We start from the raw sequence: 144,179 nt of genomic DNA, 5'->3' as shown, positions 1-144,179 counted from the left end.
CTGTGCATGAAGCTACTGCAGATGCTTGTAATAGAACAGGATATGCCAGTGTCTTCATCTCTTTCATAAAGGTGCCTAACACAAGCTGTGCAGTATGTTTAACACACTGGAGTAGCATGCCCGGTTGGAGACAAAACATCTGTCTCTGAAAGCTGTTTGGTGATGAAGGAGATTTTTCGTGTTGTATTCAAGGATGAGGCCTTCTCCTTTGTCCAGTAAAATGCCATACGTATCAACTTCACTGCCCTTGTAGGTCAAATTGGTACTTAACCGTATCCTCACTCTCGTGGGAATATTAGAAATCATTTCCTTTAGATTGACTGTTGTTGATTCTCCAAAATTCAGAACCATGAGAAAGACTCTGTCGATGCCATCCAGCTCTCTTGTGTACACAACAGAGTGGCTGTCGTTCCTCAGATAGCAAAACCAGCCCCTGCTGAGGAGCAGCTCATTGGCATGAAGCCGACTTAAGTCTTGATATAACTTCAGTGCTGATCTCGATTTAGTCTTTTGGACCTATTTAAAAAAAATTTTTTTTAACATAAATGTTTGATTCTAAGAGTTGTTTAGGTTTTTTAATGTATTTCTAGTATCAACCAGAACTTATTTCCCAAAAAAATTTGCCTCAGTTTTGCCCCTTAAAATGACCACCAAATTTTAAGTAATGATAGGTAATAAGAGTAGTTTAATTACTGACAGATTGCAAATGCAGGGAGTCATTGTTTGCTCCGTGCCCTGCTACATCTTGGCCAGAGATGATGAGGGACCAAATCTGACTCCACTTTAGGAATTTCAAAGCGAATGTCCATGTCTAAGTCATCTGGTGTTTAACGTGCCTAAATACAGTCCCTTTATGCTACACTGTAACTGGCAGAAAAGCAGGCATTGTGGCCTCGGACTCTGAGGCCTGTCTGTCCACTTTTGTAGAAATGTGGGTTGGTTGCTTTAGCTTTAGCATACCTGTGTTCCTTGCATAGCTGATGGTAAAAGGTGCAAAGCAAAATGCTGCCTAAAGGGAAAATTAAAAATCATACTTCTTAACGTCTGTCCATTAAGGAAGATTAGGCTTTATTTCACAGCAATATAAAACATAAACAATTTAATGTTGTGTTTTCCTTTAACATTTCAGGCATCTTCTGTTATGTTAAAATGTCATCTTAATAATAACAGGAAAATATTATATTCGATGGATATACCATACTTAACCATCTCTCTCATTTCAACATTCAGCTTTCTAATGTTTTCTCATATTTTTAGTGCCTCCCCCATATTTGGGTTATTTATTTAGGACAGAAAGATAATTACTGTGTCAAAGAATATGAACACTTGATGCATATTGCCAAATCAGTCTTCATAAGAGCTGTTGCCAAATCAGTGGTAGTGTTCATTTCCTTGGACTCTGTTAACTGCGGTGGTGGCTGTTGTTGGTGTTATCATTGCTGTTTGGGGGCAGGTGCCTAATGTGTGGTCTTCGGTGAACATCTGCTGAATGTCTGAAAAAATGTTTATTCTCTGTTATCAGGTACAAAGGTATTTATGGTACATGTATATGGTATATGTATATGACTTGTCAAACTACTATTAACATTTTCTATAGCCTTAGATAATGCATGGAAAAGCATAGTTCAGTGCCACTCACGAAGAAGTGCCCAGTAAGTGTTAACTATTGTTTGTGTCTACTTCCTAAAAGTATGTTGACGTGTCTCTGTAATTGTGGATTTATCAGTTTCTCTTGGCATTTCTTGTAGTACTTGTTTTATAAATTTTGGAGCTATTGTTAGATGCATAGATTCATGATTTGTAGTGGAATGTTCTTTTATCAATTTTTGAAAATTGCAGTTGTGTCATAATGCTTTTCATATTGAATTCTATTTTGTCTGCTATTAAATATTTCCACACCTGCTTTTTGTAACTTTTTTTTCTAATAGGAATGCATGCAATATAAAATCTGTTTATAAGAAGAATATATAAAATAAGGTTTTTCTTAACACTGTCCCCTAGCTTTTCACTTCCTCTCTCAGAAATAGACATAAAATGTATCATAATACATTTTATGCCTCTGCAAACATATGTAGGTACACTTTTTCATTATACAAATAGTGGGATGATACCATTATGGACACTATTTCTTTTTTAAAGATTTTATTTATTTATTCGACAGACAGAGATCACAAGTAGGCAGAGAGCCCGATGCGGGACTCCATCCCAGGACCCTGAGATCATGACCTGAGCTGAAGGCAGAGGCTTAACCCACTGAACCACCCAGGCGACCCTGGACACTATTTCTTATTTAATACATGTTAATATATGTTAGAGATGGTCTCCTATCAGTGTATTCTTTTTAAAAGCTATATACTAGTCCATTGTATAAATTAACTATAACTGATTCAACTGACTCTTTTTCCAGAGTCATCATTTTCCACATACACAGGTATTCCCAGAATGAAATTACTAGGGCAAAGGTTATATGCATTTTTTTGTTTGTTTGATAGCTATAGCCACCACAGCTATTTTAATTTTTTAATTGTTTTAGCTATGTCTTTTATGTCAGATTTTGAATCAGCCCCCCCCTTTTTTAAATTAGATTTTATTTATTTGACAGCAAGTAAGAGAGGGGACACAGGCAGGGCGAGTGAGAGAGGGAGAAGCAGGCTTCCTGTTGAGCAGGGAGCCCAATGCGGGGCTCCATCCCAGAACCCTGGGATCATGATCTGAGCCGAAGACAATGACTGAGCCACCCAGGCACCCCATGTCTCAGCCCTTTTTTATCTTTCATTTATAATTGTACTATTGTTTTCATCCTTTTTAGCATCAAGTTGATCTAATGTAATACTTTTCCTTCTAAAGTTCTTTGAAAATTGCCTGGGCAGCTCAGTCAGTTAAGTGGCTGCCTTTGGCTCAGGTTATGATCCCACAGTCCTGAGATCAGGGGGGAGCCTGCTTCTCCCCTGCCTGCCACTCCCACTGCTTATGCTTGCTCTCTCCCTCTCTGCCTGTGTCAAATAAATTTTTAAAAATCTTTAAAAAAAAGAGAGAAGGAAAATTGCACCCTTAAAATCGTAATAACCATTTTAAAATATACTTAACGTTTGGAGCAATGCTGCTGTCCAATGGAAGTGCCTGAAGTGCTACAGAAGTGTCCTGTATTTGCTCTAATGTAGCCACCAGAAGTGGTGCTAGTGTGTCACGGGAAGGGAATTTTACATTCTATTTAATAGTCTTAGTGGTGAATGGCCACTAAGCTCAAATCTAGCGTGAGTTACTCTGTTCCATGCCCTGAAAAGACTGCCTGCTTGCTTACACGTTCTCTCTCTCTCTCCGGCCATTTCCCATACAGAAGTCAATTTTGTAAGATTTTTGTTCCAGAAGACCTTCTTTTATATTGTGTATCAAAAAATACCCTTAAGTTCTTTTCCTTACTGTATTTTCTACGTCATGTCTTTTTTTTTTATTTTTAAGTAATTACACCCAGTGTGGGGCTCGAACTTAAAACCTTTAAATCAAGAGTCGAATGCCCTATTGACTGAGCCAGCCAGCACCCCACATCATGTCTTTCTTTTAGATTCATTTTTTTGTTTAGAGTAGCTATATATGGAAAAAACTGGGGTCCTTGCTTTTCTAGGTCTATATTCTTGAATGCCTATTGGAATAGATTTAGGATTATAGGTTTAGAATCAAGTTTCCGATCACAGCTTTAAAGATTAAAGTTCTAATGTGTTCTAGGATCCACTTGACAAGCCAGTGCAACTCTCAGTCCTTTGGGCAATCTGTTTTGGCTTCTGCCTTTATTCTTACCATTCTAGAAAAGATAAATATCTGAGTTTTCTTTATTTCTTGGATTGTATGTTTCCTTCTAGTTTCTCTTCTAGAAGCATCAACATTTTCTCTTTACACTATTATTTGCCTTTTTACAGTGCATTCTGGGGGGAGTCTCTGGATCAGTCTTCCTGCACACTAATTAGGGTTTCTTTTTCAGTGTTTCACAATGTTCTACATTTCTAAGATACCTAATCGTTCTTTTTTTAAGATTTTTTTTTTTGTCAAAGAGAGAGAAGCAGGCTTCCCACTGAGCAAGGAGCCCGTTGCAGGACTAGATCCCAGGACCCTGGATCATGACCCAAGCCAAAGGCAGACACTCAACCAACTGAGCCACCCCTAATCAAAGAATCAAGAGACTCCATAAAGCAGTATGCCAATAATTAAGTCTTATGTTTGCTCTATCTCCTCTACTTTCTACAGTGTATGGGAAGTTTAATTTTACTTTCTTTTAGAAATTACTTAAACTCTTTCCTATCTCTAGGGCTTTTATGGGTGTATTTTAAATAACCTTGCCTAACTTTTGGTAACTTTCTTACAATTCAGCATCCCTCCAAATATTACTCATAATCATTTGAAAGGCTTGGTGAATGTTAGAGGAAAAAACTCTTAATTTGCATTTTGTATGTCTTCTGGTATACATCTTAATTTGCATTTTGTATGTCTTCTGGTATACATTTTACACATAACAAAAATCAAGAGATGTATTAAGTCCAAAGCACAAATGTTAAAATGCATATTTTTGTTTTCAAGGACCTATGAATATATAAAACAAAAACTAATACTATCCCAAAAGTATCTGTGGAGAGCAGGGAGTTGTAGGCATAGGAGGGTTTTCATGAAGCTCGAAACAGAATAACCTGGGAAGACTACACTGACTGTGGCAGGCATTGAGTAATGTACAGAATTGTCGAATCACTACATTGTACACCTGAAACTAATATAACGTGTGTCAACTATACTTTTGTAATTTAAAATTACCAAATAGTAACTTGGGATAAGGGGAAATTTTTGCCTCTCATGGAGTGCCAGTAATTTCTCTTCTCCTGAGTTTTCCAGTGACCCGTTTTTCACTGGTACATGATTCCACCTGGAGCCATCTCATTATTGTTCTGGTCTAAGAAAATGTATTGAGCAAACAAATTTTCTAAACAGGAATGCACAGATTCCAGCAATTTCAGCAGAATTTGGCAAACTTGATCACCTGAGAACAGAAAATAGTATAGGCAAAAGAGCAAAAGCCAAAGGGTGTGCTTTTCCAGAACAGCAGTCTTGGTTTCTCCAGGTAAAGAGTCTTGATGGATCTCCTCCTCTCCTTCCTTTTGAGGGCAGGAAAGGAAGACAGATAGCTGGGCTTGTTGAAAGACCTCCATAAAATTTCCTTAAGAGCCAAGAGATCTTAGGGGATGCCTGAGAGGCTCAGTGGGTTAAGCATCTGCCTTCAGCTCAGGTCATGATCCCAGGGTCCTAGGATCAAGCCCTGTGTTAGGCTCCGTGCTCAGTGGGGGCTCTGCTTCCCCCCCACCACCCCAGCTCATGCTCTCTCACTCTGAAATAAATAAAATCTTTAAGAGCCTTGAGCTCCTTTTTTTTTTTAAGTAATTCCAGTGAACAGTTATGTATACAATACAATACTTCACATGGTTCACTTCTGTACCAGTTTGTATTTTCACAAAAACATGACTTAACTATAAGAGGTCTATGTGATTGACTTAAAGATACATCAGTTAAGGTTTTAGGTACCCTCATGGTGAGTATATGTTGGCAGCATAGAAACCCATATCCTGTTTCTGGAATCAGTATAACATTTTCAGTGATACTTACATCAACATTCACAGTATGGTAATCTGAATTGGTGGGTAACCAGGTGTGACTGGCTTCAGAAAAACCAGCATTTGAGCTATTGTCCCACTGCATTGGTGACTTTGAGAGGAGGGTATTCTGTGTCAAAAGAAAACAGTGCTCTAGTTAGTAAAAGAAATGTCATTTGGGCATGATCTACTTCATAATTATTTAATTTCCTGTATTTTTAATATTTGTATTCGTTAGCATTCATAATGAAAAGACTTCAATATTCAGTATGTAAGCCGGCTTCACACTTTTAACTGGAAAATAGTGACATCTTGAGTTTCAGTAAACTATAGTAACTGGACTTCGATACATGCTTGGAATCTTTTACTGCTTTTCCCTAAGAATGAGCAATGTAGGATTTCAAGATGTATCATTACCAGTTCATTCCATGGTACACTGATGGTGAGTTCAAGTATGTAGCAGGTACAAGTAAGCCTAAGTGCTGTCCTCTTTTATCCAGCCTGATTTTTCTTTTTTGCACAAGAAAGCACACACACAAATTTAGGAAAATTGGATCTCCTACATTGAAAGCTAACCATACAAATTATTACAGGTTCACCCAACAACACAATTTTGATATCCATAGCCTCAAACAAAAAATAATAAAAACCAGTCAAGTCTGAAGCTGTGCATTTACATTTGTCAAGATGAAAGGAAGAATCTTTGTGCTGTGTTCAGATGAAGTCTAGCACTACAGACAAGCACTATAATTAATGTTCCAAACTCAAAACACGGGTTCTCAAATTCTAGTGTGCCTAAGAATCAGCTGGAAAACATCTTTAAAATGTAGATTCCTGGGCACTACAATTCAGTTGTGTGGCTTAGGAAACACAAGCAAGTGAGCTATATGATAGTAAGAAAGGAAAGCAGAAATATAATTTTCAGCAGTAGAATAGGAATAGTAGATGCTCTAGTTTCACATAGTTAATGTTAACTTACAGTATCATAGCTTTCGTTGAGATTTGTGACTAAAATATTTCTCATTCCTATTTCTTCCCCATAGTAAGTTATGGGAGTTCCAGGGAGTGTGAAAATAAGCATGTTCATGATGTTGACATATTCTTCCCCAAAACGAGAAGTCAGCCGGGCGTTGTCCGGTCCACCAATCTGAAAGGCAGATACTTTAAGAACACATCTCAGTATACAGTTTTCTGGAAGATTTACTCTATTCTACAAAAAGTTCATTAGACAGTAAAACCAAGTTTGCTGTGGGTACACCTTGGTATCAGCAGACTTGGATTTGAGTCCCAACACTGGTACTTACTGTTTAACTGACCAATTTACTGTCTTGGCCATTATGATTAACAAGATAGTGGTAACAAGTTACTTCACAGAGTTATTGCAAATACAAAATTTAGGAGGGTGCATGTTAGTATTTTCACACATTTGTATAAGAGAATATGGACAAGGAAGGAAACGAGAATGTTTCTCCCATAACACAAGAAGGAGGGAAGAGGTGGAAAGCACAGAAGCAGGAGAGATTTCTGAGGTGTGTGTGTGTGTCTTTTGAAATGCTCAAAAACAGGGGCGCCTGGGTGGCTCAGTGGGTTAAGCTGCTGCCTTCGGCTCAGGTCATGATCTCAGAGTCCTGGGATGGAGCCCCGCATCGGGCTCTCTGTTCAGCAGGGAGCCTGCTTTCTCCTCCCTCTCTCTCTCTGCCTGCCTCTCTGCCTGCTTATGATCTCTCTCTCTCAAATAAATAAATAAAATCTTTAAAAAAAAATACTCAAAAACAAATTTTAAAGATAAATCAACTTCTATAGAGAAAAGTACATAGTCCAAGAGGAAATTTTCTGGAGTGCTTTCTATTTTAAAATGTGGTATTTCTGTTAAATGCTCTAATTTCATATTATCTAGTCCTTACAACATCATAGCTTTTGTTAAGATATACCACAACTCAATCTCAATAGCATGGCATTTTTCTATTTATTATTATAAAGTACTTACGGGGCACCTGGCTGGCCCACTTAGAAGAGCATGCAACTCTTGGTCTTGGGGTCATGAGTTTGAGCCGCATGTGGATATAAAAATTACTTAAATAAATATAAAAAATATATATTTTCATGCCTACATTACATCTGATTGCCCTCCTCCATTTTCAGGTATTATCTCCATTTTACAAATGATGAAACAAGCTCTCTGAGAAACTCCATCACTTACTCAAGGCAGGGTATGATGCAAAACCAGCCTTTGAGAATAAGAACTTGGATGGAGGTTGCCTTATTTTTTTTTTTTTTAGATGTACTGAAACTGTCTTTACAGTTATCTTTTTATAGACCGTTATAAACTACTTTTCTATTTTTATGACCAGAAAAGTCAAATTTTGCCTCTGTTTATTTTATTGAGAGCCTTTGATAAGAAACTATGGATTCTCAAGAACTGTGGAAACTAGCTAAAGGCTTTCAACAATCCAAGAAGCATTTATTCAAGGAAAACATCAAGCTTTGTGTCATTTTAACAGGCCTTGAACTCATTCCCCTCAGATCCTTGATAGCTTTGAAAACCTCAGTCTTAGAACTACCGTAGCTATGAAACAGGAGCCACTGGAGGGGCAGAATAAGTTTAGAATTCACCAAAAGCTCCATTTAGAGAATTGTCACTATTCGACCTTTCTAGTACTCACTTTTAGTTGGATTTTTCTTACTCAGAGAAATCCCCTATCCCCAAGGTATTTGGCAGAAACAATCAGCAATTGTTTAGCATCACACCTGCCTGAGGTGGTGGTACCAACTGGGGCTCAACAGAGACTAACCAAAAACCTTAAAAGCTGGGGAAGAGGTGACCATACTGGCCTTCAAGAAAGTCTGACTGACATACACACACACATACCCATTCATTCTTCCAGCCTTTGCTGGAAGAATGAATGGTTCAGGGCGGTTCAGGAATCTCTTCCAATCATTAACGGACAATAAACAAACTCACCAAGTGGCCTTACCCAACAAAGAACACAGATTTTACAAAATTAAATAAATAGCAACAACAAACACTGGGGAGGAAGAGAGGATGGAATTTCCTACATTACTACATTATTTAAAATACCCAGTTTTCAGCAACAAAAAGGAACACAGAAGGCATGCAAAGCAACAGAAAACAAAACAAAACAAAAAAACAGTAGAAGGTGTGGCTGAGGAAACCCAGACATTGGACTAGTGGACAAAGATTTTTAAATCAACTACTACAGTTATGTTCAAAGAACTAAAAGCACAGAATTTAAAGTGTGAGGACAGTGTTTTCAAATAGATACTATCAACAAAAAGATTATGAAAAAGAACCAGAGAGAAATTTCAGAGTTGAAAAAGTATGACCACTGAAAGGAGAAGTTCACTAGATGGGCTTGACAGATTTGAACACTGTGCAATCGAGATTATCTAGTCTGAGAACCAGAAGGAAAAAAATGAAAACAAGGCCTGGCCTGGCTCACTAAATAATCACCAATTAAAGGAAAGGTTAAGGTCCCTTACAGACAGACATACCCCTCATTTTAGGGCTGACTATTCAGCAAGCACACCAGCACCAGATATCCTGACTCAGGCATGAGGACTTACCATCCAATTAGGCCATTTTCCTTCTGGCATGTTTTCCATCCAGGATGTGATAACCTCAAACACACTGTTCCCAGAAGGAGTGTTTAGCTTACTGAGGTAATTGTTGAAGGGAAAATCTGCTTCTTGAATAAAAGGCAGCCCATAGTACATCATGGTCCTGTCAATGCTCTCTCCATAGGCTTCAGTCCCCATGAACCTGGAAGAGTTGGCAGGGTACAGGTCCTCAGGGCCTGTCAGAAGACTGGGGAGCATTCTGCAGCTGCTTCAGTCTGCCTGACTTAACCATATCTGGCTGGACTCACTGGGAAGCATAATCAAGCCAGATGGCCAAGTAATAGCATGCTGGGCCACCTGGACGATTTCTCATTTCTCATAGACAATAAACCCAAGGACTAGCGTAATACTAGGCTGTGTCTAAGAGTTGAAGAACACATTTGAATCTCAGTCAATATGGTTCTCTCCTTCCTAAGTCCGATTAAAACTCAGTAACTTCCATGAAGACTTTATCAATTCTCATCGTTCTGCTTGGAATCTATAGTGTATGTTTGCGTATCATGTGAGGGAGTTTTCCCCAGAAACCTCTTGTACAGGAATCCCTGTAAAGTCTCACTTTATTATTGGGGTGCACTCTAGGCGCACCTGGCTGGCTCAGTTGGTAGAGCACATGACTCTTGATCTCAGGGTCATGAGTTCAAGCCCCACATTGGGTGTAGAGCTTACTTAAAAGCAAACACTGTCAGGGAAAGACACATTAGCCTCAGTGACCCACATCAGTGCTGGCTTTACATGTGGTAAGTGCATAGTATCTAGAGCCCAGGTGTTTGAGTTCCAGTCCCATTCCTGCCATTACTATCTGTGTGACCAGAGTCACATTTGGAGTCTCCATTTCCTCATCTATAGAATGGAGATAGCAATCAGAGGACCTACTTTAAGGAGGAGAAATTTATTTCTGTTCATGCTATTGGGTGATCTGTATACATATAGATTTATTGAGTGTTTATTATGTGTTAGTCCCTGTTTTAAGTGTTTCATCTACATTATCTCATGCAGTCTCACAAAACCCTGATGCAGTGTTGCTGTCACCTTTTCATTGATGAGAAAATGGTACTTGTGTCAGCAAACCAGTCCAGGGTCACACAGCTGTTACACAGAACGCTACCTTAGGTCCATCTGATTCCAAAGCTGTGTTAGCAAACCATTGTGATCTACTGGCAGCTTAGCTGAAACATTTGAATTCATACTGTATCCTGGACACTAATAGACCAAATAGTAATGATAAAAAGAGAATACTTGGGCGCCTGGGTGGCTCAGTAGGTTAAGCCTCTGCCTTCAGCTCAGGTGATTGTCTCAGGGTCCTGGGATCGAGCCCTGCATCCGGCTCTTGGCTTGGTGGGGAGCCTGCATCTCCCTCTCACTCTGACTGCCTCTCTGCTTACTTGTGATCTCTCTCTGTCAAATAAAAAAATAAAATCTTTTTTTTTTTTAAAGAATACTTAATGCTAACATTTAGATTATATGCTACCTTTTACGTGATTTTCACAAAATTCCTGTGAAATAAGTACTGTGATGGGCATTATTTTACAAAAGAGGAAACTGGAAATCAAAGTTAAGCAACACGAAAGAATATACACAAAAGAATATATAAGGTTAGGCCCTGGCATAACCAAATTACAATACACTGTAGTCATGGGGATTTGTTAAATAGCTTGAGCCTTTTGAGAAGACCTGGCTGTGAAGGATTAACTTCAGGTCACACCCTACGCCTCTGAAGAACAGAAGTGTGTCTTGTGATTACCTGTATCTCCCAGGCTCCCTGCTGTACTGGTCCATTGTTTGCCGGAAGCTCCGGACAATGTCATGCATTCCCACTTGCGTGGTGGTGAAGTCGTGGTACAGCTCCCAGTAATGTGTCACTGTGTCCTTTGGAGACAGAAAAGCATAGCTGCCATCATTTCCCATTTCAGATGTCCGTAGCTGGCCTTATGCGAATATAGACTGTCTCTTCAAAGGGCTCAAGCCAAGGCATACAACCTGAAAGATGATCCTAGGACTTTCACTGGGTTTTGTGGCTGGAGAATAACATTCATGACTATTATCAACTGTAAATCTAGTAAACAAACTTTACTGAACATCTGACCATTAACTACCAATAGTCTATTTAGCAGAATCCTCTCCCAAACATTTAATTCTCCTAAATGCTGCTCCTAAAAGCAAAGCAAATATATAGAACTCACTGTTAAACCTATGCTTGATCTGCTCACAAAATTTCTGTCCAAAGTGTAATAGTAAGAATAAAGGCTAGAAGTGGTAAAGAACCACTTTGCCAGGGTTTCAGTAATTATTCCTGATACTCTTTCTGTGTCTTCCTAGGGTTACAGTAATCTAGAATCCAAAGTAAAAGATTCTATCTCACACAAGCCAAGGCTCTACTGGGTTGGGACATGGACAGACTAGACAGTGTACACCTGCATTGCCATTCATTCAGTGGACTCCTTTTTAGTAAGTGAACTTGCTAGATCTAAAGTTTTTGGAATCTTAGCACTCTACCTGAAGTATCTTTTTCTTTAGTTTTTTCTTGAATGCCACACAAAACCTATTGTTCTGATCATAACTGGAAACATGTGCCTTTCTTAACATTTCATCATAATTAGCAAGGTTACTTAGAGATTTCTTCTCCAAAGATAAAAGTGTGTCTCTTTGGGACTAACTAATAAAACACTTTTCGGCTCCTTCATTTTTTGTATTGGAAATCATGTGCTTTACCTACCCCACAAAAAATAGCCTTTGGTTCATGACATGCTCTCATAATTAGTCCCTGCATTGCCAGCTTTTCTTTGGTTAACTGATTGGGTTTAATGAGATTACCCATAAGTCTATTACTCAGGACAGAAGCTAGATACTTGGTAATAACAACAATTTCATTTTATTTTATAAGAAGGGCATCATGCTTTAATTATTTAAGGGTTTTTTCACTAAACATTATACAGCTAATATTCACCCATATTGTGTGTCACTGTAATTCATTTATTTTGACTGATGTATACTATTCCATTGTGTAAATCTACAAATCCATTATTTTGGGCTTTCTCTCTTTTTTCTTTTGGATTAGTGTGGCCAATGGTTTATTGATCTTATTGATTCTTTCAAAAAAACAGCTTCTAGTTTCATTGATACGTTCTACTATATCTCTGGTTTCTACCTCATTGATCTCAGCTCTAATCTTTATTATTTCCCTTCTTATGTATGGAGTTGGTTTGATTTGTTGTTGATTCTCCAGTTCTTTAAGGTGTATAAATCCATTATTTTGAAACCCATTTTAGGACTCCTGTCTACTTTGCCATTGAACATAGAGTGTCTGTAGAGTGGCGGTCATAAGAGCACAGTGGCGTCCTGGTTCTCATGCATGACATGGGGGGAAAGGTGAGAGCCACTGGTGTGGAACCACAAAGAACCCAGACTCTGTAGTGAGATATGCTTGGTTTGCCATTCTATATATCATCTCTGCCACCCTTGAAAAATTAACTTCTCTAAGATTTCCTAATGAGAATCATGAAATGTCTCTCATGAGCTGTTGCAAGAGTTGAATGGACTGTCCTAACACACAGCATACAGTAGACACTCAGCAGGTGTTTATTCCCTTTTGTGTGTCCTTTAACGACTACAGAAGCACCTGAGGAATTACAGGCCTCCTCACTGTAGCTTGAATGAGATGATAAAATCACAGTGAGTAGTTATAGCTGTTGGCAGAGTCAGTGTCCAGCCCTCAGAACCCTTGTCACCGAAGTACTCCTCAAGGATGCCCTATACCAGAGGGAACCAATGGATGGAAACATCTAGGCATATGGATTTGAAACTCTTGTACTTCCTGAAGATCGAAAGCACTTCCTACGGGGCCACTTGGCTGGGCTCTGTCAGTGCAGCATGTGATGCCTGATCTTGGGATTATGAGTCTGAGCCCCAAGCTGGATGTGGAATTTACAAAACAAAATTTACAAAACAAATTCACAAAACAAAACAGACAAACAAAACTATGCTTTAAATTCAGATGCATATATTAATAAATTTAACTACATTCTCATCTCTGGTCATTGGTGTCTCATGCTAAAAAAGAAAACACAGATGACATTTTCAGAAAGGAGGGAAAATAATGTTTTAACGTTACCGGTGTTTGAGCCTTATTCACTTGGGCTTCATCTCTCAGATGCTCTGCTTCTAGAAGAAATTTAACAGCATCGAAACTAAAGCCATCAACACCCTTTTTGAGCCAGAACTGTATAATTTCCTAAATACAAAGAAGCAAAATCCTTTGGTTACATCATCATAATGGTTAATAAAAGTGTGTGTCTGTAACGTCTTCCCATCATAAAACAGCCAAATCCACATACAGAACAAGCACAGCACTCACACAGTATATTTTTACCTGTTAGGCATAGCAGTTCTTAATATAACGAACTTGCAGTAACTGCATAAACGGACTCCCATACTTCCCTCAACTTCGAATCCAGAATGTTATATTGGTAACTATGCTATGAGCACATTTACAAAGCTTAAACAATCACTCAAAAGGAATGAAGCCACAATGAAAGGACTCAGGAGAAACTGGGAACATATCTTTCTTCCCTTACCCCCAGTTCCTTAAAGGTCACTCCGAACAGAGAAAATAATCAGCTAAGTATCAGCTCATGAGGGGTTCTTCCACCAGACTGGGAGATTCTAGAAGGAAAGACTACAGTTTTCATTTGTTTCCCTTGCCTTTGACATAGCACCAGGTCCTTAGTGAAAGTACACAGCATCAAGCCCAAGTTAATCCAACATGTTGTGATACTGTTGGGACACTAAAAGTACATGTTCCCTGGCTTCAGGGCATCTACAGAAAAGTTGGGGACACATGAGACAGGAGAGAGTTACCTAATAATGCAAGGTGGGGTGTATGTAGCTCAACATCACGAAAGGAGATTCCTTCGCAGGGTGTTAGAGCTCCAAGAAGAATAAATTTAACATGAACAGACATACCCGGAGAAAGAAGAGCTAGTTCTACTTTGACCAGTGGGAGTTTTTTCAGGGAGTGAGATTAGAAAGAACATTCTGGACTGTTTGTAGGACAGGATGGCCACGCACAGAGGCAGAGACTGACTTGGCCTATATCAGGGCAGGTGGAGGACCAAGTGGCCTTGGAGAGCAGAAGGGCTTAGGTCTCAGCTCCCCACCCCTCCTAGCTGGCCCTACTTGAGCACCAACCACAAGCTGCCCTTCTGCAAAGGAAGAGTGGCTCTCCTGACTTTGCTCAGCTCATCCCTTGCGGAATGGAAGGTTTTACAGGAACATACCGCATTAGAACACACAGTCCACAATTCAAAGTACTAGATTCAAGTACCAAATTTATGGGGGGCAACAGACTCAGAGCTCCCAAATGAAGACTATCCCCAAAATCACACGTTTCCTTTGAAGTCTTTCTTGTATCTACATGTGGATATGGGGTCTCCAGAGTGCTGCCATTCAAGGGTCTCGAGAGTTCCTTACAGGCTACATGCAAAGGTTAGCACTGCTGAGGTCAGGTCCCTTTAAGGTGACATTTTTAAACAACAAAGCTTGAAAATGATTTTCCAATCAAACAGCAGACTGCTTATAATCTTAGCATGGACACAACTGAACCAAATAACATTAAGCTGGCTCTAGCCACACAAAACCCACAAATTTGTTCTCACTATCATCTTACTCTTACCAAATACATTCATTCATTCGGTATTTGTGTTCCCCTTATGGGCCAGGTACTTAGCTAAGCCCTATAGCCATGAGCAAACTACAACAGACCTGGCCCTAGGTCTCCTGAATTTATTTAGAATCCCCAACTAGATATCAAATAGTAACGCAAAAATATTTAAATCACAGGTAGATAAAGCTTTAAAGGAGAGGAACATGGTAGTACAGAAAAGGTGAAATAGCAGGATCTGCCCTTGAGGTGAGTGCAGCAGGATGGCAGGAAGTGAGAGCAATGGGTTTGAGGTCAAGAGAGAAGTCAACAGATATTACGGTGCCCCTTAATGTGTTCTACCCTGAGAATGGTCTCAGTGGCCCCAGGGGTCAGTTCAGCGTGAAGCTAACAAGCTTTAAGCTTCAGGACCCCTCACTCACTTGGGCCCCTTCCTACCTACCTTCTTTTTCCATTCTAAATAAACACTCTAATTTTACACTGTTTTAAGAAGGTCCTAAATTTTCACAAGCTTCGGACCCCACACAACCCGCGTCCACCCCCAGGTGGCGCTAGACTTGAGGGAACACTGGAGGTGGACAGTTGGGGGCGGGGCGACACAAATAGCTGTAATCTACCCAAGCCACCTCTGACAAAAATGTGGGGAAACATTAAACGCCATGCCGTTGTAAACATTAAACTTTGGAGCACTGATTTCCTACGAGGGATGGGGGTGGGGGTGAATCTGCTTTCTTTGTGGTATCCACTTTGGGAATAGTTAGCCCTACTAACCATTGACCCAGCCATAAAAAATGAGAAATGTGTATCCCCGCAAAGGTTTCGGGCCCCAGCAGGGGTTTTCCACTTTAGTCCAGTAGAGATACTGTCATTGTTTAAGGAGATAAAACAGTAAAAGCTGGATGGTTATTGAGAGTCCTTGTAAATGACAGATAATTCAAAATTTGCTCTTGAAAAATAATTTGCTTTGTGCTATTTATTCTCCCAACTAGGTGAGAAAAGGGAGCTCCAGATCTTAATCGTTAACCCTCTCTTTACTCCAGTTAAGCTCTCCCGGGGTGCCGGGTGTGGAAATGGGCACAGAGCCTAGTTCCGCCAGGTCTGGGTGATCCACCAAGGCGCCATGGGACTCCTGGGACAGTACATTGTGTCCCCAATTCCTGTAGCACTCCCATGACATCACAGAGTCCCCATTTTTCTACTGGGCACCTTTCCATTCTTTTCTTCTTAACTCACTGCTCTGAGTAAAAAAAGGAACCAATTAAACATTACTAATATCCAAGTTCACAATTGAGGCAAACCTTTCCTTGTGAAGTTACTGGGCCCATTTGCCTGAAAAGCTTAGTTTGGGAAATAGAAAAGCTCTGCTCTTACATGTAGTGTGTGTAAGACATCATCTTGAAACTGACATAACCCCGGGGCGTCCATCTTGAGGAGGAAGGAGAAAGTGTAGGATACTTTAGAAGTACAGAAGGAAAACTACATCCTCTGTTTATAAGCAAAGGAAAGAAAACGGACCCTACTGCTGTTCAAAAATCTTAGTAAAATTGTTGGCTCTCTCCTCCAGGAGCAGGGTATGATGGAAGGATAAAGAGCTCGGTATTCTGCCCCGTGCGGATACCGTCCCTTCTCCCCACTGTGCATCAGCTGCATGACCTCACCAACCCACCCTGGACTAAAGGTATTGCTGCTAGAGTCCACTCACATGTGGGTCTTTATATAGCCTGATCTCTCTGCAGTGTTTGACACCGCTGACCAAACTCCTCTTCCAGAAAAACACATATCCCTGGGCTTCAGGATACCCACTCCTCATTTGCCACTCTTCTCTGTCTACTCTGCAGCCCTTTAAATATTAGCACTCTTTGGGGCTCTTACGCTCCATTTCACAACAGTATTTACTCATTTATCTACCCATGTATTGATTATTTAATGAGCATTCAAATAACAAGGGACACAATGACCTATACGGCTTATAGAGGTTAAAACACTTACCCCAGGGCGCCTGGATGGCTCAGTCGGTCAAGCATCTGACCAGCTCAGGTCATGATCTCAAGGTCCTAGGAGGAGCCCTGTGTCAGGCTCCCTGCTTAGCAGGGAGTCTGCCTGTCCCTCTCCCTCTGCCCCAACCCCCCACCCCCGCTCATGTTCTCTCTCTCTCAAATAATAAAATCTTAGAGTAAAATAAAACACATCTCCCCAATCAACCCTACAGTGTGTGTGCCATTACTGTCCCTATTTTACTAACGAGGGATCTGTGGCACAGGGAGATGAAGTACCTCGATCAAGGTCATAGAGTTAGTAGCGGCGTCAGAATTAGTACTGTCCCGCACCCCTACCCATTTCCTCTGCTTTCTCCTCCAAACCTGCCCCACTCAAACCCCTTCTGCAAAGTCACTGATTTCCAAAACGCAAATGGAAAATGATTTCCCTAAGACCTTGTAAATCCAACTCCTCACCTTGCCTCGTCCCCCTCTAGTCTCATTGAGCCAGCTCTCTCTCCATATACCATGTCCCAGCCATATGGGACGACTCTGAGCACCTCCAGTGTCCCTGATCCATGCCCTCCCTCTGCTTGAAACCCTCCGCCCCAAGCCTCTTCACTTGGCTCAGCCCTACTCATCTATTAGGTATCACTACACCCTCTGAAAGCTTCCCTGCTCTCTCCCACTCATGTCCAGGTTAGCTGCCTGCCCTGTGTACTCCTACCTCCTACAATCACCACCACTCAGTACACTTCACTGTAATTGCCCGTTTCATTGTCTCCCTCCCCCCTTGGGATAGAAGCCCCAAGAAGGCTACAGCGTGTGTCTAGCTGACCAAACAGCCTACCCCTGGCATGTGGTCATTACCGAATACACACTGTTCAATGAGTTAAGGATTTATACCCAAGTGCCTGGCATAGAGGAGGTGCAGTAATGGCCCAGGTATTATCTGCAAGCATAAAGTGGTTTATTAAGCAGGTATGAGTCCATTTTATTTTGGATGGAGCTGCCGACACCATGCTCAGTAGGAGCAGAGCTGACATTTTCAGTCAAGGTTCCATCTTAAACCAGAGGGGTGGAGGGTAGGGGAGCCCTCAGGGCTCCCTGTCCCCAGCTGCCACAAACACGCTAACTCCCCAGGATCCCACACTCAGGGCTCAACATTTCCACCTGGTGGGATCAGGGTCATACCGACACAGTCCAGGCAGAGGGCTGGGCTCTCTACAGTCTTTTCCCTGCTCTGCTGCTAACCCAATGGGTCATTTCTCCTCTCAGTTCCTTCATTTGTCAAATAAGGGACTTGAGGGCAAGTAAAAACAAGAGTGACTACAAAACACTCTACAAACATAAGCCCCCATCTTCTCCAAGAAGGCTTCTAGACTTCACTAGGTAAACACACTCAAGCCCTGAGAGATTCAGGGCAGAGCCAAGTAACCTGAAGGCCAGCTCAAGGGGGAGTACAGAGAGGAGGGTGCTCTGTGCCTTGTGTCTCCAGAATGCCAGCCTCCTGCTGTGCCAATAATCTGAAATCTGATGGGAGCCGGAGCCAGATGTCTCCAGGAGTGCAAGCTGGCATGCAAACAGGAGTCATCCAAATGCCTCCCCCACCACCACTAACTCCCGGAGTTGCAAATTATTAACCTGCTTAGCTCTCCTGCAGAGATAAGAGCTACTGGGGGATAGATGGGTGTTGGAAAGTCCCCTTCATGCTAAAAAGCCTTTCAGGAGCAAAGAGCCTTCCCTTAGAGCTTCTCTGCCTTTCTTATCTACTGCTAATCCCAAATTTATACCAGCCTTGCAAAAATGTCCAATCTTCAACTGGGGGCAGTAATGATTCATCCCAAGAGGACTCTCATCCTGTTGAGACTAGTAAATAAGGCTCCTGTTCACACACTCCACTACCTGGAGGCCTGCAAGGGAATAGCTGGATTAGTCAAAAAAATAATTAATGCACTGGCTGGCACATTTTGTCAAAATTGACCACACTTGTCTGAACATCCTCAGACCATCCATCCCTGTTGCCACCAGGAGCCTGGAGAAATCCACTGGCCGATAAACCAACTGGACTACACTCACATTTATGAATTTCCAACTGAATCCCCTTGAAAAGACTGTGTAGGAAAAGTAAAGCAGAGAGACAGAACCAGCTTGGCCTCAAGTCAGAAGTAGCATCGTGGGGAAGAGCATGGACTCTAGGTTTGAATCCTGCTCTGTCACTCCCCAGGTGGGTGACACTCCCTCTTCAAGCCTCAGCTTCCTTCTCTGTAAAATGGTCCGGCTATCTCCTAAGTTAGGTTTGGTCTGATCATTGAATGAGATGATCCAGGTAGAGCACTTGGCACAAAATAAATACCCAAGAAGTGTGTGAGGGCAGGTTGGGGAGAAGGTGCAGGTCGGGGTGTGTAAATGATCTTTGGTGATGGAGAAAAGAGTCCACACTCCACCAGAGATGTTTAAAACTAATCCCTAGTTAGTAGCTGTCTCTATCCCCTTTCACCGCTCCCCAACCCCAATGGGACAAGGCTGCCCTGACTTGGTGCCTACTTCTAGAACAGATCCCAAAGCAATTCATCTAAATTCTGAGAAACATCAAACATGTATAGTAAAAACAGCCTTAAAACTAAGGAGTCTACAGGAATATGTTTAACAAAGGACATGCAAGCCTTGTACACTGGAAACTACAACAGTGTTGAAAGAAATTAAAGACCTAAACAAACAAAAAGACATTCTGTTCCTGGATCAGAGGACTTAATATTGTTAAACTGGCAATACTCCCCCCCAAACTGATGCCCAGATTCAAGGCAATCCCTACTCAAATCCCAGCAGCGGGCTTCTTTGCAGAAACTGACAAGCTGGTCCTAAAATTCATATGGAATGTATATGATCCAGTAACTCCACTACTGGATATTTGCCCAAAGAAAATGAAAGTACCATCAAAAAGATACATGCATCTCTATGTTTATTACAGCAATATTCACAAGAGCCAAGATAGAAAAGCAGCCCAAGTGTCCATCAAAAGATGAATCAATAAAGATGTGGTGTGCATGTGCATGTGCGCACGCGTGTGTGCGCGTGCGCACACACACACACACACACGCACTCTCTCTCACACACTCACCCATAAAAAATAATGTGTTCTTGCCATTTGCATGGTATGGATGGACCTAGTGGGTATTATGCTATGGGTATTATGGGTATTATATGGGACCTATGGGTATTATAAAATGAAATAGGTAAGCCAAAGAAAGACAGATACCACCTAATTTCCCTTATATGTGGAATCTAAGAAACAAAACAAATAAACATAAAACAGAAATTTAAATACAGAGAACAAACTGGTGGTTGCCAAAGGGGAGGTGGATAGGAGATGGGTGAAACAGATAGAGAAATACAAGTACCCAAAATAGCCAAACAATCTTGAAGGAGAAGAATAAAGTTGTAGGACTCATACTTCGAACTTTAAAACTTCCTATAAAGCTACACTCATCCAAACACTGTGCTATTGGCAGAAGAACAGACCTATAGTTCAATAGAGCAAAACTGAGTCTAGAACCACATCCTGACATTTATAGCCAGCTGATTTTCAAAAGGGTTCCAAGACAGTTCAATGGGGAAAGAATAATCTTTTTTATATTCATTTTTTTAAAAGATTTTTTGGTATTTTGTTATTTTGTAAGTAGAGAGGGGGGAGCTGGAGGAGGGGCAGAGGGAGAGGAGAGAGAATCTCAAGCAGGTGTCTCCCTGACTGCAGAGCCTGCCACGGGGCTTGATCCCAGGACTCTGAGATCATGACTGGAGCTGAAATCAAGAATTGGGTTCTCGGGGCACTTGGGTGGCTCAGTTGTTAAGCCTCTGCTTTTGGCTTGGGCCCTGATGCCTGGGTACTGGGATTGAGCTCCACGTTGGGCTCCCTGCTTGGCAAGGAGCCTGCTTCTCCCTCTCCCACTCCCTTGCTTGTGTTCCCTCTCTCATTGTGTCTATTGTGTCTTTGTCAGATAAATAAATAAAATCTAAAAAAAAAAAAAAAAATGGATGCTTAACCAACTGAGCCACCCAGATACCCCTATTTTTTTTTTTAAGATTTTGTTTATTTGAAAGAGAGAGAGAGAGTATGAGCATAAGCTGAAGGAGGGCAGAAGGGGAGGGAGAAGAAGACTCCCTGCTGAGCAGGGAGCCCAATGCAGATGCCCCAATAATAATCTTTCTAAAACACATATAATAGGGGGTGTGCCTGGGTGGCTCAGTCAGTTAAGCGTCTGCCTTCAGCTCAGGTCATGATCCTGGGTCCAAAGATGGAGTCCCTTGTCAAGGTCCCTGCTCTGCAGGGAGTCTGCTTCTCCCTCTGCCCCTCCTCCCACTCATTCTCCCAATCTTAAATTAATAATAATTAATTGACAAATAAAATCTTAAAAAATAAATAATCTTAAATAAATAAATATTTTTAATATTTTATAAATATAATCTTAATAAATAAAATCTTTTTTAAAAAACCCACACAGGGGCGCCTGGGTGGCTCAGTGGGTTAAAGCCTCTGCCTTCGGCTCAGTGTCCTGGGATCGAGCCCCACATCGGGCTCTCTGCTCAGCAGGGAGCCTGCTTCCTCCTCTCTCTCTCTCTGCCTGCCTCTCTGCCTACTTGTGATCTGTATGTCAAATAAATAAGTAAAATATTTTAAAAAAAATAAAAAAATAAAAATAAAAAAAATAAAAAACCCACACATAACTGGATAGCCACATGCCAAAGAATTAAGTTGGACCCCTCACACCATATATAAAAAGTAATTAAAAAAATGGATCAGAGACCTAAAATGTAAAAGTTGCCACTATAAAAGTCAGAGAAGAAAACATAGGAGAAAATCTTCAGGACCTTGGGTTAGGCAATGGTTTTCAAATGACACTAAAAGCACAAACAACAAAGGAAAAACATAGATAACCTGGACAACAATTTAAAACTTGTGCTTCAACAGACATCATCAAGAAAGTAAAAAGACAACTTACAGAATGGGGAAAAATTGCAAATCATGTATCCAGAATTTATAAAAAAAACTCACAACCAACAATTAAAAAAAAAACAGATAACACAATTTTTAAATGGGCAAAGGATTCAAACAGACATTTCTCCAGCAAAGATACAAAAAAATAAACTACAGGGGCACCTGGGTCACCCAGGTCACAATCCCAGGGTCCACATCTCAGGGCTCTTCCACCACCCTTCCCTGCCTCCCACGCCCTCCCTCCCCTCAACTCAAATAAATAAATAAAATCTTTCCAAAAATGTACAAAAGGAAAATAAACTCTATGAGCACATGCAAAGATGCTCGACATCACTAGCCATCAGGGAACAGCAAACCACAGCGAGACACCACTCCACGCCCACTAGCATGACGGTACTCAAAAATACAGATGATAACAAGCGTGGTTAGGACGTCGGGAAGTCGGAACGCTCCCACGGTCAGCAGGAGTGGAAAATGGTGCAACTGGGCAGTTCCTCAAGTTGATAAATATAGATTACAAACAGATACATATCATTGACATATAGGTAGATATTGTAGGATTTCGTTTATACAGAATGTCCAGAATAGGCATATCCACAGAGACAGAGAGATGAGCGGATGTCCCCATGCTGGGGGGCGGGGACTTGAGCGTGGAGAGTGTCTACTAACGGGTATGGGGCTTCTTGTTGGGGTGAAGAAAAGGTTGTGGAACCAGCAGTGATGGTTGCACAACCCTGTGAAGGTGTGAAACCCCTGAATCCTACTCCAGGGACCCACAGCTCTCTGATGGGTTCAGGCCCCCTCCCTCCCTCCCTACCGCAGAGCACTACCCCACTCACCTAAATTCCTGCCCACTGTCGCCATAGCAGCAACGACAACACAGCTGACACTTATCAAGAATTCCTTGTGGGGTATGGTTAGAGCTGCCACCCTGTGCCAGCTGACAGGAAATGTCCTGAGAGGGGCTGCAGAGGGAACTTCAGCAGCTCAGCATGCAAGCCCTGTGGGATTACCCCCACCCCACTTTGGGGATCTCAGCCCCTAACATTCCCTCATGTCACTCCAGTGCTCTGGTAGGCTTGCCAGATAAAACATGGGACGCCCAGCTAAGTTTTCATTTCAGATGAGCAACGAGTAACATTTTCGTAGAAGGAGGTCCCAAATGGCGTGTCATTCATTGTTTATCTGAAATGAAAATTGCCTTGGAGTCTTGCATGCTTATTGGCTCTATCTGGCAACCATCCACACCCGCCTCCAGGTCATTTCTGAAACACACCAAGCACACTTTCACCTCAGGATCTTTGCACAGGCTTTTCCTTCTGCCTGAAATTCTCTTCCCCCAAATCTCCACAGGGCTCCCCTTCAAACTTCAGGTCTTTGTCCAAACAGGACCTCAACATATGGAGGTCTCCAAACCAACTTCTGCTGGGCTCTCTGATGTTCCTTCCCCTGAGGGACACCCTGACATGTTCTATATTTAGTTGCTAATTGTCTGCCTTCCCCTCGGTTTACAAGAAACTCCTTGAGAGCACGGCTTCTTTTATTCACTGCTGCATTCCCAGTGCTTAGAACAGGCCCTGGCACGGAGCAGACAGTAAGTGAATATTTACTGAGTGAATACAGAAGGGCTGCGCGTGGGTTATCTCCTCTACTCTTCCAAGGAGCCCATGAGACAAGTACTGCCATCAGCCATGTTTCATAGACGAGGGATCGGAGACACAGAAAAGCTAAATACCTCATCCAGGGGCCCACCATAGCCTGCAGTGGGGCTGGGTCCAGATGTAGGTTCAGACCCCAGAGTCCACACTCTGCCCACCTCACTACATTGTCTCAATGTCCCAGGCAGAGGGGCACCTCGGGGTGAAGGTACCAGGTATTTCGGCCTCCAACCCTGTCACCTGTTCTGGGTGAGAGGGAGGAAAGAACCACCACCACCACGTCTATATTTGCATCAGAGTCCAGAATCACAGAATTTAATCACAGTACTTGGATTTGCCTGAACACTTACGGTTCAACATCGAGTGTGTCAAATAACCACTTCAACGCCCATGCAATGGAGAAGACTGTGTGGGTATCTGTACTCACTTTTATTTCTTCTTGAACGTCAAGATTGTGGAAATTTAAATCAGGTTGCTCTTTCAAAAACTGGTGGAAATAACACTGGTTTCGTACTTCGTCGAAGTGCCAACTGGAGTTTCCGTATACACTTAACTAGCAAACAGAAACCAGCAAATCACTGACTTAGCATTCATATAATGGCACTACCCGAAAAGAAATGATCATTACCATCCCTGGCCCTGTGCAGGCTGAGAGCATAAATCCTCTGAGTTTTCCTTCCGGGGAGAACACTGGATAAATCAGTTCTTTAAAATGCCACCCGCTGGCCTAGCGCCGCACAAATGTGGTTGGGATAGATTTGTAGAGTAGAAGCTGTTCATGACAACCAGGATGGCAAACCGAGGCTCTCAAACGCAGAACAGGCCAAATTAGAGAGCCCACATTTCTAGCATATTTTCTCGAACCTTCTATCCAGGCTCAGAACTCCTGTTTGTGAAGTGATGCAAATGATGGTCATTTGGAGAGAAAGACACATTCCACTGGTCTTGGAGGGGTTTTTTTGTTTTGTTTTGTTTTAAATATTTTATTTACTTATTTGACATACAGAGATCACAAGTAGGCAGAGAGGCAGGCAGAGAGAGGGGAAGGGAACCAGGCTCCCTGCTGAGCAGAGAGCCCATGCAGGGCTTGATCCCAGGATCCTGAGATCATGACCTGAGCAGAGGCTTTAAACCACTGAGCCATCCAGGCACCCCTTGGAGTTTGTTTTTTTTATTTACTTGACTGAGAGAGACACAGCAAGAGAGGGAACACAAGCAGGGGGAGGGGCAGAGGGAGAAGCAGGCTTCCTGTTGAGCAGAGAGCCCGATGCGGGACTCAATCCCAAGATCCTGGGATCATGACCTGAGCTGAAGGCAGATGCTTAACTGACTGAGCCATCCAGATGTCCCTGGTCTTGGAGTTTGAATCGTCACAGAGTTAATATTTAAATTGTATCTCAGAAAATTATTAGAATCATCCACTTAAAAACCCAACTAGCTCTCGGGAATAAAAGAAATCTGGCAACGTCTAGTGCTGGTGCCCAGCAGAGTTTGACCGGGGACTCTTCTCTTTCGAGGAGTACTCCCATCTGTGACTACAGAGCCTGACTCGCAAATCCTTTTCAGTTACCTGGGCTCCTTCCATGTGACCATTCCTCAGGGCTCTAGCTTGGGCTTTTGTTCATTTCATGTTAAATAGAACATGGTGGGGGGGAAGCGCCTGGGTGGCTCAGTCATTAAGCATCTGTCTTCAGCTCAGGTCATGATCCCAGGGTCCTGGGAGCAAGCCCTGCATCAGGCTCTGTGCTCGGCAGGGAGTCTGCTTCTCCCTTTCCCGCTCCTCCTGCTTGTGCTCAGTCACTCTCTCGAGTAAATAAAAATCCTTGGAAAAAAATAGCTCATTCCTTTTATGGCTGAGTAGTATTCCATTATATGGCTATACACAGGGGGTTTATACATCTCTCATAATACATATCTTTTTGTATGTATCAACTATTAGGCTATATAAGAAAAAAAAGGGGGCGCCTGGGTGGCTCAGTGGGTTAAAGTCTCTGCCTTCGGCTCAGGTCATGATCCCAGGGTCCTGGGATCGAGCCCCACATCGGGCTCTCTGCTCAGCGGGGAGCCTGCTTCCTCCTCTCTGCCTGCCTCTCTGACTGCTTGTGATCTCTGTCTGTCAAATAAAAAAAAAATTATTAAAAAAAAAAAGAAAAAAAAAAAACCTACAATGTTAGCTACAGTGGAGAACAGATAGAAGGATGGAAAAACTGGATGCCAGAAGAGGAAGCTGTTACAGTCCTATCAGGAAGAGATAAATCTTTTATCTATTTATTTGAGAGACACACAGCATGCGGGGGGTGGGGGGAGCAGAGGGAGAGGGACAAGCAGACTCGTTAAACACAGAGCCCATCATGGGGCTCGATTCCATGACCCTGAGATCAAGACCTGAGCTGAAATCAAGAGCTGGATGTTTAATCAACCAAGCCACCCAAGTGCCCCTGGGTGGCAATTTTTAAAAGCAGATGGCGCAGCTGGACTGTGCAGTCATTAGCCCTCTCATTTACTGGCTGTGTGACCGAGGACACAGTGCTTACCATTGCCCATCTGCAAAGCAGGAACTAAAACCTAACTCACAGGACTGCAGCGTAGGTTAAATGAATGAATATGACACACTTAGCCCAGAACCTGGCACGTAGGAAGTGTGGCAGTAAATGTTTGCTAATATCATCATTAGCAAGCGTGCAGACTGGAGAAAAGAAAAATTAAGGAGCTAACACTGCCAGGATTGCTGATGACCTATTCACCAGGCTGCATACTAGTACTATTCATTCAAATGGGGGTATAAGAGGTTGATGGGGAGAAGACTACACTGTCAGCCTCGACACATGTCAATTCTGAGTGCCCTTGGTTCATCTAAAAGTTGATGCCTAGGAGCCAGTCTCTTTGTTTATGGAGAAGGTCAGGAGAGTAGAGATCAGAGGATCGAGGGCAAAAGGCTCTGCAGAAAGCAAGAGAGATGGAGACCAGAGGGACTGGCCTGAGGCAGAGGTAGAGTTGCCAGATAAAAACAAGACGTACAATTAAATCTGAATTTCAGGTTAACAATGCATTAATTTTTAGTATAAGTTTGTCCCAAGCAATACTTTATACTAAAAAACTACACATTGTTTATCTAAAAATTCAGATGTCATTGGGCTTCCCGGATTTTTATTGGTAAGTCTAGAAACCCCAGACAAGACCGACCTGGCCTCTGCCATTGAAGAAGTGAGTAGGAAGAAGGTGGGTATAGGAGAGGCAAGGTTGGGGAGCCTGGGTGGCACAGTCGGTTGAGCATCTGACTCTTGGTTTTGGCTCAGGTTGTGATCTTGGGGTCATGAGATCAAGTCTCGCATCAGGCTCTGTACTGGGCGCAGAGTCTGCTTGGGTTTCTATCTTCCTCTCCCTCCACTCCTCTCCCCGCTGTCTCTCTCTCTCTCTAAAATAAATAAATCTTAAAAAAAAAAATGTAGAGGCAGCTTTGATGACTTCTGCTCTCCCTTTGAAGTAGAGTTTGCCGCTGAGCATGATAAGATGGGGAGATGGCAGGTAGGATATTTAAGAAAGGGGGGGGCGTGGATAATAAAATTCCCAAGAAGACAGGGTGGCTCAGTTCATGTGGGGACAGTGAATGTGTGAGGTCTCCAAAGGCATAGATACCAAGGTGCAGGGGAAGAGAAAGTGGATGGGCAGGTTTATTTATGGCTAGGGTTTTATTGGACAGGGGAGTCACAACATCAGAAAAGCAAAGGGGTCTAGAGAATAAATAGCAAGACAGTTACAGACCTAATGGGACATGGAGTCTGAGTTGGGCAGAGTGGGAAGTGAGGAAGGAGAGGCTAATAGGAAGTATAGGTTTTAATTTGCTACAGTACATCTGTTCTACAATGAAATAAAAAGTCCAAATCCAAATGATTAGGAGGCTTGTGTAGTCTAGTTCTATTTCTTTGGGAAACTTTCCTCTTCCGCAAAACAATATCCATTAATTTTTTTCTTTAGAATTTTTTTCTGTTATTTTTTTCTTATTAAAATAATCAGTTTAATCAGTGAAAATCTGTTCCCTTTGTAAATGAGACAAGTTGGTACCTACCCAGTTGTTGGGTGGTAAGGTTGTGCCACCGTCACGCCTACAATCATGCCAGATGTAATAGTCAGTGTATTTCCCTGTCCGATTCCGACTCAGTTGAAACCAAGCATGTTTATCACTGGTATGGTTTGGTATGAAATCAATTATTAATTTTAAACCTAATGAAAGTATTTCAAATGTTAAGAAGAAATTATTTTAGAATAATACACATCAGTTAAGGAAAAAAAACACTTTAACCCCCACCACCCCTCCCCACCCACCTGCCACTCAGTTTACCTTTGTCATGTATGGCTGCAACCAGATTCTCAAAATCTTTCATCGTTCCAAAAATAGGATCAATTTCTCGGAAATCTTCAACACCGTGTCGGAAATCTTTAAGGGATGATTTATAGAATGAAGTAATCCAAATAGTTTTTATACTTAAACTTGCAATGTAGTCCAGTTTCTCTTGAATACCTAAAGAAAAAAGGCCATGAAAAATAAAGTTGAGTTCCTTTAGTTGAAGGATTAAAAATAAAACCAACATGCCTAAAATTGAAGTATTTATATTGAAACAGAAATATTTGGAATTTTGTTGAATTTGAGGGCAATTCAAATAGAAAGGTCTAGTTCTACAAGCAGCATCAAATCGTCTTCTAGCAATAACTTTGACATTTAACACAAATGTAGAACATTTTAAAAATCTGTGTGTGCATTGTTCATATATTATATTTAAAACTAAGGCTAGGGTGCCTGGGTGGATCAGTCGTTAAGCGTCTGCCTTCAGCTCAGGTCTTGATCCCAGGTTCCTGCTCAGCAGGAAGCCTGCTTCTCCGTCTCTTACTCCTCCTGCTTGTTTTCCCTTTCTCTCTCGCTATCTCTGTCAAACAAATAAATAAAATCTTTAAATAAAATAAGATAAATAAATAAAATAAAACTATGGCTACAGGGGCACCTGGGTGGCTCTGTTGGTTAAGCATCTGACTCTTGATCTCAGCTCAGGTCTTGATCTTGGGGGTTGTAAGTCCAAGTCCAGTGCTGGGCACCTATGGAGCCTACTTTAAAAAAATCAATTTAAAAAAAAAAAAAAACAAGGGCGCCTGGGTGGCTCAGTGGGTTAAGCCTCTGCTTTTGGCTCAGGTCATAATCTCAGGGTCCTGGGACAGAGCCCTGCATCGGGCTCTCTGTTCAGCGGGGAGCCTGCTTCCCGCCCCCCACCCCGCCTGCCTCTCTGCCTACTTGTGATCCCTGTCAAATAAATAAATAAAATCTTTTAAAAAATAAAATAAACAAAAGGGGCGCCTGGGTGGCTCAGTGGGTTAAGCGTCTGCCTTCAGCTCAGGTCATAATCCCATGGTCCTGGGATCAAGTCCCCACATCGGGCTCCCTGCTCAGCAGGGAGTCTGTGTCTCCCTCTCCCTCTGCTGCTCCCCCTGCTTGTGCTCTCTTGCTCTGTCAAATAAGTAAATAAAGACTTAAAAAAGAAAATAAAAATAAAACCAGGCTACAGTATTAATTTATTCTACACATGATTTTTGAGCACCTAATCTAGGCCGGGTGCTAGGCTAAGGGCCAAGGAACAAAGAAGAGTAATGCGTGGTCTAGGCTGCACCATCCAACGGGACAGCCCCGTGCCTCGTGTGGCCATTGTTGAGCACTCGCAATGTGACCAGTGTGACCTGAGATGTGCTATGAGTGTAAAACACTTACAGGATTCTGAAGAATATAAGAATGTAAACTATCACATTAATACATTTATGTTGGTTGTATGTTGGAATGATATGTTGGCTTAAGCCAAATACTTTAAATGAATATGATTAAGATGGATTTTAAATTAAAATTAGATTTTTTTTAAAGATTTTCTCTTTAAGTAATCTCTACACCCAACGTGGGGCTTGAACTTACAACCCCAAGATCAAGACCTGTGTGCTCTACTGACTGAACCAGGCAGGCACCTCAAAAGTTAAATTATTATTAAAATGAATTTCTCCTCTTTCTCTTTTTTACTTGTTTGAATGTGGCTCCTAAAGAATTTAAAATTACCTATGTGGTTCACATTTTATTTCCTTTGGACAAGGCTGAAGCCAAGAATTTATACAGAAGAGAATTCTAGATATGGCTATATAGAGACATGGGAAGGAAACTCTTTGTACTTGGAACCTTGTAGGATAATTAGCAGATAGCGTGGTTTTTTGTGTGCCTCTGGTTCAGAGTCCTAAATGCAGATCAGAGACTCAAGTATAGTATTCAATCTCCAGTAACTATCTGTGGGGCCTGTATGTGGCTTCCTATAATCAGAGGCTGTCATAGGTCACACAGCAAGCTGGAGGTCACTGAGACCAAAACAAAGCCCTCTGATTCCTGGCTTGGGAGCTCTACCCATGACTGGCTGCTTATTTTTGTCCTCTCTGTACCTCAGTTCCCCCATTATAAGTGTCTGTGACACCTCCAAGACTGTTCTCAGCCAACAAAAGGATTTTGATTTAAATCGGAACAACAATACAATGTATCTTAAGAATAGGCCACAGGAACAGGATAAAAATAAAGGGTCTGGACAGACACAAAGTAAACAAGGGATCCCAGGCCCCCACTCCAGGGGCAGAAGGCAATCACCAAAACACAAATTGAAACCCAGAACAGTTTCGAATAGTAACAAGCAGATCCCCTCAACCTCAAGAACAAAGACCTATTGATTACAGGCTAGTCCCTCCAGGCAAAGCTAGTAGAAACGGCAAATGTAGGAGCTGATGAGACCTTGCCCTGTGCACCGGAATTTGGGCTCTATCAGAAGATTACAAAAGGAGGGCAGGAAGGGGGAAGTTTATCTTTGGGTTTTGGGGTTTTAGCTCTATTCTGTCAAAACATCACTTTTCTAGGCTACACGTAGGCAACAGGTGCTAACAGGCCGCGGCGGCATGGGGGGTGTGCAAGGGAAGTCACCCAGATAGCTTACAAAGCGCGATCAGAGGGTACTGGAAACAGTCCAGAGCCCTGCGGGAGCTCTGGAGAGGGGAGCACATGTTCTGAGCAGGAGGCGAAGTAAACATTAATGCAGAAAATGGGTTTCAACTGCACCTTGAAGGACAGATAATATTTCAATTGGTGAAGATACAAAAAATCTTCAATTGGAAGATACAAAAAAGAGAAATTTAAGTTCCTATTTGTAATACTTTAAAGTTAGATTAAGCTCATCCTCAGTCCCACACTCTATTAAATCATTGTTTTATTTTTTTCAAACTAAGTATTCTAATAAAAAATTATGTTATTTTGTTTTTTATCGTTACCCTGAACTAGGGTGACTGTGTCAACCAAGTTGCCCAGGACAGTTTCAGTTTATGCCTGCAGTCTGGCAAAATTTTACTTTTAAAAGTGTTCTGGGGGGGTGGGGGTAGGCTGGGTGGCTCAGTCGGTTAAGTGTCCAACTTTTGATTTCAGCTCAGGTCATGATCTCAGGGTCGTGAGATCAAGCCCCATGTGGCCTGGAGCCTGCTTGGATTTTCTCTCCCCCTTTCTCTCTGCTCCTCCCTTACTTCTCTAAAAACCTAAACCAAAACTAAAAACAACCCCCAAAAACAAAACAAAAAGAAGTATCCTGGGGGAGCACCTGGGTGGCTCAGTGGGTTAAAGCCTCTGCCTTCGGCTCAGGTCATGATCCCAGGGTTCTGGGATCAAGCCCTGCATCGGGCTCTCTGCTCAGGGGGGAGCCTGCTTCCTCCTCTCTCTCTGCCTGCCTCTCTGCCTACTTGTGATCTTTGTCTGTCAAATAAATAAATAAAATATTAAAAAAAAAAAAAGTATCCTGGGGGCACCCAAGTGGCTCTGTCAGAAGCCTATGTGACTCTTGGTCTCAGGGTTGTGGGTTCAAGCCGCACCTTGGGTGTGGAGATTACTTAATAAAATCTTAAAAAAAAAAAAAAGTGTCCTGGTTTGAGCAATAAAGTATAAGGATATTCTATACATAAGTCATTTGGAAATGATTAGTGTAACTTTAAAAAAGTAATTTTTTACTTTGTGTTTCATTTTGTTTTTACTAGTAGGTTATTATTTTAAATAATCCTCAAGTCAGGTAATGTCCAACACACCCCACTCATGCCTTTTTCAATTTCATCTTTAAAGGCTCAGCCTATACCTTTTAAAGACAGGACTTAATTTTTTTCTACATTATTTATGCTTTATTCACTAATAAACTCTCAGCCAGATTATCAAAGTAGGTCCTACATATACTGGGAAACCAATTCCAAATGGTCACTCTGAAGACATGAACTGGAAGGTGCACAGAGGCAGGAAGCAAGTGAGGAGGAAGTCTACTCCATGTCAGAAGTGAAAATCAATTAGCTGAGTGTATGTACTTAGTGGGCAATAAATGAAACAACCCAATGGGGGCTCAAAGGCCTCCGGTAAGCAGCCCTTCGTCCTGCGAAGAACTGCTGGGCTGTGCTGAACAGCTTTTCAAATATCATAAACAAGGAGACACTCAGTGTGACCAGTCACAACGGAATGTGCTTAGTACACAAGCCAGGCATAATTCAGTTTTGAGGATTGAGAGCCATAAAGCAACCTCATCCCGGCCCCACCCGAATCCAGCCTCTGCACCCACCTCTCAGGTCTCCATTCCCATCCTGGTCACTGTCCTTGAAAGATCTGGGGTAGATCTGGTATATGGGCCCCTCCTGCCACCAGTCCAGGCACTTGGGTGAGACGGCGATGATGGCTATGGTGGCCCCAGTGAGCACGAGCACAGAAGCCACGGTGAGCCAAAAGAGCACCTCCCGGGGCACCCGGTAGCGGGCCTGGCCGGAGAACTGGAACAGCACCTCCTTGGGCATGCCCGCGTACGGCCTGACGCCTTGTAGGGCAGGCTCGGCGGGGCCAAGGATGGCCACTGCGCTGTCTGGCGGGCTGCCCAGGTCCGGCCCCTTCTCCAGGATGTCTTCATTCTGCACAAACCCGTTGTTTGTCTGGCATCCCCGCAGACTCATCCCGATGGAGTCGCTCTTGCCTTTATCCTCGGCCATGTCCCACTGCCTGATCCCGTCTGTGTACCTTCCTGCAACAACAAAGCTGGAGAGGCGGCTGACTGAAATGCTTGGTGGTGTTAATGAGCTTTTGTGGTTCATAAATAAACCTGGCTGGACAAAGTCCGGCCAAACAAGAAAGGGTAAAGGTGAAAGGGGTTTAAAAAAATTCTCCGTACATCAGCCCTTGAGGCTGTTGTCGCTACAGTCCTAACACTGAGGGAATCCGCCCTCGATTGGGACAGGGGCATGGAGGAGGAGACACTGAAAAAGGAGGCAGCGTTCCACTGCAATTTAAGATGTTTCTCAGTGAGTACACTGATGTTCGCAGCAGCATTATTCACAATAGTCAAAGGGTGGAAACAAGGCAGGTGTCCATCAAGAGATGAATGGACAGGGGCGCCTGGGTGGCTCAGTGGATTAAGCCGCTGCCTTTGGCTCAGGTCATGATCTCAGGGTTCTGGGATTGAGTCCCGCATCGGGCTCTCTGCTCAGCAGGGAGCCTGCTTCCCCCTCTCTCTCTCTGCCTGCCTCTCTATCTACTTGTGATCTCTCTCTGTCAAATAAATAAATAAAATCTTTAAAAAAAAAAAAAAGAGATGAATGGACAAAATGTGATCTGTGCATACAATGGAATATTACTCAGCTGTAAAAAGGAAATCCTGTTGGTTACAGCATGGATGAATCTTAAAGACACTATGCCCGGTGAAAGAAGCCAGTTACAAAAGGACAGATTGTGTATGATTCCACTTCTATGAGGCCTCTAGACTCATTCATGGTGACAGAGAGTGTAGGAGGAAGGGAGATATGGGGAGTCATAGTTCACGGAGTACAGCACTTCCATTTGGGAGGATGAAAAATTTCTGGAGACGGATGGTGGTGACAGTTGCACAACAATGTAAATGTGCTTGACGCCTCAGAATTGTGCACTTAAAGAGTTAAAGAGGTAGATTTTATGTTAGATTTTACCACCATAAAAAAAAAAACAGCTTAAAAATTTCATTTTAGCTAGGTACGAGAAAAAGAAACAAATCACTGAATTTTGCAAGGGGGCAACAAGCCCTTCTTTATGTTTGGTTTTGAAGGTCTCTTTTCTTCCTACAAATCCAAGAGGAAGAATGTCTGGAGACAGGGAACAATGCTTTGTTACAGAAGCTAATTTCATTATATCTCAGGCCAACCATATAAATAAGCATTTGTACACTCCACTGGACCCCAGGTGCCCTCAGTCTTGTTTTCTGTTTTTCAGTTTCCATTCCTGGAAGCATTTTCTGAAAGTGGGGGAGGGGAGGTGGAGAAAAAGGATTCTATGTCTTGCAAGTTCAAGGGCTTAGCTAGAGGTAGATATAAATGCACTAAATACCTGTACTTCAGAGTTATTTAATCAGGGACGCCTGGGTGGCTCAGTGAGGCGGCCAACTCTTGATTTTAGCGCAGGTCATGATCTCAGGGGTTGGGGATCAAGCACAGAGTCTGCTTGAGATTCTCTCTGCCTCTCCCCCTCTAAAACAAATAAATAAAATCTTAAAAAAAAAAAAGGGGGTGGTTATTTAATCATTGACATGGTGTAAAATACAGCATGCACCGCCTTGAGGAAATGGCATTAAAGTTAGGTGTGCTTTCCCAGAAGATTCCACAAGCCCTTCAAGAATGTGATGACTCATGGTTCCCATTTAATCAAAAGCATTTAAACAACCTTATGACTCATTTGATCAGATAACAAGAATTTTTCTTCTTTAAATAAAGCTATATGAATTCTTAACATTGCTGGGTTTTTGTCTTTGTTTTCTGTAGAATGACTTAGAAACAGTGTATGGCACAGAGGAATAAACCTCATGATCCCGGGGTCCTGGGATGGAGTCCCATGTCAGTCTCCCTCTGCCACTTCCCCTGCTTGTGTGCTCTTTCTTGCTCAAATAAATAAATAAAATCATAAAAAAAGACAAAAATTTGCATATAATGAGGATTATAAATTATAGTGCTATTTATAATAGCAAACACTGGAAACAACCTAAATGTTCAATGACATGACTAGCTAAAAAATTATTGTATGTCCATGTGGTAGAATATTAGTCATTAAGCATATTTTCCAAGATTTTTAACAACATGGAAGAAATCTTACATTATCAAGCTGAGTGGAGAAATGCAGAATATAAAGAAATTGTCCCAATTACGTGAAAAAAAAATTGCATGTATATCTGCAAAATCCAATTAGAAAATAATTTAGAATGTTTATCTCTGGGTTCTAAGATTATGGCTGACACTCATTTTGTTCTTTAAATTTTTTGATACTTCTAATTGTTTTTATAATAAATATGCATTTCTCTTCCATTAGAAAAAAATTAAGTCATGGAAACTGAGTTGGGAGTCTACCTAGAACTTCTAAGCAAGTGGTAGAGTTTAATAATAAGATGACTTCTCCTAGCAATAGCCACCCAAAATTTGTAAACACCCCACACCCATACCTAAAGGAAAGAAAAAAAGCAAACTTCAAGAAAGAAAACAGAAAATAATTCAATGACCAATACCAAAACACTGGACAGAGAGGCAGTTGGCAGTAATCTAGATAAGATACCCAGAAAGCTAAGAATTCCAACTACAAAAGTACCAGGATCACTTACTTTCAAGGAGATTTTAAAATGAAATATCAACTGCAGAAAGCAAAACACAAGACTGTTAGGACTTTTAAATGTGAATAAAGAAATAAGATGACTAAGATAGCTTTAAGAGGCAACACAGATAATCAGAACCAAGAATCAGAGATAATGAGGATAAACCACCCCCATAAATTCAAATCCCAAGTGACTTATTAAATCGTGATAATAAAACAAAGAAGAGTAAAATATCTAGAAAACGGGAGATAGAATATTAAGGACTACCACAAGATCCAGAAACACTCTGTGAGTAAATAAAGAAACAAACAAGCAGAAATAATAGTAAGTGGGGGAGAGCACGCATACATATAATCCATTTTAAAGCCATGATACCATAAAGACGTCCACTAGCTGCAAACCCACCAAAGTGACACGCAACATACAGCCTGTCAGGTTTGCGAACATTTGAAAGAGAAGAACCATTTTCCACATTGCATTTCCCTATTTACAGCTGCTGTAAACCGAGGGTGGAACCTGCTGCAAAGTTATCTCTAAGTACCCAGCCTCTGGCTCAGCACCTAGCCCATTATTAAATGAATAAAAGAATAGTCACTTAAAGACAGAGAGACTGAACTCTATGCTGGAGGAGAAGGAGGAAGAGGGAGAAAGTAGAAAGTACATTCTGCACAGAACTGTAGATTTTTATCACCTAGCCAAACGTTCCTGCCTCAGTACATTTTAATACATGTGATGTGAAGTCAGAGGAAGGGAGATGCAAGCGTGCTCCGTGTGCTCTCGGATCTCAGACACACCACCAGCTTCGAGAAGGCTTCTGTGACCTCAACTGTAACACTGAACTTGGTTCCGGGCTGACCATTATAAGTAGGGTCCAGGGTAAAATGTTTTTTAAAAAACAGTTCTAATGGGGTGCCTGGGTGGCTCAGTCATTAAATGTCTGCCTTCGGCTCAGGTCATGATCCCAGGGTCCTGGGATTGAGCCCCGCATCGGGATCTCTGCTCAGTGGGGAGCCTGCTTCTCCCATTCCCACTCCCCTTGCTTGTGTTCCCTCTCTTGTTGTGTCCCTCTCTGTCAAATACATAAATAAAATCTTTTAATAAATAAATAAATAGAACAGTTCTAATTAGAAGGAAATAAAAAATCGGTTTATCCCAGCTAGGGACAGTTAAATTTACATCAGTTAAACTTACATCACCACTGAAATCAGAGGAGACTCTTTAAACACGCTTTTGCTGGAAGTTAGAGTATTTTAAAACATTTTTATGACCAAATAGAACCCCTAAAATGGCAAAAGAAATATGAACAGAATGAGAGTGTGACAAAATGTCACAATAAAGCCTTACCATGTTTCAGGTACAAAGAATTAATGCAAACATACAAATCAATAGCTAAATTACATTCAACAGGAAATTAAAAAGAGGTTGCAAATTATATATAAAAAATTAACACCACATACAAGTCATTGCATAAAAGTACTTTCTTGATGGAATTAAATATAAATTAAAACACTGTTGAGGGGGAGCGCCTGGGTGGCTCAGTTAAGTGGCTGCCTTTGGCTCAATTCATGATCTCACGGTCCTGGGATCAACTCCTTGCATCAGGCTCCCTGCTCAGTGGAGAGCCTGCTTCTCCCCCTCCCTCTACCTGCTGCTCTGCCTGCTTGTGTGCTCTCTCTCTCTCTGTGTCAAATAAATAAATAAAATCTTAAATAAATAAATAAAACCCTGTTGAGGTTCAGGATGCATGAATTGCATTCCTGCATGCCTTTTCCCTGTCATTTCTTAGATCCTTAACACACTGAGCCTGGGCGTGGACATGTGGCTCACCTTGACCAATGGGACCATAACAAACTCAACACAGAAAAGCAGCTTTTAAAAATTGCTTGTGCGGGGCACCTGGGTGACTCAGTGGATTAGGGCTTCTGCCTTCAGCTCAGGTCGTGATCCCCGGGTCCTGGGATCAAGCCCCATGTCAGGTTCTCTGCTCAGCGGGGAGCCTGCTTCCCTTCCTCTCTCTCTGCCTGCCTCTCTGCCTACTTGTGATCTCTGTCTGTTAGATGAGTAAATAGAATCTTAAAAAAAAAAAAATTGCTTGTGCATTCCTGCTCCTCTATTGGACCTCGGCCGTCACCCTGAGACTATGCCCAGGCTGGCCTGCAGAAGGGTAAGGGAGGGATGAGGGAGATGTGCGAGGAAGTGCAGCGTCTGTCCATCTAGGATCTCTAGAGCAGTGGGCTGACTGGCCACAGATGCTTGAGCAGGCTCAGCCGGGGTCAGTGGAGGCCACCTAGCCCAGCTCAGCCAAACTGCCTGTCAACTGTTTTGTCATGCAAATTAATAAATGGTTGGGTTACTGTTTGGTTCTGGCCTTTAAAGAACAGCTTTACTGAAGGGTAATGGACAAATGATACACCATACTCATTTAAAGTATATTAATTTGGTAAAGTTTAACGTGTGTACACACCCATGAAACCATCACCACGATCAAAAGCATCACCAACCTGCTCGACTGCTGGATGGTCTTCCAAAGTGGCTGTACCATTTTGAATTCCCCAGGCCCCCAGCAATGAATAAGAGTTCTTATTCTTCTTCCTTACTGACATTTAGTGTTGTTACTGATTTAGATGTTAGGAGTATAGTGGGGTTTCGTGGTCGTTTAGCACATTCCTTTGCCGCTGTGCCTTCCTGGTGGCCTCTCCTCCAGACATGAAAAAACAAAACAACAGACGCACAAACAAAAAAAGTGTAATAATGTCCTTATGTGACATCCTTGGCCAACAGTGTAAATGAATCCACAGTGTAATGGGCTGATTTATAAAGTGTTTGGACCTTATGGGTCTCGATGCTTTACTGCTTAAAGACGGTTCTCAAAAAAAAAAAAAAAGTCCAGAATCACAAAAGAAATGAGCCATAATATCTGGTCTTTAAAGAAGTCCTATTGAAAAGGGTCACCCAACAGTTAAATGCCAAGTTCCCTACCCTGTGACAGATATTCAAATTCAGACACATTTAGCTACTCCGGAAAACACGCAATTACCAGCATGGTAGACACTGTCCTGGGACAAAGGGTCTTGCTCCAAATGCACAGAGCATGAATCAAGAGTGCCCGTCATCTGAGAGCACTGTGCATTAGAACTTCACTGGGACACAAATGTCATCATCTGCAATGTAATGCTGGGGAAATGTGGTTGTTGGATACTGAGTGAGTCCCTCCACTCCCCGGCCACACCCAGTGTTCTGGGGATGGATGGGCTCTGTCACCCTGACCTTTAATGGGCACTATCTTCATGAGGCCTGACTCAAAGTTGGGAAATACTCAGCCCTGGTTTGGGTGCTGAATTAGGGTCTCTGAGAACATGGATCAGAGGATAAAGAGCCAATAAAGGTAGAAAAGACAGAAAATATGTCATCCTTGAAGGAAATGACTTTACTCACAGCTAGGCATATACATAAACCCATTGGGAATGTTTCCCTTTACAATAAAACCCACCGAGTGTGCATAATTGGTCAGACCACTGACTTTCTCCATAGCGCTGGTAGGGAGAATCTATCTATAGCCTTCAGTGGCTTCTCACATAAAGAGAACAGTCTGTAACTTGGCCTAGAAGTCGAAGCTTCAGTCTATGCCCACTCTATGTTCTCATCTTATTTCTATCTCCAAATCAAGCCCTCTGCCTCAGTCAACCGGTGATGTTCCCCGTTCCCTCCCCACGGACTAGGAACACCTCGTTCTGGACATCTGTTCCCACCTCTCCTGAGGCCCTGCTCCATCCACCTTCCCACCCCCAACCACCACCAATATCACTCCCATGGACACTCATCTAGCCCTCCCAGAACCCCCTACTTATTTCTATATTCATCCACATAATTTCAGCTACTTTAATATATGCTTTATCTGGCCTTCCCACTCTGATGACTGAGCGCGGTACCTGTTACCACAGTGAGCAGGCCAGGGCTCTGCCAGTGGTCAGCGCTCCAAGTCTTGCTGGGAAAGGAGCTTAGGGATCACCTTAGGCAAGGCCCAGCCAACCCTAATCCGTAGGAATCTTCTGCAGATCTTGTCAAAATGCAGATTGGGATTCCGTGGGTTTTGGGTGGAACCTGAGCTTCTGCCTTTCTCACCACCTCCCAGAGGGGGCTGGTGCTGGGGTCCAGGTCCCACACTGCAGGAGGTTGTGAGGACCAAGGCCTGCAGGACTGAGATGACAGTCCTGGATGAGGGGCTGTCGGCAGAAAGAACAGTGCAATGGCAGATTCAAAGTCTCCAGGGCAGCGCCACTCAGCTCCAGCAACAATGGAGAACTGAGATTGACAGATCTAACTTCCAGAGAAGCTGCAAATCTGCATCCTCATGTAGAACGCTCCAAATTTTATTTGTGGGCAATTAATTCAAATCCACGTTTGAGAGGATCTGTACAACATCACCCTAATCTCCTGAAAGGGCCCTCTGTGTGACCGAATACTGGTCTCAGTCTTTGCTCTGTTGGAAGTTTTAGCTTTCTTTCTATAACAGGCTTTATGTAGAGACCAGATTTTTCAAACTGAAAACATGTTCTAATGAAAAAAATTAAGTCTGTAGCCCTAACAACATTCAACCTGCTAGTTTACATGTAATTAGAACAATGATCCCTAAACTTTGGGATCAAACCACCCCCCCCAAAATTGGGGGAACCAAACTGCAGTACCAACATTTCAATTTGCTCAATAAGGATATTTATTATTTATTTATTTTTTTAAAAGATTTAATTTATTTATTTGACAGAGAAACAGTGAGAGAGGGAACACAAGCTGGGGCAGAGGGAGAGGGAGAAGCAGGCTTCCCGCCGAGCAGAGAGCCTGATGCAGGGTTCGATCCCCTGGGATCATGACCTGAGCTGAAGGCAGACGCCCAATGACTGAGCCACCCAGGCGCCCCTCAATAAGGATATTTAAAAAGTCTACTCCCAGTATTTTTTTATATGAAGGACTTTGTAAAGCCAAAATATGTAGGAAGAACATAAATCTTAGATCAAAGGAAAATTCTTTAAGCAGAATGAATTGTAGTTTCAAGGAAAAGCTACACCGTCCTACTTTTTCTAATTTTGTGTCAGTTAAGTACAAACTTTGATTCAAGTTCTGGTTTGAGGGAACCACTAATTATCAATCCCTTCTGTTTATAGGACATGAAACGAAGATGCCCCCAAAACTAACGGTATGACTTCCTCAGTGCCACCTGCCGCTGGACTGTGCCCTCCACTGTTCCTGCCATTGGGGTTACAATTCTGTGATAATTTACCTCCATTTTATTGAATGACGGTACCTTTACTTGAATCATCATTGATCATTTGGAAGTCCTTATTTAGAAACTTGCTTTAAATCAGGAGAAATGATCTGATTATAGGGAGCACCTCAAATTGTGTAAATTCTAGTCATGGATGTTGCTTGTTCTCTACTACTACTACTCACAACCAAGAATGGGAAATTGTGGGACTGAATCTTCAACAGGAGTTAATTTGGTTTGTTGGAATGTTTTAACAAGAATAAAGGTCATTTTTCATTACTTGCCAAATATTTTAAAAAGTGTAATCTTACAGAAGGGTAAACAAAGTAAAAGTAATACCTACTATCCAAATTTCACATGTGTTACTAAAGTACACTTTACCAAGTAAATTCATAATCAAATATGTGAAATATTTTGTAAACCAACTTTAACAAATATCTTCATATTTTCTAGAAATTAGAGATTTTTATATACCAGTTAATCATACAAAGTCCCAGAACATGCAGACCCTCATTTATTGATCTGGAGCCTTCCTGATGAACATTTCATTATTATAAGGGAGGAAAAATATTTTTTCCTCTACCTCTTTAAGGTCTTGCTTGAGACCCCTGTTAACAAAAGACAAATTAATAAGAGAAAAGCATACACATTTATTTAATGTAAGTTTTATGTGATAGGGGTCTTCATAAGGAAATGAAGACCCGAGGAAACAGTTAATCCTGAGTGTTTTTATGCTAGGTCTGATGAAGAGTGAAAAGTCGTGGAAAGATACAACAGGACAAAGCATATGAGCAAAGTGTAGTAAGAGGCAGGAAACCTAGCACAGCTAAAATGTATTTGGGTTCCTCTCTGTGCCCCTTTGCCTTGCAAGATGATATTCCTTTCCTCTGGATATGGTGGTGCGGGGTGGGGTGGGGTGGGCACCTCTTACAAGAGGGTCTTTTAAGATTTTTTTTTAAAGGTTTTATTTATTTGACAGACAGAGATCACAAGTAGGCAGAGAGGCAGGCAGAGAGAGAGGGGGAAGCAGGCTCCCTGTGAGCAGAGAGCCTGATGAGGGACTCGATCCCAGAACCCTGAGATCATGACCTGAGCCAAAGGCAGAGGCTTAACCCACTGAGCCACCCAGGCGCCCAAGATTTTATTTATTTATTTGAGAGAGAGCAGGAACAGGGGAGGGGCAAAGGGACAACCAGAATCCCCACTGAGCAGGGGGCCTGACACGGGGCTCGATCCCAGGACCCTGGGATCATGACCTGAGCCGAAGGCAGAGGCTTAACCCACTGAGCCACCCAGGCACGCCTCACAAGAGTCTTACTTTACCTTTTAAGTAATCTCTATGCCCAATATGGGGTTCGAACTCATAACGCAAAGATCAAGAGTAGCATGCTTTATGTCACAGAAGGCTTTTATGACCTGCTTCATAGACATGCCTGGGGAATGTGACTGCACAAACTCTGCCACTACAAGCAGCAGATTTGTTTTGGAGGGTATTCATCTTCCACAGCCGGGGTCCCCAAACTTTGTCCCAGGTCAGATCCAGCCCCTATACATGTTTTTGTAAATAAAATTTTATTAAAGCACAGCTGCTTTCCGTTGTGTAAGTTACCTGTGGCTCCTTGCCACAGCAGAGGAGGGGAGAGACAGAGACCACGTGCCCCTCAAAACCTAAAATATTTACTCTCCAGCCCTTTACAAACTTTGTTGACCATAGATCTATCAAATAAAGACAAATAACAAGATATGTTAAGGGAACATCACAAAAGAAGTCACCACTCCAAAAGATCAAAGGATGACACCCTCAGCCACCGTATACACCTTTGTAAAAGCGAGGCAACAGTTGCTGCTTAAAAGGTAGACTTGTACTTTCCTAAGATGAGATGTCAAGCTGAAAGTCATAATCACAGCGGAGGCACTCTATTTTTTATAAGCAGTAAATGGAAGAGGTTTTGGTTTTGGCAATGCACCATTAGTTAGGATGCCACGCAAAAGGGACTGCCCTGCAATGCTACAAAACCAGGGTTCTTGGAGAGAGAAAATCAACCATGGGCATCTTCTATAGCTGCATTTCAATATAATTTTATTTCCTTTTGCATTTTATTATTATTTAAAAGGTTTTCTTTATTTAGTTGACAGAGAGAGCGAGAGAGCACAAGCAGGTGGAGCAGTAGGAAAGGGAGAAGCAGACTCCCTGCTGAAGGGAACCCGATACAGGGCTCGATCCCAGGACCCCGGGATCATGACATCAGCCAAAGGCAGGTGCTTAACCGACTAAGCCACCCAGGTGCCCCATATTATTATTATTTTTTTAATGTAAATTCTATGCCCAACATGGGGCTTGAATTCTTGGGGCAGCAAGTTCCACCAACTGAGCCAGCCAGGTGCCCCTACATTTTTTTTTTTTTTTTTTTTTAAGATTTATTTGCCAGGGGGCGCCTGGGTGGCTCAGTGGGTTGAAGCCTCTGCGTTTGGCTCAGGTCATGATCTCAGGGTCCTGGGATTGAGCCCCACCTTCATCCCTCCCCCTCTCTCTGCCTGCCTCTCTGCCTACTTTTGATTTCTCTCTTGTCAAATAAATAAATAAAATCTTAAAAAAAAAAGATTTATCTGTCAGAGAGAGAGAGAGAGAGAGAGAGAGAACACACAAGTAGGGAGAGCAGCAGGCAGAGGGAGAAGCAGGCTCCCTGCCATGCAAGAAGCCTGACATATGTCTCAATCCCAGGACCCTGGGATCATGACCTGAGCTGAAGGCAGCCGCTTAACCAACTAAGCCACCCAGGTGTCTGGCCCCTAGAACATTTTAAAGTTAAAATTAAAGTTAAAGTTCTATTAATAAGACTTCCTGATTATTGAGGTAGGCAGTAGATCGGATTATATAATAAAGAGGACTTAATTTATATTTATTGATATTACATAATTCGGCCCATATGAATGGATTACTTAGCAAAGCTTCCTCCTCATTCCAACCCTACCCTCATCCCTGCAGCTGCTTAAGAAAACCATTAAGTAATAATCAGATAGTAAGCGCATCCATATATACATATAACTACTATATAAAAACACAAATAGTAAATCCCTGTTGTTACTTACCCTAAGCAGGTCACATAGAGGGACCCCCTGGGAACAACAACACAGGCTGTAAAATTTGGAGTATTCTTCTCTGGCGAACTTCATCTCAAGTTCATACTTTTTGAAATATGTTAAAATGAAAACAATGAAACATAAAATAGATCTGGAAAAATTTATAGCGAGTACCCACAAACCCAAATCTACATTAACACACTTTCTTTTAATCGGATTAATGGGGTACAGGATCCATACTTACCACTTTTAGATGTATTAATTTGATGAAATTTGACAAATGTGTAGTTATGTAACCAGTCCCGCAATCATGAGATCGAACCGTCCCATCACTCCAGGAAGTTCCCCACAAACCCCCCGCAGTCAATCCCCAACCCCGGCAACAACTGACCTGTTGTCACTATAATTGTCTTTTCTTGAACTTCAGAGAGATGGAATCATACCATACGTAGTCTTTTGTGTCTTCTTTCATTCAGCAGAATGCCTTTGAGGTTCACCCGTGTTGTTGCATGAATTAGTAGCTCATTCCTTTTTACTGTGAAACAGCGCTCATTGTTTGCCTGTGGCTTATCCTTTATACCAGCTGATGGAATTTTAGGGTGTTTCTAATTTTGGAGTATCCTAAATGAAGCTCTAATAAACATTCCTGTACAGACTTTCATGGGGACATATGTTTTCACTTCTCTTGGGTAAATCGGAGTGGAATTGCTGGGTCATAGGGTTAGTATAATACTTTAGACAAGAGGTAGCTTGTTGTAATGTTTGAACCAGGATAGAGCAACTTTGATAAAGGAGGATAAAGTTGGAAGATTCACACTACTTGACTGCAAGTACTATGAAGCTACAGTTACTAAAATAACGTGCCAAACTGTTCTCCAAAGTCGTTGGACCTTTCTACCTTCACACGGGCAATGTGTAAGCAGTCCATCTATTCCCCCTTGTCACGGACAGGGGACAATGCCAGTGCCAGTCTCTGTAACTTCATTCTAGTGAGTTGTAGAGGTGTCACAATTTTTCATTTCCTTAATGAGTAATAACTTCACACCCTTAATGAGTAATGACTTCACGCTTTGGCACTTACGAGCCATTTGTTTTATCTTCCTTGATGTAACGCTTGTTCAATTTTGTTCTTTATCGGTTATGGTTTGCCTAAGGCTTGCCTTTTCATTTTCTTAAGTGTCTCTTGAAGAGGTTTTTTTGTTTTTGCTTGTTTTTAAAGCAAGCTCCATGCCCATCATGGGGCTTGAACTCACAACCCTGAGATCAAGAGGCGTATGCTCCATCAACTGAGCCAGTCAGGTACCCCTCATTGTTTTTTTATGCTACTGTAAATTTTTTTTTAAGATTTTATTTATTTATTTGACAGAGATCACAAGTAGGCAGAGAGAGAGGAGGAAGCAGGCTCCCCGCTGAGCAGAGAGCCAGATGCGGGGCTCAATCCCAGGACCCTGGGATCATGACCAGAGCCGAAGGCAGAGGCTTTAACCCACTGAGCCACCCAGACGCCCCCAATTTTTTTTTTCCATTTCAATTTTCAATTGTTTGTTCCTGGTATATAAAAATAGAAATACTCTAGTACATTGACCTTGTATCCTGTGACCTTGGTAAGCTTTTTAGTTGTATTGTTTATAGGCTCCTTATCAGTTTCTACTTACACAATAGTATCATCTTCAAACAGACAATTTTATCTTTCTTTCCAATTTGTGTCCCCCCCCCCCATCTGTGTTTTTAATCTCCTTTCTTGCCTTGTTGCACTTGGCTTAAACCTCCAGTCACTATGAATACAAGAGGTGAGAGCAGACATTCTTGCCTTGTTTGATGTATAGAGGGAAATTATCAGTCTTTCAGTATTAAAGATGTTGGGTTTAGGTGTTACATAGTTACCCTTTGTCAGGCTGAGCAAGTTCCCTTTTATTTCTACTTTGCTGACAATTCCTACCATAAACAGGTTCTGAATCTGACAAACACTTCTGAATGTAATGAAATACGGTTTTCTTTTCTCCCGTTCAGTGTTGAATCACATTGGTTTTCAAATGTTTCCTCTAAGTTGTCCATTTCACAGACATAAATTTTTCACAATATTCCTTTTTGTAAGTCCTCAGGATCTGTGTCCTCCCATTTCTCATACGGATCATTTGTTTTCTGATTAGAAGTTTATCAATTTTATTGATATTTTCAAGAGCTAGTTTTTGATTTTTCTTTTTCTTTCGTATTTCACTGATTTCTGCTCCTAGACTTCCTTCCTTCCTTCCTTGTACTGCTTAGGTTAGAAATTTAAAGTTAATTAGAGATCTTATATTCCTTCTCATGTAAGTGTTTAAAGCTATGCATTTCCCACTAAGCACTGCCTCAGCTGAAGCCCCAACATTTTGGTATGCTGTGATTCTCATTTGCATTCTGTTTAAGTTCAAGAATTTTCTAGTTTTCCTCCTAACTTATTTGACACGTGGATTATTTAGAAGTATGTTGTTCTTCTGTGGTCAGAGAGTAAGTCTTCTAGGATATCAATTCCTTAGATTTGTGAAGACTTTTAAGTAGGGGAACCTTGTCCTCGCTTACTTTCCCCTTCTGCTGATAGGATACAGATGACAAGGCCTGGGTGATGATGTAGTCACAACATGGAAAAGGTCTCAGACTTGAATCCCCACGTGGGAGAGGGCAGCTTACTTCCCGGGAACACTCATTCGGGTGTACACAGAAGAAAGAAATGAACTTCCAGTACTTGAACCATTATAGGTCTGCAGCACCTGGATCACAATGCTGCTCATATTTTTAAGGCTCCCCTCTCTCACTACTACCCTGAAAGGGAATTCTTCATAAAACACACTATATTTTAGATCACACTCTCCAAAGCACATCTGACCCATCTACTCAACAATTTTCATGTGCTTCCATTAAGACAAAAACTTTACATGAATATAAACATATATGAAGTTTATTGTATCAGACAAGGTTCCTGTTTTAAAAAAATAAATTTTTATTGAAGTACAGCATACACACATAAATCCACACAAATATACTATCAACATTCTATAGGATACATATAGCTCGAGAGATTTACAAAGCTGCCTACATGTGGGCCGTTCTCTTCCTCCCCATCTTGTCTTTCATATTTGCTGTTTTTGCAGCCCCAGTCATGGAGGAGGTCAAGAAGACGAGAGAGAAGAGGCACCCTGATACAGAAGTGTGCACAGAGGACCGAACTTGAGGACCGAACTCAAGACTGGCAAGCCACAGCTAATCCTTTCCATCATCTGCCTGCAGCTGAGTTCCTCTGCCACCCGCCTCCAGCCGTTCCCACTGTCTTAAGGGAAAGAGGCAAGGAAGAAGGTAAGAAGAGAAGCTATGCTGCTCTCCTTCCCCAGAGCAGACGCAAGACTCCAGCCAGGGCTGCTGCAAGACCGGTCACTTTACTTCCACCAGTCAGATACTGGTTGCAACATAATGGTTCTTATTTAGTAAGAATGCTTTCTGCATCTTGTCCCACGGAGTGAAATGTGAGTGAGTGTCCTTTGGGATGCTGCACTGTTCTGCTCTGGTGTCATCTACGTGTTGCACTTGGCCTCAGGCTGTCAGTCAAGATATTGTTTTCGATTTTTTTTTTTTTGGTATTGGGGTTATTTTAAAAATACTTAAAAATCACATACATACAGGATTAAAAAGGGGATGTACCTTAAAAAAGACAAAAAAAAAAAAAGAGTAAGACAACCAAATAAAAACCAGAAACCAGTTTTCACAGAAAGTGATGTAACAAGTTCAGAATTGTAAAAATGCATAAATGCTACAAGAAACACCATGAGTAAAAACTACCACCAGAAATCTGCATGTACATGTGGGAATGAGGTCAGAGTAAAAACTTAAATTAGCCATGTTATACACAAGTGATCAGGCCAATAGGAACTTACTTCCTATTTTATGCTGCTGGAAAACAAGAAAATGATGCTGGAAATCTGAGAATATTTCTGAGCGGCCCACTGTTTAGAGACAAGTGTGGGGTAGGAACCTGCCACAACATCAGAAAGGGAAAAAGGTCATTCCAATTTTGGGAAAAGGTGTGTGCGCGCGCGTGCAAACACACACACACACACACACAGAAGGTAACTTGACGCTAGTCTCAGGGACGACCCCAGAATAGATCCTTCTAGTGTTTTCTAATTCTTCAGGAAAGAGAACATCACTCACTTTAAATAAACAGGTGTGACTTCATGAAGTTTTAGGGACAGTTACTTGCCTAACATCTGGGAAATGCAGGACTTCTGCAAGGAATGTAAGCTCTTCCAATATCCTTTATAACCTTGGAGAGATATGAGCTGATCAGTAAATCGCTACATCCTTACCTAACCGGTGCTGACTGATACCTTGGTCAACTTGTATCCTACTGACAGTTTTGGAGGCCTACTATAGGCCATTCATCACAGACTTGTTTCATTCAATATAACAAGACTTACATAGGAAACTTTGGAGTGATCAGAAAAACAAAGCAAATAGATCTTACATGGCTCCAAAAACATCTCAGAAGGTTAATGAATGTAACACAAGAAAACTTCAGAAGAAATGCAGGTCCTGCAAAGGAGATTAAACAAAACACCACCTACACATGTGTGGGATGGGGGGGAAATTACTCAACAGCAGTAAAAATTGTTAACCTCTGAAGACTCACACCGTATCATGTGGGTGCCAGAAAAGCTAGTCCAACATCTGAACAGTTGACAGATGAAGAGTATTAACTAGAACAAAGGAATGACAGCTCTGCTACTTACAAATGTTTAGCTCTGGGTTTTGTACTTTTAGAAAGACTTAGAAAACCAGAGCTTTTGCAGAAAAGGGTCTTGGATGGCAAAAACAATTAAAGCCATGATGTATGATGAATGAACTGGGAATAGAAAGAGTAAAGGCAGGGAGTCAACACAGTAGCTGCTGTTCAACGTTCGATCTCGAGCTAATAAGACAAATGAAGGGAGGAAACAAAGAACTGACTGGGATGGGTAGAGCTGCCCAAGATGAAAGTAGATTCTGGTTCCTGGAGGGTCAGACCAGAGGCTGCTAAATGGTTTTGTATTTTCTTTTTTCCAATCTTGAGATTCCATAAATATATACTTGAAGATCTGACCAGCTACAAAATGTATTACTCCATTTCTGAAGACCACACAAATGACAATTCTTCAGAACTACTATGTTAAAACTTTTGAGTTGTAGTTAGAACTACAACTCATTCAGAATTTGTTTTTAGCCACTTTTTCTCTCTCAAATGGACATTTCTGTGTGTGTGTGTGTGTTCACCTAGTTTTACTGAGATACAATTGAAATGTGTGTTTTTGATGTGAAATCAGTCTAGAAAATATAAATTTATTTTGCTCATGTTCAAGCAATCAGCACTGTATAAATTTTTCATGGTACACATCACTAGTAATAGTGTAGTACACTGTTACACTGTAATAGGGAATATTCTGTCTTACCTGCTATATTCATGCATGTTCCACCCTGAAAAAAGCAAAACACCCTAAAAAAATCATATATATAATACAAACATGGGTTATTGAAAGGAATTCCTTTTCAAAGACAATTTTACATAGCCAATTTTCTAGATACATTTAATTTATGGTTTTATTTATATAATTTAGGTTACCCCTACCTGGAAATGTTTGGTATAGAATAAACCAATTCGAACTCTGTCTTAAAGGTATGTCTTAGTACACTACACGCAAGCTCTAGATATAACTTCTGCATAGCTGAGATCGCTATATAACTATTTCAACATTCATTCTCAGAGATTATGCAAAACATCAATAAATCCATGGAACACAATAAAGAAATCTGCAACTCCACATACTGCATCATAGAATTATCCAGAGATCAAAACATGAATCTTTTCCTTGGTTCTCCCTAGAAGAAACGATCTACTGTCTTTCAAAAAATTTGCTGTATTACTTCCTAGAATATTTATACCAGTTCTTTGGAAAAGCAGGAATTAAATTTGGCAGCAAGACCAAACATGGATTACTTTTTTATCATTCTTTCTTACCCCTTTCAGTCTTGGGATGGAAATACAATCTCTCAGGAAGGGAATGTACATTGTTGCCATATAATTCTAGTCCTTTACTACTCTATTGTATGTTAACAAATGAAATTGTGATAAAAGGCACAAGAGAGGAGCTCACTTAGGTGACACACCATCAAAAATAAAGTACAGTTTTTTGGCCACTGGGAAAAGTATTTATGAGAAAATGCTTGAGCTGGTTTCTCGTGTAGCCAAGATATCCATTACCTCCTATATTCTTAAACACAAGTCTTTGACATCATCTAAATTAGTTTATAAAAAGTGTCTAAGGGGGTTATTAAGATTTGTATGCACATTGAACAAACTGAAAATTTGTTCAGAATTTTCTGTTGACTGTGGACACTGAACCTCATTTCAGAGAGATCTGGACAGCACAAATACCAGAATCAAAGAAAGATGTTCTTACACAAACATTTAGAAACCCAGTAACTTCTCATTTAAATGGTGCTTTTAGGAGAAAGGAAATAATGAACAGATTAAAGCCTGCTTCTAACCGTGAGAATCCCTGGAATAAAACCAAAATATTCCCCCAAAGCCACAGGTGTTTAATCGCAGGGACAGATTTTTAAAGGTACAGGGGCAGTTTTTCTCTGCCTCCTTTAATGGGCTGTAAGATTACCTGTTCACAGCAGTGTAAATAATACAATTACATAATGTTGGGTTCATTTTGCTTTCAGGTTAAAAAAAAAAAAAAAACACAAAAAAAACACCTTCATGTCCTTGTACTTTTAGGGGCTTGGAAGGTCTGCCAGCCACTGCCTTTCTTGTCACCAGAGCCCTCCACGGGTTTACAAATAGACATGCCCGAGACTGCCATCTGGTGGAAATGATAGAAATTAAAATGATTTTGTTGTAATTAAGTCCGTTGTCTACAAAGTATGAATTAAAAAACATATGGTGGGGGGATGATTCATTCATAACAGCAATAAGAAATATAAAATAATAAGGAATTAACTGAAGAAATGTGTCAAGCATATGGAGAAAACTATAAAACTTTACTGGGGGCATAAAAACACTCATATAGATACAGCATTTTCTTGGAATGGAATTCTTCTCTGCCAAAGATACCAATGACACCCCCCCAAACTAAACTAAACATGTAACAATTCAACATTAACAGGATTTTTATTCTGCAGGGAAATCTTGGCCGAATTAGTCAAAAGTTCACTGAAGGAATAACACTGAGTTTTTGTTCAAATAAAGTAGTAAGGGAGCACTTTCCCTACCAGATGATAATATATATATATTAAAACTATGATACTTACGATGACATACTGATACATAATACAAAGCAATGAAATAGAATGCCCATAAAAATACAAGCATATACAAGAATATATAGTAAAAGGGCATTTTCAAATAAACAAGAAAAGACTGGCTTATGTATTAGCTGGTGTAAAGGGATAATGGAAAATATTACATTAGATTTATGCCACAGAGTAATAGCCCAAAATAAGTTTCACTAGTATTATCTATTTATAACAAAAAAAAGTTGTAAAAGAAATTATATGTAAATATTTACTTACTCAGAATGTGAAAAGATTGTCTATGTATACAACTGAAGGTTGAGACTGTTGAAGAAAATAGTAAAATTCTAAAACTTGTGAAGTTTATTTACTTAAGTAATCTCTACACCCAACGTGCAGCTCAAACACAGGGCCCCAGGATCAAGAGTTCCATGCTCTTCTGAGCCAGCCAGGTGCCCCAAATTCTAAAACTTCTGAATATAAATAACCAAGGGACACTTCTCAAAACTCATCAAATTGAACACCCAAGATTTTTGCAGTTCACTCTATGTAAATTTTACTTCAATTTTCAAAAAAGTAAAGCAAAAAATAAACCCCACTATATTTGACTTCAAATGGCATATGGAGGATAAAAGTGTCATTTTTTAATATTTTTGACCAGAGAACTATCCAATACTCTTCAGAGTTATTTTAGCTCTCATGTCTGCCTTTTCAATCACAGCAGAAAGACTTTATTTTTACTGTAGGAAAAACTGGCACAGAAATAAAGTTACTGTGTAAGAAAAAAGCACAGAAATAAAGTATCATGGCGTAAGATTTTTTTGGGAGGGGAAAAAATCCATGTTACCGAGTTTGCAGTTTTTCAGGAATTAGGTCATTTCTGTATTGTTAGATATCCTTTGTCCTTAGTCCCGTCCCTCAATATCCTTATTTAAAAAGACAAACAATAAATAATAAAATAATTCACAGCTTATTTGAAAGAATGGTTGATGACGTAAATATACAAAGAGCTCTCACAAATCAATGAGTAACTGTATTAGAAAATAAGCAATACACTGAATAGGCTTTAATAAAATATAAAAATCAGCCAAAATGTGAGAAAAACATTGAACAATAAATGTTCAATCTCATTAATAATCAAATAATTGAGAATTAAGTCAAGAAAATATCATAAATTACCATATTTTACCTACCAGTTTGGCAATGCACAATACTTAAAGAAAAAGAAAAGACACATGCATTTTTGTATACCGTTGGGATTATTAATTGGTACCCTCTTCCCAAAAGGCAATTCAGGAACACCAAATTCACCTAGTTTCTGTACTTTTTTAAATTCAAAACTTTATAAAAAATTCAAACATACAGAAAATTACAGAGAAGCATATAAGATATCCTTACCCACCACCCAGATTTAACCAATGTTAACATTTTTGTTTGCTTTTTGGGGGCGGGTTGAGGGATAGAAATAAAGATCTCACTTTGCAATGCTTCTGAATAAATGCTATCCTAAAAATAATTCCTGTGCATGTTTTATATCTATTATTTACTTATAAATTATATATCATATTCCCTCATCCCTCAACTCTGAAGATTCCATTATTTTCTGTGCCACTCTTAATGCATGATTAAGAAAATGATAACTATGAAATTATTTATTTATAAGATTTTATTTGAAAGAGAATGAGCGAGCAAACGAGAGAGCACAAGCAGGGGATGAGGAAGCAGCAGGCTCCCCGCTGAGCTGGGAGCCTGACATGGGCTGGATCCCACGTCCCTGAGATCAGAACCTAAGCTGAAGGCAGACACTTAACTGACTGAACCACCCAGGCACCCTGAAATGATACTTTAATAACACTTAGGATTCTTTTATACCAATTGTTAATACAGTTGGGTTTGGTTTTAAGCAGGTCTTGAACTCAAGATCCTAAGATGAAGAGTCCTACACTCTACCAACTGAGTCAACTGGGTGCCCTGTAACAGGTTAAGAGACTTTTTTTTTTTTTTTTTTAACAAATCTTGTCATTTCTGTTTTGCTTGCACAGTAACTTTGCTTCTGTGTTAAATCCTCTATGATCATTTGGAAGACATTTTAAACAGCATTAGACTTCACACATGGGAGTCCCAACCACAACCCAAGTGCACTCACGAAACTGAAACTGGAATCACTGTTACCAAGCAGGGGCAACTGTGCTTAGCCAACAGCGACTGCAAGATGCCACTGACCTGAGATGCTTCTCAATCGCGAAGAAATTAAAAACATGAAAGAGTGCATTTCGGAATAAATTTTGGCCATGAACGTGGTACCATGACATCCTTCTAGAAGCTGGTATTCCACTCTGCATCATGGTTTTTTTTTTTTTTTTTTATTATTATTAAGAGGGCTTGCTGCCTAAGAAGGAAAAGCCAATAGCAACTGCTGCCGCCAGAGCATGGGACCCTCAGCCCAGCCCCCCCAGCATTTTCACAAAGCACCCCAGGAAAACCTGTTTTGTACTGAAGGGTACTTACTAGTAGGTTGAGTTATACCTCCTGGGAAACACCTGCTTCAAGTCAGGAAAATGGGTCTACAGACAGTCACTTCAACGGCCCAGAAACTGATATACTTATCAGCTCAGCCTGAGACAACGCAAGTTATCGATACTCTTGCCTCAGGGCCCAAAAATTCAGTAACCAAGAAAAATACACAAAAGCAACATTTAAAAGGATCAAAACTAATGTGAAAACCACGACGAACCAAGATCGGGTTTTAAATAAAGACAGAATTGCTTTTGCGTTTGTCTCAGGCTCCAACATAGCAGGCAGGGCTCTGTCGCTGGTCCGGCTGGCTTTACAGGGACAGACGAGAGGTCAGGGACGCTGTGCGGCCACACCAGCTTCACATGTAAATGAGCAACAAGAACAGCCATTTTCATAGGCAGGACAAACAATTTTCAATACTAGGTGCCAAATGGGATGCAGGCTGCTAAGCGCAGAGTGTTGATTATTTGCTGTATTTTTCTTAAAAAGGAACGAAGTTTATGAAAGATGAAGGCAACGTGTACCTGCCAGGTAGGAGCATTTACGAAGCCAGAGTCACTAAAATGGTGTAGTATTTTACAGCGTTAACAAAAACAATAGAACAGAATGGAGAGATGAGAAATGGATGACATATGTTGGAAATTGGTGTGCAACAGGCTGGCAGGATGTTGGCACAATTAGCTAGCAGAATGCAAAAAATTAGATCCCTGACTCCGTACAGTAAACACCAGTAAATTCAAGATGGCTTAAAATTCTAATATATTCTACACTTGAGAGGTAGGATGAAGACTTGAAAACTACTGGAAGAATACATGAACTTGACATGGCAAGGATTCTTTGAACAAGAAAGACAGGAGTACAAACCATATAAGACTGATAAATAAAAAAAAGGCCCCATAAACGAAGTATTAAAAAATAAAAAAGGCTATGTTTTGCAACACATATAAACAAAGGATTAGTATCCAGACTATACATAAAAAACTACAAACAAAAAAAGTGGCAGACCAAAATAAGCAAAGGATATGAGCAATCATTTCAGAGGAAATTCAAATGGCCACGTAGAGAGGTTTGCCTCACGTGGCAACTAGATATACAAATTAAAACAAACTATTTCACAGTCACATAACCAGCAAATTTAAAGTCTGACACTATCAGCATTAACGGAGAATGTAGACAGGTAGAAAAACGGGAATTTCTGTACATTGCTAGTGGAAGTGAAAACTAGTATACCTTTAGTACAATGCATTTGCAATATTAACTTGAAGATATGCATACCTAATAACCTAGTTAATTGTATTTCTAGGCAAAACTAGAAAAAAACTAGTACACGTGCTCAAGGGACACATGCCAGGAAGCCCACTGCATCAGTTTTTTTTAGTAAAGAATTACAGATCATCTAAATATCCCTCAATGGGGAAAATGGTTACATTGTTGTACAGCCATACAAAGGAATATTATACCAGTTTTTGTTTAACCATTAGCTTGTTTTATAGAACAGGGGATGTAGAGGTAATAATGTGAGCAGATAAACTCAAACCCGAGGCTGGGAATAACATCCTTTCCTCCCCATAATACCCCTAGCCAAATTGAAACAAAATGGTTGATGTGTGGGGGAGGGGGTAATGAGATGGCTGACCCCTTGTGGTGGGTGATATCTGCCTCTTGCTGCAACTTCATTCCCCTTCCCCACCTTCTGAATAGGTAAATCTTAACTTTTGGATAGACCACAAATCAAAACCTGTAAATATTATTCATAGCTCAGCCAACATTCTTCTAAGTTTCCTTCCTTGTAACAGAGTTTACGGTTTACTTTCATTCACCAAATCACATATATACTCTCTGAGCCTAGTGATCTTTACACTTTCCAATGTCATTAAACCTTTACTCAAATCAATTCTTAGATGGAATCCCAAGAAATAACATAGAAAAAAAGCAGAACTGCTCCGGAGATTGAAAAACGGTAACCTTGTAGTTATAACATTTTGGGAGTTTGAACTACACGAAAATTCTTAAGACTATGAAGATTATTTTGGAGTATATATAATTTTGAAATGTGAACTCTTCCTGAAATGCTTTTACATTCCTAAAGAACCTGTAATTCCAGGATTAATAAAATCCAGTTACTACAACAGGATCAAAGTTCTAGAACACTGATTGCCAGTCTTACCTAAGATCAGTTTCAATAGCAAATATTAAATATTTAAAATTGCTTAGACGATGCTTACTCATAAGCAAAAATCTCATGAAAATAAACTCCACAGTCCTCTAAATCATGTCACTGTGGAATTCTGCCAAAATAAATTGCACCTCATGTCTTCAAGACTTAATGAGACAAACTCCTCTGCATAATGAGTGCACAAGTGAAAATAAGCACAAATGACCCAGGAGAGGGAAAGAAGGTATGAGACCCCTACATCAAGAGTAATTCTTGGATTGTACTGGTACTCTTCACCTCAAATACATGCCCAAGTATTTTCATTAGAAGTAGATATTATGTAAAATATTAAAGATAAAAAATAGAAAATAAATGGAAAACAGATTTGTTGTACAGATCTAATTATTCAAGAAATCACTATTGCCATTATAAACTAGGGTTATTAGTCAAGGGGAAAAAAATCCCAAAACTTTGACTCCACCCATATTTGAAAGGTATGGTGTTTTGTTTGCCCCTCTAGAGTTGTAGGTGTAAGGGACAGAAGGATAACTAACCTCCTAATACCAAGATCACGTACGCCTCATTCCTGAACTAGAAGAGCAAACCATCACTTACATTTGAACAGGAAACCATGTATTTAGTCAACAGAAGTGTCTGCCAGGTAGAATAAAACCAGGTAGAATAAAACAAAATTAGGGGCAGGAGAGAAGAGACCACAGCCAGGAAAACCAGCAAGAAGAGAACCAGCACCGATGTAGTCACGGCCTGAAAAGAAACTTATTCTTTATTAGTAGCTACCCTGGTTTACTTCTAGACCAAAAGGTAACAAACATAATCCAAAACAATGGGCAAAAATAAACACCTGCTCAGCATTTTCATTAAAGCTTACAGAAAAATTACCAAAATTGAATAGAAAAAAAAAATCTTAAAGCAATTGAATGAACATAGACAATAATGCAAAAGAAATCATCATAATGCCCACCAATTTATTCGCAAAACCAAGTAACTACGAACTGCTTTGAGATAACTTAAATTCTGGTCATAATGACTGTTACATTAGTATTTCACTGTCTTACAAATACAATGGATTTTGTGCATTGTGTTAATATGTGAAAAAAAAATCACAATATGCGATTCCTTATAATTTAGCCACCCAAAACAAACTGTGTTCTAAAATCTTTAACAAATGCTTTCCCTTACTAGTTAAACCAGATTATCTTCAAGACACAAAGGCAACTTAGAAGAGGAAATGTGAATTTGAGAAGTCACTGAAAAATGGGATCTAAATTCAAGACAAGAAAGTATGATTTGGCCAGCAAAAGAAATTCAATGGGCAAGTTCTAGTTAATTTCTGTGATTGAAGCTGAATAAAAACTCAGTTTAACTCCAGCAACATAGATCAATGCTCTGGTTTGACTGTATACTTTCCCACATCCGGAAAACACACACATTTGTCTTCTGATGATCAATTTGTTGTCTGAAAACAAAAACGCCATTCATAACATCAAAATACTTATTTCCTTATTAATGCATGGTCTCATTCAATCAAGTATTTCAGGTAGTTTAGTTTGGAATATAAACTAGTAATGCTCTAATTTCTGACTCAAATGTTGGGCTAATATTATAGAAACATCTCTCCTCAACTGATACCATCTGAAACCTGGTCATTAAAAGACTTTTTTTTTTTAAAGATTTTATTTATTTATTTGTCAGAGAGACAGGCACAGCGAGAGAGGGAACACAAGCAGGGGGAGTGAGAGAGGGAGAAGCAGGCTTCCTGTGGAGCAAGCAGCCCAATGTGGGGCTCAATCCCAGGACGCTGGGACCATGACCCGAGCTGAAGGCAGACGCTTAGCGCTTAACCACGAGCCACCCAGGCGCCCCATTAAAAGACATTTTGAAGACGGACTAGGAAAACAAAACAGAAGACCTCAGAGGGCATGACAGCACCATCTCTTTTCCCCTAGCGAGACTGATTTATTATATGGAAACTTCATCTGAGTTCTAAATTTTGCTACAGTTTCTTATGAAGACCAAGTGCCTAGTCATGTGGCTAGAGAGCCCACCAAGCACTATGAAAAGACATCAAAACCCAACTGAATGCCCCACATATGGGGAAAAAAAAACAAACCAAAACTGACTTAAGGACTTAGGGAGAATTCAGAGTTGCAATCGCTTTTAACTAAATACATTTAAAACAAAAAGCTCAAGTGTCTTAAGTAAATATTTTAATTACCAAGCCTCATAATTGGGCAAGAAAGATGAGACAGAAATTAGGAATTTTTTTTAAATGCCTCTAAGGCAACTTTACTCAACTCTGTTCAATGTTCTGAAAATTGAAAATCTAATAGAAAAACATCAACATAAAAGTCCTGACCCATTTAATGGTCATTAAAAAAAGAAAAGTCCTATCTTTATCTGGCCAACCCCATGTGACATCTCATTTGTGGCAAAATGATTTTATTTCAAATAACACCAACTCACAGTCATTGAAGACATCTTGAAAGACTGAAGTGATCTGAATATATGCAATATGAAAACCAAACTCTTTTGTTAAGCTTAACCTCAAAACAGGAGTTTCCCAAGTTGAAACCCATCATAGGAATTTTCTGACAAAATACCAAATCAAAGATTCCACCTTGTTCGTCTTCCTAAGCAGAACAGTGACCACAGTCACCATCTTCCCCCATCTGAATTTTATGTGAAATCGACATGTTAAGATTCACTTAGTAGAGCACTGTGATGTTTGGAGTCAATGAACACACGACACAGCCATCCCAACGGACAGAGCAGGAACTGTGAAAGTCTGGGGGATGCCACGGAACCTTTCCAGGAGGTCTATGAGATCAGAACTATTTCTAATACTTACTCTTTTTCAACCCACTGATGCTTGCCCTGACTGTGAAAAAGAAATAGGAGGTAAAACTGCAGGTACCTCGGTGGGAATCAACACAGACAACAACTCATTAGCTGCTACTGTATCTTCATGCTGCACTCAGAGAAAAGGAAGGGGGAAAGCCAGTTTCAGGGGACAGTGCCCTCGGCGAGGCAGTAAGAATTTTTATTACACCTCTACCCTGGAGTACGCATCTTTTTTATATCCTAAACGATGACATGCGAAGCACCTGCTTCTACAGCACGCCGGAAGTGTGATGGCTGTCGCTTCTGCTAGTGAGCTGTGCGCTGAACCAGCTGCTTCCAAGGAGCGCCATTTCTACTTGAAAGAAAGACTGACAGACTATGGTGAGTCAGCAGACATTTTCTCGAGAGTAAATGAAGTCAGCCTGTCACTCAAGGAAAATGACTGACAATATTTGGTGCAGAGACAAAAACGTCACCTTTCAAATGAAAATCAGAATTCTGAAAAATCTGTATCCATTGCCATGAGCTTGACAGTTTCCCAATACTTAAAGTATTTTTTCTGATGAGATGTGTTATATTAAGAAAAAAATTTTTAAACACTGCATAATAACATGTCAATATTCAGAAGAACCATGTAATTCAACGAACTTGTATTTTCCAAAAGATCAATCCATGATGTTACCAAATCATGCCCAAGTAGGACATCCATTCAAAACTCCCAACAAGATAGATCAGATGGGTTTTAGTGTAAGAGTACAAAGTGGACGGATAGTTTCAGACTTCACACCGCACCTAACCTTCAAGAAACTACCAGTTCCGAAGTTCTGATCAGGAATCAAATAGAATAGTCGCGATTGCCTAAAACTATTAAAATACTCTCTTCCAAATACACACATTTGTCTGAGGCCAGATTTCTTCATATACTTCCAACAAAGCGCCACATTTGCAACAAAATGAACGCACAATCAGATAGGAGAATCCAGCCCAACATTAAAGGGTCTACAAAAACGAAAACCAGCACACCTTCTCACACTAAATTTTTTAGATTTGGAAAATAATTGTTTTTCAAAAAAACAATGGTACTTATGTTACCAGGCAATGGTTTCATTTTTTAACGAATTAAAGTAGTATGTAAAATTTCTTGGCTTTCATTTCTAATGTGATAAATAACGTAAAGTAAAAACCCATAAAAGCAAAGTTCTTTGGGATCTTTAACCTTTAAAAATATAAACTGAAAAAATATATATATAAATGGGTCCTAAGACTCAAGTATTTGAAAGCAGCTAGACTAGAAAATGCAGATTAGTAAAGACTGAGTTCCATTTTTTTCTTTTGCTAATTCACACATTATTTGTATTTCAAGGGTCACTAAACCACCTGAAAAAGGTTTTTTGAAAGCAGGGGGGTTTGGAGTGAAGAGGGGGTTAATTAGTACTGTCTTATATAGTTTCATTAATTCCTCTTTGGAATTACGATTCACCTACATGGTTTTGTATGAAAAATTTCACAATAAATATCCCAACTATGTAAAATGTTTAAAAATTACATTCAAGACTGGATTTTACTTTTAAAAACATACCAAATAGTAATATGTCACGCTGTTTTTATCAATTCTTTATTTAGGTAACAAGTTGGTTATGTTCACTGCATTGTATGAAACATCACAATATCATACTGGAAAGGTACTATCAGTACAGGGTTGGATCAGAGTGGACAGTATGAACAATAAACCATTTTGCATTCTTCATTCCCTATCTTTTTACAACTCCCCGAACCCAGTAAAGGGACAGATAGCTTTTAACATCATCATGTAAAGCACTTTAACTTACAAGGCTAAAATCTAAAGAATAAATAAAATATATTGTGGCAATAATTCCTTTTAGACCAAAAATCAGGTGCACAATAAATCAAATGATCAGGAAAGCTGTCTGTATTCAAATGTGTGGCTCTCCAGAAACAGCTTCAGGAAAATGTTACAGAACATATCATGAATTCCATTTCACACAGGACCAGATGATGACTCATTTTTAACTACACACAAGGGCAATTACATCCTGCTGAAACACAATTTAAACATATAGGAAGATGTTTACAAAGCATCCACAACATGTAAACCATGTACAAATGGATACATTCATTGCTTCTCCTACCCCAATAGCTTCTTTTCGATAAATATTTTACTCTTCATGTTCAGCATTCATTGGATTTACTACATGCAAAACTCAAAAAGAATTCAAGAATTCAAGGTTATTGTAAAAATAGAATTAAAATAATAATCTTCAAGTACCTTATGTGACAGCCACTCTGTACCGTGCCCAATGTTATAAAATGAAAGGTTACTGAACCCATGAAAATATCTCTGTAATATTTCCTTAGATCTAAAATAGATAATTTTAAATGTATTTATAGTCATTTCAATGTGATATTCTGAGCTTTTAAAATAACGTAAACAATTAAAAATTATACCAAATTACACACAAAACTTGTATCTTAAAAGCTGAAAAATTAAAACTATAGAAACCCACATGTAAAACAAAATCACAATTTACATTATAAAGGCAAATCTCATCATTTAAAAAAATTTGCAGCAGTGAGATGTCAAAGCAAATTATAAATAGCCATAAATTAATCCATTTGGTTTCAAAAGATTTGCTAGTGAGAGCTGAAGGATGTAGTAGGTACATGCATAAAATTTGTAAGGGTTTATAATATTATTGCCAAATACACTTTATCTTGAAAAGCAGGCAATGTTACAATTTGGACATTATTGGAGAACCCAGTTTGGTAATACAGGTAAAATTAGAAAAAAAATTAAATAACAATTAATAATAAATATATGTCCTATAGTAAATTGCTCAAAGGAAATTTCAAGCCACAGAGCTGCAAAAGGCTTCCAACTTGGTGAACTGAGAAAGAAACATCCCATACAATTCTTTACTCTTACATGCTTATATGTTGTGTGTCTTGTCTAAAAAACAAAAAAACAAAAACAAAAACATAATGTATCTTCAGAGTACGGCTAACTATATTCCCATGCACCTCAGGCAGAGTTTGTTATTTGTGGTGAAATAACTCCGTTGGTTCCTAGGGCCCAAAGTTCAAATACAGATGTAACCAGTATGCCTGAGGTCGGCAAAAAATACTGTAGAACAGGCAATGCTACAAGTGGCAATTATTAGAAAACACAAATATGAACAAATGATGGGAAATGCTAATGATTTTCTGCTCATATCACAAAACGGTGGGAATCCACAAGAATATTTTTCCCTTGTATTGAAGAAAATTGTGATTAAAAGTTTTTTTTTCCCCCAATTTTCAGAATCAAAAGCATTTTAGAAGGTTTATAAGGCTACCATGGGTCTTCTAGATCTCCAGCACCCTACAGGAAGAGAAAAGGAAGAATATTATTATTATTTACCTCTACCACTGCCAGGCTGGATTGAATTTCAAAAGAAAACAAAATCAGATGAACAAATTACCTTCCTTTCTCTGTATGAAAAGGCACTTTTACAGAGAGGTGTGGGTAGCGTATACTGTGTGTATACACATGGATCTATCTAATACAGATAGGTAAGTGGTTGGGGTTTTTTTCCTTCCCTCTCCACCATTGCCTTCCTCTTTCTCAAATCACTTAAAAATATTCTGGCATTGGAAAAATAGATCAAAAACATCAGCTACATCCGAAGATCCAAAGTTTCAACTTAAGGCACCGGAAGCAAGTTTAGATACATGATAAATAAAAACATGACAAAGAAAAGTTATATGTTCTACTTTCACAAAATTCTTGTTTTAAGAAATACTTTCCCATGTGACTGATAGCCACCTGCATCTTAAAAACCTATCTTAACAAAAGCAAAATTCGTGTCTGCCACTATTTAAAATACCCTGTAATTCTTGCATTTCTTAGTATCTGATGAAAGCAAAGAGGACAGTCTCACATTCTTTAAAACGCTCATCATGACAACTCAGACATGTCTATGTGTGTCCATACTGGCCAAAAATTAATATTCTGTATCACAAAAAGGGGATAAGAAACAGAATGGATTTGAGTAAGCAAGACTTCTCAAAATGTTTTCTTTTCATCAATGACAAAAGCCAAGCCAAAAGTTCTCTAAATTTTCTAACAGTACAAAAGAATTTCTACGAGGTATTTTTCCAATATACCAAGCCTGATTATTTAAAAATTTTTTTAATTTAAAAATAAGTACAACATGCATAGATTATTCCATATCACATGCTTTATTTGGACTTGAACACTTATAATTTCATTCTAAACACTTGGTTGACATACATTTTGATGTATGTAGTTAGGCTATACAGAATATACAAACCAAAGCTGCATCAATAATACATAGGTTTTTCAAAAATTAGGTTTCAATAAAGAATACAGAGAAAGGAAAAACAACCACACATCCAACAGCTCAGAACGTCTAAAAATAAAACTACAGAGATGTAAAATATAAACAAGTCAAAGAACACACAAATTATCATCCTTGGGGGGAAAAAAAATTACAGGCCAGAATATGCCATTCTTTGAAGAACTAAAATCGCTAAAGAAAACACAAATTTATTACAAAGCTAACTATGAGTGTACTGATATGTAAAATAATGTGAAGCAGTAGAATTCTACAATTACAAGCTTTTCCACAATATAATGTCATCTTGCTTATCAGTAAGTAATCTCTAATCCTATCTAGTATGAAGTTAACTACTGATCTGAATAACTAGTAGCCTCATTTCTGGCATACAATATGAAATGACATATAATTTTATTGAATTCAAAGTACTATAAATAGCCCATTTTAAACTATCTGATAAAGGTGTATGCAAAGGCCTTCTTAAAAAAAAACAAGGCTATATGAGTGTAATAAAACTAGTTTACCAAGATTCAAATAACAAAACAGTTCTATAAATGCATACATTATACTTCCTAAGTAAAAACCAGCAAATCAAAAGATCACAAAAATATTACCACGAAGTCAAGTCATATTTGTTCACCACTCATCTTTGTCCCTGCATCTTCATTATAGCTGTCTAATTCAGCAAGAGCACTGTTTGATTCAGTACGGCTTGCCTGCATTGTCACTGGGCTTCCAGCATCACTGTTCGAAGAAGTAGCTGTGGCCGCTGGGTCAGCAGGGCTTTCTTCTCCCTCTACTTTAGCTAGCCTGTAACTAGTCAGCATCTCCTCCAGAAGTTGTCGGTAGTTTCCCCTATGATTAATTCTCATTTGCCTGAGAGCTTCCACCAATTTTCCCTGTGATCCACTTTCCTCTGCTTCCTCGGAGGCCTTTTTTTAAGATTCAAGACCCCAGTGTCAGTAGACAAACTAGGATATCACATGTATTTCATAACATCATCACAGCAAAACACTCATTTCTCTACCACGAGTCAGAGAGTCTAAGCATGAGAACATTCATTAAATAAGTATCAAGTCTTACTTGTGTCAATAAAATTTCCACTTGAAATATCAAGTTAATTTCAGCAAATTACCATGAGCTAGTTTACATCTTATTCACACTGGCGTTTGAAGCTTCCTCTGAAATTTACTCGGCTATTAGAATTCAACAGCAACACAAGCATTTCCTAAAACTGACTTGCTTAACAGAAAAAAACAGTAATTGGCTAGAATGATTTAGTACAAAAGGAAATTAGTGTTTAAAGCAATAGGAGAGGACAGAAAAGCAGGCCATTAGAACATTAGTTTCTTCATCACTGCTGCTAAATAATAGGTAAGGAGAGGAGGTACAAAATGTTAAACTATATAAATTTCGACTGCATTTTCGGGAAATTCTAATGCTGTTGTGGGTGAAAATTTAATTTCCTCTTTGATCTTACGTATTTTAATAAAAACATTTCTAGATCAAAATAAACTATTTTAAATCTAATAATAAGATATGAACAGGAAACTCACTCCTTCTATGTTTTATTAAATTTTGGAAAACTTGTAGGTTTCTACAACAGCAGCTACTTAACCTTGTTAGCAGGACAAGCTCTAACATGGAAGGTGATCACAGTTAAGAGTTAAGCTGATGGTCTAAATGCAAGACAACCTTACACTGTGTGCCTCCTGATGTGATGAATTAGGGATGCAGAACCACGTCCTATGTTCTCGCCTAAAAATGTTTAATATAAATCTAATAAAGTGAATTCCCAATTTACAGGAAAACAGGGAATAGAGGATCGCATTAAAGGACACCACAAGAAAACAATCATATGATCCAGAATGTAGGACATCCTGTTCAAAGTTGGCTCAGAGTCTTCTTTCTCAGTGGCAAGGGGAAAAAAAAAAGTGGGGGCTTATTACAGACATTATTAATATGCTTGACTGGTAACAGCCTGAGACCATCTTTCAAAATAACTATTATCACAGACACGCTAGAGACAAGTGGGAAAATCGGGACTTGATACTAGATGATAATCTTAATTTTCATTGGTATGATTAATAGTATTATGGTCATGCAGAAAGACGTCCTCACTTTTTTTCTCCTTTCTCAAGTAAACTCTACACCCAACGTGGGGCTTGAACTCATGACCCCAGGATCAGGAGTCGCACACTTTACCAACTGAGCCAGCCAGGCGCCCTGAAATGTTCTCATTTTTAAGAGCGGCATGCCAAAATGATGCCTGCAATTTGCTGTCAAAAGGTTCAGTGGAAAAAAAAGGGAAAAAAAAAGTAGTGTACACACACACACACACACACACACACACACAGCAAAGACGGTAAAATGTAAACTGTTGAATCTAGGGAGAAGGTGGATCATTTCAATTTTGCTAGCTATTTGGAAGTCTTCATAAAAATGGTGGGAAAATAAAACTCAAAAAAGAGGTTACTGATACAGATGATCTGACAGAAACTCTTAACCATCTCTGGAGACTGTTACCCTACAGTTCGGCAACAAAGACACAAAGAGAACACAGATATAACCACATAAAACATGGCAATGTTATGAGGAAAATGAGAACATCTGAACGCTTTAGGGAGGAAAAAAAAAGTGCCCTTATGGCAAAAAGCAAGATATGACACTGTCTGTAGATATGTTTTATGTGTATGCATAGGTCTATGTATCCACTGGTTTTAGGATATTTTTTTTTAAAGACTTATTTATTTATTTATTTGACAGACAGAGATCACAAGTAGGCAGAGAGGCAGACAGAGAGAGAGGGGGAAGCAGGCTCCCCGCCGAGCTGAGAGCCTGATGCGGGGCACGATCCCAGGACCCTGGGATCACGACCTGAGCCGAAGGCAGAGGCTTTAACCTGCTGAGCCACTCAAGCACCCCAGGATATTGTTTTTTTAAGATTTTATTTATTTGACAGAGAGACAGAGGTCACAAGTAGGCAGAGAGGCAGGCAGAGGGGTTGGGGGGAAGCAGGCTCTCTGATGCGGGGCTCGATCCCAGGACCCTGAGATCATGACCTGAGCTGAAGACAGAGGCTTTAACCTACTGAGCCACCCAGGCACCCTGGTTTTAGGATATTATCCATAAAATGTCTGTGGGGAAAGGAAATATAGCCATATACAATTAATCATAATGGGCAGTGAAGTTACATTTATTTTGAGTTCTCCAATTTTCTACCTCATGTATACTAATTGTAAAATGACTTCTCTTTCATTTTAAAAAATTTTAAAGTATGGATTATGTATTTATTTAAAGTTTTATTTATTTATTTATTTGACAGAGAGAGCAAGAGCAAGCACATGTAGGGGGAGCAGTGGGCAGAGGGAGAAGCAGCAGCAGGCTCCTTACTGAGCAGGGAGCCTGATGAGGTGCTCGATCCCAGGACCCTGGGATCATTACCTGAGCCGAAGGCAGATGCTTAACAACTGAGCCACCCTGGCGCCCCAAGTTTTTATTTATTTAAGTAATCTTCACACCCAACGTGGGGCTCAAACTCAAACTCACAAATGCTCTTCTGACTGAGCCAGCCAGGTGCACCAAATAACTTTTTTTTTTTTTTTTTTACAAATTTTTGCAAAATTTGTCATATTGGGAGAACATAATAAAAGGCACTGTTAAGATTTTTCTTACTTTTTCTCCCTTACCTCTCCTTCTGTGCTAAATAAACATGTTTCTCCAAATAAAGTTTCTCATTTGTATCTATTCAGGAAAGGTTAAGATTGAGCAACAAAGTGAATGCTCTGCTAATCATAAACCTTATTCATCTTTAATCAGGTTTTCCAAACGGCAATTTTCTACTTGATGGTATATCACAAAAGACTTTTAACAGATGGCATAAAGACTCCTCCACCTCACATCCTGCCCCCAAAAAACTCAAACCGACAACTCCCTTTTTATTAAAAAATACTTCTAAGGACACTGAAACAATTCTGAAGTGATTATCAACCCTCATTTAATACCAGGATTGCCTGTGGAGCTTAGAAGATTAAACAGATACAAAATGGGGCACCTGGGCTGCTCAGTCTGTCAAGCATCTGGCTCTTGATCTGGGCTCAGGTCATGATCTTAGGGTCATGAGATCGAGCCCCATAATGGGGTTCTTTGCTAAATGGGGAATCTGCTTGTCCCTCTCCCTCTCCTCCTCCCCCTGCTCACACTCTTTCTCCCTCTCTCTCCGAAATAAATAAATGAATAAAACCTTTAAAAAAATCATATAGGTACTAAAAGTTCTATCATTCTATACTCAGATGCATTGGGTTGGAGTGAGTTTTTTAAAGCCTGATAGTAGAACCTCCAATACAGGTTCTACTTACTTGAACTTATTGATAAAAAGGTTGTGATTTGGTTGTATTTCAATTTTGGTGGCTTCTAAAGATAAAGCGCCACTCACTCTCTGACACTTATTATTACAGTAAGCATCTATGCTTCTGTGAATTTTGTAGTAGTGATAGTTGGGGAGGAGTAGTTGCTTTAAAAAAAAAAACAACAAACTTTTAATTAAAACCAAACCTGTAAATCAAACTGGGATAAATTTACAATGGCTGGCATCACAGAGCCACTGAACTGAAAAGAACTTAACCTCATGACCACATTTAAAAGTCATTTTATCTCAAAGCAAATTACATTTCCCTATTGTGATGGGTAAAAGATGGATGGGTGAGACCTCCTCCCTAGCCATTTCACTTGACTCTTCAAAATACTGTTCTACTGCTCTCTTATGGATTTTCATTAGTATCAAAAAAGGAACCACTGTTCAGCTGCATTTTTTGTTTTCACCTGAACTCCTGTATACGCCACATCATGTTTACACATCTATTACAGCAATTAATTCCACCTTGCTACTGTTCATAAGTCTTTCCAATTAGACTGTAAACTCTTTAAGATAAACAGAACTTCACATTCCTTTCTGTATCCTCCCTACCCCCTTAGGGAAGGAAAATTAATGTTTGTGCTTAGAACTTGGTGGACATGATCTCATTTAATCCTCACAGGTATCCTACATAATAGGTACCACAACCCTAATTTTTGTAAGTGAAGAAATTTATAGGCTCAGAGAGATTTAAGTTGTCAGGGTGACAATGCTAGTAGTGAGTGACACAGCTCCAATTTCTGTACTGGTGTAATTAACATTAATATCCCTCTGAATGTTCTTCTGAATACATTATGGTAAGTAACATAGTAAGCGCCCCACATAAACAGACACTTACTAAAGAAATAGTGCTTAAAATTATTGAAGTGGACCACAAATTATTTCATATTCAAATCTACAATGTATTTCCTTGATAAAGACTAATGAAACTAAAAGACAAAAAAGTCATATTAGATTGGATCGTTAAAACTATTCTGCAGGGCGCCTGGGTGGCTCAGTGTGTTAAGCCGCTGCCTTCTGCTCAGGTCATGATCTCAGGTTCCTGGGATCGAGTCCCGAATCGGGCTCTCTGCTCAGCAGGGAGCCTGCTTCCCTCTCTCTCTCTCTCTGCCTGCCTCTGTGTCTATTTGTGATCTCTCTCTGTCAAATAAATAAATAAAATCTTTAAAAAAAAAAAAACAAACTATTCTGCAAAATAAACTGAAGGCAATTATGGAGATGAGTATATGAAACTTTTCCCTCTGTTTCAATTTTCAAGGTGTCACTGTCAGTTTAAAAGAATCAAATCTCTCATGAAAATACTGCTTTATCCCAAATAATACATAGGAATAGAGATCAATCAGACAGCAAACAGAAGGGGAAAATAAATTAAGAACATTTAAAAGATAAATTTAGCTAATATTTACATGCAGCATGTTTTAATGCAGTTGCCATAAGCAAAACGCTTCAAATAATTAACAATGGAGAAACTCGTAAAGAATGCTAATATAAATATTTACAGTGTTTTTTGTGGCATCCTATCTTCTGCTTGTTAGCTTAAAGTAATTTTTAGAGCTGAAAATCCTCAAATAATGTGTTCATGAGATACAATTAACAGTGACCAAGGAAGAATCTAATTAGCTGTTATTTGCTAGGTTCACATAACATTTAGTGAATTTGAAATAATTTTAAAAAGTCATTTAGCGGGTCAAGACCACATAGCTAAGAGAAGTGGTAGGCTATACCATCCCTAAAAATAGACTAAAGTTTAGTATATTTTCAAACAGTATTGATTGTCTCCATAAAAATGGAGAAGCTCTGACAAGTGAAAAAGAAACAGTTTACCAAAAAAACCTAGTATTCACATAGTCCTGAAACTGTAACAGAAAAATGTAAAAGTAGCTATGTTTGTAACTGATCTATTTGAAATTAACGAAATAAAAAGACTGTATATAAAACTTAATGTGAAAAGGGAATACGGAGACTCTCTATGGCTTTTGTCCTCTCTTTCCTCCCTTCTTAAAAATCCAAATGCCTTAAAAAGATTTTGGATTAAGATAAAAATGTGTATTATCTAAATGAAAAACAACTGATTAAAAAAAACTGGACTTGACTGCTTAGTTTCAAAAACTTTATGAAATACTCCTCATCAAAACCAGAATATCTTAACACTATTAAAGAGATTCACGAAAGAATAGGAAATGACATTTCGCAGATAGAGAGGTGGGGTATAGACATACATGTAATCTCTAAATAACTTAGGCAATATTAGAAAGGTGTAAAGAGAACAGTTTTTGGAGTTCCCCTGACTTAGATTAAAATTCTGGTTGTACAATTTGTTTAGCTTTGCAACCTACGCAAACGACTTCCTCTCACTGACTCTTAGTCCTACCTATAAAAATGAGGGTGTTGAGGACATCACCTATGACTTTATAATCCAACAGCTGGTAACTATGAGTCCCCCTTTACCCTTGAAATCAGCAACATATATGGCTACCTGATTAGCAGTATATTTTTAAAGATCAGAATCTAAATCAGTGAAACAGTTTTGGGTGGGTTTTTGGCGGGGGTGGGTTGGTTTGGTTTGGTTTCGTACTCTTTACACCTAACATGGGGCTTGAACTCACAACCCCTAGATCAAGAGCTGCATGCTCTACCGACAAAACCAGCTAAGTGCTCCCAACCTGGCACTTTAGAAGTAAAGGGCTGTGACCTCAGAGCCTTGCGAAATGTAAGAACATCTTAGAGCAAAATGCAGTTTTATTTTTTCTGGTCCTGTAGGTGATTATTCTCTTGGCGTCACAGACTCCTTGGGAGGAACTGATGAAAACCACACACATACTATACTTTGTGTTAAAAACTGCGTACGTCCACAAACACATTTTCAAAACCTTTCTGGGGATTCACAAACCACCTAAGTATCCTAGCTAGACTCTTTTTCCAAAGATTTTAACAGTTGGGAAAATGTCAATATTGCCTGCATTAAGAAGTCTGAACGTACTCCAAAAGGCTGAAAAAACAAATGTGGTTGGTAAACAACTTCAGAAGACTCCCCTAAATAGTGAGCTTTCTGAATTATACTTTGGATGTGTTAGTTTCTGACTTATAGGGGCACCTGGGTGGCTCAGCTGGTTAAGCATCTTGTTCTTATCTCAGGTCATAATCCCAGGGTTGTGGGATCGAGCCGCGTGTGGGGTACCATGCTGAGCATTGAGGCTGCCTGGGATTCTCTCTCTTTCCCTCTTCCTTCGACCCCCCCCAATCCTGCATGCACGCTCGCTCTTTCTCTCTAAAATAAAATAAATAAATAAATAATTTTTTTTAAAAAGGCACATTATAAAAACAAATTTTGGCTTATATTCCACTTGGCTTTTTGAAATACGTTATCCAAAAGATTTTCTTTCAATGTAAGAAAAGTAAATGAATCCCTTTATCTAATGGTATCACCTACAGGCATTCACAGCAGGATAATTCTATCTCTGACATAAAGCAGACATTTTAGGAATCTAAATACATCTTGGATTAACTCTAGCATTCTTTTTTCTTTTTTTTAAAAACTGTACAAAAATTTTATTTTTGTTATTTAAAAAATCTCCAACTGTCAGCTCTGCCACTGCACTTCCTGGTCACGTCTTCCACAACACGGCACTGATCTAAGCCGAGAAACATGTTCAGAACACATTCGAGCCTAATGCACTGTCATAGAAGCACAAGATAAAAGCTAAGAATTCAATTAAATACCTATAATTACTTCATTTTTTTCTGCTTCTTTGTGTTTTAGAGTACATTTCTACTAGTGCACATTTAGTATATTTCTGCTTCTACTACGGGAATTCAAATTTTTTCTAAGGTTGTGATTATTCTGAAAGGCTAAAATAGTATTTCCCCACATAGTAGTATGAGCTGCAATAAGTTTGTGCAGTAAATTGGGAAGTTTGATCTTGGCAATTATTTCACTAGTTGACTGCCAGCGTCTCTTTAATCTAACACTGCACATGTTTCTAACAGATTAAAACACCACAGATACTCCTCTGAGTCTACTATCCTTCTGCTCCAAACATACAGTGGCTCCTCACTATCAAATGTAAAGTTCAAAAGGCCTCTCCAATCTCTCCAAAAATACTTCCTGCATCCTAAATTCTTATTTCTCGCCATAGCAGTTCTCTCCCTGCTCCAGACAAAATGAGGTCCTTTCTTTAAAGATAACTCCTACTTTGTTCCTGCCTCTCCCATCCACTTGAGCTATCATCCTCCTCATTTCATTTCTGTCACTCTGATAATTCTTCCCATCTCTTTTCTCTGAAACTTGGACCTTCCCAGCAATCACTGTGCAATTCACAAGGCAATTAATCACATCCTGTCTTTTATTATTTCTTTCTAACTTGTGTGTTTATCCCTCCATGGCAAGATGCACTGATGGTAGGGATGGGACCATGCCTGATGCTCTTCTACAGGATCTCGTCCCTACGTCAATTCACAACATGTGGCAGCCTGTCTGTGTTTGATCTGCTGAGGTTACCAGAAAGCTTGTATAGAAAGGTAGTAAGTATGCATCTCCTTAACTAACAGAATCATGTAATAATCCTATCCAAGGCCAGCATTTTTATCCTGAGCATTCCTCTTCTGTTTCATGACTCTGTTGTTTATTTATTCACTGTTTAGAGAGCTACTGTGTATAATATTTTTATATTTTTTAAAAAGTTTAAAACATTAACCTAAACATTAATTTAGGGGTGTGAAATAATTTTTAAAATTGTATCTGGAGTAAGAGCAGTCAACTTTCTTAAGGGACCTTGAAGAGATTTGGCAAGGCATAATGAGAATTTTTCAGGATTACACACCAGGATTATATTTCCAAGCACATGAGGAAACATGGGCACTTAAATGGTAATGGTTAGTAATGATCAATAACTACCATCTGAGGGCTTTTTTCTTCTAACCATGATTCTGGATGCTGTGTGGAACCTAGGATCAGTCTCCCTTCACTCCACACCAGCCAACTACCATGGGCTTTTCAATTGTGTCAACAATTTGTCCTTGTTTGCCTGATTTAGGGTTCTCTCTAAATGTAACACATGACTTATCTTTACTTTTAAATGAATTTTCACAGCTTTAGGTACAAGTCTTAATACTTTGAGGGACCGGACACAAAAGAAAGACTCAGAACCACTGCTCGAGACTAAGACATAAAGCCTCCTATTAGCAATATACAGTATTACTTTTATTCTACTCACTGAAACGTATAAATTGCAAATTTTTTCTTTTTTTGCAAGCATACTTTTATTGCTGAGAATAAAGAAATGCTAGGATATTGCTGTGCAACTTGCAAAATGGCTCAACTGAGAGGATACCTCATTTCTACCAGTGGTTGATGTCTCTCTTAAGACCTGCCCCCAAGGAGCTGGAGATTTGGAGATTGAGTCTATTTCTTCTCAGTGAGTTTAATTACTAACTTTGGCTCCCTTCAATCTTTCAAACATGTATGTTAAAAATTAAGTTATTCATTTATAGATGTCCAAAACCTTCAAAACCCTATAAGGAAATACTTATTTGAATTACTGACCCTGAAATGTAGGGAAATTAAAAATTAAAAAAAGAAGGCACTGTTTTGTCTCCTGGTAGAAGTACTAAGAAAAAAAAAAAAGAGGTGCAGCTGATAGCTCACTGGTATTTCCAAGGAAGGTAAAGGGATAGAGTTTTGCTCTGAGGAAGCACAGCAGGTTACAACAAAAAATGGTTATCTCAGTTCAAGACAAAATACCTACAAGTGGCAACGTTAAGGTTAAGAAAGAAATTACCCTCAGGTATTCGACTGAGCACAGAGTGGGCACTGAAAGGTCTTTAATAGCCCATTTCTCTATCATTAAGTGCTAGTGATGGTAGCAGGCTGCTGAAGGAGAAAAGGAGATGTTCAAAAGCATGTTCTTCACCTCAAAATTAAGATTTAAGGGAGAAGCAGAAGGAAAGGCAGACGTACAGGGGGAAAGTAAGTACAGCCCAACAAAAAGGTACTTGATGCCCATTAAGTGACAACAAACTTAACTACAAAACAGAACTGTATCTCTACCGCCATTTCTAGACAGTTCCTTAAACTGACTCCTTAACATGAAACATACTAATAGCTATAGATTTCATTATGTGAATGTATTATAACTAGTATTCACATCATAAAATTATTTTAAGTGCTTAAGAAATAAAACTTACCCCATCACTTTCTCGATGTGGATTCAGCCTACTATAAACAGCTTCAATAACATTGCGCCTGAAATAAATTATGCATTAGTTTTATTAAATTACATACAATTACCAAGCTTCTGAGTATTTAAAATACTTTATCCTCAAAAATTAACTGTCATGCTAAATGTTTGCCAAGAACATAGTTTCTACATTTCACTTAGAATTTGATTCAGCACAAGCCATTTGTTCTCATTTATAAAGGAAAGAAGGGCCTTCACCTTTAAATCACATAATAAATTATTCCCTTCAAAAAAAAAATCCCTTTGGATGAAATTTTAAAGTTCTTCTCTACTATAAGAACCATCAACTCATCTCATCTTTTGATAATTGATATACTTCTTCTCTAAAATTACTTAATTACTAATTATAAAGGAACTCAAAATTAGTTCTTTTTGTTCTACTTACTTGCCAGCGAGACCTCCCCCAGGAGGCAAATTTGGGATATTTTCTGCAGACAAGATGCGCATGACATGGGCAAGATCAGGCATTCCTTCCTCACCAGACTTCTCCATAATTTCTGCAGGTTTTTAAAAAGAATTCCTCAATTAATGTGTTTACTCAAGATTCAGAGACAGGGGGACGCCTGGGTGGCTCAGTTGGTTAAGCAGCTGCCTTCGGCTCAGGTCATGATCCCAGAGTCCTGGGATCGAGTCCCACATCGGGATCCTTGTTCTGTGGGGAGCCTGCTTCTCCCTCTGCCTCTGCCTACCACTCTGTCTGCCTATGCTCGCTCGCTCTCTCTCTCTCTGACAAATAAATAAATAAAATCTTTAAAAAAAAAAAAAAGATTCAGAGACAGGGCAACTATTCGGTAGTTATCAATTTTATTTATTTATTTTTTAATTTAAGCTCAAGTTAGTTAATATATAGTGTATTATTAGTTTCTCTAGTATCAGTTTTAAAATGTAAAAAAAGCAAACATTACCTTACTATCACACAAGGAATAAAAGTAATATAAAAAGTTATCTGCAGGGGCGCCTGGGTGGCTCAGGTCATGATCCCAGGGTCGGGATGGAGCTCCGCATCAGGCTCTCTGCTCAGCAGGGAGCCTGCTTCCCAACCCCCTCCCCCCCACCCCACCCCACCTGCCTCTCTGCCTACTTGTGATCTCTGTCAAATTAAAAAAAAAATCTTAAAAAAAAAGTTATCTGCATACATAAAAGCAAAAACTGGAAGAAATGAAATGTTCAACAACACGGGAAGAGTTAAGAAATTTTTGGTATAGCCACTAAGTGAAATGGTTTGTCGTCACTAAAAGTGATCCTTGTGAACACAGGACAGCTACATGGAAAAACACTCTGACCTAATTTTATACAAGAATTAATACAAAAGTTGGGGCGCCTGGGTGGCTCAGTGGGTTGAGGCCTCTGCCTTCAGCTCGGGTCATGATCCCGGGGTCCTGGGATCGAGCCCCACATCGGGCTCTCTGCTCAGCGGGTAGCCTGCTTCCTCCTCTCTCTCTGCCTGCCTCTCTGCCTATTTGTGATCTCTGTCTGTTAAATAAATAAATAAAATCTTTAAAAAAAAAAAAAAAAAGAATAATACAAAAGTTAAAAAGTTATTAATACTGTAATTACCAAAAAAAGTGACAGATGAGTAATGACTATATGGAGGAGAAAAATCAGGAATTGTTTCATAAGGTTATTCATATTTAATTGAAAATTAGTTGATACATAGTATTAGTTCCAGGTATACAACACAGTGATTCAATAATCATACACACGACAAAATGTTCTTTACAGTTTAAGTGTAGTCACCATAAGATGTTACTACAGTATTACTGACTGTATTGCCGATCCTGGACTTTTCAGCCCTATGACCTCTTTGATAACTCAAGTTTGTACCTCCTATTTCTCCTCACCTAGTTCACCTATCCTTCCTTTGGCAACCATTGGTTTGTTCTCCTCACACCAATAAGTCTATTTCTGCTTTGTTTTTTAAATTCCACATGGAAGTGAAACACTGTCTTATTTCACTTTGATCCTGAAGTAGTTATGTTCCACAACAATTTAAAATTAAAAAGGTGGGGCATCTGGGTGGCTCAGTTCATTGAGCATCTGCCTTCAGCTCTGGTCATGATCTCAGAGTTCCAGGACTGAACCCCACATCAGGCTCCCTGCTTCTGCCTCTCCCTCTCCCTCACCCCCTCTGCTTGCTTTCTCTCTCTCATAAATAATATCGTTTAAAAAAAAAATTGGGCATCTGGGTGGCTCAGTCGTTGGGCGTCTGCCTTCAGCTCGGGTCATGATCCCAGGGTCCTGGGAATGAGCCCCGCATCTAGCTCCCTGATCAGCAGGAAGCCGGCTTCTCCCTCTCCCACTCTCCCTGCTTGTGTTCCCTCTCTCACTGTGTTTCTCTCTGTCAAATAAATAAAATCTTATAAAAAATAAATAAAAATTAAAATAAATAAATAAAATAAAAAAGGAAAATAATCACAGAACTCGCTAAGGCTTAGAACAAAACATTTACACACTCTATCTGTATTTACAATTTATGGAAAATACACCTTCAGAGCATGATTATTAAGACATAAACTCCACAAAAATCAGAGAATGCCAACTTAAGACAACATAAAAGCAGTGTCCTCAGCTGCCACTATGCCTCACGAGGCCCTCACCGTCACCATAACCTCCCTCACCACTCCCATTCGACTCTGCCCAACTCCCCTATCTCCAAAGGGTCTAACAGAAGCCTTCACCTACTTCTAGATCTTCACATGTGCTCTTCCTTTGACTTGAAACACTTTTTACGCATTCCAACCAACCCATGTTGTATATTCATCCTTCAGGTTTCAACTTCACACGTTGCTTTCTCAAATTCTTCTCCAACCCAAGCCTGAAGTTGTGTACTAGTGCTACATACATCTTTCCACTTTCCACTGCAGATGTTCACTGTATCACAGACTGCAAGCTTCTTGAGGCATGACTGTCATTTTTCAGCCTTATACTTGTATCTCTAGAGTACAGGATTTCTCAGCTTTGGCACTCATTCTGGACTAGTGACTTTTGGGGGCGGCAGGTGGAGGCTGTTCTGTGTACTCCAAAATACTAATAAGAAACATCCCTGGCCTCTATCAGGCTAGTGACACCCTCTCAGGACACCAAATATGTCTGCAGACATTGCTACAGCCAAAGAGAGAGAAAAGGAATGAGTGTGTATGTTATTGAAAGTGGAGAGAGGAGTCAAATGAGTTGTAAGGTAAACAAATGGGGAATCTAGGTAAAAGGTTCTACATTGTATATGGGAGCTCTCTATATTATTTCAACTCTTCTTCAAGCTTAAAATTACTGCAAAATAGAAAGTTAAAAAAACAAGTACAGTTGATTCTTCAATGACTCAGGTTTCAACTGTGTGAGTCCACTTATATGTGAGTTTTTTTTGTAAATATATTTTCTCTTCATGATTTTCTTAATAACATTTACTTTTCTCTGGCTTTCTTTCTTTTTAAAAAATTTTATTTATTCATTTGAGAGAGATAGAGCACAAGCGGGGTGGGGGGGGCAGAGGGAGAAGCAGCAGCAGACTCCCTGCTGATCAGGAAGCCCAACATGGGGCAACATGGGTCTCAACATGGGGCAACACAGGGCTTGATCCTGGGACTCTGGGATCATGACCCGAGCCAAAGGCAGATTGCTCAACCAACTGAGCCACCCAGGCGCCCCTACTGTCTGGCTTACTTTATTGTAAAAATACAGCACATCATGGGGCGCTTGGGTGGCTCAGTGGGTTAAGCCTCTGCCTTCGGCTCAGGTCATGATCTCAGGGTCCTGGGATTGAGCCCTGCATGGGGCTCTCTGCTTGGCAGGGAGCCTGTTTCCCCTTCTCTATCTGCCTGCCTCTCTGCCTACTTGTGATCTCTCTGTCAAATAAATAAATAAAATCTTAAAAAAAAAAAATACAGCACATCATATATAGAACATACAAAATATGTGTTAATTGACTGTTTAAGACTTTCAGTCAACAGTAGACTATTGTAATTAAGTTCGGGGGGATTGAAAACGTATATACATTTCCAACTGAGGGGCGAGTGGGAGAGGAAGGCAGAAATAGTGGGTGTGTTTGCACCCCCATCCCTGATGCTGGTCAAGGGTCAATGTAAAACCAATACTCTTTCATGACATCAAATGCTGACTCTTATCAGTAAGATAAGAACATATGGTATAATGAATTCCTATGATTAACTTGGGAGGAATTAAGTGTTAGTGGAATTACAGCACTCGATGTTCATCATAAGCCCCAAGGCAAATTTCACTGGACTCTTCACTCCTAAAAGCATAATCAGCAAAAGGAGAAATAAAATGGCAAGCTTTAACAGACTATTTTCAGATGTTTCTCTTTGATGGTATAATAGACATATTTGTCTTCTCCCTGACAAAAAATTCCCACACATTGGTCCAAGATGTGATAGTAAATCTCAGGCAGACAGATGCTTATTTTTTAAAGCCTTGTGTTGAAATACTTTTTCCTAACCCTAAAAGAACTATTTGATAAACAAGGGAGAATACTTTTCCTTTCCTTCTAAAACGGGAGGGGGAGGGGGGAGATCACCTTTCTTACTTACCTTCAACCCGTGATTCCAAGTGCTTATCCAGCTCTGAATCTTTTCTCACTGCTTCATCTGAGACCTTGGGAGCATTTGAAAAGCAAACTAGTACAATACTCATGTTATCTCGACTTCCCTGTATTTTAAAGAAAAAAGAAAGAAAGAATTGTATTTCCATAGTCCAGCAACTTTCTACTATTTAATTCAAAACAGTTAATTACATTAAGCAATTATAGTTTATTTAAATGACCAGAAGGTACACACTCAACACAATCATTTCCATTCCAAAGAACTATCTGAAGTATTCCCTGAAGAAATAAGATCTCTAGATAAGGACAGATCTATAATTACTTTATGACTTTTAATTCTGTGAACCTATTCTTACCCACCAGTACTCCACAACCTAAGAAATGAAGGTATCTTCATATGTACTACATCTTCTAAACTCTGTTTCCCACTCAAACTGCATATTCCCAGAGTGGCTTCTGCCCAGAAACATGCTCCCAAACAAGTGTGCACATTTTCACCTAGCTAATTAATCTGCACCAGAGCAATGCTAACAAAATTCTATTGACTTTGACATAGCTGAAAATTACTGATCATTAGGATACCCAAAACACTATACTGAACAATTACAAGCAGAGAAGAAAACAGACTGTAAACTGTTCTGAGGATAAAGCAGCAAACAATGGAAGGTAACTGGATGGCTGAGATACTGTAGTCAGATATAATAACTTTCAGAGAACAGACACTAGATTTTGTTTTTGTTTTTTAAAGATTTTCTTTTTTCATCTATATATCTGATACAGAGAGATACAGAGGGAGAGCATGAGCAGGGAGAGAGGCAGAGGAAAAGGGAAAAGTAGACTACCCGCTGAGCTGGGGAGCCCAACGTGGGGCTCAGGGCTCGATCCCAGGATCATGATCTGAGCCAAAGGCAGACGCTTAACCAACAGAGCCACCGAGGCACCCCAAGAAAGAAGTCACAAATCGTATCAGTCTGCAGAGGGGAACCAAAACTGCTAACTTAGGGACAAATTTTACTGTTGCCCTGGTAATCATACTACCATAGACAAATCATCTATATTGTAAAAAGTAGCATTATTACCATGAGATTATGAGAAATAAATTCTAAAATTTCTTGTACCTTTTCCTGTAGGTATACATATTACTTTAACTGAGTTTCTTAGAACAGTAACTTACAACACTGATTTTTTCAACCCAACCCCCCTAAAAATACTAAGTCAATGGAGGTGGTAGGCAACTTTGATGGTGCAGTTTGCCAACCCAAGTGAAAAAAGCCAAGATCATACCCATTTCTAGTCTTTTCAATCATTATGGCCAGAATCTAGGCAGGCATGGTCTGGTTCAGACTTGCCACCTTTTTGGAACCCACATGGACGCAAAGGCCTTGAAAAACTCTTGCCACCACCTCCTAAAATTCAATGTAGCAAAGCTTGAAGACAGTGGAGGTCAGGCCTTAAGAAGGCTTCAAAAAGAATAACTCTTTCCAGAGAGTGGGAAAAAATATCACGAGTATATAAAACCAGATTCTCCATAACTGAAAAAAAAAAAAAAAATCAGGATTTCCAAAAAAATCAGGACTGGCCCAAACTAATTTTATTCTTTAATGAAATCCACCAAGACTTTCACAATGACTTCATATTGGAAAATATGCACTGGATGTATGAATACATACAGATATCCACACAAACACTATGGTTCCAAATAGCATCTCTGCCCCCCCAAAAAGGTCAATACATTTTACAGGAATCATGATTGACCATGTAAGTTCAGATCAGGCAAAAGCTTTATACCATAGATATTAAAATTACACACACACACACACACAATTTCCATTAGGTTCTTATGTTATAAAAGTTATATCTTATCAATTGGGAAATTAACTGAAATACAGTTTCAGGAAGTTTAAATATCAAAAGATAAAGTAAATAATTTACATTTACACCTCAGCTATGTGTGATTCCAATGATGTTTCTTCTATTTCTACATAAAGACAATTTTCAGGGGTGCCTGCGTGGCCAGACAGCTGAGCAACTGACTCGGGTTCAGCTCAAACCCAACCACTGCTCCCAAGCTCTGCACTCAGCCCAGCGCCTCCTTAAGATTCTCTGTCCTTCTCCCTCTGCCCCTCCGCCACCATCTCTCACTCGAAAATAAATCAATCTTTAAAAAAAAAAACAAAACAAAACCCAGGGTGCTACAGTGTACCCAAAGAAATATTAAAAACGAGGGAAAACAGATTGGTATTCCATGTCTACAGACACCCTGCAAACCAGTGTGTAGTAGTTCACAGTGTTAACATCTGATAACACTATATTCCTCTCAATGACATCCTATCTTTCCAAAGCCAGGGTTTTGAGAGTTGCTATGATAAAAAGCAAGTCCCAGGGGCGCCTGGGTGGCTCAGTGGGTTAAAGCCTCTGCCTTCAGCTAGGGTCATGATCCCAGGGTCCTGGGACTGAGCCCCACATTGGGCTTTCTGCTCAGCGGGGAGCCTGCTTCTCCTTCTCTCTCTCTGCCTGCTTCTCTGCCTACTCGTGATCTCTGTCAAATAAATAAAATCTTAAAAAAAAAAAAAAAAGCAAGTCCCATAAAAAAATCAACGTAATACAGGAAATGAGGGTGGCGTGCCCAACGATTCCAAGATTTGAGAAGCTGTGCAGTAACCAACACAGTACCCATATCTCATTAGTATGTAGTCCTTTTCTTATTTTTTTAAATTTGTTTATTTATTTTAGAGAGAAAGAAAGAGAAGGTGAGGGGGAGTGGTACGGGGTGGCAAGGAGTAGAGAAGGGGAAGAGCGAGGAGGAGAAAGAGAATCTCAAGGAGACTCCCCACTGAGTGCAAAGCCCCATGCTGTCTCCCTCCCACTCCCACGACAGATCCCACCACTGTGAGATCATGACCTGAACCGAAACCAAGAGTCAGACACTCAACCAAGTGAGCCACCCAGGGGTGTCCCTGTAACCACAGTTTCTTAAAGAATGAAATAAAAGATTTTTTCAATGTATATGTATTATTTTGTTAAGACATATATAGACTCCTTAAGTTTGGCTCTAACTATATAATATTTGTATCGGCTAAGTATTAATATGGCTAAGTAGAATTGCAAAAAAAATTGAGATAGTTGGGTACCATGGGACCAAGAAAGCTTGAGAATTACTACACTATAGACTATACTTTTACATTCAGTCCTTCCTTTTCAAAATACCCAACCACACTCCACTCTAATACTATCTGTGTCTACTTTTGCATCATTCAGAATTATGTTTTCTGAAAACTATAATGGAAAAACTCCTGAGTTTAGAGCTAAGCAATTTTGGGGGGCATATGGGTACATTTTCCATGCTGTATTACTAATCTGGAATGGTGCTGCCTTTGGAAAATAAGCCAAAAAGACACAAAGGCCCTGAAAATCTTCTGCCACCACCTCCTAAAACTCAACGTAGCAAAGATTGAAGACAGTGGAGGTCTTGACTCTTGGTTTCAGCTCAGGTCGTGAGCTAAAATTTCCCCTCAATTTTATCCAACTATCAGGTACTATCTTATGTTTTAAAATAAATAAGCTTCTGGGCGCCTGGGTGGATCAGTGGGTTAAGCCTCTGCCTTCAGCTCAGGTCATGATCCCAGGGTCCTGGGATCGAGTTCCGCATCGGGCTCTCTGCTCAGCCAGGAGCCTGCTTCCCTCTCTCCCTCTCTCTCTGCCTGCCTCTGCCTACTTGTGATCTCTCTGTGTCAAAGAAATAAATAAAATCTTAAAAAAAAAAAAATTCAATATTCTTAAAAAAAAAAAAAGAATACATCTTTTAAAAAAATATGACTTAACAGCTATCTTTTAATGTCAAAACTTTATTTCCTTACTTGCAAGTTGGAAACGGATTTTTATTTCATTCATCTCAGGTCACTAGGAGGACAAATGAGTGTTATTTATAAGTTATGAAAGGCTATGCAAACAGCAGTTACGTGGCTTATGCAACCTGAAATTAGCGTAAATACCATGAATGCTACTACTAGCATTGGCGATGAAATGGGAAAACTGCTTTCTTAGGGGCTATTTTCTCCTAGAGTTAAGTATCTCAAGAGAGTAACGCCTCACTAGAGTCATCCAACACTTACTGCTTCATATTGCTAAGCAGCAATCCTGAAAAAGATTATCATTAGCCATAATAACGCTACCTTTTATAGTTGTGAAAATTAAATGTATTAAGACATGTGTGAACTGCTTAGAACAGCATTTGGCTGTACATAGAAAGCAGCAATTTACTGATGCTATTGTGATTATGACGATTATCACAATCTCCCCAGATTTCATGAGTTAACATATAAAACCTCTTATAAACTATCAGGGCATGACAAGTGTTAGAAAATATTGACACATCATTTAAATCTATTATCAGGGAAACTTCTACTGAAAAATCGGATCTACTCTCTCTCAGTTTGAAGTCGCTAGCACCTCCTGAGCAGTCGCCAAGCACTGAGCTAAAATGCTTTCCATGGATCTTAAAATTTTGTATTCAGTCTTGTAGACAAAGTTCAAAGCAATCATACCCTATTTTAATCATATTGTTTTGTAACAATGCTAACAGTCAGTTAGTTTTACACTACAAACAAGTGACAAATGATGGAGTTAGAAAAACAGAAATGGGTAAGAAGTTTAATATTTAATTCCGAAAGTAACACAGAAAGATTCAAAATATTCATAGGGCTGTTCTGTTTCAACACAAAAGTTAACTAAGCTTCTCAAAATTGACTTCAATTTGGGGCGCCTGAGTGGCTCCATCGGTTAAGCGTCCAACTCCTGATTTCAGCTCAAGTCCTGATCTCAGGTGGTGAGAGGGAGCCCTCCCCCTCTCCCCCACCCCGTGCTCAGCAGGGAATCTGCTTGAGTCTCCTCCTGTCCCTCTGCCCCCACACACTCCAGCAAACCTCTCACTCTCTCTAATTAAACAGTAACAACTGACTTCAATTTGAATGCAGCTTCATTCAAAGAAACCATAGTGGCCAACTTCCACTAAAATTGAATGAATCATGTGTTCCTCCAACCTTTTGTCCCTATTACTGTCATTTATCATTTCCGAGATTCCAGGAATCCAGGATATTTAATACCACCAACAGGAATATTTAATCGCAGATTAAAGCTGTCAAGCAAAGATCCACCACCAGAATCAGTTCAACCCCATTCAGAAGGGTGGAGCCAAATTTCCTGAAAGCTAATAATATCCTTTCAATGGAAGGGAGAGGCAGTTTATCCACAATACAAACTTCTTTTTTTACTCCAAATTACAGACCTAATAGATTTTGGCTATTCCCTTCAGAACTACAGGACATTCTTTCAACAAAATTCCATACAACATGACAAATGATTTAGACTGATACCTACAGACATGGAGATCTCTCTACAACATACTGGTGAGGAAAAAAGCATACTGTAGAATAACAAGCATAATGATCTCCTTTTTATACAAATATACAAACTCACGGGCAGGCAAAAAAGAATAGAAAGATATATACCACACAATGAGCACAGCCTAATTCAAGTGAGTGGCAGATTTTTGAATGTTTCTTTATAACTTCTAAAATTACCTGGAATTGTTTTAATAGTTAAGTATATAGTTATTTTATAATCAGGGGAAATGCTGTCTTCATCTGCTAGGCAGGTGAAAAAACATCTGCTTGCTTTTGTCTCAAAAAAGCTGCAGGTCAGAATCTCTCCATGTAGAGTCCAAGGAGAGGACATTTTAGAGCCTATTCAATCACTGACAACCATCGATACTTTCATACTTAACCTATCCAGTTAAGTTAAAAAAAAAAACAAACCATATATAGTACACTTAAGGAACAAAACAACAACAGAAAAGCTACAGGAACCATCATTTAAAATCCTTCAGAAAAAACGCTGCCAAATGGAAACACCATTTCTCTATTTGAAGCTGTCTCTTCCCATTCTACAAAAAAGAAGTAGACACTTCACCAAAACCTGGGTATTTCCAGACTCAAGAGATCCTTCATTAGAAACTTTTTGGCCGTGTCTGTATCTCCAAAGCAACTTAAAACATGGTGGGGAGACAGAACAGTTCTAATCTAGACAGAATAAGTAAGTCAGAACCTTTATTTCATATAACCAAAGGTTAGTTTTGCCTCAGTTATCTTTTCGATCAGAGCCATATACTACTCACATATTCTAGGCACTGGTCAGTTAACTCAAATTTTGACTGACTGCTGTATAGGCCCTGTCAAAAACCCACCTGAAACTAAATATTTTAAAGACATTCAAGGGAATTGCTGAATATGTTAGTCTGCATTTGCTTTCCCTATCACTATATGAAGTTAAGATTCACAGAACGTTACAAAACTAAATTAAATGTTACAGATTCACAGGAATTCATCACAGCATTATGTCTTATACTACTCTTTGGTTTTTATTTAAGATTTTATTTATTTATTACTCTTTGGTTTTTAATCAGTAATGACAAAAAAACATCTATATGAAAAGAACTCTGGTATCTTCTACCAAAGTTAAGGTATGCTCTACCATGTCATGTATCATTTATACAGAGCCACATGTAAATCCATTTTTTATTTTATTGCTAGGAAAGAACTTCTTTTACTAAATGATAAGAAATACACAATTCATACTTCTACTTCAGTTTTCATCTTAGCTGCTAGGAGGCTCAGATCTAAATTACAAAACTTGACTTAGCCTAGGTCTCTGGTGTGTCTTCCAATATTATACATAGCTTTTGATCTTTTGTATGTTTACTTCAGAAGTGTACCATAAACACAGTTCATCAAACTGCTTCAAAATCTGGCATAAGACCTCTACTGGCAATACTGAGAATTTAAATCAAAAGGCACAATTCTACATAGATGTCTCAGCCACAGCAACAAGCCATAAAGTAGTACTTAAATGACAACAAATGCCAAAAGGTTATTAAACTTAATTTTCAACCTAGAAGGTTGAGGCAAACGAGGATACTTCCCCTCCCCCCACCTTGCAAAAATAATATGTAGTGAAGAAAATGATTCAAAAACATACAGGTTTTCCCTAATGAAAAGTTTTTAAAATTTAAGTTTGGTTCATTTTACTTACCGTGCCTTTTCAAAATTAACAGGGTATTTTAACTGTAACAAAAAGACTTACATACCTTATGTAAACAAGTGTCCACTACCCAATTGCACACATTTTCCAGGTCATCAGATACCTCAAGCCTAGATTTAACAAATTCACAGAGCTCCTCATTACTCATAACATCCCAGATCCCATCACAAGCCAAGATGATAAATTCATCCTCTTCTGCTCTTAAAATTTCATAAACCTCAGGCTCTGGAGAAACAAGTTGTTCTGTTGGGCCCTTGCCATCAACACATTTGTAATCATAGTCCCCCAAAGCACGAGACACTGCTAATGAACCATTAACACGCTGTATCATTACGCTGCCTCCTGCATTCTGGATTCGCTCCTTCTCCCTTGGATTGCAAGGTTTGTGATCCTGGGTGGAAAAGCAGACTTGTCCATTCCTATACAGAACAGCACGTGAATCACCACAGTTGATAAAGTAGATATGCTTGGGTGAGATCAGGACCCCCACTGCAGTTGAACCGCTTCTGTCCATTCCATTTCTGAGGTCTGAAAAGTTACGCATGTATTCATCGATTTTCAAAAAGCCAGTTCTGATGCCATTCTTGACATTTTCCACGGAGGGCTCAAGAGCGGATCCTGATTTTGCAGCTGCCCTGAAGTCTTCGTTATTAGTGATATGTTCTAATAAATGTGTTGAGCAGTAATTTGCTACTCGAGATCCAGCATGACCATCATAAACTGCAAAAAATGACCAGTCTTCCAAGCCGTGAGGAATGCCTACAACAGCTGTGTGTGCGTCTTCCATTTCCACTCTCCATCCTTGCATGCTGCTCAGGCCGTAACGTAAACCATTTCCAGCACCATGAGCATTATGTTTCTCAGTTTTGGGTTTGTCCAAAAATGCACCCATGTTTAATAAGGAATCTGAAAGAAAACAAAAAGCAGCCAGGGTTATATGCTGAAATCTGTCAGAGAATTATCTATAATATTCCATCTGTTCTCTAGTAACTCCTATCTCAAGTGTGTTTTTCAGTATTCTCTGAATTTACTGGAACAACAAAAAAGAAACCAAGAAAATTTCCCCATACATCCTTATTCTAGAACAGTGGTTTCTCAATCCTGCCACATTAGAATCATCGGGCCAATTAAATCAGAATCTCTAGGGGTGAGACCCAGATATCGGTATTTTTTTAAAAGCCTCTCTGGTGACTTAGATGTACAGTAAGTTGAAAACCACTGTTCCAGGAAAGGGAAACTAAGAAACACAACCTGATTTAAGTTTTCTTAAATACTCAACTTATTTTTTATTTTTTTAAAGCTTTTATTTACTTATTTATTTGTCAGAGAGAGAGAGGGAGAACACAAGCAGGCAGAGCAGCAGGCAGAGGCAGAGAGAGAAGCAGACTCCCCGCTGAGCAAGGGACTCGATGTGGGACTCGATCCCAGGACCCAGGGATCATGACCTGAGCTAAAGACAGCGGCTTAACCAACTGAGTCACCCAGACGTCCCTTAAATACTCAATTTATAAGAGAACTCTGGGGTTCAATATAGAAGACTGATCCATGAGAATATTCAGAATGGTGTGGCATCTTTTCTAACATACTGAAGTAATTTAGTATATTTCAGGAAGATTTCCAAAAGCATGGATTTGTAAGATATTTTCCCTCAATGATCCTGACTACCCCAAAACTTAATTTTTTTTTTTTTTTTTTAGATTTTATTTATCTATTTGACAGACAGAGATCACAAGCAGGCAGAGAGGCAGGCAGAGAGAGAGGCAGAAGCAGGCTCCCTGCTAAGCAGAGAGCCCGCTGCGGGGCTCGATCCCAGGACCCTGAGATCATGACCCAAGCTGAAGGCAGAGGCTTAACCCACTGATCTACCCAGGTGCCCCCAAAACTTAATTTAAACATCAAATCTCCATTCTCAAACATTTGATTTTAATCAAAGCTTTACCACATATCAAATTGAAAGCTATTATTTGGATTCTGTTAGAACAATGTAACCTCAGGGATGTGCTACAGAATATACTTAACACGCTGGTGGGTTTTATAATCCACAAAGTAGCATTAGGACAACTTTTACGCGGTGCTGACAGAGACTTACAATCCACACACAGGACTGTAACGTATGACGAGGCATCCCTCTCCCTCCTGACGTCACTGTTGTTTTAGAATAAAGCTTTCCCAATTTCAAATGACTTGGTCTAGAGTGCTGGTTCTCCAAATAAGCATGCAGATGCCCCGGTAGTTTCCCACCTACAATCCTGGACCTGATACTAGCTGTGTGACCTTGAGTAAGATTCTTAGTCACTTGTAGCTCAAATTCCTTCTGTGGATTAATTAGCCACTTTTACCTTCTCTCCTCTGTCAAATGGGGGTCACAACAATAGTACCCACACAGAGTTGCAATGAAGAATGAGTTGACGTAATGTGCTTAGCACAGTACTTGAAACAATAAAATCATAAAATGTTTGTTGTTACTTGCTCAAAATGTAGATTCCAAAAAAAAAGATTTTTTTCCCCCAGTATATCTTGGATGGGGGACCTTCAAAAGAGCATGCTGGCAACTGAAAAAAATCACATTTTGAGAGACACTAATCTAGATCAACGGACTTTCATTTGGATCTAGTTATCTTTGTGAGTTACCTTTTCCAGCTATGACCATTATTAACTATATATATATATATATATATATATATATACACACACATATATATATAGTAAAATCCTGATGAACCACCATGTATATATTTATAAATTATAGCAAATCTCTAATTTTTCATGAGTTATATATACTGTATATTACATATAAATATTAAAAGGAATTCTGAAAGTTTTCCAAAATACATAAAATTACTTTTCATTCAAATATAACACAAAATAGCAATGTTATAGAATACGTTTATTTTTTTAAAGATTTTATTTATTTATTTATTTATGAGAGAGAGAGAGAGAGAGAGAGAGCGCGAGCGCGAGAGAGAGCACGAGCACACAAGCAGGGAGAGCAGCAGGCAGAGGGAGAAGCAGACTCCCCGCCAAGCAGGGAGCCTGATGTAGGACTTGATCCCATGACCCTAGGATCATGACCTGAGCTGAATGCAGACACTTAACTGACTGAGGCACCCAGGGGCCCCAGGAGTCACACACTCTTCTGAGGGAGTTAGTCAGGGGCCCCTGTTGTTTTTTGTTATTGTTTTTTTAGTGATCTCTATCCCAAGTGTGGGACTTGAACCCACAACCCCAAGAACAAGAGCTGCATGCTCAACCAACTGAGCCAACCAGGCACCCCCTCAAACCACTTTTCATTTCAATCTGTCAATTAAAAAAAAAAAGTGTTGTCCTTTTCATCACCTTGATGCTCTAATTAAGGTGCCACTGTTTTACATTTCAACAAATAGGCTGAAAATCACCAGAATTTCTCATTTCAAAGATTAAAACAATAGTTCAGAAATTCCTATTTCCAAATTTGTTTTTAAGTGAAGAATAAATAGAGAAGGAAGAAAGGGTATTCAGTAGAACACTACAGGGAACATTAAGAATGAAAAGGAGGGGCGCCAAAGTGGCTCGGTGGGTTAAGCCGCTGCCTTCGGCTCAGGTCGTGATCTCAGGGTCGTGGGATCGAGTCCCACGTCGGGCTCTCTGCTCGGCGGGGAGCCTGCTTCCAACTCTATCTCTGCCTGCCTCTCTGTCTACTTGTGATCTCTCTGTGTCAAATAAATAAATAAAATTAAATTAAAAAAAAAAAAAAAAAGAATGAAAAGGAACCTGGAAGGGCAGCTTTGGAAAACCATCCAATGAGTACCCCCCACAACACACACTCTCCTGAATACTGTGGAAGTTACACCAAGAACAGCTGCTGCTTTCACTGCTAGGATTCCTACCTGCTGTCTGGTTCTTTCTAAAGTTGCTTGCTCAAGATTCAAAGTCCAGGAAATTAGTATCTGACTGAGCTCAGGTCACCAGCACACCTAACAGGCTTTATCAGGGACTACATTCTTTCGCAAATAGGTCATTTTTTAAAAAAGATTTTATTTTATTTATTTAAGTATGCTCCACAACCAGCGCAGAGCCGGAACATGTGGTCTGAACTCATGACCCTGAGATCAAGAGTCAGATGCTTGGGCGTCTGGGTGGCTCAGTGGGTTAAGCCTCTGCCTTCAGCTCAGGTCATGACCTCAGAGTTCTGGGATGGAACCCTGGGATCGCATAGGGCTCTGCTCAGCAGGGAGCCTGCTTCCCCTCTCTTTCTCTCTCTCTGCCTGTTTCTCTGCCTACTATGTAACCTCTGTCAAATAAACAAATAAAATCTTAAAAAAAAAAAAAAAGTCAGAAGCTTAACCCTGAGCCACCCAAGTGCACCTCAAGATTTTATTTTTAAATAATGTCTACACTCAATATGAGGTTCGAACTTAAAACCCTGAGATCAAGAATTGCATGCTGTGGGGCATCTGGATGGCTCAATCATTAAGCGGCTGCCTTTGGCTCAGGTCATGATCCCAGGGTCCTGGCATCGAGCCATGAGTTAGTTCCACATCAAGGCTCCCTGCTCGGTGGGAAGCCTGCTTGTTCTCCCTTTCCCACTCTCCCTACTTGTGTTCCACTCTCTCGCTGCGTGTGTCTTTCTCTCTCTCTCTCTCTCTCTCTGTTACATACATACATACATACATACATACATACATACATAAATATTGCATGCTGTAACTGAATGAGCCAGCCAGGGTGCCCCACAGATTGGCCATTTTTAAGTCCCAAACTGGTATTTTAAAATTGGGGTTGTCCCTTAATGATTTATTTTTATTAAGTTTTACTTATTTATTTTTAAGTAATCTCATACCCAATGTGGGGTTCAAACTCAACTCTAACATCAAAAGTCAAACACTCTTCTGAGCCAGCCAGGTGCCCCTGATTTAATTTTTTTAAACATGAAATATCACACATATGAGAGATTACATAACATATACATATAGCTAAAAAGTAAAAAAATGAACACCTATGTACCCATCATAAAATTTAAGAAGTATAACATTATCAAGACCACTGAAGCATCTTATTATCCTGAATTTTATCATCAGTATCCCTTGTAGTTTTTAACCACTTGAGGCACAGTTTTCTATTTTTTACATTATACATTGTACTCTAGTATTTTGGGAGTTTTTGGCTCACCACTATACTTCTGAGATTCATCCACATTGACGCAGAGCTGTAGTTCTCTATGCCACTATATGTTCATGTATAATTTTTATCCATCCCACTATCAATGAATATTTGAGTTGTTTTTCATTTTTTAATATTATAAAACAGTGAACCATCTTGTGAACCATCTTGATGCCCATGAAGTTTTCCTAAAAGACATGCCAAAATTCCCCAGTACTTAAAGTATGCAAATTTGACAGGTACTATACATGATCTTTTTTTCCAACAAAGATCACGTGACAGGGGCGCCTGGGTGGCTCAGTCAGTTAAGCGTCTGACTTCAGCTCAGGTCATGATCTCAGAGCCCTGTTGTGTTGAGCCCCATTAGGTTCGAGGCTCAGCAGGGCATCTGCTTGTTCTGCTCTGTCTCTGCCTCTCTCCCCACTCATGCTCATGTGCGCACACTCAAATAAATAAACTCTTTTGGAAAAAAAATCACAAAACAAACCATCACCTTTCCAAAGGTTTAGTTCCCAAATGCTCATTTGCTAACACTACTTTCTTTAAAATAGTTACCTTCTTGATAAGTAACCTTTATCTTGAATGGGAAGATTGTGTGTGTGTGTGTGTCTGTATTTTCTTTTATCTAAAAATATCTACATACTGCTGTGGAATTAGCAACTTCTATTTTAAGTTGTATTTTTCTTCAAAAGCAAAGAACTTTGCTATGAGATAATCAGCAAACTTCTATGCAATAAAATGTATTTCCTGGTCACTTCTCATATAGGCACTGTAGAAACTACTTTTTTTTTTTTTTAAAGAATTATTTAGGGGCGCCTGGGTGGCTCAGTTGGTTAAAGCCTCTGGCTCAGGTCATGATCCCAGGGTTCTGGCATGGAGCCGTGCATTGGGCTCTCTACTCAGCGGGGAGCCTGCTTCCTCCTCTCTCTCTCTCCGCCTGCTTGTGATCTCTGTCAAATAAACAAAAAAAAACAAAAAAAAAAAAAATTATTTATTTGAGGGGCGCCTGGGTGGCTCAGTGGGTTAAAGCCTCTGCCTTCGGCTCAGGTCATGGTCCCAGGGTCCTGGAATCGAGTCCTGAATTGGCTCTCTGCTCAGCGGGGAGCCTGCTTCCCCCTCTCTCTGTCTCTGCCTGCCTCTCTGCCTACTTGTGATCTGTCAAATAAATAAACAGAATCTTTAAAAAAAAAAAAATTATTTATTCGAGAGTGTGCACGCCGCCAGCAAGGAGTGGGCGCGGGGGGGCGGGGGGTGTCGGAGAATCCGACGCAGACTCAGTGCTGAGCCGGAGTGCAAGGCGGGGTTTAATCCCACCATCCTGAGATCACAACCGGCGCCAAAATCAAGACTTCAATACAACCAACTGAGCCACCCAAGTGCTCCCAAAACTAACTATATTTTATTTTATTTTATTTTATTTATTTATTTGACAGACAGAGATCACAAGTAGGCAGAGAGGCAGGCAGAGAGAGAGGAGGAAGCAGGCTCCCCACTAAGCAGGGAGCCCGACGTGGGGCTTGATCCCAGGACCCTGGGACCATGACCTGAGCCGAAGGCAGAGGCTCAGTGGGTTAAAACCTCTGCCTTCGGGGGCACCTGGGTGGCTCAGTGGGTTAAAAACTCTGCCTTCCGCTCAGGTCATGATCTCAGAGTCCTGGGATCGAGCCCCACGTCGGGCTCCCTGCTTAGTGGGGAGCCTGCTTCCTCCTCTCTCTCTGCCTGCCTCTCTGCCTACTTGTGATCTCTGTCTGTCAAATAAATAAATAAAAAATCTTAAAAAAAAACAAAACAAACAAAAAAAAAACTCTGCCTTCGGCTCAGGTCATGATCCCAGCATCACTGGATGGAGCCCCACATCAGGATCTCTGCTCTGCAGGGAGCCTGCTTCCCCCTCTCTCTGTCTCTGCCTGTCTCTCTGCCTACTTATGATCGCTATCTGTCAAATAAATAAATAAAAGCTTTTTTAAAATTAAAAAATGAAAAACTAAAGTTAGAGGTCTTGTTTTTATAAAATTAACTACACTGATATGCTAACAGCTCTTTATAAACTCCTGGTTCAATTTCTTTGCTGCAATAATTAACCTATGAATGATGCAGTCAATGATTTTTACCTTAAGTGACTATGATTTTCTTCCATAAAAGGTTGTCTTTATTAAAAAGTCATTCACTGCTAAAAATATATATTTGCCTAGCATCTCTTTGCTTTTGCTATTCACCCCCCAACAACAGTCATTATTACTGAAACACAAGTTAGTAAACACTAAGGAGAAAGTATGTTACAACATCTATAGTTTATTAAAATAAAATCAATTGTAAAGCAAATTGTCCACAATGTGTAATTATTCTGATACTGACTTCACACCTGCACTGTATACTATGCATGTTTCAAAGGCATGTGATGACAAAGAAATGCATTTTAGCTTTTTGCCATACATTCCATGTTATTTCTGTCACTTTGACCATGAGAGAAAAAGCAAGTGTTCCTCCAGTGATATGATTATCTTCTACTGTTCAACAAGAAACCCCAAAGGGCCTTGTAAACATTTATAATTTAGTGCAGTTTTGTACTCTACTGATGGATTTATCAAACATCTCTGAAAAAAAAAAATTCATATAAAGTTTTTTATACTCAGAATGCTTAATTTTTAAATGCCTTGCTAACTTGTTACAATTTCATGCTATCGTTTAGTTACATGTCAAGCAACACTGTACATTCAAAGAAGGCAAAGTTCCAATACAGATCCATGTATCAAACAGTCTTCTTCAACAATCCCGGATTTTTTTGCATTTGATATTTCAGATCTGATTATATCATAGTTTTTACCCCAGAATGAGAGTTTATACTGGAATTAGGAGTTTTAACATTTTTTATGTGTATGCCTGTGTGTACTTATAGCTAAAATCAATCTAATTTTTTATAGGAATTTTTTACTGTCTCTTGCTCATTTTTTGAAGCAGCTTCATTAAAACCTGATCATATGAAAATCAACATAATTACATATAAACCTCACTGTGATACCACTGACAACAAATGCAAGTGAGGAAGTGAAAATTCTACCCTTCCCTTCCCTAGGATCTCCCACCAGCACATCTGACCTACTAACAGTGTGAAGCCAGTGCCAATCACTGTATTAAGTGCAATTTGCCTTTCTGCCTTATGAAAGACAATAAATAGAAGTTCTAATTTTTAAAAACTTAATACTAATGGCTTATTCTGCAAACCCACATTTAGAGATCAGTGATGTATACAACTCTGTGGGCCACAGTCTTTTTGCAAGATTGAGAATGTATGCACAGTAGCATTATCTAAAGACTGAACATATCTATATCTTTTTCCACTGCCTTCTTTGAGGAAAATACATTAATGAAACCACAGCAGCATATTATATAATAATTGTACTCTGAAGTAAGAATCTGACAAGTGATACTTTAAAAGGGGTTCTCATACCTGGAAGACCGGGGACTCCTTGTTGTCTTTTTATTTACCCTAAGTAACTTGCTTAAATCACTTTAAGTAACCACATTTTTATTTTTAATTTTTACTATGATTTTTTTTAGGTAAACTCCAAGCCCAACGTGAGGCTCAAACTCACAACACAGAGATCAAGTGTCACATGCTCCATTGACTGGACCAGCCAGGTCCCCAAGTAATCACATTTTTAAAATCACTTAAATGGTTTCACATGTGTTTACATATTATATAGCATTCAATGCTGGGATGAACCTACAATTTCTCATTTACAATTAGTGCATAAAATACGGCAATAAATTATTCAAACTTTTAATGTATCTGCCAAAAGAATACTTCAGCTTCATTCAATTAATTTAAAATTATAAATAATACAGTAAGTACTCATTCAAATATTTTCTTTCCCCCTCCCCCCTTTCTTTTTTCTTTTTTAAGTAAACTACCCCCAATTCGGGGCTTAAACACAACCCCAAGACCAAGAGTTCCATGTTCTAACAAATGAGCCAGCCAGGTGCCCCTCATTCAAGCATTTTCTGAGTACCTACTGCATGCCAGGCACCATATCAGATACTAGGAATAAATTGTTCCCTTCTTAAAACAACTCCTCGTCTGGTGGAAGATAAAAACCAGTACACAGATTATGAAGGCACACTGTGATACAGGGTACAATGGGATAAATACAGGTATGCCAACAGGAGCTGTAAAAGATAGCCTCATGCACTTAAAAATTTTCCAGAGGTTGGGGAACCTGGGTGGCTCAGTGGGTTAAGCCTCTGCCTTCGGCTCAGGTTATGATAGGGATCGAGCCCCGCATCGGGCTCTCTGCTTACTGGGTAGTCTGCTTCCCCCTCTCTCTCTGCCTGCTGCTCTGCCTACTTGTGATCTCTCTCTCTCTGTCTGTCAAATAAATAAATAAAATCCTTTAAAAAAAAAGAAGTTAAAAAAAAAATTTCCAGAAGCACCTGGCTGGCTCGGTCAGTGGAGCATGTGACTCTTGATCTCAGGGATATAAGTTTGAGCCCCGTGCTGGGAGTAGAGATTTCTAAAAAATAAAATCGTAAAAAACAAAAACAGAAAAGCTTTTTTTCTAAAGGAAGAAGCCTAAGCTGAGACTTACATGATGGAAAGGGGAGACGGAATTAGCCAGCATATACAAAAGCCAAAAGAAGAGTAAGAGCACAATTAATTTGGTATAGCTGGTGTGTGTTTGTGTGTGAGCACATACATGGGCATTTCAAGGGGAAAAGCAGAAGCACTGAAATCCCAAGAATAAAATTTTCACTGAAATGTCCATTATCTACTTATCTCAGAATCATGTATTTAAGAACTCAATAAATGTGCCATCCTTTTCTTGCCTCAGAAGGTAGTAAACCCATCTGACAATTGCACTTTTCACTGAGAAGACAAATCTGGAGGAATGTTCTAGAGGTCCTCAAATTTAGATGAGTTATCTATAGTTTACATTCTTCTGTAGAATAAGTCTCCACATAAAAAAGTCTGATACCTTTGAGTTTGCTTACAAACCGGCTCTAAAAGGGAATAAAGGGTGAGAGGTGGGCAACTTTTACATATAACAAGTCAAATTTCAGGGAAGAGACTTGAAGGGCTATTCAAATACACTGAAATCTTAACACGATGTTCATGTTCATGTAACATGTAACATGTAACATGATGTTCATGTAACATGCAAATACAGATAGTGAAGAGGATACTCACACAACTCATCACCAGATAATTAAAAGAGTTCCAAAGCTGAATTCCAGGTTCCCTTTTTTCCTAAATCCTCCAATTCATTCATAATCATCTCTACTCCATCCAATGAATCCATAAAGACAGAGGCTTTCTTCTCCCCTTCCCCCTGAACATGTCTAGGGACTAGAACTTCATCTAAAGAACTGCATTCGTAGCTGCTGGAGAAGAAAAAAGGCTAGTCTCTGATAATAAAACACCCAAGATTCAATGGACTAAATTTACTACTATTTCTAAAAGCATTAAACGTCGTGCAGTTAGCTAACAATTATTTTGATGACAAACTCTCTAGCAAACAAGAAAAATTATCTGAAGCATTGTTCTTTAAAAATTCCTTTGATTTTGAAGTTCTATGTCTTTTGCCTTAGTTGACAGACTGGGGAGGATTTGTTCCCATCAATCTTACTCCAAGAGGGACACATGTACTTCAAAGCTGCCCTCAGTTTACCATCAAGCCCAAGTACATTTCGCATTTATAAACAAAACTGAAAGCACAGTAGGAATCACTTAATAACAGGTCATCAGAGAACAGAACTTCATTTTTTCAAATAACAAGTAACTTGTAAAACTGAAGGAAAAAACAAGTACTGCACCAACATTTGTAATAACAGATTCTAATAAAGCCTCAATTCAAAAGCAGGACTATTCTATCATAATTTGGACACTACATTATTTTAAAATCGTGCCTTCCCCCCTCCCTGCCTTAACTGTCCTTGCCTATGCAAAGTTACATTCTTCCAGAAATGTCAGATTTGAGTCTTACCTTTTCCAGAAATCCTTTCTCCACGATACTCTATTGAACTCCATTAATAGTTACTTCTTTCCCATCCATTTAGTACATGCTACTTTGCATAATTAATGGTCCCTCTGTGTATACCTCCTACCTCCCAAAATAGTACGTTTATTTATTTTCCTGCCAAAACAAGTACTGGAATAAATGTTAGAGGACTATTTTTAAAGATTAGTTTGAAAGAAGTGGTTTAACAAAGCAACACTTCCATTCCCAATAAGTGATAAATAATACGTTATACAGCCTTTACCATAAGGCCATATCCTTCCAAGAACTGAAGTAGATTCCAGGAAGGATATAGACATGCACTGTATTACACTGAAAAGAGAAAGCCATAGGCAAGGAAAAAAAAAACAAAAAACAAAAACTGAACTCATTATTCCAGCATCAACAGAAGAGCCTCATTCTGTCAGAGCAAGACTTCCAGGGAGGACAGCACACAGGTGTGTGATCTGGGGTAATGGATGCTAAAGTGGTGTCCACCCCATTAAGGCAATCCAGGGTTTACACTATATGAATGAAACTGTGCACAAGACAAGTATCAACTAAATTATATATTTGGGGGGCGCCTGGGTGGCTCAGTGGGTTAAAGCCTCTGCCTTCGGCTCAGGTCATGATCTCGGGGTCCTGGGATCGAGCCCCACATCGGACTCTCTGCTCGGCAGGGAGCCTGCTTTCTCCTCTCTCTCTCTGCCTGCCTCTCTGCCTACTTGTGATCTCTGTCTGTCAAATGAATAAATAAAATCTTTAAAAATAAATAAATAAACAAATGGATGAATGAATGAATTAATTACATATTTGGTTATTGTACTATATGCTTATTTCTTTTTGGATGTCCCCTATCTTTAATATAGTTTAAAAGTTCCTACCTTATCTCAATTATCTTATGTCAAATTATGGGGGGAAAGTCTCACACCCATGTTCTAGAGAGGGTTTTGAAGTCACACTCAATGCTCTCAGTCTCCCTTAAGTCAGTAATAACAAAAAGCAGGAGTAATAACAGTCTCCCAATCGGAAGAAAACCTCTGGCTTAAGCAAAAGAGCATGCCTGAGTATATACATATCTAAATCTCAAAAGACTGAACAAAATGGCCCCCAAAGAGCCAAGAAATCCATAGTGGGCTGTAAGAATGGATATTTTCTCATAATAAATAAAGCATATGAACTTGCACCCAAAACACAAACACGTGTAATAAACATACCATCTTAAGATAATGAACTGAAGGAAACAATAAACAGAATGCCTAAACATTAGTTCTGATTCCTGGCTCTACCAAGTATCTGTTTTCCTGGTGGGGGGCAGGGGGAGCTGCAGAAAACAATAGGAGCATTTCTTCCTGTTCTGAAATTCCATGTGGTTAGAGACTGACCAGTAAGTAAACTACCTACTGCTTCCAACAAATATAAAATTATATGACATCGTAAGACCAAAATACAACTCACAATGGATAGTTCAGTATCACTGGGCAAGTTTGTATTTCATTTGCAGTATCAGAAAAAGGTAAGTAAGGAGCACCTGGGTGGCTCAGTGGGTTAAGCCTCTGCCTTTGGCTCAGGCCATGATCTCAGGGTCCTGGTATCGAGCCCCACATCAGGCTCTCTGATCACTGGGGAGCCTGCTTCCCCCTCTCTCTCTGCCTACTTGTGATCTCTCTCTATCAAATAAAGAAATAAAATCTTTAAAAACAAAACAAAAAAAAAAGAAAAAAAGAAAAAGGAAAGTAAGTAAAGTAAAATTAAGTAAATGAATTGAGGATTTTAACCAGCTTTCTCACTTTCTGAATGAAAGTCAGAGAACTTATGTAGGCTTATTGCCCAAGGCTCCCAAAATAATCACAACCATACTCTTTTCTCCAACTTGAAGAAAACAAAACCTCAGTTAAGTCAAGCATGTTCTCTCCTATGAAATCTTACAAACTACTCCAACCAAAAGTATTTACCACCTTTCTGAACTCCTGGAAGTAGGGTCACACACAAGCCTTATATTAAATGTAACATTTATATCATTCCAAATGTATTTGCCTATGTCATATGGTTCCAAGTTTCAATTTCAACCTTTATTTCAAACCAAAGACACTCTTCTTACTTAAAATTTACCATTAAGAACTAAGCTTGCTTGTTCTTATGTTTTCACTATTCATCCATGGAATTTACTTTTTTTCTTAAATGATTTTAATTTTTATTCATGAGAGACAGGAGAGAGAGGCAGAGGGAGAAGTAGGCTCCCCACTGAGCAGGGGGCCCGAGGTAGGACCCTGGGATCATGACCTAAGCTGAAGGCAGACACTTAACCAACTGTGCCACACAGGCACCCTACTTTTTTTTTTTTTTTTAAAGGAATCACTAATTTGGCCTGGTTATCTTTTTGAAAAGTTTAGTTTTATACTCTGTGTAAAGAAAGTCAATGCTTCTCCATGTTGCTGGGCACTGTCTGCCTTGAAGAGTGACTGCTAACTCAAGGAGGAAGTAATACCACGCCTGAGCCTCTCTGAAATCCCACAAGACTATGATACGGGACTTTTAAATCCATGAAGATCAAGTGAGCGAGAGTGGAGACAATAGTGAAGCCCGGGAAGTGGCAGAACCAAGACTGTGATGTGGTTAAAATGATGCTAACTGTGAGGCTACAAGCAACGCACTCGAAACTACAGAGTGGAGGTGAACACGGGGCAAACGAGCGGACGGACGGAAGCCCACTGGAAGAGGCAGGTGGACTTCCCATAACCCTCCTCTCTGGGTCAGCGTAGTGAATGAAGGAATACCACTCCCTCACCCCAGAAAGAAATGTAAGTTTATTTCTGAAGAAGGTAAAACAGGACCTTTAGAACTGGAGAATACCAGGGAGAGATTAGGGCTGGAAACTAGCCTTAAAACATAAGATTAAGTAAAAGTTTACACACTTATTGTTTGATACACTAGCCTTTTTCCAACAGTCAGTTCCCAAATGTTGGCAATCAGATGTATACCCTCTAAATAAAAGATGAGAAGAGGCTTATTCATACTCTTTAGAATCTCACTAATTCTACAAGAAAGATTTTATGTATGGACACTGGAAGTTACTCAAAAAAATAGGTCAAATCACCCCACAGTGAATCCCATAGCCAACAAACCCCAGAGACAGACACAGAGCTTGCAATCAACTGTTCAACATCCACTTTAAAATTTAAGCAGTCCATGGCCGAACACAGAATTTCCCTAAAAAAAGACAGAGGGGCCAAAACAAGCAGACTGGAAGAGAAAAGCCTAGAAAGGGACTAGGCTGTGCAAAGAAAAGTTAATCACAAAAGGAGGAGAAAGGAAGCATGCAAGCAAACTCCTTTCAAAAAGGTAAGAGAGATTCTGAATCCATGAAATAACAGGATGTTTTTAAAAGGAAAAACAAAACATTCAGAGGCCTTAAAGATCTCCTGTAAAGAGATCTTTCTCTTCTCATGGAAGAGAAAGCCGGGAAAATTAAAGTTGAGGGAAATGCCCAGAAATTACAGCTACAAGACAGATGGTACAAGAGGAGAGGATCAGCCCAGGAAGTTCAAAAGTCAAAAAACGGAGAGTATGGGAATACAGAAAATTGAAAAGGAGAAATGCAAGCACACCCTGGAGATACTGCAGGTTTGGGTCCAGACCGTGGCAATAAAGTATCGCAACAAAGTGAGTCAAATGAACTTTTCCATTTCCAGGGGCATATAAAAGACTCTTAATCTCAGGAAACAAACTGAGGGTTACTGGGGGGAGGGGGGAGGGACAGATTGATTGGGTTATGGACACTGGGGAGGGTTATGTGCTATGGTGAGTGCTGTGAAATGTGTAAGCCTGCTGATTCACAGACCTGTACCCCGGGGGCAAATAATACATTATATGTTAATTTTAAAAAAATCTATATCTAGACCAAAAAAAATTATGTTTATACTACACTGTAGTCTATTTAGTATGCGATAGCAAGATGTCTAAAGAAGCAATGTGTATACTGTAATTTTAAAATATTCTAGGGGTGCCTAGGTGGCTCAGGTCATGATTCCCAGGTGCTGGGATGGAGTCCTTCATTGGGTTCCCTGCTCAGCAGAGAGCCTGCTTCTCCCTCTCCCTCAGCCACTCGCCCGGCTTGTGTTCTCTGGCTCGCTCTATCTCTGTCAAATAAATTAATAAAAATCTTTTTATAAATAAATAATAAAAAATACTTTATTGCTAGGGTGCCTGGGTGGCTCAGTTGGTTAACCCTCTGCTTTCGATTTAGGTCATAATCCCAGGGTCCTGGAATCTAACCCCATGTGGGTCGGTCGGGCTCCCTGCTCAGCGGGGAGTCTACGGTCTTCCTCTCCCTCTGCGATAGCCACCCCCCCCGCCCAGTGCTTAGGCAAATAAATAAGTAAACGAAAATACTTTATTGCTAGAAAATGCTAACCAGGGGCGCCTGGGTGGCTCAGCGGGTTAAAGCCTCTGCCTTCGGCTCAGGTCATGATCCCGGAGTCCTGGGATGGAGCCCCGCATCGGGCTCTCTGCTCAGCAGGGAGCCTTCTTTCTCCTCTCTCTCCCTCTGCCTGCCTCTCTGCCTACTTGTAATCTCTGTCAAATAAATAAATAAAATCTTAAAAAAAAAAATGCTAACCATTATCTGAGATTTCAATGACCCACAATCACTGATCACAGATCACCGTAAGAATAATAATGGGAAAGCTTGAAAAAGTCCAAGAATTACCAAATACAACAGAGACACAAAGTGAATAAATGCTGTCAAAAAAATGGTGTGGAGAGTCCAGCTTCACGCAGAGTTGCCACAAATCTGCCTGCCTCTCTGCCTACTTGTGATCTCTGTCTGGCAAATAAATAAATAAAATCTTTAAAAAAAAAAAAAAAGAGGTATGCCTACAGTTTATAAAAATAAGGAAACTTCCAAACTGAAGGGCGGGCATGAATTTCAAAATTGAAAGAGCTCATCCTGCGACAAGCACAATAGATGGAAACGATTACAAAGGTCCATCAAACGTTTCAGAACACAGGAGATCCGTGTAAGAGCCTATAAGCTATCAGACAGAAAAAAGGTTTAATTCAAAAACTGAAGAACCAGAATGCCAACTGGTCTCAACTGGGGGGTAATCCTATTTTGAAAAAATGAGGAAGTATGGGGGAGTATGCATATGTGTATGGTTGGGGTAGTGGAATGAAAGAGCTACATTTCATTATTTACTAATGAGAAAAACAATTCCTACACCAGGCAGGGGCTGGGGGGTGGAACAGGGGCACCTGCATGGCTCACTTAAGCGTCTGACTCTTGATTTTGGCTCAGGTCATGATCTCATGGACTGTGAGATGGAGCCCCACATGAGGCTCTGTGCTGGGAATGGGGATGCTTAGGATTCTCTTTCTCCCTCTCCCTCTGGCCCTACTCCCTGCAAGTTCTCTCTCTAGTAAATAAATAAATCTTAAAAAAAAAAAAAGTCAAAAAGTACATTAGAGATTTAAAAATAAATTCCAAAGGAATCAGCTGTAAGAGTTTGAAAAGGTTGGTTCTGGGGAATTTTCTCCAAAAAGAGGTGCTCACAGAACTGTATAGTTCTTTAAACTATGTAAATGTTTACTTTAATTAAAAAAAGAATTAAAGAAGCATAAAGTAAAATAAGAGTATTCTATGAAATAAGATCCTCCATTTCATATCATGAGCTAATTTCCCTAATATATAAAAATGTCTCACTGGGGATTAATACCTAAAATATATAGAGAACTTCTACAACTCAACACCAAAAAAGAAAAAAAATCCAATTAAAAAATGGATAGAAGACCTCAATAGTCATTTTTCCAAAGACATACAGATGGTCAACAGACACATGAAAAGATGCTCAATACCACTCATCACCAGGGAAATGCAAATCAAAATCACAGTAACACCACACACCAGCTAAAGTGGCTAGTATCAAAAAGACTGGCTGGCTCAGGTGAAAGAGCATCCAACTCTTGATCTCAGAGTCATGAGTTTGAGTCCCACATTGGGTGTAGAGAATTTTTTTTCCTTTAAATATTTTATTTATTTATTCGACAGACAGAGACCACAAGTGGCAGAGAGGCAGAGAGAGAGAGAGGGAAGCAGACCCCCTGCCGAGCAGAGAGCCTGATGTGGGACTTGATCCCAGGACCCTGAGATCGTGACCTGAGCAGAAGGCAGCGGCTCAACCCACTGAGCCACCCAGGCGCCCCAGGTGTAGAGAATTCTTAAAAATAAACAAATACATTATGATACACTAGTATCTTATAAAAAAAAGAAAAGACAAGTGTTGGTGAGGATGTATATTCATTCCTTTTCTGGAAGTGTACACAGAACTGGAAACCATGCAGAAGAGAAATCAAGCAGTTGGAAGACAGTACTGAAAGAGATACTCCCTGTTATATACCACGTTGTACCCTTTCCATTTTAAAACATTTAAATGTAATAAAGTTAAATTACATGAATTTAATGCCATTAAATGAACATTAGTTCAACGAGGAAAATTCCTTTATAGTGAATTCTCTTCTAGCAATCAAAAGCTCTAATTCATAGGGTGCCTGGGTGGCTCAGCTGGTTGGGCGACTGCCTTCAGCTTTCGGGGTCATGATCCTGAGAGTCCTGGGATCAAGTCCCCCATCGGGCTCCCTGCTTGGTGGGGAGTCTGTTTCTGATTCTCCTTCTGACTCCCCCTCCCTTGTGCTCTCTCTCTCTCATTCTCTCTCAAATAAATAAAATCTTAATAAGGGGGGGGGCGCGCCTGGGTGGCTCAATGGTTAAAGCCTCTGCCTTCGGCTCAGGTCATGATCCCAGGGTCAGAGGATCGAGCCCTGCATCGGGCTCTCTGCTCAACATGGAGACTGCTTCCTCCTCTCTCTGCCTGCCTCTCTACCTACTTGTGATCTCTGTCTGGCAAATAAATAAAATCTTTAAAAAAAAAAAAAAAAGCTCTAATTCATAAAAATCTAAACCTTTATAAATATTGATATATTGACACCCAAAGGTTTTTTTCTCTGCAAATAAATCAAAGAGACAATCACCTATGGTAACAGAGTGAGAAATTAGGACCCAGTAGATATATCCTGTTCATTTTAATATATCATTTCCTTGAAGAAGTAAACTCACTGGTGAGTCCTACTATCACAAAGAATAAATAAAAAGCATAAATTCTAGGGGCGCCTGAGTGGCTCAGTCAGTTAAGCGTTTGTCTTTGGCTTGGGTCATAATCCCAGAGTCCTGAGATTCAGTCCCACACTGGGCTCTCTGCTCAGCGGGGAGTCTGCTTCTTCCTCCGCCCCTTACCCCTGTCCTGCTCTCTCTCTCACTCTCTCTCAAAAATATATTAATAAGGGATGCCTGGGTGGCTCAGTTGATTAAGCGGCTGCCTTCGGCTCAGGTCATGGACCCAGCGTCCTGGGATCGAGTCCCACATCGGGCTCCCTGCTCAGCAGGAAGCCTGCTTCTCCCTCTAACTCTGCCTGCCACTCTGCCTGCCTGTGCTCACTCTCTCTGACAAAAAAAAAAAAAAAAAAAAATATATATATATATATACACACACATATATACATATATATAAAAATAAATAAAATCTTAAAAAGAAAAAAAAACATAAATTCTACACTCAATGCATGATGAAAACTGAGGTGTAGGGGCGCCTGGGTGGCTCAGTGGGTTGAGGCCTCTGCCTTCGGTTCATGTCATGATCCCAGGGTCCTGGGATCGAGCCCCACATCGGGCTCTCTGCTCAGCGGGGAGCCTGCTTCCACCTCTCTCTCTATTTGCCTGCCTCTCTGCCTACTTGTGATCTCTATCTGTCAAATAAATAAATAAAATCTTTAAAAAAAAAACTGAGGTGTAACAGTATCTAGAAGATAGCATCAAGCTATAATAAAGTCTATCATAAATTCATAAAGAAATGCCTATACCATATAACTAAAGGAAAAATCCTTCTCTTGAAGGAATTTAGAACAAGAGTAAATAGCTGGTGCCGCTACGTTGTAAATACAAGTATCAAATTCTACCTAAATGAATCACACTTCTGTAAGAGACCAGACGAAAAAAATTCTCATGGTGCATTTTATACTTTTATAGATATAACATTAACATATCCTTCATCAGACACCAAGAATATAAAAGCTATACTATAAGGCATGTTAGGAGAAATCCACTATTTCTGAAAACTCTTTCAAGACATTTCTTTGATCTAAGACTGCAGTATAAGCGTATTTTGAGAGCATTTGAAACAAATGCAAAAGTAATACAGATTTTAGCTAGCAAACATACAGCTACACAAAACAACTTTTCCACATTTTCACAATGGCAGAAAACAAAAAATTTACAGATGCGCTTGAGGGAAAACAAAACTACACAGATACAATTAAGGAGTAGAATTCTATCTTTTATAGGGATTAGTGTATAAACTCAACATACAGCGAACATTATGTAGACTCAAAATTACCCTTGCAGGGGCGCCTGGGTGGCTCAGTGGGTTAAGCCGCTGCCTTCGGCTCAGGTCATGATCTCAGGTTTCCTGGGATCGAGTCCCGCGTCGGGCTCTCTGCTCAGCAGGGAGCCTGCTTCCCTCGCTCTCTCTCTGCCTGCCTCTCTCCCTACTTGTGATCTCTCTCTGTCAAATAAATAATAAAATCTTTTTAAAAAAAAAATTACCCTTGCAAAACCGTTAAAATGAAAGCTAACCTTTATACAGGCCCTTTAGTATGACCAGGTACTGAGCCTATATTAACTTCATCTGTATCACTCAATTCATTTAATCTCCACAACACCCTCATGAGGTAGACATTACGGTCCTCAGTTTATAGAGGGCACTGAGTCACAGAATGGCTGAGTAACTTGTCCGAGGTAAGGAACCCAGGTTGTCCAGACTGTAACCCAGGCTCTCTGGCTTCAGAGTCCATGCTCTTAACCACCACCAACATACAACGCAGATAATATTTTAAAAAGTACACCAGGTTTGTTCTAGTTGAAACAAATCTGTTTCTTCACATGAACAAAAATATCTGTATGTCAGAGCCTTGCTTCTGCTCTCTCACACTACTCTGTATCACTAACAAACCCTACCACTTCTATCTCCAGACAGAGCCCAAATCCATCCCTCTCTCTCCATCTGGAGCTGCAGCAGCCTAGCTCTGTCACAGTCATCCCTTGCCCACACGCTACAATAACCTCTTCACTAGCAGCTCCACTTTTACCTCCCTGCAATTCATTCTCTAGGGTGATCTCTCGCCAATGTAATGATATCATGCCACTCCTGACTCCTACTGAATTTAGACGAAAACCCAAACTTAGTGCAGCACTCTACAATCTGACCCCCATCCAGCTCTTTGGCCTCACTTCCTGTAACTCTTTCATCATCACCTACTGCTGGCTAGCCACACTGGCCTTTTTTTTTTTTTTAAAGATTTCATTTATTTATTTATTTGACAGACAGAGATCACAAGTAGGCAGAGAGACAGGCAGAGAGAGAGGAGGAAGCAGGCTCCCTGCTGAGCAGAGAGCCCGATGCGGGGCTCGATCCCAGGACCCTGAGATCATGACCAGAGCCAAAGGCAGAGGCCTTAACCCACTGAGCCACCCAGGCGCCCCAACACAGTGGCCTTTTCTATCCCCTCGCTACGTCACGCTTGTTCCCCATCTTTGGACTTTTGTTTGTACTGTTTTCTCTTCTTGGAATCACCATTAACTCTACACCCCCAGTTCATGGCTAACTCCTTCTTGACATCTAGATCTCAGCCCAAGTGTCAACTCAGAGAGACCTTCCCTGACTACGCAATCTAGAAGTATTCTCCAACCACTATTATGGCACATTTTACTGTTTTACTTTACTCATAGCTTGCTGAAATTTTTTTCATTAAATTCTTTTTTACCCCAATAAGAATGTAAGTTCCCTGAGTGGAGAAACTGTATCTGTCTTACTCACTGTCAAAATGACTAAAACTAATCATGGCACATAGTAAGCACCCTGTAAAATATTTGTGGAATGAATGAATGAATGAATGGGCAAGTGAGCACCAAATGAACCCCCTGGTTGATGCTCACATTGGGGGAGGTGTGCTACAACTGGAAATGGCTGAGCCGCAGCTCACAACTCAAGCTCATTAAAGCTAGAAAATATAAACACAGCAGTCTAGATTCATATAAGGTTCAGTACTTTAACTTGTCAAACATATGAAGTACTGCATTCACTAAGAACCACATTTTAAGAGGGACCCTGACAAACATAAATACATCCCAAGCAGAAGAATGAAAATAGCTCAAAAAACACTTGAAGAACATACGAAGAACATCTGAAGAAGCTGGTACTGCTTAGACTAGAGAGGAGGTATTAAGTCCTAACAGGGCTGGTGGTGAATACTGAACACTTACAAAAGAAGAAAAGGCTTATGCATTTGTTTCAGAGGGCAGATCTAGAACTAGTGGATGGAAGACAGGTGTCTAATTAACACTGAGACTTTTTTTAAAAGATTATGTTATTGGGGGTGGGAGGCACCTGGGTGGCTCTGTCGTTAAGCGTCTGCCTTCAGCTTGGGTCATGATCCCAGGGTTCTGGGATCAAACCCTGCATCAGGCTCCCTGCTCAGCTGGGAGCCTGTTTCTCTCTCTGTCCCTCTCCCCTCTTTGTGCTCTTTGTCTGAAATAAATGGACAAAGTATTAAAAAAAAAAAAAAAAGTAAACACAAAGAAAAACAGAAATATTTGTATTCTTGTTTTTTTTTAAAGATTTCATTTATTTATTTGACAGAGAGAAAGTGAGAGGGAATGCAAGCAGGGGAGTGGAAGAGGGAGAAGCAGGCTTCCCGCTGAGCCCACGACCCCAGGATCATGACTTGTGCCAAAGGCAGACGCTTAACATCTGAGCCACCCAGGCGCCCCCAAAAATATTTGTACTCTTGTTTAATAAGGCAAAAATCTATACATATAAAATATACAAAAATTAAAATGGCTGCTACTAAGGGCAGCTGGGTGGCTCAGTCGGTTAAGCCTCCAACTCACCATTTCAGCTCAGGTCATGATCTCGATTCAGGTCGTGAACTCAGGGTTGTGAGATTGAGCCCTGTGTCAAGGCTCTGTCTTTAGCACTGACTGTGAGTCTGCCTGAGGATTCTCCCTCACCCTCTCTCACTGCCCCTTCCACTCTCTCAATAAATAAATCTTAAAAAAAAAAAGGGGGGGGGTTGCTATTAGACTGGATAATATTATGAGGGTTCACCACAATATAAAGTATTTTTAAATATTAGGGGCTCCTGGGTGGCTCAGTCATTTAAGTGTCTGCCTTCAGCTCAGGTCACGATCCCCCTGTCCTGGGATCAAGCCAGGCATCGGGCTCCTTGCTGAGAGCCTGCTTCTCCCTCTCCCTATTGCTCCCCCTGCTGTGTGCTTGTTCTCTCTCTCTGTCAAATAAATAAATAAAATCTTTTTTTTTTTTTTAAGATTTTTTTCATTTATTTGACAGAGATCACAAGTAAGCAGAGAGGCAGGCGGTGGGGGGTGGGGCGCAGGCTTCCCATGGAGCAGAAAGCTGGATGTAGGACACGATCCCAGGACCCTGAGATCATGACCTGAGTCGAAGGCAGAAGCTTAACCCACCAAGCCACCCAGGTGTCCCAAACAAAATCTTTAAAAATAAATGAAAGTAAAAATACTCTCTTAATGTCAATACTACTGAAGTAGACAGGTACATGGGAGCTCAATATATACTATTATTTCTACCTTTATGTATGTCCAAAATTTTCTATAACCTAATTTTTTAAACTAGTTTAATGTTGACACTCTAGGTTCTATCAAAATTAAAACCACTTCTTCCCTCAACAACCACACTCGGATACTGGTGATTATAATGAAATATAAATTTCAGGACATGTAAAGCAAAACCTGCCAAAATAACTTCTATTCCCTCATAATTACAAATGCCAGAAACTACTCATACTTCTATCAGCCCCAGGCCAGAGGTAAGAACCTTTAGCTGTCTTAACAGCACGAGGGGGCAGACTACAAAGCAGTTTGGTCAGAAACCAAGCCCCTCCAGGGACAATCAGGTGACTAATTTGAGAGGGTTAATGGTCCTCTGGCCTCTTACTATTTTCAATTAATTTCTGCTCTAGAGACTCATTATAACAAGTAATCAGAAAATGCTTTTATTTTATTTGCGGCTCTAAGGAATAAGCAAATACTTCCATGGTGCTCATTCTGTTGCAGACACTGTTTTAAATGCTTCACCAACATTCTACCCTTTAGAAAAACAAATATTCAAAAAGCAAACACTTCTCAAAGAGACCTTCAACCAAAATCTTTAGACACAGCAAATTATAAAATTTCAACCACACATATTCAGATACTGCAAAATTCCCCCTCCCCTTCTTAAAGCTGGCACACTATTTCATAGAGGGGGCACATGGACACTGGGAAGCCTTGCTTAAGAACAGCACAATCTGTCAACCGCATCTGCTTCTTATCAAAAGGATAAGGTGGTGTCCCTCAGGCCCATGGACACAATTTTTTAAAGATTTTATTTATCTGAGAGAGAGAGAACGGACTGTGAAGCGGGGGTAGGAAGAGGGAGAAGGAGAAGCAAACTTCCCATTGAGCCAGGAGCCTGACCTGGGGCTCAATCCCAGAACTCTGGGATCATGACCTGAGCCAAAGGCAGATGCTTAACCGACTGAGCCACCCAGGTGACTCCCCATGGACACAATTTTTCCCAAGGATTTCTGAAGACTACATGTTGTTCTTTTGACCAAAGGTAATATAAATAGCAGTAATAATAAACTTACTATTTTTTGTGAGATCTAAATGCCAGACTTTATATGAAGAGATGGATATGCACTGTCATTTAAATCAAACAATTTAGGGGCACCTGAGTGGCTCAGTGGGTTGGGGCCTCTGCCTTCAGCTCGGGTCATGATCCCGGGGTCCTGGGATTGAGTCCAGCATTGGGCTCTCTGCTCAGCGGGGAGCCTAATTCGTCCCCCTCTCTACCTGCCTCTCTGTCTACTTGGGATCTCTCTCTGTCTGTCAAATAAATAAATAAAATCTTTTAAAAAAATCAATCAATCAATCAAACAATTTAGTAAAGGCACTACTATTAATGTTCCTATTTTACAATCGAGAAAACTGAGATACCTAGTAAAATCAGATAATACAACTTAAATGGCAAGGCAGAATTCACACCAAAGCAGACTGGATTAGACCTTGCATTCCTAAACTCAAAGATTAAGTGGTTAATGGCCTGTAAAATTTGTCTTCTTTTTTAAAAATCAAAAATAGTAACATAAATGTTTGGGGACTCAAAAGGCAAGGGTACTAAATGTAATGTGGTACTCAGATTGGATCCTGGCACAAAAAAAGGGAATTACTAGAAAAACTGGTGAAATCCAAATAAAGTCTGGAATATAGTTAATAGAACAGTACCAATGTTTTGTTTCCTAATTTAGACAAATACACTACAGTTTGGGAAGAAATCAGCATTAAAGGAAACCGATTAAGGGGTATAAAGGAACTCTGTACAATCTTTGTAACTTTTCAGTAAATGTGAAACTATTTCAAAATTAAATTAATAGGTAAGCCTCGGTTAGGTAGAACACTTCATACCAACTAAAGTGTTGGATGAAGCAAGTATTATAAAATGGCTCTGGAAAATCTCTCCACCTGTGACTTTGCCAATCATGATAGAGTGGCTTAGAAATGTATCCTAAAAATATCAAGATTATGTAATAACTGAAAAATCTGACACAATGATTCCATTTCTGAGAAGTTATCTTTTAAAAATAACACAAACTGTACATAAATATTGTATTACTATTTTAAAAGATTAAAAATATTAATAGAATCTCTCGGCATATCAAAAATATGTTCCTCTACAACACAGAAATAGAAAAATGGTTATAGGGGCCCCCGGCTGGCTCAGTCGGTGCACATGTGACTCTTCACCTCAGGGTTGTTGAGAGTTCGATCCCCACACTGGGCGTCAAGATTACTTAAAAATAAAATCTTAAAAAAGGAGAATAGTTATATATTTGGAAATCAGTAATTCCCCATAACATCAAAAGAGAAAAATCTTTGTGTATAATGATGTTTGTTACAGTGTTACTTAAAATAGGAATAACTTGCATTTCTAACAATAGAGGAATGGGCCAAATACATAGCAGTCGTTCTCAACCAGGGGAGATTTTGGCCCCCAGAGGGCATTTGGTAATATCTAGGGACATTTTTGATTGTCCCAAGTGGCGCAGGGAGAGGATACTGGCATCTAGTTAGTAGAGGACAAGTAGCCTGTAAAACACCCTACAGTGCACACATCTGGCAGCAAAGAATTAATGGGTCAAACGTTAACAGCGCTGAGGCTAATAAACCCTCATGTACAGTATGAAATACTATACAGTCATATCTACTGAAAATGTGGGGGAACATATTTACAGTTTAGGTTGGGGGGAAAGCACAATGTTCAAGCTATTCGATTTTAAAGCCAATAAAGAATCCCAAGGGAATTCAATCCTTCACTCCTCCACTCACTCTTAAATAAAGCCACTTACAGCAGCAGAGTAGACAAAATCAGGCCACTCCCAGTCTTCCAAAGAATAATGCAGAGGCAAATGAAACAACGGTAAAGACTTCAAGGAACCAAAGCACAAGGCAAATGTTTTATCTCTAACTAAACTGTTACTCTTTCAAAGATGTAAAGGGATGCAAATTTTATCATAGTGACATAAAAATTATTTTCATACTGAAGACATTTGAAAATAAATCAACAGGCACTTTGAAAGGCTTTATCACAACTCCATACCTCTTCTCTGCCTCCAAAGCGGAGTCCTCCAAAAGCCTTGAACAGGGGGGGAAAAAAAAAAATCCCTCTTCAGGGAAGGCTTACAATAATGAAAAGATTTACTCCTATCACCTGTGACAGAAAGTCAGCACAAGAATGAGAAATCAAATGAACACTGTCCTATCTCTCATCTACTCTCCTCAAGACCTAATTCGTCTTTCCTAAAAGTCCTGTTTTCCATGAGAGCCCTTTTTCTCCTTCCCCTTCTGCTATTGGGGGAACTTTAAATTCTAATCCCTAAATTCTAACCGTTTGTTTAATCTCCCATGTATATACACACAAATAAACTTTTGTCTTTTCTCTCGTTACTCTGTATTTTGTCAGTTTAATTCACAAGCCCCCAACCCACGAATATGAGAGGCTAGGGGAAGTTTCCCTCAATTTCATTTTCCTAAGCTCTTTCTTGTAAAAAATACTAAGAGCAAACCCTGCTAAACAAGAAATGACTACGGAAGAATTAGTAATAAACATTAATCATAATGAAGTAGAAATAGTAAAATAACTAACAGACTGGAAGGTACTAGAAAGTAGTTAAAGTAAAAGGTCGCTCATATGTGTGAATTTCTTCTTTCATGGGAAAGATGGTCATATCTGTTTAGAGCTATTAAATAAATGACAGAGGAATACACTAACGAGAAGTAATTAAAATTAGGTGTCAGAAGATTACTAAATATTAGAAGTAAACTAATTTCCACATTTTTGAGATATCATTAAGAAAGAATTTCAGTTTATTATACAATTACAAGCAAACCATCAGAGAAATAGATATTATAAATTATCTAAGTCACAGAAAGAAAAAAATGCCCAGAAGAAAGACAGTAAAATATTTTGAAATTTTCAAAACAAGGGCAACAAACGCAATAATACATATTTTAATTAATAGCAACCTAGGTCAAATTCAAGGGGGAAAACGCCACTTTAAAAGACAACAAATATAATCCACAAAGAAAATTTAACTGTAGTGACAAACCAACAACCAAAATATGTAAGTAAAAACTACAAATTAAGACAAGGGGAGGGGCGCCGGCTCAGTGGGTTAAAGCCTCTGCCTTCAGCTCGGGTCATGATCCCAGGGTCCTGGGATCGAGCCCCACATCGGGCTCTCTGCTCAGCAGGGAGCCTGCTTCCCTTCCTCTCTCTGCCTGCCTCTCTGCCTGCTTGTGATCTCTGTCAAATAAATAAATAAAATCTTTAAAAAAATTTTTAATTAAATTAAAAAAAAAGACAAGGGGAAAGAACCAGAAGGAAAGGAATTAATTTGGCACTCTTAGGCTATGGTAGATCAAACAATTATTATTTTTTTTAATGGGCAAAGCTGGAATAATCTGAGCAACAAAATAAAGCAGTACTGGATTATAACCCAAAATATAAAAATTCCATGAGTCCATACTGATAAAAATGAATGATTAAATAAATGAATAAATGGGAGAGAACAAACAAATCTCCAGGGCAGAAGAATTCCAAATAGTTTATGTAGCTCATCACACTCAAATATGCGAACCATCACCTTCCACCCCTTTCAGTGTGGTCTGGGCATAATGACTTCCTTTTCAAAGAGCTCAAAATGAAAAGGGGGACAAAGAGCAACTTTTAGCAGAGAGATGTGACACATTCTTTATCACTGGCAAATGATCAAGGTCAACATCAATAATCATGTTCACAATATCTTCTCTTTATATAATGTGATGAAAATAGCACTTTATCTCTGTGGTCTTCTGCCCCAACCCCCATAACCCCAGTCTAATCATAAGAAAAGCATTAAACAATCCAAATAGAGACATTGTGCAAAATACCCTGACCAGTACTCCTCAAGTTTGAAATGATCATTTAAAAGGAAAAAAAAAAGGGGGGGGGGGGTGTGAGCAGCTCCCAGAGCCAAGAGAGGCCTAAAGAGACATGATGATTATAAGCAATGGAATCATGAGACAGAAAAAAGGTAGCAGGTAAAAACTATGGAAACCTTCATAATATAAATAACAGGGATAACAGGAATGAAAGTACAGCATAGGGAATATGATCAATAATATTATAATAACTCTGTATGGTGACAGATGGTAACTACACTTATCATGATGAGCATTTTGTAATGTATATACATGACAAATTACTATGCTGTACACCTGAAACCAATAATGTTAACTATACTTCAATTTAAAAAAAAACATGAGGAGGGACGCCTAGGTGGCTCAAAGAATTAAGCATCTGCCTTCAGTTCAGGTCATGATCCCAAGGTCCTGGAGATCAAGCCCCACGTCAAGCCTGCTTCTCCCGCTCCCTCTGCCTGCAGCTCCGCCTACCTGTGCTGTCAAATAAATAAATAAAATCTTTTTAAAAATATTAAATTTAATACATATTAAATTTTAATAATATTAAGAAAATATGAGGAAACCAGAGTAAATAAGTATGGGTTTTAGTTTATAATAATATTATCAATAATGGCTCCTTAATAGTGAGGGCTCAACTGGGAAGTTCCCACTTGGGGTTTCTTACATCATTGCACAGATATTGGCTGTGACCCCAAAGTAGAATTCTCTGTACCTCCTTCATCTCCCCCCACACCCACTTAAGATAGGAGAGAATAATTAAGTTTTAGGATCAGTACTGGGTACAGCATCCAACTAATAGATATTCCAGAAAGAACAAGGAATGCAAAGAGAAGAAATTTATCAAAAAATTTATCAAATTTATCAAAAAAATGATTCAGAAAAGTTCCCCAGCACCACACCTAAGGTATCAAGACTGAAAGTGCCTTGCCAAACTGATGAAAGCAGAACCACAACAACAACAAAAAAGGTAACTGAAATTTCACAACAATGATAACACAAAAACCCTGAAAATTCCCAGAGGGAAAGAAAAAGGTCCCAAATAGAGAATCAGGAACCACAACGGCATCAGAAATCTGAGAGTAGTATCTGGCAAAGTAAAGATGCTCGTAACTTACTCTGGAATTGCTGGGTTATGAGCGTATCCACCCTAGAGAAATTCTATACACAAGAGAAGCACATGACGACACTGATGCAACGTAATACTCCACAGGAGTTAAAAATACGGGTTACAACTACATGTCTCACCATGAATAAATCTCAAACACAAAGCCAACTGGGAAAAGATACAGTGGGATTCTATTTATGTAAAGATATAAAATGCGCAGAACAATAAACAGATTAGATGGGTGTCTATCCAGCAAAACTATTAAAAACATGCTTGATTAGTGTAAAAGCTAAAGCTATTGAACTACTAAAACCAACTGAGTAACAGTTACTTCCAGGGAAAAAAAGTCAGAAGATATGGAATGATAATATTTAGATAAAGCTGGTGGCATTTTCTTCCTTTCTGAGAGCAGTTTGAAGCAAACACAGCAAAATGTTAATGTCCATTAAATCCTGAGATAGGCACATGGATCCTCTTGTCAAGAATCAAATTCTCATGCTGCAAGAAAATGGTCCTGCTGTTCAAGAAGCTGCATACGCTGACAAGAAAATTCACGTCTCAGTCCAATTTCACTTCAACACACTAATTCTGCACCAATTTCTTTTACAATTAAACGGTCATTAATACCCATTTCCTTGACAAATATTACAGTAAAATTTAGTCAACCCAAAAATATGAGTACTTGCTCTGTTCAATTTATGGAGTGTGAAAATGCTATGTAAACACATATGTAGAAGAGAAACTGTTTAGCCAAAATAAATGGCACTTCTGTTTTAACAGACGCCTGGTCTAACACTTATAAATAAAAGATCAACTCATTTAAATTTATCTGCCTACTAAGTTTTGCAGGGTTCTCTGAAATTACTTTCAAAAGAAAAGAAAGCTTTTAAAAATGGAACAAAGGAAGAGGAGAAAAGTTTCAAAAGTGCTGAAAAACAAAACATGAGACTTACCGATTCAATATATTCCCCAAATCCAATTATCTTTAAATTTCTCTAGACTATTATCAAATAATCATCTGTACATAGAAAAAAGCCCTAGGGTAGCATAATCTTAAGTGAAATTTTTTGTTTTTTGTTTTTTAAAATAAACTCTATGCCCAAGGCGGGGCTCAAACTCAGCACCCCGAGGTCAAGGTGTGCATGCTCTACCAACTGAGCCAGCCAGGCCTAATGAAATGTTTTTATGATGAAAATAATCATTCAGAGGCGCCTGGGTGGCTCAGTGGTTAAAGCCTCTGCCTTCAGCTCAGGTCATGATCTCAGGGTCCTGGGATAGAGCCCCGCATCGGGCTCTCTGCTCAGCAGGGAGCCTGCACCCCCCACCAACTTCTCTCTGCCTGCCTCTCTGCCTACTTGTGATCTCTGTCAAATAAATAAAATCTTTTAAAAAAATAATAATCATTCATATATACATACATACATACATATGCAGTTTATATATATATACATGTGATAAAGGATTTTCTCACTCAAGACAGAAGGAACACAGCCCATTTATCTCTAACCCTCACCAATACAGCATCAAAATGTTAGTAAAGATATTTAAGTATAAAACAACAATGAAAGAAAAGGCATGCCATCAATGGGTAGAGATATCAAAAATCTTTGGAAGATGGGAGCAGATGGAAGCATGGTGACTGAATAATGAAAGAGAATGCAAGAATCAGCAGTTCAGAATATGCAAGTAGCGAATCAGAAGTGGAAAGAGGACTCCTACCCAGGTTCAGAACTCAAAAACACAGCAGGGTGCTTGGATACAGTAAAATGGAGAGAACAAGAGAATGAAGAGAGGGAGGGGAAGCTAGTGAAAGATGCAGAGAACCATTAAATTTCCCCCCTCTTCTACTCCACATCCAAAGCTTCTGCCAGACTTTTCACCCCAAACAAAAAATAGAAGTGTTTTCTCAAGAAATTTAAAATGAATCTTATATACATATTTAAGAAGCAGTATGAACAGACAAGTCAAGGATAATCAACCACGTAAGGAAACCCAGCAGCATGAAAGGCAAACCAGTGGGATGACACCACTATCATGGGAATTTCAATGATGAAGAGAATTTCTTTTAAATGAGAAATCAGAATCTTCAGAGATTCAAAAAGATACTGTGGAGACGTCTGGGTGGCTCAGTCAGTCGAATGTCCCCTTGAGTGTCCAAGTCTTCATTCAAGTGTTTTAAGATCAACATTGGGGGGACGCCTGGGTGGCTCAGTTGGTTGGACAACTGCCTTCGGCTCAGGTCATGATCCTGGAGTCCTGGGATCGAGTCCCACATCAGGCTTCCGACTCCGTGGGGAGTCTGCTTCTCTCTCTGACCTTCTCCTCGCTCATGCTCTCTCTCACTATCTCTCTCTCAAATAAATAAATAAAATCTTAAAAAAAAAAAATCAACATTGGGCATGGAGCCTGCTTAAGGTTCTCTCTCTCTCTCTGTATCGGGCACCCCCATATTCTCTCTCTCTCTCGGTCTCAAAAAAAAAAAAAAAAGAAAAGAAAAAAGAAAAAGAAAAAAAAGATACTGTATCTTGCTTCCATAAAACAGGAACAGGGTGCTATGAAAACGGAACACAGGATGAGAAACACCCCTTCAGATTTAAATGCATGACTCTGCCCTACTGCTCCCCCTGCCAAAAACACAAAAACAAAACAAACTCACTCAATGGTTTTCGGATGTTTAAATAATTCAAAGCAATCTCCCAGCCCATGTAACAAATACAAAAAGAAAAGAAAAAAAGGTGAACATCACGGAGGTTCAACCCAGGCAGTGCCACAAAAGACCAAATACATATTCCAGAAACAGAACAAGAGAATAAATTATCAAAGAAATAAAGAGAAACAATTTCTAGGAGCTGAGAGAAGAGAGAAGCAATCAGACTCAAAGCCACTGCTTGGGGAGAAATGGGGTAGGGGGAGGGACCCATGTTCAGACAGATCACTGTTAACTTTTACAGGACCAAAAATTGAGAAAAACCTCTTAAAAGTTTTCAGGGACAATGTGGTGGTTCCCCAAAGAGTAAAAATAAAACTACCAAATCATCTATAATCTCACTTCTGGGCACATATCCAAAAGGACTGAAGCACAGTCTCAGAGATATTTGCACACCCATGTTCACAGCAACATTTCACAACAGCCCAGAGGAGGAAGCAAACCCAAGTGCCCAATGACAGATGAATGGATACATAAAATGTGGTATATACACATACAATCATTATCCAGCCTTATTTTAAAGTAATTTTTTCTTTTGCCAAAAAACATTTTTTAAGATTTTTATTTATTATCTGAGAGAGAGAGAGAATGGGGGTGGAGGGTCAGAGGGAGAAGCAGACTCCCTGCAGAGCAGGGAGCTCAATGTGCGTCTCAATCCTGGGACTCCAAGATTGTGACCTGAGCCGAAGGCAGTCACTTAACCAACTGAGCCACCCAGGTTCCCCAATTATTATTCAGCCTTAAAAAGGAAATTTTTTGAATCACTGTACTGTATACCTGAAACTAACATAACACTGTACGTTAAATACAGTAGAATTGAAGTTGAAAAAAGGAGGGGAGAAGGACAGTAATTCTGACACAGGCTACAATATGGATGAACCCTGAGGACATTATGGTTAAGTGAAATAAGTCAGTCACAAAAAAGACAAATACTGTATGATTCCACTTATATGAGGTATCTAAACTACTCAAATTCTAGAAACAAAAAGCAGAATTGTGGAGTTCTTTAGGAGGTACAGAGTTGTTTAGTAGGTACAAAGTTTCAGTTTTGCAAGATGAAAAAGCTATGGAGTCCCACTGCACACAAATGTAAATACACCTTAACACCCCTGTACATTTAAACTTATTACACGGGTAAATGTTATGTGTTTTTTTTAAGCACAATTAAAAAAATTGTTTAAGCTTTTAGGAATAATAATGAGGCTAGAAATATACAAATTTGAGGCTACACAAATGTAAGAATCCAGGAGTGCTTGGGTGGCTCAGTCCGTTAAGCATCTCCCTTTGGTTTAGGTCATAATCCCAGGGTCCTGGGACAGAGCACGCATCAGACTCCCTGCTCAGCGGAGAGCATGCTTCTGCCTCTCCCTCTGCCCTGCTTGTGCTCTCTCTGTCTCACTCTATTTCAAATAAACAGATAAAATCTTCAAAAAAAAAATTGTTTCTGGAGAGTATTTACTTTCCTCCTTATGACCTCTATACAATTTTTTAAACTAAGCACATAATTTTTAAAAACCTGAGCATGTATTACTTTTATATATAACAAGGAAAACAAGTACCTTTATTAAGTATATAAAAGTATCTTTATTAAGCTTTATAGACTGCTCATTATTAATAGATAAACAAACTGGGGCACGTGGGCGGCTCAGACAGTTAAGTGGATACCTTCGGCTCGGGTAGTGATCCCAGAGTCCTGGGATCGAGCCCCACATCAGGCTCCCCGCTCAGCAGAGCCTGCTTCTCCTTCTCCCTCTGCCTGCTGCTCTGCCTACTTGTACTCTCTATCGCTGCATCAAATAAATAAAAGCCTTTAAAAAAAAAAAAAAAGAAAGAACCAAATTAAAGTTAAATCAACCTTATTTTCTTATTGCCTTCCATTTAAAATATAAAGCATGTTTCTCTGAATTAAAAAAAAAAATCAAGTGTCAGGGTGCCAGGGTGGTTCAGTCAGTTAAGTGTCCAACTCTTTTTTTTTAAGATTTTATTTACTTATTTGAGAGAGAGAGGGAGGGGAGAACATAGAAGGAGTGAGAGAAGCAGACATCTCACTGAGCAGAGTGCCCGACATGGGACTCAATCCCATATTCTGAGATCATGACCATGAGCTAAAAGCAGATGCTTACTTAGCCAACTGAGCCACCCAGGCACCTCAGGTAAAATCACGTAGCCCTTGACCTCAGGTCAGGTCTTGATCTCAGGGCTGTGAGTTTAAGCCCCACGCTAAGCATGGAGCCTACTTTTAAAAAATTGTTTTTAAAAAGTCAATTGCCAAGGCGCCTGGGTGGCTCAGTTGGTTAAGCAACTGCATTCAGCTCGGGTCATGATCCTGGAGTCCTGGGATGGAGTCCCACATCAGACTCCCTGCTCTACATGGATCCTGCTTCTCCCTCTCCCTCTACTGTTCCTCCTGCTTGTACGGGCGTGCGCGCTCGCTCGCTCTCTCTCTCTCGCTCTCTCTCTGTCAAATAAATAAATAAATAAATAAATAAGTCAATTGTAAAAGGTAACAAAATGACATTTAGAAATGAAGACATCTAAGGCAAAACAAATTTACAGAAAATAGTCTTGCAAATAATAAGTAATTATAGCCTTCATAATAGCGGTACTGGTATGTTATGTTCAAACTAGCCAGAATACTAAAAATTTGTAATTCAATAGCAGGGGGAAAGAAAAAGCAGGAACAGCATACAATCTGATTAATTTTATGTTGTGGATTGTAGTTCTAAGAATACCACTAAGCACCCCGGACTTTTAAACACTTTAAGGTTAAGTATCACTTACTTCCTAAGTCAGATGATCCAGATTTCACAAGTCTGGAAAATTCTCAGCTATTATCTCTTAATATAATGTATTTCCTCAGTGCACTCTATTCCATATATTTGCAGTTAAAAGCAAAGACTCTAGAGGTGCCTGGGTGGCTCAGTGGGTTAAGCCTCTGCCTTCAGCTCAGGTCATGATCTCAGGGTCCTGGGATCGAGCCCCACATCAGGCTCTCTGCTCAGAAGAGCGCCTACCTCCCCCTCTCTCTGTCTGCCTCTCTGCCTACTTGTGATCTCTCGCTGTCAAATAAATAAATAAAAATAAAATCTTTAAAAAGCAAAGACTCTAGAGCCAAACTGCCTGGACTTACACTTACCTCTCACGTGCTAGGTGACCTTGGTCAAGTCACTTAAGCTTTCCTGTATCTCAGTTTCTGTAAAACGTGGGGAATAAAACCTACCCTCAGAGAGTTGTGAGACTTTAAAAAGCTAATACAGGTGAAATGCTTAGAACAGTACCTCTTTCTGCTTTCACATTTTAACTGAGGCCACATTCTCCTAAGGGCTATCAAGAAATGTTTTAGCGGGGGCACCTGGGTGGCTCAGTGGTTAAGGCCTCTGCCTTCGGCTCAGGTCATGATCCCAGGGTCCTGGGATCGAGTCCCGCATCGGGCTCTCTGCTCAGCAGGGATCCTGCCTCCTCCTCCTCTCTCTCTCTGCCTGCCTCTCTGCCTACTTGTGATCTGTCAAATAAATAAAATTAAAAAAAAAAAAAAAGAAAGAAAGAAATGTTTTAGGGGACGCCTGGGTGGATCAGTGTTTGTTAAGCCTCTGCCTTCGGCTCAGGTCATGATCCCAGGGTCCTGGGACTGAGCTCCGCATCAAGCGCTCTGCTCAGCAGGAAGCCTGCTTCCCTTCCTCTCTGCCTGCTTGTGATCTCTGTCAAATAAATAAATAAAATCTTTAAAAAAAAATGTTTTGGGGCACCTAGGTGGCTCAGTCAGTTAAGTGTCTGCCTTCAGCTCAGGATGTGATCCTGGAGTCCCAGGATTAAGCCCCATATTGGGCACCCTGCTAAGCAGGAGTCTGCTTTTCCTCGTCCTTCAGCCCCTCACCAAACCCCCGCCCCTGCCCTCATGCTCTCCCTCACTCTAAAATAAATAAATAAAACCTTAAAAAGAAAGAAAGAAAGAAAGAAAGAAAGAAAGAAAGGTTTCTACAACACAGCCAACTAAGTACTCTTCACTACCAGCCTTTTGCGAGACACGATGTAGAGGTTGAGAGCTTTTACTAGTGTAATACATTGCTAATGTACAGTATGGGGCACATGGCTGGTTCAGTCTGTAAAGTACAAGACCCTTGATCTCAGGGTTGAGATAAAGTAAGTTTAAGCTCCACAATGGGCATACAGATTAAAAATAAAATCTTTTTTTAAAAAAGAAAATGGGGCGCCTGGGTGGCTCAGTGGGGTAAGCCGCTGCCTTCGGCTCAGGTCATGAGATCAAGTTCCGCATCGGGCTCTCTGCTCAGTGGAGAGCCTGCTTCCCTCTCTCTCTCTCTCTGCCTGCCTCTCCATCTACTTGTGATCTCTCTCTCTCAAATAAATAAATAAAATCTTTATTAAAAATAAAATAAAATAAAATAAAAAAGAAAATAGAGAGGGGTGCCTGGGTGGCTCGGTTGGTTGAGCAACCAAGTCTCTTGGCTGGGGTCATAGTCTTGGAGCTACAGGATCCAGCCCAGCCCAGCATAGGGCTCTGCACTTGGTGGGAGCCTGCTTGAGATTCTCTCCCTATCCCTCTGTCCCTCCCCCTGCTTGTGTACGCACACTCCCACTCTCTAAAATCTTAAAACAAAATAAATAAAATAACAGCAGTAATAAAATCCATATTCAACTCATGCTCTAAGCAATGTTTGAAAAGTTAAATGGTATCCAGAGCCTTAAAGAGCACATTCTTTCAGGTGCTTGGGTGGCTCAGTCAGCTGGGCATCTTCCTTCAGCTCAGGTCATGATCCTGGGGTCCTGGGATCGAGTCCCAAGTTGGGAATCCCTGCTCAGCAGGGAGTCTGCTTTCTCCCCTTCCTAGTGCCCCCCTCCCTGGTTCCCGCTCTCTCCCTCTCACTCTCTCAAATGAATATTTAACATCTTTAAGAAAAAAAAAAAAGAGAGCATATTCTTTCACAAATATCCGCTTCAAATACTGGTCTCCACTTGACTGAGAAAGAAGAATACTTTTCCCTTCACTAAACTCACAGAAACAACACTTGGCTCTCATACTCCCTTCCAATTCTTGGTTCTTGCAGAATAAAATCAAAGTTCTCTCTTCTTCCAAATCAACTCTGCTGAACTATAGTACTAGTGGCATTTGCTTAAGATTTCTGAAACAGTAACAGATATGCAAAGTTCACAATTGTTGAACTTAACAATTATTCAATTATTAAACTGATACTTGTAACATTTTTTATTATAATAGTTGGATAACTAGGCAATGCCCACACCCAGTTCCAGTAATAGAGAGATGTAACTGATGGGAATACCAATTAATCTGGCTCTGAAGCTAGCATTTGATTTGGAACATTCATGCATGGTGCCCCCAGGTCTTTCCAACTAATTCTAATAAATATCTGCTTGCCTTACAAAACAAAACAAACAAAAAAATAATCTTCCAAAGGTTGGAAGCTATAGCCCTAGATTATATTATAAAAACAAATCAAGGGGCGCCTGGGTGGCTCAGTGGGTTAAAGCCTCTGCCTTCAGCTCGGGTCATGATCCCAGGGTCCTGGGATCGAGCCCCACATCGGGCTCTCTGCTCAGCAGGGAGCCTGCTTCCTCCTCTCTCTCTGCCTGCCTCTCTGCCTACTTGTGATCTCTGTCTAATAAATAAATAAATAAATAAATCTTTAAAATAAATAAATAAATAAATAAAAAACAAATCAAGTCACAGATTTTGTGAATTTATAAGATTCACCAGATCTGAAAATAATTCAGATTTTTTTTTTAGATTTTATTTATTTATTTGACAGAGATCACACAGGCAGACGGGGGTGGGGGGAGAGGTTGGGGGGAGGCAGGATCCCTGCTAAGCAGAGAGCCCGATGCAGGGCTGGACCCCTGAGATCATGACCTGAGCCGAAAGCAGAGGCTTAGCCCACTGAGCCACCCAGGCACCCCCAGATCTTATTCTAATTCAAAAGCACAGCTAAAAATTTCAAGCTTAGGGCAATGGTCAGTCCCTCCCCTCATCCTTCAATAAGGAAAAGGTAGGTCATGAAATGAAAATAACTTTGTCAATAGAGGCCTTTTGCTTCAGCTACTGTTTTAATGAGGAAAAAACCTATCACTCTTTGGATATATACAGCATGGGCTAAAAATTATACTACATGCACGTCTGAACTGTGAATATGCATTGAGGTTATATCATATTGTCAACTCTGACAGCAATGCTCTTCACCAAAAACAATGATCTTTAAGATATGCAAGAAAATATCTGCCACAGATTTTACATCCAGCAAAATGATTTCAAGCATAAAAGAGAGTAAACAAACTCTTATGAACCTGTAAAAACTCAGGGAATATTGTTGCCATGAGGCCTTCCAGAGGAACCTGACTTGAGATCATGATAGAAGAATGTTAGGAGTAAGGAGGAGGACAAGAAAGAAGAGAAAAGGGTCTCCTGAGGGCAAAGAGCCAGACTGTTGGATGAATGACCTTGGGAATGGCAGAAACCTCATTCTCAGTGGCCATCACTGCCATTAGCTCAGATCCATGAAGCTCTGCCTGCCATCCTGAGTTGTCAAAAGCTAGAAGTTCCAGACTCTCTGGTACTCACCCAGGATCTATTTATTATGGGTCACAGAATCTGCAGAAAGCCAAGGCATGCCCTCTTCTTTTAAATCACCACTATTCCCTTCACAACTTCTTTTACATTAAGAAAAAAGTTGAGTTTTAGCACAAAATAGACTTGAATCAAAGGCCAGCTCAGCCACTTACTGTGTTACTCTGACCTAATAATTTAATTTCTAAAGCTGTGACAGATTCATCTAAAAGACAGGAGTAATAAAAGCACCTACATTACAGAGCTGTCATAGTAAATGAATGAGAAGTGCAGGTTAACTGTGTAGGTCAGTGCTGGGCATAAAGTAAGTGCTTTAAAAGTATTAGCTATCATTACCATTACAACCCATAAATCAAACTGGTCTACCATAACCAACCTTAAGCATAAATAAAATCAGATGTAACTAATAGTAAAATGAAGTTATAATTTACATCCCAGATCAACCATCCATATATAAATTGTCAGAGAAGAAAATATCTGATGTTTATCGGATGATTATCCTATGAATAACATTCTGAACTCTCAAGTTTTTCCAACGAGCCTCAACTATACTTAAATATTCATTAAAGGCTTTTTCACCGCTGAAATACTTTCAGTGACTTCTGAAACCAACAAACCAGGAAAAAAAATTTAACTGGTTGTTACCAGAACGTTTTAGTTGATTATAATGCAGCAAAATCACTGCATTAATCTCAATTACATTCTCTTACATATAAACTCCCTGTCAGACATATAAAGGGAAACCACCAATATTAGATGTCTTGATTGTATTTAAGAAAAAAAAACGTTAATTCATGTAAGAACCTCAGATTAGAGTCCAATCCATAAAGCTCCATTCTGCCATCCAACTTGTTCCCACTCGTGAAGACCCAGAGTTGTTGCTGTCGTTGTTGCATATAATAAAATGCACCCAGGATGCCTGGGTGGCTCACTTGGTTAAGTGTCTGCCTTCAGCTCAGGTCATGATACCAGGCTTCTGGGATTGAGCCCTGCATCAGGCTCCCTGCTCAATGGAGAGCCTGCTTCTCCCTCTCCCTCTGCTGCTCCCCCTGCTTGTGCCCGCACACCAGCGCACTTCTCTCTCGCTGTCTCTGTCAAATAAGTAAATAAAAAATTTTTTTAAAAAGTTCCTTCATACCCCTTTGAAAACCAACCTCCCCTGAACTTCCAGACTTAGACAACCATTAATGTGCTGCCCATAGAGTAGTTTTGCCTCTTCTAGAATTTAATGTAAATGGAATATATAGTATGTACCCCTTTCTGCTGGCTTCTTTCACTTAACATAATGTCTCCAAAATCCATCCACATTGTGTTTATCATTAGTTTATTCCTCTTCACTGCTTCCATGGCTTTTGAAAATGTGGGGTCTAACAGAATTGAAAGAAGACTGAGAGGCAAAAGCTAAGTAGAGCAGTTTAGGCCTAGAAAGCATATATCACCAGCTACTTCACGTGTCCATTAACAGTTTAATATTTTAAGATAAAAGAATTATTTCCCTTTGACTATCATAATTCTAAATTTTTAAGCTAATGCTGCTGAAATCAGAGGGAGTTCATGTCCTATCTTTATTTGACTATGCAGATGATGAAATAGGGGCTAACTGTACCTTGAACTTTGTCATGATCTGTGCTTGACTGTTTTACTACAACACTGAATTCAAACATATTGCAAAAAGCAGTCCAGAACTCAAATACATGCCCTTCCTAATCCCCACATTTTTCCAACTGGCAATAACAATAAAAATGCAGAGCTACATGACTTACTTCTGGTTGTTCTCTGTCCTCACCTCCCTACAAAATACATGGTTCCAGGTTACAAAAAGCAAATTACCGAAAGAAAGAAAAAAAAATCAGACAGCAGAAAATTTCAGGAGGCTTTCCGAGCAGATTTTATTGATAGGTTTGACTGTCTCTAGTGCCATGTTAATGAGTACTTAGTAAAGTGGTACAGAACACAGCTCTAATACACCATCATAGTCCTAACATCCACAGAAGTGAATTTACGTCACCCTAAAGGAACATCATAGTATGACTAACATATCTAGAATACTTCATATAGGGAATGTTCCTTTGGCTATAATATATAACTATATCACCACAAAAATCACCAAAACAACTCAGATACCGATGTCTTTTTTAGAATTAGCTACTCATTCTTCAGTTTGGTCCTACTTTATCTCAAGATAAAGTACTTTGTTGCACTTCACACTACCAATAACTCCTCCCCTTTCCTGAAACTCTTTCCACTTCTGCTGACTTTCAAAACACAAAACTCACAGTCATTCAGGCCCATTCTTTTTCCTACAGCCTCCAAAATTCAAGAGAAGTACACTCCCCAAAGTAGTAATTAGCCTCAACCCAAAACACAGTATCTACCCTTTGATCCATTTGTATTGCTTCAACTATCATTTTTTGTAATTTCTAAAAAATTTTTAGAAGATTTTATTTATTTGACAGAGAGAAACAGAGCACAAGCAGGGGGAGCAGAAGGCAGAGGGTGAGGGAGAAGGCTCCCTGCCGAGCACAGAGCTGGGATCACGACCTGAGCCAAAAGCACACTAAACCAACTGAGCCACCCAGGTGCCTCTTAAAATATTTTCTTTAGTAACCTCTACCCCCAATGAGGAGCTCAAGCTTACAACCCCCAAGATCAAAAGTCGCACTTTATACTAACTAAGCCAGTCAGGTGCCCCGTTAGCCATCAATTCTACGTTGACTTCTCAGATTTTTAATCATTAAGCTTGTCTGCTCTAGGTATCTCTTCAAACAGAACATAACCAAAATCTTCACCTCTGCCCCCAAACCACCTTGGTATTCTAATCTATTTGCATTCACTACCTATTAATCCACCTATCCATTATCCTTCTTCTAGTAACTCAGGTTAATCTTTTACATAAATCCAATCACTACACACCAATCAATGTTCCATCAAATCTCCCTTTTAAGTGTCTCTTTTTTCCTACAGCCAATCCTGAGCATCACCATCTACTGTCTGGATTATCTAACTGTCTCCTAGTAGGTCTCCCTGACTTCAATCTCCCCTTCCTTCAGGCCACCCTGCAGATTTATCACCTGCTTCATTTCCCTAAAACATACCTGAAGTGTCCCAAAAAGATGCAGTGGCCTTCCACTCCCCAAGTGACACAGTACAAAATGTCTAGTCTGAAACCTTCCCCTATAACGTGCCCTGCCTAGGCCTTACACCAGCCAAGTACATCATTCTCATTCCCACCTTAATCAGTCTGCTCTACCTTCTTTACGTGAACTAACTAAATCATTCAAGGCACCTAAGAAATAATCTCCTCTTTGTCACCATCACCAGCCCCTCAGCACCCCTATATATAGTCATCCATACTCCTTTGGACATTTTTGCCTTATCTTTCCTACCCTAACTTGTGACTGTGATACCTAGCTCGTATTAAGTAAAATACACGTTAAGTTAAAAGATACATCTTTAAGGGGTGCCTGGGTGGCTCGTGGGTTAAGCCTCTGCCTTCAGCTCAGGTCATGATCCCGGGATCCTGGGATCGAGCCCCACATCAAGTTCTCTGCTCAGCAGGGAACCTGCTTCCCCCCACCTCCACCCCCGCTCCCTCTGCCTGCCTCTCTGCCTACTTGTGATCTCTGTCAAATAAATAAAAATCTTTAAAAAAAAAAAAAATCTTCAAGAAAGAGTATCTTTTTTTTTTTTTTAAGATTTCATTTATTTATTTGACAGAGATCACAAGTAGGCAGAGAGACAGGAAGAGATAGAGGAGGAAGCAGGCTGCCCGCTAAGCAGAGAGCCCGATGTGGGGATCGATCCTAGGACCCCGGGATCATGACCTGAGCTGAAGGCAGAGGCTTTAACCCACTGAGCCACCCAGGCGCCCCCAAGAAAGAGTATCTTAACCATTATGAAGTTCACAAAAATAAATTGGCAGAGACCCAAAAACCTACTGGAACACTGATTAACCTCTGTCATCTACTGTAACACATATTAAGTAAAAGAAGTTTTTATTTCTAGAAATCTTTTAAAATGTTTAAAGTCATTTTATTGATTATTTTTATGATTCCTATCTTTTATTGCTTTTACTTTCCAAATCAACCACCATTTCCAGGAACAGGCAATTCCACCATGGTCACTAAGTTTCTCCTCAAGGGCTTTGCTCATACATGGGAGCTGAGGTGTGTACATAGCATGTTACTCCTACTGATGTACTTGGCCACCCTGTTAGGAAATCTCTTATCACTTCCACCACAACACACCACAACCTCCACACATTCGTGTACTTCATCCTCAGGAATCTGTCCATCTTAGACATGAGCTGTATTTCTGCCACTGTCTCCAATGCCTGTGTAAACTCTCTGACAACGCAGTCATTTCAGTGGTGATTTCCAGCAAATTCTACCTTTAAGGTTTCACACTTAAAGCACCCAAACACGCCTACTTACTGCAGACAGGGGACACACTAAGGAATTTATCACTTGGTTTGTTTCCAAATGCTCTACCTTAAAGCACCCCCAACTCCCACCCCAGTCTTGCCCAATAAGCCCTGCTGAAGAACATCTTTGGCTCTAGACCGCATTCATTCAGTTGAAATCTTTCTAGGGGTATTTGGGCTTAGAGTTAAGGAAAAGAGTAAGACTAAACTGAGCAAAGACAAGAATGTATAGAGGAAAATATATACAAAGTATTGTTCACCTTAAGAATAAAGCAATCAGGGGCACCTGGGTGGCTCAGTGGGTTGGGCCTCTGTCTTCAGCTCGGTCATGATCCCGGGGTCCTCCTCTCTCTCTCTCTGCCTGCCTCTACCTACTTGTGATCTCTCTCTCTCTGTCAAATTAAAAAAAAAAAAGAAAGAAAAAAGAAAAAAGAAAGAAACCACTAAATCCATTAAGTAAAATTCTGAAGGAGAAATGGATTTGCATGGTAACAAAATATGCCACAATTTACCTGATAATCACTAAAGAGAAAATGCTCCTTGTTCATGGGGACATCTAGCAATGACCAACTTCACCTGTGATCAAATTTAGCCCTACTAACCGTGTGACAGGCATTTTGTGCCTTCTGACATGATGTAATATGAAGCAGCATCAACTATGAAGTATCCTGGCCAAAATGTTTAACCTGAATTTAACTCAAGTCTTTAGCTCTAATTTAACAGCTTACAGAAGACAAATGAGTACGTTTTTAAAAGATCTCAAAGAAACAACCAGACAAATTCTGAATACAGGGTATATTACAAGATAATCAGTCTCTTCAAAAAGAGGGTCACTTTTTAAGTAGGTGTTTAAATTTAAAAGAGAATTGAGACACAAGAGTAAATGCAGCATAATAGTGCACGATCCTTCAGTGGACCTTGGTGTGGAAGGGAAAAGCTATATAAGTCATTTTTTACCTAACTGGGGAAATCTACTTATGGATTGGGGATTAGATGTCTTCTGGGGATTAGATAATTGTGTTACATAAGATAACAGTATTGTAGGTAAGAAGAAAATGTCGTTTTAGGGGGAGATTCATATTTAAGTATTTAGAGATGAAGTATCAGAAGGAGAAAAAAAATAATCTATTTTTAAATGTTTCAGCGAAGCAAATATATATATTTGATTATATAAAGCAAATATGGTAAAAAAAATATAAATACTGTTGAATTTAAGTGGTGGGTATATAGGTACTCAGTATACTATTAACATGTTCTGTAAGGGGGCACCTGGGTGGCTTAGTGGGTTAAGCCTCTGCCTTGGGCTCAGGTCATGATCTCAGGGTCCTGAGATCAAGCCCCACATCGGACTCTCTGCTCAGCGGGGAGCCTGCTTCCCCCTCTCTCTCTGCCTGCTTCTCTGCCTACTTGTGATCTCTCTCTCTCTGTCAAATAAATAAATAATCTTTTTAAAAATAAAATAAAAATAAGCATATATTATCATTCACTTTACAAATGACAAAACCTGAGGTTTAGAGACAGTTAAGTAACTTGCTTCAAGTTACCCATTTACGGAGTGACAGGAGAGGAATTCAAATCCACGCAGTCTGGCTTTAGTGTCAACGCTCCCAATCATCACCCTCCTTTTGCAGCTTTTTCCAGAAACCTGCGCCATTCCAGATATAAAGTCTTCTTACATTTAATATACACTTAAAAACACACACAAGTAAACTACGCTAAGTACCCTACAGCATTACCTAAATGCATAAAGCAGCAAAAATTCAGAAATATCTAAATGTGTTGATAAGCCTCATGCATGTTTGTGAACAAGTAATTCTCATGTCTATGGGTATAGAATGGTTTCCATTCATATGTGACTAAGAAGGATTTTATTATTAATAAGGCATTACTCTGAAATAATAGAGTTACAGCCTAAACACATATTCTAATGTCATGACCATTTGGCCAACTCCTCTATTTTTCATTTGGTATACTGCTGAAGCTACTGCTATATAGCATCTCCCAAACTGTTAGCAAAAATATCTGACAACGAATTAAATCTCAGACTTATCTTTGTTAGATTGCTTTCAGTCCTCGTAAAAATGCAGAGTCAATATTCCAGCTAGCGCTCTAAAATTAACTATGCATCGCTTCTCTTTTCTATTCAGAATATACCTTACACTGGACTCCATAATTTACCCATGCAATATATGCCTGAACAGAAACAAAAGACCCACCTACAAGAATTCCAGTCTGCAGGGTGATCAGAAAGTCCTAAAATACAGATATTACTTTAACATTCTGTACTGGAATATCAATAAACCATTTATTGTCTGTGCATCTGTGCTTCCAGACCTGGTGGCCACCCTGTAGTTAAATAAATATCAAGAAATCACAGACAGGGACACCTGGGTGGCTCAGTGGGCTGGACCTCTGCCTTCGGCTCAGGTCATGATCTCGGGGTCCTGGGATTGAGCCCCGCTTTGGGCTCTCTGTTCAACAGGGAGCCTGCTTCCCCCTCTCTCTCCGCCTGCCTCTCTGCCTACTTGTGATCTGTCAGATAAATAAATAAAATCTTTAAAAAAAAAAAAAAAGAAAGAAAGAAAAGAAAAATCACAGAGGCAGAAAAGGCAACACAAACAAAAAGCACAAGAGAAGAGCAAATATGCTGAACTAGAACACAAACCTATCACTGAGAAAAAGACTCAAGATGCTGGATAAGAGCAATAACACAATCTAAATCCTCACTAATCCTCCCAAACTTCTACTTCCCTCACAAAGCAGAGTTAGAGGCATAGAACAAAAAAAGAAGAGTATAACTGAAAACTATTATATATTAAGGCAAAAGTTACCATTTCACTTTCACATTTTGCTTCAAAACACTTGAGAACAGAAGAATAGCAAGAAATTAAACTCAGTTTCCTTACATTTAGGACCTACAACCAACCACAAAGCTTTAATAAAATTCTGTACTATAGAAATGAAACCAGTTACAAGAGATAATTTAAGACATCAAGTAAGGCTTTGTTTTGTTTTCTAATCTAAAATGCTGTACAGCTTGGTGAACCTGGTCTGACAGCACTAAATTTAATATATATTCAAAAAGTTCAAATTCTGGGACGCCTGTGTGGCTCAGTCAGTTGAGCGAATGACTCTTGGTTTTGGCTCTGGTCATGATCTCAGGGTCGTGGGATCAAGCCCCACAGTGGGCTTAGGCTCTGCACACTGCTTGGAGTCTGCCTGAGATGCTTTCCCTCTCCCTCTGCCCCTCCCCAACTCACACTCTCTAAAATAAACAAAATCTTAAAAAAAAAAAAAAAACAACCCAGTTCAAATTCTTCAGCACATCAGCACTTTGATAAAAAAGTGATAAATAAGTCACAAAAAAAATATTAAAAGTGAAACTAGTAATTTGAAGGCTTCATTTGGGTCCTAAAAATTAAGTCTCTTAGGTCATGAATGGAACCAGTGTTCATTTTTATATTGAGGCCCTGAAATACACACAAGTTGATTTGCTTTAAGATAAAAAAAAAAAATCTCAATTCACTGCAGCAAGCAAGATCACATGAGACTCTGACTCAATGCCTCGCAAAAGACCATTATGTATTAAGATAAAAACAAAGATCAAAGATCTCTCATGCTTATCTTAAATGTGCAATGTTTGTGTAAATTCAGGAAGAAACATTTTTACCAAACTGGATCATCACTAGGAAAGGTACATAACACACAGTAGAAAAATAAGCATCTGCTTCGTATCGTGCAATAAGCCACCCTCATGCAGAAATTTACAACGCAGGAGAAACAAAGGCACAACTTCAAGTTACACACCACAGCCCCAGAATTAAGGGAAGCAGTAATAAATATATAGACCAATTTTAGCATAATAAACTCGGACAGACTGGCTCCATCAGTTATCTTCAACAGAACTGTCAAATAACCAGAAAACAGAAGTAGCAGTCACAAATCAGTGACAGTATTTCCAGACACTAATGGCCATTCACTAATCTTTCAGTTATACTCACAAACAAACACACACAGCAACAACGTTTTTTCTAAACACAAATAACAACATACATTTTATATGTGCATCCCAAGTTACGTAAAACAGTCTTTCTGTTAAAAAGTCCTGTTTACCCTGCTCCCATTATCCTACCTTCTACCATTTTCCCGTCTAGGAATTCATCTATCCAAGCATGGGCAGTAAATGGGAAATACCTGAAGGCCCTAGCTTTCCTCATGCCTCATACAGGGACTGCTTTTTTCTCTTTGGCTCACCTTTTAATCTTAGGTACAGTAATTATTTCCCCCTTCCTACTTCCGCTTTCCATGTATCACTTTTTGTCTAGTTACAGAAAAACTCTTCTTCCCTCTTTTATTTTTCTTCCCTCTCTTTTGTTAAAAATGGAGTAATGCTGGGGGTGCCTGGGTGTCTCAGTTGTTAAGTGTCTCTCTTCAGCTCAGGTCGTGATCCCAGGGTCCTGGGTTCGAGCCCCACATCAGGCTCCCTGCTCTGCAGGAAGCCTGCTTCTCCCTCTCCCTCTCCCCCTGGTTGTGTTCCCTCTTCCACTGTCTGTCAAATAAATACAAAGAATCGTAAAAAAAGGAAAAAAATAGTAATACTCTGTGCGCCTGCGTGGCTCAGTCATTAAATGTCTGACTCTTGATCTCAAGGCTATGAGTTCCAGCCCCACACTGGGCAGGGAGAGCCTACTTAAAAATAAATAAATAGGAAAACTCTAGGGTCTCCCAACTGATTCAGTCAGTGAAGCACATGACTGTTGAGCTCAGGGTAGTGAGTTCATGCCCCACAACGCATGTAGAGCTTACTTTAAAAAAAATAAATAAATAAATAAAATAAAGCTCTAATCACAGCATCTAAGTGTAGTATAGAAAACACCATACATCCCAAACTGTCCACTCCTGATTTCAGTCATCCATAAAGGGAGCACAGTTGTAATGTAAACTGAGGCAGTGTGTTTGCTATCAGGATATAAAACCTCTAAGGGCAGGGATTTTTGTCTGTTTTGTTCAGTCTTCAGCCATGAATGGTGCCTTGCATGCTAGAAGGCACTCAGGGAATGCCAAAATAAAGGCTGAGGATGGGGTGGCTACAGACTAAATGCTATTACTCTTAAATACGTGGAATTCTTTATTTCTCAGAGGGCTGGTAGCCTACAGTAAGTAAAAGTTGCTCATATCTGAACTTGATCATTTAGTGTTGCTTTGAGTTCATTATTTCCTCTTTGTAAGGGACAAAGAAGAAGGGTCACCTGTATTTTATAGATAATATCAGTTCATTAACTCAGAATTCAATGCTTTAATGAGAAGAGGGGAAAAAGAAACATTCGTTCCCAAGAGAGGGTAAGTATCCATAGTGGTAAGGACATTCCTAGATTCCCCTACTTCTAAGGACACCTATTAACTATCCCTTTTCCATGTTAAGAGTGCACTTATACATACCTACACCAAGAAAATAAAATGCAGTTAGACTTAAGAATCACTGACATTACTCTCAAGGTTTAAAGTGTTTTAAAATCCTTCAGAACTTCACAAATTACTCTATCTTTTATCAAACCTGCTTCTCAGGTCTACACTATTTATCAAAAAAAAAAAAAAAACCCAAAAACCTATTCTTTTTATATTACACACTTGATTATACCTAATAATAACCACGTTTAAAAAATAGTTTCCCACAAAGGAAAAGATTTTTCATGTTTCTGGCACACAAATGCACTTAAGCTACACAACCTATTTTGAAGTGGGGGCCACTCTATGTAGACAAAAAGCACAGCAACACTACACACAGGTCTTATCCTGACTATACCCCTGCCAATAATTGGTCCCATCTCTAAAAGTGAGACAAGTTCCTTCAAAGTCTTCCAAGGTTCATCTCTTTCTCTCCTCTAAATATCAGGCCATGGGGGCGTCTGGGTGGCTCAGTGGGTTAAGCCTCTGCCTTCGGCTCAGGTCATGATCCCAGGATCCTGGGATCGAGCAGGGAGCCTGCTTCCCTTCCTCTCTCTCTGCCTGCCTCTCTGCCTACTTGTGATCTCTGTATGTCAAATAAATAAATAAATAATCATTTTTTTAAAATAAATAAATAAATAAATAATAAGTATCAGGCCATGTATTTAATATTAATAGTCTTCTTTCGTTCAAAGGAAATGTAAAACAAGTTTTCCAACAAGGGTTATGTTTCCAAACTTCGAGGTCTTTAATTTCCAGAAAGATAACAATTTAAAGCCAGTAATTTCATACTGATATTTCAACATACTCAAAAAAAAAAAAAGAGAGAGAGAGAAACCTGAGTCCATTTTTAGTAAATATTAAACAAGTAAATGAAAAAAGTTTCAAATTGGTAAACTGTGCTTTAAATGTTACAAACTATGTTAAATTTGCCTAAACATATGAATAAGTTAAAATACCACAACTGACTGTTAAACTACTAGGTTCTTTTTTTAGAGACTTTATTTATTTGACAATAGGAGACACAGTGAGAGAGGGAACACAAGCAGGGGGAGTAGAAGAGGGAGAAACAGGCTTACTGCCAAACGGGAAGCCCGATGCGGGGTCGATCCCAGGACCCTGAGATCCTGACCCAAGCCAAAGGCAGACAGTTAACAACTGAGCTATCCAGGCACCCCTAAACTACTAGGTTCTTAAAGTTAAATCAGTTATAACATACAAAGGGTATCACTATAAAAGGTATATGTCATGCCAAGAAATAAGAAGATATTGTAGATGTGGTCACAAGTCAGCTGTAGCTAAAAAAGAAAAATATTTACTCGAGAACTCCTCTATGTCATGACTTACCATAATTAGGAGCAAAATGTTTATGTCTGTTATTAACATTAAACTGAAAGGGAGAAATAACACACCCTGAAATTTGAATGAAAATTAAAAAAAAAATGAGCTACCTTATGGTATTTGTTTTCTAGGCTGCTAGATGATGCTAAAAACAAAATTTCATGATCTTTATAAAATCTGAGAAATTAAACTACCGTATATAGACTACACTTATGGAAAAATTCATCCCATCAAGAATTTAGTAAAGACTTTTTTTTTTTTTTTTTAAGATTGTATTTATTTGGGGCACCCGCGTGGCTCAGTGGGTTAAGCCTCTGGCCTTCAGCTCAGGTCATGATCTCCGGGTCCTGGGATCGAGCCCCACATCAGCTCTCGGCTCGGCCTGCTTCCCTTCCTCTCTCTGCCTGCCTCTCTGCTTACCTGTGATCTCTGTCAAATAAATACAATCTTTAAAAAAAAAAGATTGTATTTATTTGACAGAGAGAGAGAGAGATCACAAGTAGGCAGAGGGAGAAGGGGAAGCAGGCTCCCTGCAGAGCTGAGAGCCGATGTGGGGCTGGATCTCAGGACCCTGAGATCATGACCTGAGCCAAAGACAGAGGCTTAACCCACTGAGTCACCCAGGCACCCCTTTTTATCATAATATTGATAATATCATAATATTGATTCAACTACCTCATCAAATAACTCAGGTTAGTCTAAATGGTGGTTTTCTTTGGGGGAAGGAGAGGATATAGCTTAAACACTGAAAAGTGTAATTCGGACACCTGGGTGCCTCAGCTGTCAAGCATCTGCCTTCGGCTCAGGTGGTCCTGAGATCCAGCCCCACATTGAGCTCCGGCCCAGCCCTGGGCTCACTGCTTATCGGGAAGCCTGCTTCTCCCTCTCCCACTCCCCCCTGCTCGTGCTCCCTCTCTCTGTCTCCGTCAAATAAATACAATCTTAAAAAAATAAATAAATAAATAAAAAGTGTAACTCAAGTCCAGCTTCCACAAAGAAGTTAAACCACATTAAAATGTTTCATTTGAAAAAAGATTTCAAAATGGCTAATCAGAGATATTAGCATACTTAAATTACTCTAGAAGATCAAGTTATTTTCTTTTAAATCAATGTTTTGTTATAAACAAGTATCATCAACAGAAATAAGGATAAAACAAAGATTATGAAGGACTTTTTTCTTCACCTATACTTGTTAGATCAGTTGCTGGAAGATGACAGACCCTGCATTTTACAAATTTTAAAGTCAAGCAAAAACTACAAAAACCAATATTCCCCAAATCTACCCTATTTCCCTTCACCATTTAGTCTGAGTACAAAACAGTGGGATGGAAAATAGATTACATTTCCAGGGTCTACCTAGTATCTGAGAATTTTACCTCATAGACAGTCAATTCCCTTAATCTGCAATACCACTGATATAATATATAAAGTATATTTCTATCATAAAACTTTAAAGCTACTAAGACATTATTTGGTTTCAACCCAAATTCTGAAATTAGCTAAGAAAAAAATAAGAAGACTCAAATACAATGTAGGAAAAAACACAATGGATATCCAGAAGTACCCATATTCCCCCAAATTATCTTACCACCAACCATAATTTTATATTTTATGTTTAGTATTACTTGAATAAATTTTGTTATTCAAATTCTGGAATTTAGAAAGTTTATTCTAACTCTGACACTGTCAGTTCTTTCGCAACTTACTTTTTCTTAAAATCAGTGAACTGTGAAAGGCATAGTTCACAGAAAAAGTAAAATACGTTATATTTTAATAAGTTAATTTTATTCACTTTATCTTATGAAAGCACTTACATCTTATGAAAGACTACTATGGAGTTAGAATTATACTATTTTACTACTTTTAGCCTAGGTAATGTCACAAGATACTTTAAAATAGTTACATGTAACATACAAGTTTTCATACAATGTAGATAATATGTGTAACTAACACCAAGGGGAGGAGATTCACTGTCAGTATCATGTGTAATAAAAGAAATGTTTACCGACTCATTTACAAGGGCATGTTTAAAAACTGAGCCAATGGCAAAACAATTGTTAATGCATCTCCACAATCACTGAACTACACTATGGCAAATTCTACACTTCCAAGAGTGCCAAGAATCTATCAGCATCAAATTTTAATTCAAAAGACTTCGTAAAAAATGTACGATAGGAAAATAAATTTTCACGAGAAAACCACTTTTTCTGAACTTTTTAACTTGTGAATCAGATATTCTTAGAAGCACAGCTATTTAGACATACCATTCCTTCAGATGATGTAATCTTAAGGGATTTGGTAATTAGAACATGTTAATTACTTACATAAAATAATATTTATTGCCACGACTATCAGACAAACTTTAAAAGCTTTCACCCATTCCTGGGGTCTTCACAGAAATCAGACACCCGGTATGAGAAAACAGGTGTTGAAAGCTTCACTGGTCACTTCTAAGAAAATGATTACAACATAAAGAAATTCAAAGGATAATGTACAAGAACTGGGAGATCTTAACTAGCGGGTATGAAAGATCACATAAAAATACTATTTTATGTTGATAAAGCAACATAGAGAGCCACTGTAGAAACTGTGATAAGACTTTATGAGAGCAAAACTAAATGAAAGGGGAAAACACAAACACCATTAAAAGAAAATAATTCAAGAGAGAAACAAAAAAGCACAGGAAAAATCAGAATTATCCTGAAAAAAAAAAAAAATGTCGACCAAAAAAACTGTTCTAAATACTAACTTTTAAAAGTTCAACTGAAACAACACATTGCCCATTCAAGAAGCCTACAAAAATATTTCTTTAAAAATTTCCATTTTAATAGTTTAACTTCATATTTGGAAAAGACTATAATAATTAGAATAACCTGTCTCTATTTAGAAATGCTCTATTAAAAAGGAGGCCAACACTAGGAACTTTGCTATTGCACAACAGAGAAAGTAAATGAAATAATGTCCATTAACAGTCAGTGTGGATGGCATGTTTCTCCACCTCCCAGAACAGACGGACTTACACTATCTGACCCGAACAATCTACCACTTGTACATCGTGCAGTAGCTCAAATAAAATGAGTTCCTGTGTTAATCCCACAATAAACCTCAGTAATTCTCACATCACAGTTGTAAACGTTTGTTAACAGAAAAAGAATGTTTTTCCCAAAATAGCTACGTATCACTAAGACTACTCAAATTCCTAAATAATCCTTTTACAAGACTCCTGCCAACTTTATTTTGATACATTAAACATGTGGAGCCTATTTTAAAAGGTCTTTAACTGTGACTTCATGAAAACAGCTTCCTAGTTAGTTCATAAAATATCTTCTTTTTGAAGTTTTCACGGTGTTTTTAAGCTGACTTGAATAGAGATGAATCTGGGCCAGCTATCAAATGCTTAAGAAGCAGTTTTGCCAAATAAGATGGGCAAATGTTCTAGATCTGCTAAATCCGACATTAGAGGTCAGACAACTTAAAAAATGCAATAACTACTTTCAACATTCACTGAGCCCCTCGTTTTTAAAATTACCTCGGTGTCATTTTCACATCTGACGTTTAAGAATACAACCTGGTTTTTTTGTTGTTGTTTTGTTTTGTTTTTTTCTTTTTCTTTTCTTTTTTTTTTTTAAGGATATTAGGCTCAGTTAAAAAAAAAAAAACTAATCTGCTGCAAAAAGCTAGTCAGTCAACTCTTGAGGGGTGTCTGAAGATTTGGATGGCTGGCGGTAGAAGTTTCATTTAAAAACTTCTCTTAAAAAGAATGACATCCGGAAAGGATCGCTGGAGAGAAGAAAGGGAAGAGAAGCCCGGCGTCGGCTAAGAAGCGATTTAAAGCCACTAAGAAGGTAGGTGGTGGTGAGACGCACAGAGCGAGAAAAGATTTAACAAGGAAGTGAAGTGGAGCGCAGAGGGGGGCAGAAACTGATGAGGAAACAAATGGGAAAGGTAAGGTTTTAGAATAAGCACGATCCAGGAAGGGATGAGTTAAGGCCTGGGGTAGCCCAGGTGTTTCGGTTTCAAAGAGATGCTCGCGTACTGGAAAAGAGAACGGGGGAAAGCAGTTTACTTCCAGGCGCTGGAGCAAAGTAAAATTCCCTGCCCCGAGCCTCTCCCAGACTCGGCCGAGCGCGGAGGCGGCGGCTGGGGAAGGGGCCTACCCAGGAGCCGGGCCCGGCGTTCTGCTCCCCCAGGCTCCACGGCAGAAGAGGCGGGGATAAGGCAAGCAGGGCCCGCGACCGTGGGCCGGCGGCACCCCGAAAACAGTGTGGGGCCTCGGCGGTACCCTCGAGCCGTTTCCCCTGCGGCGGGGCGCCGAGCGGCCTTACCTGGGGCGAGGGAGGGAAGCGAGGTCTAGGGCGTCCGCTCTCGCCCGCCGCAGAGAACCCCTGATGCACTCAGCTCGGGCTTCCGACCGAGGCGCGACCCTGCCTCAGCCGCCGCTTCCCCGTCAGGGTCTCGGCCACCGCCTCCGCCGCCTCCGGGGCTGTTTACACCGTCGGGCCCCGCACGCCGCCGCCGCCGCCGCTGCCGCCTTCTCTCCACCCTAGCGCCGCTGCCGATTCGGCCGCCGCCACCTCCTCCGCCGCAGCCTCGTCTCTCTGGAGCATCTTCCAGCCACCGAACCCTGAGAAACAGAGACTCCAGCCGCGCCGGCAGGAAACTCCCCCGCAACTGCTAGGGGGACCAGGCGGTCAGAGCACCGGCGGCTTTTCCGCCATTGAGCAGCAGCCGCTCCGCTCCTTCTGCAACCCCCTCCCCGCACCCTGTCCTCCCCGCCCCTCGGCGAGCCCCGCCCCCAGCTCCCACCCATTGGGACGGTGCAGCCTCTCACTGCATTCGGTTGGCTAGTCGGGCCGTCAATCACCACCCTCCCTCCCACTTCGGCTGCTCTGTACCTCGGTACTTAGCTTTCCCCGCCCACAATGCCCCGCCTCTCAGGTCCTAATTTCCCATTGGGCATCAGTGACCACCTTCAATTGGCAAGGTCAACTATCCATCAAACACCGCCCACTGAGTGAGATCCAACCCTTCATTACCATTTACTTCACTCAGCCCCGCCTCTGGGCGTTAGGGACCAACCTACCCTAACAGCCATAAGTAGAGATCGCCATCAATCAAATAACGCCCACCTGCACTCCGCCTCGCAAAGACCGAGCCCTAGCGATTCTCTTTTCTTATTGGACCGAAGGGTGACCCGAACCCTTAATCATTGGCTTTCCGTGCGTGTCCGTCACTGAACCAATTTCCAAGTCCGTCACACTGGCTTTTTTCAAATGAACGCTCAAAAGGCGGGGAAGTATCCAAATAGCGATTGGCTAGTCTTCGAAAACGGTCAAATCCAGAGTGTGTGCGGCTCCTTCCCGTCCTACGAGAACCATGCCCCTTTATTTTTGACCTCTAAGCCGTGCGTGAAAGAAGCGCCATAAAGGAGCCAACGCGCTGTCCGGTCATAGGTGTGGAAGCCTAGTCCCACCCGGAGTTACAGAGGGTTGGCTGCTGATTGGCTAACAAAGTCCTGTTAGGCCCTCATTGGAGGACATAAACGTCTCTCTTCGGCGTAGAGACGGGAAGGGATGGCGCAGGGAAGGATAAGAAGGGGTCCGGGGAGAGGCAGTTGTTTTGCTTCAGCCGACGGGTGGGGCGAACGCGGGAGAGGGAAGCTCGGAACGCAGGGCTCTGGGGGAGGTGTTGCGGGGAGGGAAAAAGCCCGGATGTGTCTTAACAATGAAATCATCGCCGACCAATCAGAGCTGCTGAGCCAGGCTACCTGCCTGACCTGTGCACAGTAGGGAAGGGAATGAGTTAGTGAGCGGGAAATTGGGGTGTCAGGAGACGCTGGAAAGTGATGTGAGAAAATGGAACAGGTGATCCCTTTAAGAGGACGCTGTGCTGTTGGGGGTTATTTTTATTCTTTCTAGGCCTGCAACGCCCGGCATTCAGCCCTTGACATTTCCGTGTTTTGATTCTTAGTCAACATTGATTTTTAAAAAATCTCTCGGCCTAGTCTTTGACATTCATTCGTTCGTTCCACAATTATTGAGCTCCTGCTATTTGGCAGGCACTGTTCTGGAACTGGAGCTACAAAACTAAATTAGGCAATCCCACTACAAGATGGTAGGTGTTACCACTGAAACATGCAATGGAGGGTGGTGACATAAGGGATCGTCCCTGTGGGTAAGTTTATCGAAGAAGGCTTCACAAAGAACAGTATGAGTCTAGCAGGAATGATTCAATAGTCAGAAGAGGGAAGTGGACAGCATTCCGTCAGCAACCGAATTAGACTAAAGGTATTGCAGATTAATTCCCCACCAAAGAAACAAAACTTCAGTGTAATGAAAGTGTTCTAACACCTTAAGATGCTTCCCCCCACCCCCCGAAAGTGACCTGCTAAAGGAGTTAAACCTTATTCACACTTTTGTGTAAACTGGTTTGAACAGACAAGTTAAGCTAAGACCCAGCAGAGTGCCATTTTGATTAGGGGCTGTGGGTGTTTTAGGAATAAGGGCAAATTTAGGAATTGGCCAGGTCGTGGTGAGGATGGCAGAAATAAAGACTTGATTGTAGTTCAGATTTTTTTCATCTCCGCCCCCCAAATATGCATAACGATAGTGGGGCTTTTTTTACAGGAGGGTGGCTGGACCACCAGGTCCAGGGAGCAGATCCCTGGGTCTACTCACACCTGTAAGATCAGGGACTCCCGAAACAAAACTTGGAAAGGTGAATTTCTAAATTCTCCAGATGCGTTTTATTCACACCATGACTGAGATCCTCTAGTACAGGTAATGGAGATAGCATAGACTAAAATTTAGTTTCCCTGCTTCTTCATGCAGGGAGGAAAAACAATAAAGAAGAAAGACAAGTAGGCCCTTTAGACCATGCCTTTCTCCTGTCCCCTTTACTGTCAGTATCAGTTCTTAGGAAATACTCCTTAAATGACTTATAGGATACATTCCCTTAAATCACTCTCCTTTGTCTGACACACTTTATATATGGCAAAAGGAGTCTAGGATCCCAGCTTTCAAAATAGCAATCTAAAGATCATAAAAGTGGAGACATTGTAGGACCTGGTCTTAAGAATTCGGGCAATCTCAGTAGGGCATCAGAGAAGTTTCTTGATCTGCCTGATTTCCTTCTCACTTTCCCTTGGTTGACCCTGAAACTAATACAAAGCACAATCATCTAGGTGGGCTGATGATTGCACATCATTCATTCTTTCAGTCACTAAAAATATAGATGTACTGAATACTGGTCTAGGGACTAAGAATACAATAAGGATCAAAACACACTTAGGTTAACTTTAGGTGTTAGGTGTGCTTTATTTGATTAAAACTCCAAACTAATAAAGAAGGCCCAATAAGATTCAGAAATTTAAAAGGTAAATTGGTGTGTGCCATCATGAACATACAATGTATCACAAACATTGACTACCATCATAGGGGGCTCCATAACTGTATGAATGCAGCTAGGCTAAGCACTCTGAGTCTTGTTTTATTGTTCAGTAAGTAGGACTCACAAAATCTTCTGAAGCCAGGTAAAGAGCTTTAGATGCTGTTAATAATGCAAAGCACTTTCCAAAAGATAGTGCAAACAGTACTGAATGTATTATAGAAAAAGTCCTTTATTTTTTTTTTTTATTTTTTATTTTTCCAGTGTCGGCTTTCATACTCTGGTGTTCCTTTTTATTTTTTTAAGATTTTATTTATTTATTTGAGAGAGAGAGTACACACAATCTCAAGTGAGGTAGGGACAGCGGGAGAGAGAGAATCATGGATCCTGATGTGGGGCCCTGTCTCACGACCCTGAGATCATGACCCCAGCTAAAACCCAAGAGTTAGATGTTTACAGACTGAGCCACCAACGTGCCCCTATTTTTTTTTAAAGATTTATTTGTTGGGGCACCTGGTTGGCTCAGTGGGTTGATCGGTAGACTCTTGGTTTCTGCTTAGGTCGTGATCTCAAGGATCATGAGATTGGGTCCCACATGGGGCTCTGTGCTTAGAGGGGAATCTGCTTGAAGATTCTCTCTCTCTGCCACTCCCCCCACATGTGTGTGCTCTCTTTCTCTCAAATAAAATAAATAAATCTTTTCCTTAAAAGATTTATTTATTTGAGGGTGCCTGGGTGGCTCAGTTAAAGACTCTTTTCAACTCAGGTCATGATCTCAAAGGTCCTGACATGAAGCTGAAACCAAGAGTCAGAAACTCAACTGACTGAGCCACCACCTAGGCACTCCTGGTTTTCTTTTTTGAATAAGATATTAGGTATCAATGGTCTCCAAGTTTGGGGTGCCTCAGTTTTGCTGGAGTCCTAAACCCACACTTGATAATCTCTGCCTATATTCTGAAGTACTCTGCCTACTTCATGTAATTATTATAAAGATGAAACAGGATGTGGCATACAATAGTACCTAATATACTGGCTGTCACAGTTGAATCAGAATTTGTATATGTCCCATAGAAGAAAGTTCACGTATTCATTCAGCATATTTATATGCCTGTTAAGTGCAGGCCATTTTGGTCTCTCTGACAGGGAGTTTGGGTGTCAAACTTCAAGTAGTCCAATTTCTACAGATTGATCCACTCCCCGTCTTAACCACTAGAAATACTCCATTGATAAACCTGTTTTCTTCATAAAAAATTTTTTTTTCACCATTTCCACTTAAGAAGTACAAATACGGGACTCCTGGGTGGCTCACTTGGTTGGACGACTGCCTTCAGCTCGGGTCATGGTCCTGGAGTCCCGGGATCGAGTCCTGCACCGGGCTCCTGGCTCCACGGGGAGTCTGCTTCTCTCTCTGACCTTCTCCTCGCTCATGCTCTCTCTCACTGTCTCTCTCTCAAATAAATAAATAAAATCTTTAAAAAAATAAAAAAAAGAAGTACAAATACTTCTTAAGCATTCACTGTGAATCAGGTACTAATAAAACAGTAGGGCATGAGGAAATCACATGACCACCCCTAGCTATAAGGTAAATAATAGGCACTGCTGCCTTTGAAATTAATTAGCTATGATATTGTGATATAATAAGATATATATATATATATTTAATCTTCATCCCAGTTCCTGGCAGAGAACTTCTAAGATCCTTATCATTTTGTGCATGATAGGAGTAAGGAGAGCATTTTTGTTGTTCCTAAGAAGCTCCTCCTTTTTCTTAAGTAAGCTCTAGGCCCAACATGAGGCTTGAACTCAAGACCCTAAGATCAAGAGTCATATGCTCTACCACTGAGCCAGCCTGGTGCCCCATAAGAAGCCTGAAGTTATGCTGATGAGGGAACTCATAGAGGATGGCTGCTTGCCAGAGGAAGAAAGTATGTAATGAGAAGGTCGGAACTTCCAGCCTCACTCCCTATTTCTGGGGGGGGCAAAGGAGATGGAAATGTTCTTAATCAGTGATTAAGATGTAATCAGTCATGCTTATGTAATGAAGCCCCCATAAAAACCCTACATGACTGGGTTTGGAGAACTCCTGGGGTGGTATACACACTGAGGTGCTAAGAAGGTTGTGATCTCGGTGAGGCCAGGGAAGCTCTATGCCTCTTCCCATGTAGCACGCCCTGTGCATCTCTTCCATTTGGCTGTTCCCAAGTTCTATCCTTTATATAAACTGATCATAGTAAGTAAAGTGCTTTCTGGAGTTCTGTGAACAGTTCTAGAAAAATTATCAACCCTGAGGAATGGGTTGTGGGAATCCCCATTTATAGCTGGGTGGTCAGAAGAACAGGTC

The 144,179-nt window shown here is 40.0% G+C and overlaps 2 protein-coding genes across 5 annotated transcripts in view; both read right to left on the bottom strand.

Annotated features, from left to right (window-relative positions):
* SLC3A1 (solute carrier family 3 member 1) overlaps positions 1-32,641 on the bottom strand; it is a 32,867-nt gene extending 226 nt beyond the window's left edge. The window contains exons 1-10 of the mRNA XM_032877975.1: positions 32,192-32,641; positions 27,892-28,071; positions 27,619-27,773; positions 23,980-24,105; positions 13,375-13,494; positions 11,008-11,132; positions 9,213-9,408; positions 6,607-6,774; positions 5,641-5,757; positions 1-516 (exon numbers count right to left, since the gene is read on the bottom strand). The exon at positions 1-516 is cut by the window's left edge and continues 226 nt beyond it. Of these exons, the coding sequence (XP_032733866.1) occupies positions 76-516; positions 5,641-5,757; positions 6,607-6,774; positions 9,213-9,408; positions 11,008-11,132; positions 13,375-13,494; positions 23,980-24,105; positions 27,619-27,773; positions 27,892-28,071; positions 32,192-32,609 (2,046 nt within the window). The 5' untranslated portion in view covers positions 32,610-32,641 and the 3' untranslated portion in view covers positions 1-75. The remainder of the gene's footprint in view (positions 517-5,640; positions 5,758-6,606; positions 6,775-9,212; positions 9,409-11,007; positions 11,133-13,374; positions 13,495-23,979; positions 24,106-27,618; positions 27,774-27,891; positions 28,072-32,191) is intronic.
* Positions 32,642-50,331: 17,690 nt separating this feature from the next.
* On the bottom strand, positions 50,332-139,215 carry PPM1B (protein phosphatase, Mg2+/Mn2+ dependent 1B). Of its 4 annotated transcripts, XM_032877967.1 has the most exons (7): positions 138,778-139,214; positions 85,103-85,962; positions 77,951-78,068; positions 73,795-73,906; positions 73,357-73,414; positions 51,147-51,191; positions 50,332-50,437 (listed from the first exon to the last, which is right to left on the bottom strand). In XM_032877967.1, exons 2-6 carry the CDS (start codon positions 85,946-85,948, stop codon positions 51,147-51,149), a joined length of 1,179 nt encoding a protein of 392 aa, XP_032733858.1. In that variant the 5' UTR covers positions 85,949-85,962; positions 138,778-139,214; the 3' UTR covers positions 50,332-50,437. The 4 variants fall into 4 exon arrangements, with proteins under 4 accessions (XP_032733858.1, XP_032733859.1, XP_032733857.1 ...); XM_032877968.1 differs by lacking the exons at positions 50,332-50,437; positions 51,147-51,191 and adding an exon at positions 59,988-61,780 and having other exon boundaries at positions 138,778-139,213; XM_032877966.1 differs by lacking the exons at positions 50,332-50,437; positions 51,147-51,191 and adding an exon at positions 62,618-63,691 and having other exon boundaries at positions 138,778-139,215.
* Between the last annotated feature and the right edge of the window lie 4,964 nt (positions 139,216-144,179).

This window comes from Lontra canadensis, unplaced genomic scaffold (genome assembly GCF_010015895.1).
Source record: "Lontra canadensis isolate GAN:19392208 unplaced genomic scaffold, GSC_riverotter_1.0 scaffold61, whole genome shotgun sequence".
Lineage (NCBI taxonomy): Eukaryota > Metazoa > Chordata > Mammalia > Carnivora > Mustelidae > Lontra > Lontra canadensis.
Note: the sequence above shows the minus strand (reverse complement) of the source record. Positions and strands in the feature narration are given on the sequence as shown.

Coding starts and splice junctions, on each gene's coding strand:
- PPM1B (XM_032877966.1), bottom strand. CDS start 85,948: ATGGGTGCATTTTTGGACAAACCCAAAACTGAGAAACATAATGCTCAT. Junction 78,069..85,102: donor TGGACACTTGTTTACATAAG/GTATGTAAGTCT, acceptor TTTAAAATACAG/GGAAGTCGAGATAACATGAG. Junction 63,692..73,356: donor CACATCGAGAAAGTGATGGG/GTAAGTTTTATT, acceptor TCTTAAAAAAAG/GCCTCCGAGGAAGCAGAGGA.